Source organism: Dermacentor albipictus, chromosome 4 (genome assembly GCF_038994185.2).
Source record: "Dermacentor albipictus isolate Rhodes 1998 colony chromosome 4, USDA_Dalb.pri_finalv2, whole genome shotgun sequence".
NCBI classification, from domain to species: Eukaryota; Metazoa; Arthropoda; class Arachnida; order Ixodida; family Ixodidae; genus Dermacentor; species Dermacentor albipictus.
In genome coordinates, this window is record NC_091824.1 from 90,074,737 (window position 1) to 90,218,915 (window position 144,179).

General features: G+C 45.3%; 2 long non-coding RNA genes across 3 annotated transcripts; both read right to left on the minus strand.

Moving 5' to 3' along the window:
• Nucleotides 1-2,004: 2,004 nt before the first annotated feature.
• LOC135917669 (uncharacterized) lies at nucleotides 2,005-109,979 on the minus strand. 2 transcript variants are annotated; one of them, XR_011513981.1, is made up of 4 exons: nucleotides 109,668-109,979; nucleotides 97,013-97,155; nucleotides 26,140-26,206; nucleotides 25,854-25,964 (listed from the first exon to the last, which is right to left on the minus strand). It is a non-coding gene; the product is annotated as an uncharacterized lncRNA (long non-coding RNA). The 2 variants fall into 2 exon arrangements; XR_010569371.2 differs by lacking the exons at nucleotides 25,854-25,964; nucleotides 26,140-26,206 and adding an exon at nucleotides 2,005-2,242 and having other exon boundaries at nucleotides 109,668-109,973.
• LOC135917670 (uncharacterized) lies at nucleotides 101,974-104,427 on the minus strand. The gene is made up of 2 exons (XR_010569372.1): nucleotides 103,837-104,427; nucleotides 101,974-102,316 (listed from the first exon to the last, which is right to left on the minus strand). It is a non-coding gene; the product is annotated as an uncharacterized lncRNA (long non-coding RNA).
• Nucleotides 109,980-144,179: the final 34,200 nt, after the last annotated feature.

The following is a 144,179-nucleotide window of genomic DNA, read 5'->3' on the forward strand; positions in this document are numbered from 1 at the left end:
ATGCAGTAAGGAATAAAAACGAACGCAAAAGTTTTGCAAAAGAAGGTGGGTAATGCGTGGAGTTTTCGGTGTACGCAAATATGCTTAGGTGCTCTATTCGGAAACTTCACTACTTACCGGTATCTCTTCTTCTAGGAAAACTTTCTAGTAAAGTATACTTTGAACATCATAATTTCTGTCTCAGGCAGATTCTCTGGGTGCTCGTTTTGTTTTACAGCGAAGCTGTTATGGAGAACTTCTCACTTGTTTTCGTGTGGTGGCGCGCTCACTATTCAGCCTACAACACACCCTGCGTCGGAATCCCGAAGTTCTGCTTTAAGACCTGCCTATAAATTATCATAAAATAAATGTTATCCTGCGTGTATAAACTCAAGTAGATAACTTCGGTTCACGGTGTATAGCCGGCAAGTTTTCCGTTATTTTCGTTTGTCATCCCACAACTTGGACGAACTCGACGATTTCGATTAGACCACAAATTGATATCTACGGCTGCGGAACTTGCGGGAATACGAGAGGCTGTCCGTTTTATGAGAACGCAGACACCTCATAAATGGACGGTATTGTGCGATGCCAAATCAGTGCTACAGGCGCTAAAATGCTTTTTAAAGAAAGGACCATACTACCTGCTCATGCTGGAAATCGCCGAACTTCATCATAGTGCCAAGGTAAGTGGTCACGTGATCACCTTTCAATGGGTGCCAAGTCATTGTGGTGTTTTTGGCAATGAACTCGCTGACAGTGAGGCAAGATTGGCCTTCTCTTCCTCTCATGAAGTACGGATTGCCTACTCGCGACCTGACACCAACTCCATGATCAAGGCACTCGTGCAGGACCTTACAAAGGCATACAGAGCCCAGATGACAACATTCACAGGCGTCTACGTATGATCGACCCAGACGGTAAATTCTGTTTTCCCCCGAAGCTTACGCGGAGCAAAACATCATTGCTACACAGGATTTGGCTCGGCGTTGCTTTCACTCGTTGCGACGCGCACCTCATCGGCCAATCGAACAGCGCTGATTGTGAACACTGCCAGATGCCTGAAACATTGCAACACGTACTGTGCGACTGCCCAGCATATATGTTGGAGTGAAGGACGTTAGAAAGTTTCCTAGCCAGCGTTGGCAGGCAACCACAGTCGGAGGAAGCTATCCTCGGCCCATGGCCTAGCAGTTTAATTTCAGTAGGTGCAACTAAAGTGTTGTTGAAGTTTCTGCAGGACACCAAACTCGACAAGGGACTCTAGCAAGACAACTGTCTCAGGTACATAAGCACTCACCACTTCTCTTATCATCATCCATCCTAGTACTTTCACTCCCCTTCCTTCTTCCCCAGTGCAGAGTAGCAGACTAGAGCGCACAAGCTCAGGTCGACCTCTCTGTCTTTCCGATGAATAAATTCTAATCTATTCTATTGTTTCCCGTGACGCGTTTCGCCGGTTCCAGTCTCGAGGCGACCAGAGATTTTTCACTTCTTCGGCGATGTGAAGTGACGGCTTGGATAGTATGATACAGAAGTTGTATATTCGCCAGAAATGCAGGCTATGTGGGACCCCAGAAGCGGACGTATAATCTAGGCGTCGGTAATGAATCATTACTACGAACAGCCAGCAAAGCTCCCCTAGTACTTACCGAGAGTGTAAGAACATTTTTTTTACGTTTGCAAACAGAGTACCCAAAAGACTTCAAGTTCAGCCCTCTGGAGCTACAGAATTTACAATAGCCTATATATATACCGAACCCTCAAGCTGATAGGAGTTTTGCTGTAGGTAGATGTTCGAAAATTTAAAATAATTAAATTATGGGGTTTTACGTGCCAAAACCACTTTCTGATTACGAGGCACGCGATGTTCGAAAATTGAATTTGACTTTTAAATACAACAGCTGCATCCAAGAGCATTTTCCTATAGGACAAATAATTTCTTTTTGCTTGATGAGCAAAACGAGAACAAGTAAAAGCGAGAGCCAACATTTTGACGAGTGCACTTGTCGTTTACAAGGAGACATATGCTTTATTCGGCACAGTATATATAGGGTTCATCCAAAGGGGAGAGAAGGTAAGGCTGGTAGTTGCAGCAACGACCCAAGAAGTGTTAGCGACAACCCCCCCCCCCCCCCTGAGGGGTATAGAATTGACCATAAAGTGCTGACACACCGCCGTGTGTCAGACGGCATGTCAACGGCCGTGTGCATAGCACTCCTATGTCATCTGCTTCGCTGGAGGCCAGTGGGCTATCGTCTCACTGAAAGAGATAATAAAAGGAGGAGCTGAAAGTGGTGCAGGGGTAAAAAAAATTCTGAAGTGGAATAAATATATAAATAAAGAAATGGAGGAAAGAAAAAGAAATAAAAAATACTAAACTAACAAATGAAAATAAGGAAGTGCTGTTGCCTATAGCTTGGAATTTAGCATAGTGAAGTTATTCTAAAGCTCCCTTTTAAACATTTATACCTAATGGTTGCAATGTCTTCAACTTATGGACGAGGTATGATTCCCTGTATTTTCTTTCTCGTTCAGAAGAGAAATTTGGCTGTAATATGCAGAGTGTCGATTCATCAAAGTTATGGTTGGTTTGTAGAAATGCTCGGCGACGGCTTTGGGAATCTGTTTAGCTGTGTCTGCGCGATTTCAGTTTGCCCCGAGGTTGATTGATTGACCCGTGCCACGAATATATTGTTTCTTACAGAAGGAACACACAAGCATATAAATCACATCCGTTGTAGTACAAGTAAAGGTAGTTTTCACTTCGTGCGTATAACTATTTGCTGTGCTTATAATTTTAATGTCACTTTCAAGGCCCCTGAAGGTATTGCACCTAGGGTGACAACGTGCTTTTATTACGAGGCAATAATGTTGGCTGACTTTTACGTGCAGTAACATGTCTTTGAAATTTATGTTGCGGTGATAGGTAACCCTGGGTACATCCGGGAGCGCTTTTCTCAGGCGCTCGTTACTTGATAATATTGGGTGGCATTTTCGAGGAAACGAGAAGAAAGGGGGTCAACCGAGGAGCCCACTATATATTAGTCATATTAGAAGAAGCCAACAAACACTGGCACCAAGGACAACAAAGGGAAAATTACTTGTGCTTAATAAATAAAATAAACGATAAATTAATGGAAATGAAAGTTGATGAAGAAACAACTTGCCGCAGGTGGGAAACTATCCCACAACCTTCGCATTACGCGTGCGATGCTCTACTAATGGAGCTGTTCTTTTATCCACTTCCATCTCCATTAATTTATCATTTCTTTATTTCATTTATTAAGCACAAGCAATTTCCCCTATGTTGTCCTTGGTGTCAGTGTTTGTTGGCTTCTTCTGATTTTTTCGTATGATGGTGTTTATGTTTGGGAAGGTATTGTAATATCTTGTTACAAAGGCTGGCGGTCTCTTATATTCTGGTGTAGGCTGTTTCTTAGCTAATTCCGACTGCCTCTCCAAACTAGACGCGACGTCATAAGCTCTGTGAAGAGGAAGGTGTGGCAGAAAAGAAAAATAATTATTTCAGCACACATAAGAAAGAAATGAATCATGAGTCGTTATATTGCATATAAATTGTAGAAACGAACGAGTCCATTATCGCTCATATTAAACGAACACGTTCAAACTACATAAGATCTGCATTTGTGGCCTTTGTTACCACAAATTTTGAAGTTCAGAGAAGCAAACACTTTCCTGTGTAAATCCCGTTCTTAAAAATTGAACCCGCTTGGCTTCTTCTCCACACTCTTCCGACCGGACGCGTAAGATAAATAAATGTCGACGTCCTCCCGAATTTTCCCTATAATTTTGCCGGCTGAATTTGCTTTTCTTCTTTTTTTCCTTCTTTTGAAAGCTCGACCGTCGCAGTCATTTCTTATAAACAAGCCATCCGTCCGTCGGCCGTTCCTGCTCTTTTCTTTTTTTTTTACTCGTGAAACTCTTCTGCTTCAGTCAAAATACAAGGAACCCACAAGCCGGAGTTATATAGACCGATAACAGCGACAGAATCTGCCTGATTAACAGCAATAGAAAAACAAACGCAAAGTTCAACGAAGCAACGTTAACTCGGGTAGCTGCATGGAAGCATTCGTCACAAGGACTGGGAAGAGAAAACGCCCCGCATACGGGAAACCTACAACACTATGCTCTGGCATGCAGTGAGTGAGCAATGTGCAGGCCAGCGTACTGCGGTCCGGCGGGGATAATACAGTGCAGTGTTGTCGAAGCTGGTCGAGTCATAAATTTGGCGGCTGAATTTGCTTTTCTTCTTTTTACCCTTCTTTTGAAAGCTCGAACGTCGCAATTATTTCTTATAAACAAGGCGTCCGTCCTTCAGCCATTCCTGCTCTTTTCTTTTTTTATTCGTGAAACTCTACTGCTTCAGTCAAAATACAAAGAACCCACAAGCCGGAGTTATGTAGACCGATGACAGCGACAGAATCTGCCTGATTAACAGCAATACAAAAACAAACCGATAGCGCTTAACGACGGGCAATGTTAAGTCATCTGAGTTGACACGCTTGTTTACTGCACGTGTATATAACTCTTGACGAGTTTCGGGCGGAACGTGCACAGTGGTTCGGCCCTTGTTGGTACCACACGTGAAACCAGTCACGCGCAATAATATACAAGTACCAAGGGAGAGCACAGAGACAAGCAATGCCTCAGTTCGACATTCTAGCGAGGCGCCGAGGGTGGCAATTAAGAAACTCATTGTGTAGCAATGTGACCGTCACTCAATGCTGCACCGAAATAAACTATTGAATAAAAACAATAGCGCTGATTTCATTGACCGAAGCAATAGTGATAGGGTAGTATGTTTGTTCGTTGTTGGTTTTATGTAACCATGAAACCTATATTGAAAAAAAGGCAGATATAGAGAGAAGAAATGAAATATGCAGTACAGGAACTGGTGTAGGACACAATGGCTGAGACCTTGTGGTTGAGCTACTTGTAGTGGTCCTAAACTACTCTGATAATGTTGAAGCTGAAAAGACCTACCGATGCCTCTGCCAACATGAGGCACTGCAGCGTCCGAAATGCTAGCAGGCCACTTGTTCACTTTGTTATGCGGTTGCAGTTGGCTGCACTTCCACTGAACAGGCGGCACATAATTTGGCGAGGATACCATTGAGATTCTGCCAAGATTGTGTGATGGTGGTTCGTGGCGATGACAGTAATTTCGGCGGTTGTTTGTATTGGCAACAGGCGTGGTTAGCCTGGCGATCGCGTCGGTTACTGCTCCGCCTGAGCGTGTCTTGCATTGCCACGGTGGCCTGTCGCCAGACGTTCAGCAAACCATCCTTCCTTAGGAACGCAAGAAGACCCGAAGCCTCCCTGCAGACTATAACAGACCATTCCGGAAACACACATGGAATTGCGGGCATGCCTTAGGAAAATCGCACCGTCATGGCGCTCAAAAAGAGATTCTACAAACAATTCTAGTGTCAGAACAATTTAATGCATACGGGCTGCAGATATGCGTATGCGATCTCCATGCCACTGCACGGTATTGATGCGACGATGTTTAGCTGATGCTATTCTCTGCTTGCGTAAACATAATAGGGAGATGCCTTCATCCTGAGCTTATTTCCTTATTCTTCATTTATCTTTTCGTGTAGCCAACGTAGCCAACGCAACAGTACACGCTTTCGTTCAACACAATGAAAGACAATAAACAGAATGGCGCAAAAACTAACGACAGTTTCGCAAGACCAGCATATGGCCACAGTGAAAACCAATTAAATAAATTATTATATTGCTGTGAGAGACGCGGCTTAACATAAAGAAAGAAAATGTCATTATGTCATAACTGCAAGAATCCGCGGCTGGCGTTGTTCAGTGCGGTGGTAAAAAAATATGGCAAAAAAATAAACAAGAAAGTTCTAGTAGGCTATGTAGGGCACATGCAGCACGAACCTCAGCGAAACTGAGACTACGTCGAAAAATCATCGTTTTTTATTTTACTGCAAACATCTGTCTTTGCGGCATAGGACTATAAGCTGAAAGTGGCAAATCAATGAGAATTCGAATTGGGAAACTCGTTTTGATCCATCTGAAACGTAAATGCAAGCAATGTTCGCGCCTAAAGAAATGTATAAGGGAGATGACAGGGCGAGAATAAATGAAAGCTAAAGAACACGCCTGGACAAACTGTAATACTTTATTACTTTGAGGGCCACATTTCTAGTTCAAACATGAAGCTTCCTTTTTTTTATTATTTTTTTTCTGATTAGCACCATATATTTCCCGCCCAATGGCACTTTTTTTTTCTTTTTTTGAACGCAAGGAGCCCTTCGCATTCCTTCAGGAATGCGAAGGGATCCACACGTGCACCTTCCAGAAGCGCTTGAATTTAAAGTGGACGGAAGCATCAACCAGTCAGCTCTCAATATAAGCAAGACACTTTAGAGTATTGGGGGAAGAAAAGCAGGGAAGAGATTGATACGACCGGACCCGATCCAAGCACAGCTATAGCAGTACAAGGTAGGTCGAGTAGGTTTGAGGAAAAGAAAAAGAACAGACAGAAAAAATAGATGTATACAAGAATGCTAGAAAGAAAAGCGTGCATAGCATATCTGATTAACTCTATCAGGCTATGTGACTATTTGTCACCGCCCCGTTCCAAAGGGAATGCCAATGAGTCATCATCATCATCAAGAGGCAGGCGCTCCTTCAAAGGTGAAACTTTGCTTTCGCGCTTTTGAAGAGAGTGCTCCCTGGCTTTGTACTTCCGTCGCGTATACGATTTCTTTATCCAATAGAGTCGGGTGAGTCGACGTAGTCAATTCCTTCGCAGGGGCAGAAAAAAAAGTAGAATTGCGGGGCAGGAGCTTGCTGTCTCATATCTTGTTAAACGCAAAAATAGTAAAAAAAAATGAAAAGGAAAAACACGAGAGGAACAGCTGAGCACTTCTAGGTCGATAAGGGAACAAATCTGCGCGTTGGAGTGCACAACGCATTGTTTGTCACACCCCTTCGCAGCCGTGTCCCAGTATGTGTATCGAGCGTTTCTCTTGATTTTTATGTGAGCCCAACAGTGGCAACAATCAATAGTGGCTTTGACACTCGAAGCGCTTTCTTTCTGTACTTTTGCTTTCTTCTTCCTTTTTCCTTTTTTTTTCCAAGTTCCAGTGAGTACTCGGCCACGTCGCATTTTAGCTCGAGTCTTATAGCCGGCGATGCTGGAATATTGTCGCGTGAGAACTGAATTAGAAGTACGCGGCACCTGGGAGACTTGCTTCCCTGTATGACGCTTCTTACTCCAACTCCTCAAACATTTGTACTGAAGCTTTGAAGGAAGAAAGGGAAGGGGAGGAGGAGAATCAGAGAGTGGTTTTGTGGCTTTTGTGAATGAGTATGGGAGGCAGCAGACTGTCGCATGCGAGGTTTCGCGGAGCAAGTTCCTGTGGGACAGCGAGTTGTGATCCTGGTGGTGGTGATGGTTGGGAGGGGGAGGGTTGAAAACTGTATGGGTGAGTTGTAGTTGAGTGATGAGTCTCCAGGGGTGGCTGGCATTTAGGGAAAATTGAAGGAGAAGGCACCAACACTTCGACCATCGACGAGTGCAGCAATTGCGATTTTTTTTATTTATTTCAAGTAACTTTTCTGCCACTCAACGTGTCAGCTAATGTCTCGTGGCGTTCGTGCGAAGCATCCTATCCGTTGATCAGGGTGTGTGATTTGCTCTGAATCATGGACAGTCATTACACGCTTAATGTAACGAGAGAGGAGGGAGAAAAACACCTGAGAACACGCTTGACTTTGTTATAACGTAAGATGTATGTTGCTAGACGTCTGACTGTTGTAGTTTAAAGAGCTCAGCTGACACTTACGTTATCACGCGTGGTAATTTCATTTGCTTACTTACTTTTTCACTTCAAAAAAGGGGACAAGTAGCGTTACCTTAACCTCTTTGCTTACCGTGTCCACATTTGCAGATACTTTTTATAAAGCGAATTACCCGTAAGCATAAACTAGCGGGGCACTAAAACCACGCGCCTTTCTCTTTTGGCCTGGACCATGGTTTGCTCAGCTTGCAAAGGAGAATACCATATCTCGGCTCAGGTGGCCTTCTAAGAAAAGAAATGGGCTGCGAGCACTTTCCGAAATCTTCCTGTTCGCTACCAGTATCAACGATTGTGGACACTTTTTCTAAAGCGAAGTGCATCTCCGCGAAATGTTTACCCTGCCTCCAAAGTAGGGCGGAATATGTTTTATGCTGAGTTTGCCGTTAAATAAAGAAAATGACTGCGTGCAGCTCCCGAGGCGTTTTCGCCACTAGGGTCCACAATTGTGGACACGGCTTCATGGCTTCCCAATGCTTTTGAAGTCACCAATATCTTTTTCTATGAGCTCCTGCAATTGCGCTAAAAATTTTAAACACTTACTCATGTCCATGCCTATATTTTTTTCGGCAGGAAAGAGGTTACCAATATATGCTGTATTTGTAAGCTTCTAAGTAGCTTTATTTGGAATGCTTCATACTCAAAGCATGGTGGCACACAAATTCTGAATATGGCTGACATGCGTCTTGTTACCACTATTTTCTATACGCAGTGTACTTGTGGAGTCCACGAAATTACTTGGCATGCGGTTAGTAAAATTGGCCTAACAATTACCTGCCCTTTAAATTATGACCATCATGGTCATATTTCAGGCTTCCAGCTATACGCAAGAAAGACAAATTACGAGTGCTCAAAAAAAAAGTTCTTGCTATGAAATATATTCAAATGACGCTATGTAACCATGCTACAGGCCTCTTTGCTAAAGTTAACGCATGCTTGCCGATTAGGCGAAACGAATTCAGTACGACATAGAATATCGGGATATCCCGGCGAATTGTGTTCGCTGTTGTCTCTTTAATTAACGGCGCTCGTAACTTTATCATCATATTATTTAATGTACTACTTAGGCGCCGTTTTAATAAAATACTTTCGAGATGTGATCGCGAAATATGAAATGCCGTTCTTCATCAGGTAGTAGGCGAAGCTTCTTCATTTGATATTATTCACAAGCAATACGAACAAACGCAATTGACGCAAACAGGTGCTTTGTTGTTTTGTTTCTACGCTCTGAATATTCCCCATTCGAGAGGTTTTCCTCACTAGTACAACAACTCGTTGCATGCGTGAGAGCTACTGAGAAGTGGCTTCAAGAGAAGAAACTGCACAATTATTATTATTTTTTTCTTTTTTATCAGCACACAGGTGGCAATAGCTCGTGCGAAGAGCTTGGCGGGCACTACGTGACCGGATGCTCTAAGTATCCGTTCGCTGTAACCGCGGTTAGAGCCGTTTCTACAAGTAAAAAATTGTTTGCCTCGTTGACAGCCTGACTGGTGTTTAAAGAAAAAGAAAAATATATACTACGGTCAAGAAATAATGGAAGGAGGTAGAAGGCAAGGACTGAGAATACAAAAACGTTATAACACGTCGACAGTGCAAAACAACGCAACGCAAAACGAGAGTTCATTGTGTTCCCGAGGGCTTTGTTATTCACAATGGAAAAATGACGTTCTTCGAAGAACTTAACAACCGCACAACAGTCCAGCTCTCTTCTTCATCGACAGTTAAGAAGTGGAACGCATAGAGATGTGCGCAGATGAGTCGACAATACACTGAGTGTGAATGAAGGAGAAGAAAGGGGGCAAACCGAGGGGACCGAATTTCTTAGTCATATCATGAGAAGCCAACAAACATTGATACCAAGGACCTATGTTGTACCTATGTTGTCCTTGGTATCAGCGTTTGTTGCCTTCTCGTGATATGATTGTGAATGAAATCGTTTATTGCATAAAGTGCACGAAAAAGCGACAAAACATTCGTTTAATGGAAGAGTGATAACAATACCTGTAGCCGTACAAGGTATAACTATTTCGAAATGTTTTCATTCCAATCTCCTGAGGTCAATTTGCGTAACCGCCGACGCAAGCATCGGCAGGTAACTTTCAGCGTTGTCGGAACAGGCCAATGGCACCCTCTGCTCTTTAACAGGAGGTTACTTTTGTTTGCTTTAAAACGAATAGCATTGCCGGAATTGGCCGATATTTCTAATCTAATTGTCTGGCCTGAGGCGAGGAGCATGCAGAAGAGGTGATGGATTCCGTGAGGCCGGGATGCGTAGTGAAAGTAGATAACCGAATGAGGAGGGTAATGCCAGCCTATGAGATTGGCCCGTTTTTTCTTGCTTAGTTTTTGGTGTCGGGAAGAAAATCGCAGCGGCGTACAACGGCAAGGTAAAAAGGCAGCTAAAACGTCCCTCAGTGATGAAAATTGGGCACAGCGATTTTGTGTACGTGCTAAAAGGGCTTGACAGCTTATACTGCTTCGCAAAAATTGTTTATTACACACAATTAAATCCATTCAACCCGGCAGCACCGAGTAACCAGTGCTAAATCGATCGACGGGCAGCCATCTATTCATTTCGAAACGGGGCAGTCTCCGGCTATTCCGAGAAAAATTCAGTTTTGTTCGGCGTAATATTGAATTTTTACTGCATACACTTCACTTTGACGTGGTGAGATCTCGCGGTTTTGTGACGTCGCGTAAACAACAGGTGAAGTGGGATCAGCCCGAAATCTTTTGACCGATTGCGGAAGCTTGATGGTGAAAAAGGCGTAGGATTGGAAAGAATTATTTTTCGATTGTTCGGTCTAATCATGCATAATCAGACTGTATACGTCATATTTGTTGAGGAGCATTGGTGGTTTTCCTGACACTGCGTGACCAACAAGCGAAGGCGGAGGGGTTGGTCTGGAAAAAAATTGACAAATTGTTGAGGGCGATTGCAGAAATGAATTCCAAAGTTTGGAAGAGCTTTACGTAATTGCGCCCCTGTATCCAAGTTATGGAAGCATGGATGGGTAACAGCCACTTCTCGTGCAAGTGCAGCGATTTCTGGCAGGTTTCGTACGACTGTAATAATCTTCAGACAACACAAAACAAAGAATTCAAATGTGTTAACAGCACGCAGAAATCAGTCTTGTTTCGTTTATCACTTACTGCAAAGAAGCAACAAAAAAAAAGGAACAACAAAATGAAAAGTCGAATAACATGAGGCTTGAGTATCCCTGTACATATACTACATTCATGACATACCCTTCTGGATTCTACATGCCGCGTGACTTCTGTAAAGTTTTGAATTCGGTAGCCAGATAACTATTGTGGCCACCCGCGTAGCAACGCCGAATCACTTTCGCCGCGCTATCTCGCTTCGCATTTACCCGAGCACAACCTAAATATTTAAGGTGGTAGGCCATATTCGAGACTTTTTATTTTTTTTTGGTCAAAAATGAGTTTTTGTTTTTTTATATATTTGTGTACGCCCAAATATTCAGTAACATGTTGGAAAAAGTTATCTTCCTATCGACATTATTTTTGCAGTTACAGCGAGTTTTCCAACCCATACCCTTGTATTGCGAAAGCGAAAATCCGTGCTATTTCTTTTATAAAAGTATGATTTAAAATAGTTAGTGTGCATTAGTCAGTGTACATAGTTAGTGTACATACAATAGTTAGTGTACATACAAAAATAGTTATTTTTCATATTTCGGGCTTCTGTGTAGTGTTTCGCATCTTTCGCAAGGTTTGATGGTTTGTTAACGTTTTTCCCAAAACAAAATTTCGCTCCACCTTGTGTCATGCAAGCTGTGATAAGTTTTTGTAAATGAACATTTTGATGGAAAAATTTTCACACTCATTCCTCAGATAGACATGTACGTAAATTAGAAAACATGTAAATTAGAAAAAAAGTTAATGCAATATTTTTGCATTTACAGCTCACTTTGCAAATTTGGTTCAAATGCTATTATTTTTCCCTTAGCTTCGATTTTTGAGCATTCCTTCCTTAATATTCCACACAATGCACCTATACTAGTTCATTGCATAAATCCTATACATAGCTACATAAATGCGAAAGCTTTACGCAATTAAGCACTTCATTAGTTACTTATCACAGCTTGCGCGACTAGCAATTTTATGTATTTGCATATCTAAAATTACCTGCTAAAAATAAAATGAACCATTTTGTGTAGTTTAAATAGTTGAATAAGTTAAATAAGACGTGCTCATTCAAAGAAAAAAAATGTCATTTATATCCTGGCTTTCGATTTAAAAGCAATTTTTGTGTGTGTGTGTAGCTTTTCACCAGGTGAAGCCACAAAGACAGAGAATGCCTCTCGATTGAGCACTGTGGACTGATGTGCCAGGAATAGCGCGTTTCCAATCTCGAGGAGTGCACGAATGGTTCTTTTCACGCACTCGGACGAATAGGTTTTGACTGATAGTTTTTTTTTATGTACGTACTCACGGAGATAGCCGGGACCCTTCTCCTTTGTTTCGAAGATCCTGTGAAGAAGAGAGTCTTCCGCACTTACGAATGTCCTAAAAAAAGGAGGGATTGTGCCGTTGATTCTTGTACGTTTCTGCTTTGATGAAAAAATCTTCGTGCCTATAACTATTTTCTTCTTTTCCGCCGCTTCTCTCTGCTTACGTCTTTGCACATCGACTTTCGCACGCTCATATTTCTCCGGAGGCAACGGCCTCCATTTAAACCGCATTTCGTGCACAAGTCATGATTTCTTGCCGGCAGAATTGTGAACATAAAGAAACGAAAACGAGCGGTGACTGCCCGCTGAAAGGTAACGAACGCCCACGTCTCTCTGGTTGTAGAAGGATCAGTTTCTTCCTCCACTTTTCTGGGGACATAAAGCACCGGTGTTTTCATGACAGGGCCAGGTAAGGCATGAAATATCATATCTGATTTTCCCTTCGTTTTTCCTAATTCTTAACTCTGCGAGCCAAAATAAACCCTTACGCAGTGAGGCTTAATATTTGTGGGCAAAGTTCTGGCGCTCTTTCTTAACCTTTGTAATCTTCCGCAATGTGCGGTTGCTAGCAGTGGATACCCGGCACATAACATTGATTCCCTAAGGATGCAACAATGGTCGCATTCTTGGTGAAAGTATTGAATTCAGCTATTAATTTTTTTTTCATTCAAGTGAAATAAATGCGGTAACTATTCAAAAAAAGTTGGCATCCTTGGGACATATTGAAATAATCCGACAGGTACCGCGCTAAACATGCGAGACGATTGAAGCATATGCTAGAGCTGGCCAATTCAGTTTCAGCTTTTGAAACAGGGATTGAAGACCATGTTATGTGAAAAATGTTCAAATAACTATCAAGCACGCGGAAGGGCATAATGAGTTTTAGCTGAGGGAGTAACCCATTAATGTGACAAAGATGAAAAAAAAATGTAACGATAAGACACAAAGGGAGAACTGTGGCCATATTCGCGTTGTGTTTTACCTATTCACCTGGTGCTTTTTGTAGGTTGCATGAGATCCGTTTCTATATCTGTTCAAGCCAAGTTGACACGGGCGACTTTTTGCTTCCATCCGACAGCAGTTTCAAAACTAATAGCTTTATTTGGCTGTTCCGCAAGTTTTCGTGGGAGTGAGTCTCCTGGGCTTTTCACCACCAATACAGAGGCGCCAATAAAGAGGGCGCTGTTTCGCGCACAACCCAGTCACGGGAGCACGTTCCCTGCCTATGCCGACTGTTATGACTCTTTGAGGCGTGCATGCTGTCACACGGTAGCTTTTCTGGCGTCTAAGCTGTGGTGGAGCGTTCGGTATAACGACAGTCTTTCTCTTGTTTTGCCACCCTCCCTCCCTGGGGCGGATGCGGGAGAGGAGGCCGACACTCGCGCTCCCATACCGATGCTCGCGCCGCTGGAAGTAGCACACGTATGATGAATCGGCTTATCTCTATAGCCACCTGTACTACCGCTATTGATGTGTGCTTGTTAATGTGCTGTTCTCTATGGAATTATGCAATAAAACATCTAACGCTATGAAATGCCCTTTTTGCAATAGATACACGCGTTCAAAAGCATTCTTGCAACGCAGCCTTTGTGTCCGTAAGGAGGACACACATTTTGTGATGGCAATGTTTTTAGTTTCCCCTCTCTTAACCCACCTTTGCTATAGCGCTTATTTCGCTGCCGTATGTACAAATAAAGGAATGAATAAAATTCCTGCACGCTAATGGCTTTCAGAATGACCGCAGTATTCGTCAGAACCATGCTATACTTGCGTAGATTTCACGGAACGCAAAAAAAATGGCGGCGGATCTTTCACTCGGAGATGATTGGAGACTTATAGCGAGTAGCAATCTATCTTACCGTGAGTGCGTAATTGGGATTATACGTAGTTTATGGTGGCTTTGGAAAGCAGCGCATACCCAGTGACATACCATTAAGCCAAGTTGGCGTCAAAAGAGATATACTGAGGAGCGGCACACACCTAGTTACACATACCCGGTTACCCAAGTTCGCGCAAAACGCGTCATTAAATAGCGGTCCATACCCACTGCATAACATTCAATGACTCATGTTGCTTTGAACCCGATTCCCTCTGTTACAGCAGCTGGTGACGCAAGACCCTGACAGCCAGCTGCGGTTGGTGAACAGGGCTCGGGCGGCGGCAGCGAGCCATGGCTACCTGGACTGAGGAGGCCACCCACCTATGGGCTCAAGAAGCCTGGTCTCACAATAAAGTTTATTTCTCTCTCTCTCTGTTACAGCAGCCAAATTCTCTGTCCAGGTTTCCACTAAGGACCGGGCGAGCCATGTTGGTGCGTAAGAGGTTAGAGATAGTGCGAACTGCGTGCCCTTCCCAAATAATGCTCAATCGCTTTCAGGATGTGTTGGCTTAGCACAAGTGAACGGTTATATTAGTGGAGAAATGATTGACTTACGGTGGAACCTATGTTACGGTACCATCTACAATGCGGTAGTCGATTTCCTGGGCCCGAATTCGCTACATAAAACCTTTTATGTGCGGTAACCTGACGCCCAGACTGTGGGATGCAATATAGGCAATTTGGTTACCGTATGACCAAAGTACCTTATACTATCATACAATCCTTTTCCATGAAGCAAATGATCCGCGATAATTTGGGCACTGATCGCAGAAACTGTAGAAGGTGACAGAATAGCTCGGCCGCACTTCGCACACGTAGAGCACGTCCCGAATTGGGCCATCATCATCGTCTCAGAACTAACGTGCCTAGAGAATCTTCGCGGCAATGGTTCTTTGGAGGCGAATCGCTTTGCATCGCACAAAGCGTTAGGAACCTGAGTGCTTTTGCGCGATGGAGGCGTGATTATCGTCGTTTCTACGCCCGTTCTTCGTGACGCCATGTCACCAAATGACTCTCCGTAATCCGCACTACCCCAAACTACGAAGTTCCTTCCGAATCGGGTGGATCGCTCACAGGACGCAGTATCGAGCACTTTCGTCCCGATTATCTCCGTACTGAGCGGCCATGAAAGCGCGGCGATTGGGATAAATCGGATTTAAATATAAACAATCGTTTATAAATTGACCAGAGGTCTGAGTTGCGCTCATTCTACGAGTCTCTCTTGCGTGTTCTATAAATCGGCACTCCATAAAAACAGTATCGCGAGGCAACCACGTGGTAAAAAAGTTAAGTGTGTTGAATTACTGATCTAAATAGATAAAGCTGGACGTGTTGGCTACAGGGAGGGTATGAGCGTAGTGTGCCATTTATTCCTTCCCTCTCTTTCACACTTTCGAAAGCCGGCACTACTGCGATCTGTACACATGAAAATCCTACAAAACAGCTAAGGCCGGTAATACTTTTTTTTATATTTTACCTCACTCTGCAACGAGATTGACTTTCATGCTTCACAGCGACATCATTTGCTCTGTATTTATATAGGATGGTTGTACCTGGGTCTACTTGTTGCACTTGTGAGTTCCATGGGGTCCGCTAATCGGCTTTGTTATTGAAAATCGCATTATCCCTTCAATTATAACATTTCGGCAACCGAAGATACTCACTAGCTTCAAATCATTATATACACATATCTAAGTTGAGTGCGAGTTGGTACACCACTGAACATATTGCATGACGAAGCAGAACACAATAAAGAAACAGGCTCAGCAGCTAGCAATTGCACTGGAAATAGCAGCAATGATGTTTATGACGGCAACGTTTTTTCTCAGTTTATTTACCAGCAGGAAATTTCGAAACAGTCTATGTTGTACAGGGCGTCAGTTTCGTAATTTTGTATTCGAAATAAATAAAAAAATATATCTGCTTTTATGGATGGATGGATACAATTTTCTTGTACGTCCAGCAAGGTTTAACGTGACCCGGGCTCAGGTCTCCCACGGGGTAATGTCAAGGTCCTGCGTCAACGCCGTCTCACGGGCTTGCTGGACTGTCGACGTCTGGATTCCGAGGTCCGAGCTGAGCAGAGCAGCCGGCCACCACGACTACAGGGTCTCCGGAGTAACTTCCATCCCTCCTATAACTACATTGCACTCCCACAGCATGTGTTTGAGTGTTGCTGGTCCTTCCTGGCGCAATTTGCATGTGTCGTCCTGATGCTTATCTGGGAAGATACGTTTCAGACGGAATGGATTAGGGAAGGTGTTCATCTGGAGTTGTCGCCAGGTGACGGCCTGCCTCCTGTTCAATTTAGGACTCGGCGGTGAGTATGTCCTTCTGGCGTTCAAGTATGCACTGGTTATGTCGTTGTATCTGGTGAGCCTCTCCTGTTCTGCTCGAGAAGCGTTCGCTATCGTGCGAGAGGCGTTGCCCTGTTCGGCGCGGCGGGTCATGTCTCGCGCTGTCCGATGCGCCGTCTCTTTTAGGTTCGGGAGCGCGTCGCCTTCCGTGGTGACGTGCGCGGGGAACCATATGATCCTCGAGCTCGCGGTATTGGATCTGCCCGCTTTGGCCAGAATGGACAGGGCTTCCTTGGAAATTCGACCTTTGGCGTAATTCTTTACTGCCGTTTGCGAGTCACTTAGTACGACTTCGCATTCCTGTTCTGTGAGGGCCAGCGCAATAGCTACTTCCTCCGCTATTTCCGAGTGTTTGGTGTATACACTGCATGTGGTTCTGATTTTTGACTCTGCGTCTATGACTACGGTGGTCACAAGATATATTCGTTGCTTTTCTGCAATTCACTCTGAAAACATATATATATATATATATATATATATATATATATATATATATATATATATAGTGGTACCCATTATCTTGACGAAACACGGGATATTATTTGAACAGTTATTCCAAGACATGCCTCTTTTTTGGTTTTACGTAAATCTTGTAAATGTAGAACAAGGGCCACATTCTGCAACAATTGTTTTATCATCCTTCATATTGTTTGCCCTTCACCATTGGCTTGCACGTGACCGGTATCAGCTGCTCGGTAGGACGGGTGATGAAGAATGAATAGGAGTGGAAGAAAAGACTACATGTAAAAAGAAGTTCCTAAACGTCCCCTAAAGTTCATTTTAAATGATCATCTTCACTGTCACTGAAGCAGCAATGCCACTTGCGTTTTAAAAAGGATGCGTTATTTCGTTACAGTTTGGTGTCTGTCCCCGGACAAATATAAGTTGTGCGAGCATCCGACATTACAATCAAAATAAGTGAATTCAGAAGCCACGTTCGTAATGAGAATACTCGGCACAGTTTGCTGTAACTCGCATGTATCAAGCATAAACGTGCAGAACAAATGAGCTGTTTACACATTTTCGCTTGTAAGTTAGTTGGCCAAACGACAAAACTGCTCTGCTTAAAAAACACGTTCTGAGGGGCCATCTTTACTTACCGTCAGGCACCAATATTACTTGCGTCTTTAGTTTGCTTTCCTTTCCAGGCGAATGGTTCATTCAGTGTTTGCTCATCAAAGGAACCTCATGGCTCCCAACAGAAAGAGAAGCAAGTGAGAATCCGTTTGCTTGGAGATTGAGGCCTGTGCCGGAGAGGTCTTGCCGAGGCGAAATTCAATTTCTTCCAGACAAGTAATTGAATGATCAATGATGCAAAGACCTTTTCCGCGCTTAATTAGGTCATTCGCCTCAGCGACCCCTTTCTCGTTTGCGTCTCTTTCTTTCCAGTCGAGGCGAGCGTAGCGCAGCTCCATGGTCGAACCCGTACGGGGTCTGCCACACATAGAGTGCTGGATTCTATTAATTCGATACATTGTTATTCGAGATGACGTCAGAATTGAAGAAAAGTAGCTATTTTCTTGCATCCCGGGAGCTCCATTAGCCAACTTTCTTTCCCTTACCTGGAGGCTTTGAACACGTGGGAACGAGAGAGCGTCACATATTTTATATGTTACGACGCCAGCTTCCTTAATGATGTCCACACCAGTGCGCCAATGTGAGATACACATTGCAGTTTTTAACATCTAGTGAGGGAGTCCTCCGCGCACTAAAATGGATGGGAGCTCCTGAAGTACGGCTCAGGAGTCAGTCCACATTGTCTGAATGAATGGCTGACTGTCTCACTGAGTATTTGATTGATTGATTTACTGAATGATTTCCTGATTGACTGCTTGACTGATTTATTGAATGTTTACTTGACCGATTCACTGAATTACTGACTGACTCATTATTTCATTGAGTTTAATATACCAATGTAAGCTATGGGCTATGGTAGGCGCCATAGTGAAGGGCTGAGAAAAAAACACGAATATAACCGCATGAGTTTGTTTACATTTAGAGCCCGTCAAACGCACCAGGTGTGGCTGGGAACCAAACTAGCAACCTCGTCTTCAGCAACCAAAGGCTATAGCCATTGATTCACCATGGTTGGTAGTCAGGCCACAATGCCAGACATGAACGGCATCACCGAATACCTCTCTTTAACGCCCCACCAACCACAAAGAGCTATTTAAACCAGCGTTTACTTATTTTACCTTAACGTCGAATTTCAATGGCAGAGTCGGAGTGCGCGACCGAGTGCGCGAGTGAGCAGGGCTGCTGCAGCGTATAGAGCGACGCCTCTAAATGCGCGCTTGGAACACAGACCCTGCCGCAAGAGCGATGAGCCGCTCGCGCGCACCACGCCACCAGATATTAGGCTACCGAGCGTCTCTTGTTTAACGGTAGAAGCGTGTAGAAATAGCGTCTCTGTCGTCTCCGCCCGCCGGCGGCGGCTTCTCCTTGATGCATCGTGTAGCGAGCACGACAACGCAGGGACGTAGAGAGAGGCGATAACTCAAGCGCCGACCATCAATGGAAGATTTATTTTCTAAAAGGCAGCTTGCTAGTAAACGTACAAACAGAACGTGTACAGAAAATAAATTTAAATCAACTTTTACAACTTGCTGACTTCCGGTTTTTGGCTTTGCACATATGCCTTGTATAAAATTTTAAGCGTCAGCGGATGAGGGCAGAAGGGAGACGTTGGCAACGCAATACGCATTGCGTTGTGAACGTCTCCCTTCTGTCCTCGTCCACTGGCGCTAAAGGTGTTATCGAAGTTAGAATACCAACATGTCCAACCTACAGCAGTGCCACATAGGGCTGTCGGCGTCTGTGGAGAGGACACTCCTGAAGATATTATATAGAGGAACATTAAAACTATGACGTACTAAAAGCCTAATGAAATGTATGCATGGACGGGGCAAGCAGATTTGCCCAGAGGTGAACGGGCGTCGAAGATAACGGGACACATATGGTGAAGGCACCGCTGTGCACAGCGCCGAGTGCAGGGAGTGGAGAGCTACAGGCTGTTAGATACGAACCCTTTTCCTGGCTTCACTCGAGTTCACCAGACCACATGGAATCGCTGTCGCGCCCAATTCAGGTGCGCCGAAGCGCGTCTAACACGTTCGTGGACCTGTCAACAAGTTGGCGACCCCCACCCGAGGCGACGCACGTCCAAGGCGACGCACGGTCACATTTATCCCTACGCTATTCCAACTTGAACTGTCACATTCAGAGGTGTCGCTCTCAAGCAGCGCGGGAATAAGCGCATGACTCAATATAGCGGCGTCTACTTCATCCGCCGATATTTGCGTAAACAGAGGCCCAGAGGCCTGCTAGGAATAAACAAGAAATACATTAACCGAGAGTTCCCGCGCGCTCCGCCGATTTTCGCAGATCAGTTGTGGTTGCTCCGCGCAATTATCTCGCCTCCGCGAGCGCAACTCAATCTGTCATTGGAACACTCATCCGATGCGCCCGATCTACAGTCTACATTGCAACAGTCTTGCTCCAAAGTGAGCAGAAAATGTTGCTCCGGAAGTGCGTCGAGTCTGCTCCTTATGGAAGTGAATATCTGCGATGCGCAATGTGTATTCAAGGTCCCAAATATTCAAGGCCTCGGCTAAGAGTAGAACAGTGGCCTTAGCTGTCGATCTAGTGGATCTCATAGTTATTCGACCCGTATGATTATTTGATTATAGTCGAATATAACAGTTCAAATTTTGTACCTGCGCTGCATGGAAAAAAGGACCATGCATACAGTTACTGTGTATTGGTCGGATGAAGTATACCAGCCGTGAAACTACATCGATCTCAGATTAGCAGTAACCAGATTGCTGTTCTACGTGATTTATTTTGGCATAATCATACAAAATTTACCGACTCTTCTCGGCGAGCTCCTTCAGAATCTAGCTTACTGAAAGGCCTTTCAATTGCACTTAATGTACTAATGCATGAGCGAAATTATTAATTTTTTTCTTGTCTGTAATTATTTTCTATCCATTTTCTGGCACAAGGCGATACTAGGTATTAAATTGAATATACTAAACTTGAATTTTCCGTGTAATAGTATCTGCGTTTCTTAGAAAATTGTAATATTTTCATGCAGCCAAATATATATTTCTCTGAAAGGTCCAGTGATCAGGTTATAGTTGTAGCGTGTAGCATCGCGTTATTGTGTGAAATGTTCTCACTATCTTTCTTCTATGATATTTTATTCAATTTCCCTTTCCCCAGCACAGGATAGCCAGCCGGTTCCTACACTGGCTAACCTCCCTCTTTCCTCCCCATCTCTCTCTCTCTCTCTCTCTCTCTCTCTCTCTCTCTCTCTAGTTTTATAAGAAGAGTCAGAAATGCAATTTGCTACTTGCATGAAAATCAACGTTTAGTGGAGAAAACGAAATAAACGAATAGCGTAGAGACCTCAAAAAAAAAAAATTAAAATTTGAACTTGTTCGCGACTTTCGCAGTTCCGGAGGGAACTTGTGCTACAGGTGGATACTTACGCCGGGAAAGCTCGCTTGATGAAGCCACGTCAACGGCCACTTTCGTGACCAATTTCTTCGTTCAAAAACACACCGAAGATTACGCAAGCGTAGGGAGGCGAAAAAATTCTCCCTTTTCACATTAGTACCAAGACACACGGCGACGCGCTGCGTTATTCCTCGTTTACATTGGTGGAGCTTGTAGTCAACCAATCCTCTACTTAGCCTTTTTGAAGAACAAATAAAAAGGAGCGAGAGAAAGAGAGAGAAAGAAGTCGTTTCTTTGTTCGAACGGCGTAAATAGAGTAGCGTGAATTAATTATAAGTGACTCTATTCTTCCAGTGCGAGCGCTTCAATCGATACAAAGGCGAAAATATTTTATTATCAAATCCTGCGCTGAAAAGATATAGAACACCGTCTTTTTAACACACTTCGGTAGATGGCAGCTACAGAAATTGTAACCCCGCCCTCTTCTCCCCTTTGAAAACAAAGAACGCTTAAGGGAAATGGTATAGCCCGCGAAATACCAGTCAGCGAGGCGAGCTTTTACAATGGTAAGGCTTTGTTCGAATATGAAGATTATGGAGAACAAGATAACTACACAGATAAGCAGAGATACGGGGTAACACAGTGAAAGGAGAAATAGACGTGTTTTCTAGCCTTAGATTTCAGTTCTCGCAAAATACTTTTAATTTAGCGGATTCAGGGCTCGCATGAAATGCAGCACCTACTGCGCCTCATTATTGCCTTATTGCCTAGCGCTGTACATCGCTAATTAACCGCTGTTCGTGCTTTGAGCCATGGAGACCTTGATATTTGTCTCACGTAGGATATTTGTTGAAGATATCGACGCTGGATTCGAACACCTTCACGTGAGAACAGTTTGTCATTCACCTGTTACATTGGCTAATAATATGACATTGGTCATGGTTTAACGGCTCCTGTTCATAAACACTTACTCTCTTTTATGAAGTGAGTTTTGAATACGGAGTCCCATTTTATTTCACTCAGTCACTCCTTAGGAAAGGCTCGTAACTAAACACGGATGCCGGCGATCACGGATATTGAATTGGCGGCCACGAATTATCTTCATTACGCACAAAATTTGCTCACAATATCTCTGCCTCAGCATTCCAAAAGGGGGGTGCTTTTCTGCTGGTACAGTAACGACGGAATATAATAAAACTTTGAATGTTTTTTCCATATTCTCTTTACTTAAGAAAGTGCCTAAAAGTAGTCTAACTTAACATCCAGTCTCGGAGGTCACCTAAATCGCCGCAAGGGCAGATGTAGTTAACATCACCGTATAACTGATGATGGCTTACGACTAAAAACATACCACTCAGTTTTGACTGAGGTCAACCACGTGTCTGGTGCCAAAGCAACAAATTTCGTCAGTGGAATGAGCGCCTTCGGAACTAGTACGCCTCCCATGTGTCGTCAGGTCGAGCCATTTCCCTTGTCGTTACTATGCGTCACTGTCCGAAAGAGATGCGGCAGGAAACGGGAGAGCGCCGAGAAAAGATGAAAAGGAAACTGCCAAGACCAAAGAGAGAGATGGAGAGAGGCAAGGATGTTAACCATGAAAGTAAGCCAAAAGGAAAAAGGTATCATCGCGCGAAGCGTCGACCGGCCGGCCGGAACGATACGTGTGACTAACGGGAAAAACTGGAGAAGGGAAAGGAAAAGCGTGGGTCTGTGCGGGAGCGGCGCTTTCCTTGGTGCGGGAATAGGGAGGATGGGTGGGGTGAAGGGTTGGCCGTCAGCATGTGAGTTTTGGGGAAGGGAGGTTTTCGATGGCCATGCTACAACGAGGGTAGGTGCAGCCTGGTCGTGCTTCCGTAACAAGGAATTACCAATGATAGTGGATACAGCCGGTCGCGGCACTCCACTTTGGATGGAGAGCGAGAGAAAGATCATGAGAGAGATAGGGCTTGGGCTTGGAATAACGGTGCCCGTTTAGCTAAAGTCTTTAGCGTGATGCCATTCCCTGGCCGCATGATATAGTGCTGGCCGCGGCAGCAGACGGAGTAAGGAACGATCGTGCCAGTCGAAGGAGCAGCGAAATGAGCAACTCGCCGTATTGCTTCCTCTCTCGGCGTCTTCGGCGTTCCTCCTAAGCCCCGCTGTACACAAATGCGAGCGCGCGGCGTTTCGATGCGAGTGCACGAATGTGCGCACGTTTGTGTGGCGCTACTGGCTGTGTTTGTTTCTTTCCAACCCGATCACTTGTGCTGTTTCGTTTCTATATTCTTTTTCGTGTTGCACGCGGAACCGAGGAATGCGCCCTCGTCGATCGATTGAGAAAGCAATCGACGCTGTCGTGAGGAACCAATATGCGGGCTTTTCGAACCGTGCGATTCCCAGTGGCACTAGAGACGCCCAGACATCGAGTTTTCTGAAGCGAGTTTTAGGCGGCGCGAGGTTGTGGGCTCGTTCTGTTGCTTTTCTTTTTGGTTTTCCTTGTTTCTTTGTTACGTGCGTTTACTTCTAAGTGCGACACAATTCGCGCCGGCACGTTTACATTGGCTTTGCGAAGCTGTTTGCCGGTACAGCTGCACTACGTGGATAAACACACCCAACTGCCACGTCAAACCTCATTCTAGAGTTTGAAGTAGCACTTGCTGCTTCGATCTAGTTTGCATGAGATTGATTTTTTGAGAATATGCCTTCAACCTCACTGGAAGTAGGGTAAATGAGAGCTTCGTCGAAGTGACAGTACGTTTCGAAGTGTGTTCCACAAATGAAGGCGGAACTCTTAGCTGGCACAATAATTCTGTATTTTTCGTAAACTGAATTTGGTTCTTTAACATTAAGCTGTAGCAGTTATAACGGACATGATGTCGCTTTGAAAAATCTTGACATGTACTATTTTAGTCAGGGTACGCTATTAGTAAATATAAATATGGTGAATTTGTCCGCCAGTACCAAGATATACAATCAACCCCCATTCATAAATGCCAAGATGCAACCTGTAAACATGCAACACACGCTCCGCTGCTTCATCTGTCCACATGTTTTCTTCTTAACTAACCAAACAATCTCATTTCTCCCTCTTGTAAATTTTCTCCTATGCCCGGGACTTTGACCATTCTTCAAAGGTGGTAGCCGCAAACTTCATCTTTCTTATTGTAACTCCTAAGATACATCTCAGCATATAATTTCAAGCTACTTGCCTCATATGAGGGGTGCCGTTAATATAGTAGCCATCATTTCAGTGCCATACAGTGCTGGTTTGTATATGGGTAACAGGAGGCATCGACTTGGAGGATTTAGAACTGTCACTTTGTTCAAGACGCGCTGCTGTAGCCCAATGGCTATGGCGTTGCCCTGCTGACCCCAAAGTGGTGGGTTAGTGCATGGCCACGGCGGGCGCATTCTGATGAGGGCGGATCGAGAAAAAAAAAGGCAGTTTCATCCGAAGAGCGGAGCATTCGCAAGGATGCCAAGGTTTAACGTTTTACTTGAACTCTTCGGTCGGTGTTATAACTATACGCAAGTACGAGTAAGTATAGGTCCTTCTCACTGTGATCCCGTGGGCGCCGCCATGTTTAATCACGTGGTGACTCGTGCATTCGTTTCCTCACCTTCCTCCGTTGCCTCCGTGTTTACAATACGTGTGCATGACGCCAATGCGGCTCAGCAAACCTATATTCTGGCGGGTATCGGAAATGGAGAATGGGCAGACGACAGCAATCTTTGTCCGCAACTTTGGAGGACACGTAAGCGCTTTATGAGCTTATGACGCCTTTTCGAAACAGCGCGAGCACCGTGTACGGTGCTTGTACTAGAAGCAGGGTTGTAGAAGCGTATTCTAAGCTGTCCAAACTTTTCTCTGATGACTCAAATCAGGATCATTGGGTTTTGCTCTTCTTTGTTTATTTGTCAAACTCTTTGAAGCAGTAGCTTCTCATATTTCTGACTAAGTAACTCTACTGTGTGCGGTCACTATCATTCTTTTTTCTGCATAATCGCTCGTGCGTGTGATTATTTCCAGAATATTTGTTCTTGCTGCGCACAATTAAGGCTTGAAACGTAGATATTTTGTACTTGGTAATAGCTTGGTAATAGTACTGGGTAGCACTCGCTTAGACATTCTTGTTATTTGCAAGGGGTCAATGTGTTTCCTTTCACGTCTTTGAAAATGAGCTTTTTTTTTGTTAACCCAGTAAGTGTGGTGAAGATCACTTACAAGGAAGCCGTCACAGGGCGATGGACACTTTACAAACCAATTTGTTGAAAGCCTTAACGCTAACCACTCTGCTTCGCGTGAATCAGGTAAGCAAAAAAATCCGGGGACACCTAAGCACGTCATAGGAGTGATGAATGCGAAAGTATTATTGTCTACTCGAACGTCACTGATTGGTCCTTCGAGTTGAAAACTCCTCACGGGCGAGCGAGTGCCTTGAGACGCTTGGCGCGTTTTCACTTGGCCTTACCGTGGCGCAGTCAGAATGCAGGCGAGAGCGTCTGCGGACGAGGAACACGCAGATAACACAGGCAAACAGGCTTCCAGGAGCGAGAGCGAAGGTGACGTGGCGTCGCGGCAATGCTCTCTCCGCTCACGCAACACTTGGCGCGCTAGCGCTACCGCGGGAGCGTCCTTTCGCCCACTCTGCTCGATCGTGGCGCGCTCGTGAGGTGGTGTCGAGGTCGATTGGAATTTACCTCTCGTTTCGCTACGACAGACGCCGGCTGTTTCGCTCAATGGGCCATTTGACGCCTTTGCATCAAAAGTACAGATAACGCTTCTTCAGCGTTTATTCTTGGAAACGTACAGGAAGACCTCGCAGACCAGTGCGTGTTCCTGCCCGAACGGAAGTTCTGCAAACTGTCACTGACGGCTTCTGATATCTGGGAGGGGCGGTTTCTTGAACGCTCCTGCCAATACCATGCTGTTTCACAGGGGGAGCAGTTGGCGGTGCCATGGCTACGCAGCGTCCTTCAAAATAAAGTAAAAACCAACAAGTTACCGAAGTGGGCTCTCTCCGGGTTATTGAGAAGAGGATGTCGTCACTCTTGGCCATGCTGAGGTGCGCTTCCATCGTCTCACTTTTTAAACATGGTCGGCAAAAAGAAAGGGAGGATGTGGTTCTGTTTGCCAGACATACGTTTACCTGGTGGTGCTGGTGGTGCTGGTGGCCCGGCATGTGGTCACTGAGAAAGCGGTAGCGTCCACCTGCCCTAGATGGAAAGTGACTTTAATTTCAGAAAATGGAGTGACGGACATATATCTGTGACAGTAATGTAGAAAAGGCCAGGAACGATAAATTATATTAGATTACGATGGCAAGGAAGCAGATTGATGGTTTTATAGTTAAGACAATCTGCAGAAGGGCGATGAATTTCTAAGTGCGATTGCTGTCCCCAAGATACCACCCTGGCAGAAGAGAGACGACAGATTAGTGTTCCTCTACAGTGAAATGGTTTTTACCTAACTCTATCTCCATTGCACAGAGATCATGCTGCTCGGGAAATACTTCGAATAGTTGAGAGCGTTGAAGTGTCTTCATATACACCATCAAAATACGGGCAAATGAACAGACATCAGCGTTTAGTGTTTCTGCTGAAACTGCACCTCCATGTCCTCACTTCTCAGTCTGAGAAAGCGTCTAACTTGTGAAATAAATTTTCTGACAAATTTGTGAAAACCCAGAGAACCAGCGAAATTACTCCGTACATTTGCTAACAATGTTTGTCTTTTATGCTAATGCCATCGTTACTTATAAAACAAACCTGAAAGTAGAATTTATTCTCAACATATTTACCAGGAATCCGATACAACACACAAGTACACGCTTGCTTCTTTGTATCACGCGCGCTACGCACACTCGCTTACATACTCATATGCATGTCCGCTCTTACGCTCTCTCTCACACATCACGTACGCACACACGCACGCTCTCATACGCATACACACTCTCTCTCTGTAGTTTTTACACACGCACTAGGCTGTAGGACCATGTATGTGCATCGGTAAAGTAAAGGACTGCTCTTCAAGCCATGCGAAATTGAGACCAAACATCAATAAAGCCAATGTATGAATTAATTAATTAATCAACTAATTAATTAATCAACCAACTAAAATAAATAATTATTAATTAAAAATAAATAATTAATAATTAATAATTGATTAATTAATTACTCTGCAAATAGATGCGCCGCGCAAAGGTGCAATCAGTCAGTACTTAATTATGTATCTGTCACATTTACGTTGGATGCACATAAGTTGCATATACATAACAGTTGGATACAGTATGGTATACACCACCCGCTCTTAGGGCAATCCCTCGTTGTGGGTACGCGCCATTCTATGGAAATCATCATCACTATTGTCGACATGCGGACACGCTTCTTGGTCCCGTTGTTGGTATGTGGCATAGTTTGGAAATAATCCTCACAACATGCAGACACACCTCTTCGCCAATACCCCGTTTGGGGTATGTACCATGGCATGGAAATGATCCTCATAATCAGTGTGCGTACACGCTTCTTGGCCGATTCCCCGATGTGGGCATGTGACATAATAGGAAATCATAATCATCTTAATCGCCTGCGCTGGCGTGCTAAGTTTCGAATCCCACCGGTGAACGCTCTTCTTTTTCATTTTTAAGTGCGGTTGAATCTACTCAGCCTTACACCAATATTCGAGGCAGAGTTATTGGCTACCATTCTAGCTCTACGAAAACTTTCCTCATGCATTTATTCCGCCGCAATCATAACTGACTCCTTATCCGTTTCTCTTGCTCTATTAGTGCCAAATTCATCCACCATTCTCCGATAATTTTAGTTACCTGTCCACGAACATTTACGCCTCAACCGTTTGGTATGAGTACGAGGACACATGGGAGTCACTTTAAACGAGTCAGTGGATGCACTAGTGGCGGCATCTCTTAAAAGCCCGGCACTGAGGATCGTAAAACCTTCTGCGTACATCGCGGCTGCAAGATTTAAAAATGTTATTCAAGAAGAACATGATAAATCATGTGTATTAAATAACACCAATTTTCAGCGCCTTAGATTCCCTTGGCACAACATACGGTGTTCAACAAGAAAATATTAAGTTTCATTCATGCCAATGCGTTGCCGAAAAACAATGCTTAATTTTTATTCCCACGGGTCTTGTTAGGCATGTTCCCCTCAATATTTATTTATTGCAAGGAACCTAAAACTATGCGGCATTTCTTTATAGAGTGTCATAGGTTTGACGTGCAAACAAAACGATTTCTAGAAGGTCCCTTTCACCAAATTGCATTGTTCATTACGTTTGCTGTGATGCTGTCTCTTGAGGCGTCGGCACTAGGACAGACACTGCAATAGGAACGTATGTGATGCCATATTTAATTCTGTAAGTGAAACAAAGAGGCTGCCAGATTAATTTTATCGTTTCATTTTCCTCGAAAATAAGAAAAAATATTAACGTCACATATTGAAATAATATAGCCTCAAAATTCACATTAACGATTAGTATATTATTTAATGGAATCCTTAAATTACAAAATTCCATTTCAGTATTCTTCCCTTTATACCTACTGCAGCACAATTCATGGCCGACTCCTCGTAGTTGGTTGAGCCATATCTGTAAGCAGCAAACCAAATCAAATCAAACCAAATCAACGAGGAACCGACCGACCCAGGTGAAACCATGGGATGGCAGACATAGAAGGCTTCATTTTAATGCTTCCGCTTCCTCTCTACGGTCCACGACGGTGGCTAAGAGACGCGTAGACCACTGAAATCTGCAGCGCGCCTGTTTCTGTAATGCGCCATTTTGCCTTGCTGGCTCATGAAAGCTTCACGTACACTAATTTTCCCAGTGCAGGGGATCCGCAAATTTGCTTTTCTATGGTTAAGGAGCCAAAATTCAGAATTGGGCCTTGTACCTTATAACCATGCATCCGGACTCTACACAGACATAAGTTGCACCACGGAGCAAAAGAAGCAAAAGAAGCAAGCATTACCCGCAAGCGTCATTATAAATCTACCGCTGTTGCTCACAAGCCATCGCAAGGGAAGGTGACGAGGGCACTGTTGCAGTTTTAAAGGCAACAGAATTGGACAAGCAGCTGTAGCCTGAACAGATGTTTATAGTGCTGCAAGTGCTACTGTGCTGTGTGGTGACAGTATGCGGCGACAGTGACCGACTGTGATTGTATATCTATGCTCCTCTCTTTATTTATCTCTACTTTGTGATAACTTTACCTATCATCTTCCTCTCTGGGTAACCGCCCTGCATTTCCCCTTTCATCTCTCTCTCTCTCTCTCTACCGCTGTTGCTGAAGGAAAAACAATGGCTTTTATAGAAACATACCTTTTACTCTTTCGTTAACAAAGGAGCACAGCGACTACACGTAGAATGCCTCTTTGTAAAATGCGTATAATTTTTTAAAAATATCCATAAAGCTCAAGAATGTTAGTATTCCAAAGCAGTAATACTTGTCGCGCACATAACTTGGATAGTTGTACAAAGAGCACAAAACAAAAATTACGGTAAGCAAACGAGATCGCACCATATTATGAATTTGTGTAATGAATGCCCTTCTATACTTGTATAAGTGAATGCAAGTGCGTTCGCTGCAGATTTGGAATTTAATCACAATAATTCTTGCAGATTAACCATGGTGATCACTACAGATAAACGTGGTGTTATATGAACACTGTTAATTTAAGTACCAGAATTGTCATACGCTACCCTTGTGAAAAAGAAACTTTGCCTAGCCTCCCGTGTCTGGCGTGGCTACTGCTTGCGGCTGGGTCAGTGAATATATTAATTATGGGGTTTTACGTGCCAAAACAACTTTCTGATTATGACGCACGCCGTAGTGGAGGACTCAAGAAATTTCGACCACCTGGGGTTCTTTAACGTGCACCTAAATCTAAACACACGGGTGTTTTCGCATTTCGCCCCCATCGAAATGCGGCCGCCATGGCCGGGATTCGATCCCGCGACCTCGTGCTCAGCAGCCTAACACCATAGCCACTGAGCAACCATGGTGGGTGCCAGTGAATATATCGGCATGTACATCATCGGCCATGCACACGAAGGTTGTATGTGTGCCGAATGCAAATACCAGCGAAGTGGCATAAAGGCGGCTGTTATGCTGAGCTACAAAATAGTGCAAGTAAGCGCACCTGCTTTGTGCGTAATAAAAACATAGTAAGAATTTCATGTCATGAATTCCGATAAAACCCTTAACGCAGAATGCTGGCTTAGAGGTAACTCTAAATACGGCCTTGTTTCACCGTAAGGAGGACAGAAGGCACAGCCATATTTTTTGAACTTCGGCATACCTTTTTATTCGCACATAGACTGCAGATGACGAGTAGCTGTGACTATTCAAGACGAAACATGCGACAGCGACATCTAATCAGGGTAGCACACAAAATGCACTGCGAAAGGCCACCACTGCGTGAAATCTGACCGCCACCTACCAAGCGGTTTCACCGAAGGAGTAATCTATACTTGGCTCACTTATTTACAGAACACTCGGCACAATATCTTAAAAGTACCTTGATCGTTTGAGACGCCAATGTAGCTGTAGATAATTCCGTAAGCGATGCTGACCTGCATATACTCATGAAGCCGGCGACAGAGGGAATTGCCATATTGCAAGCCCGTCGCCTGGGAAACTCGCAGTGTGTCAAGTTAACTTTCCAAGGAGACAGCCTACCGTCCCACGTCAAGGTCGGTCACTTCCGACACATTGTACGCCCTTTTGTGCCAAAGCCGCTTCAGTGCAGGAAATGTCAAAGGATAGGGCACGTTAGTGCGGTTTGCACAAACGCTGCCGTGTGCTCACGGTGCTCTGGGTCGCACAGCTCCGACGCCTGTCGTGCAGAAAACCGAAAGTGCGCCAATTGTCAGGGCTCTCATGATGCAACTTCGAAAAATTGCCCACATGTGAAAAATGAGGCGAAAGTCTTAAGGCAAATGGTCAGGGATGGTTCCTCGCACAGGGAGGCTGCCGCTAAGGTGCGACGTCGACGTTCACGTCGCCGGAGATCTAGGAAACCCACTGCTATTGCTAAGGATGCACCGCGTCCACTGACAGTCCAGAAACTTCCGCATACAACTAGCAATAGCAGCAATGAGATTCCTCAGCAGACAGTCTCAAATATCATTGCCTCAAGCGAGGAGTGGCCGCCATTGCCACGGCTAGATCCACCAGCGGAGCGACAAGATATAGCACGCTTGCCGAATCATGCTTCACCTTCTGGCAGCAACCAAAACAACGACAAACAAGTTGTGACCATGATAAGGGCCCTTATGAACACGCTACGAGCACTACTGACCGCCATACATACTCCGGCGGCTCGAGGCGCACTTCAAATACTGGACGCCCTGTATCCGGTACTTTCCGGTCTTGAGAAGTACCATGGCTGCTCCTCTACATTCGTTCCTTAAAGAGGTCAAGGAAGCGTCTATCTTCCAATGGAATGTCAGAGGCATTAAATCGCGCATTTCGGACTTTCGTCCGTTTGTTTTTAAGAACAAATTTCCAATAATTGTCATTTGTGAACCAAACGTTGAGAGCGCCATCCGCCTATCAGGATATGAAGCTTTCATGTCTGCCACCTATACTGACCGCAGCAAAGTCATCGTTTATATCAGATGCGATTTCACATATGTTTTACACCCAGTGGCACCTGATGACGACAATCAGTATGTGTGTTTGACTATAAAATGCAAGAACGTCGCACTCACGCTCATAGGTGCCTACATTTCACCTTCGAGTCGATTTGACAGCACAAGACCAGGTGGAATTTTAACAGCGACACCTGGACCATGGGTTATTACAGGCGACTTCAATGCGCATCATCCGCTATGGGGAAGCTTAAAGATGGACTGTCGAGGAAGACGTGTACTATCCTTCGCGTCGGACCATGAGCTCTGCTGCCTAAATGATGGCAGTCCCACCTTTCTGCGGGGATTGACATACAGCAGCTGCCTGGACTTGACTTTTGTTTCAAGATGCCTCAGTGCCAGTGTGAAATGGTTCACGGACAACGAAACGCATGGTAGTGACCACGTTCCAACGTATGTTAAAATCGACGGCATACGCAAGTCGCACTCTACTGCAGTTCTTCATCACGTCGACTGGCCTAAATACACGTTGCTCATGGAGAAGAATTGCCAAGAGATCCGGGACTGTCTGCCTGGCAACATCGAGAAGGTAATTAACGCCGCTGCTCAAGAAGCCACAAGATCTTTTAGGCCTATTCCTAAATTTTCTGAATTCGAAGCAGAATTGGAGCGGCTTCGAGCGATCCGCCGTCGCGCGGAAAGAAGGTACAGGCGCACCAAGTCCATCTACGACCTAAGGGAGGCGAGACGCGTACAGAAGATCCAGCGTCGGATCAACTCCCTGCAGTCTCTAAGATGGAAAAAACTTCTGTGATACCCTTGATCCGCATAAACCCCTGTCACATATATGGAGAACAGTGCGTGGTCTTCGAACATCACCGCAACAACGCCACCCCTTCAAATGCCTGGCTCTCTACCAAGGTCGCAGAGAGATCGACGTAGCGGAGGACTTCTGTTTCAAAGTTGCTGGTCTACCGCCATCGTTCGCTACACGTGATCCCCGTGATGTTCCAATCTCGCGGGATTCTCGTATGGAAAATCTGTTTTCCCTCGAGGAGTTGCAGGCAGCGTTGACAGCGTGCAGACGTTCCTCATCGCCTGGGCCTTACGGGGTGACATACGCAGCTCTTGGAAACCTCGGTCACACAGCCCGGCATGCACTTCTAGACGTGTACAATAATTCATGGCGTGAAGGAGAAGTTCCAGCTGCATGGAAGTCCAGCCGCCTTGTGCCTTTGCTCAAGCCAGGTAAATCACCCCTAGACCTGGCGTCTTATCATCCCATTGCTCTGGCCAGTTGTCTAGGAAAGGTGATGGAGAGGATGGTGCTGACGCGTCTAGAGTGGTATCTAGAACATTACAAGTTATATCCTGACGCTATGGCAGGCTTTCGACGCGGACGCTCTTCTATAGACAACGTCATAGATCTTGTCTCGTCTGTTCAGCACGCAAAAAGCCTCAGGAGACTGTCAGCGGCGATGTTCCTGGATGTTAAAGGCGCATATGACAACGTAACCCATCAAGCCATCCTGGACGCCTTGGGTGATGTCGGCCTAGGCGGCCTTGTTTTTCGGTGGATATCCAGCTTCCTGAAGGACAAGTCATTCTTTGTGCAAACAGAGGACGGTGCGTCATCACAACGCAACACCTACCGAGGCGTACCACAAGGCGGAGTCTTGAGCCCCACTCTATTTAACCTGGTGCTCATCGACCTGGTTCTTACCCTTCCAGAATCCGTCCAGTTGTCGATCTATGCAGACGATATATGCATTTGGTCATCAGGAGCGACGCGTCCTCACGTGCGTGCCAGACTTCAAAAAGCGGCCACACTAACATCCGGTTATCTTCGAGCACGAGGTCTGCAGCTGTCCAGCGGGAAGTGCTCTATAGTCGCCTTCACGCGTAAAGCAATGACACCATACGTTATCAGAATTAATGGACAGCCAGTCGCCTACGAGAAGACGCACCGCTTTCTAGGGGTAATAATCGACCGAGACCTTTCCTGGAGTCCTCATATCTTCTACCTAAAAAGGAAATTAGTCATGATAACCCACGTGCTCAGATTTCTTGCGGGAAAGTCATGGGGTGCGTCTGTGAGTGCGGTGCTCCAACTCTACAACGCACTGTGCCTCGGTCTTCTGCGCTATAGCTTACCTGTACTGGGAGGGACCGGTAAGACCAACCTCCGTGCCCTCCAATCTGTACAAGCTCAAGCTCTGCGAATTTGCCTTGGTCTTCCCAGATGTGCGTCCACGGCAGCAACAATAGCCATCGCGCATGACCACCCCATCAACACTTATCTTCAAGTCGACACTTTAAGGATGCATATCAGGCACTTCGCCCGACTTCCATCGCATCATCTCGCCTCCCTTCCTGCCGCTCGACCTCGTTCAGCGTTCAGCAAGATTATTGCCGCCAACCATGGAACTTTACCGTCAAACTTCACGCCTGCAGCACGACCTTCTCAACCGCTGTGGTGCCTCCATCCACTCCAGGCTCTTCTTGTTATTCCCGGCATCAAAAGGAAAACAGAGATGTCAACTTTCGCCCTCAAACAAACCGTGCTTTCAGTGCTACATGAACAGCACAGAGGACGCATCCACGTTTACACAGACGGTTCTGTATCCTATAATAGTTCAGCTGGAGCAGTGGTGATTCCCACAGAGTGCGTCACCCTCAAGTTCAAGACATCTCACATTACATCATCGACAGCTGCAGAACTCGCAGCTATCCGTGCTGCTCTGGAGTTTATTGTTCAGAAATTATCACATTCATGGTCCATCTTATGTGACTCAAAGGCCACTCTTCAGTGTCTGATGTCCCCTTTCAACCATGGACCAAATGAGCAACTAGTAGCAGACATCCGACTACTCCACCATGACGCAATCAACAAGGGACACAACATCATCTACCAGTGGATACCGGGTCACTGTGGAATTTCAGGAAATGACAGTGCGGATGACGCTGCCCGGTCGGCTCATGATGGCGCCCAGATTATACCCATACCGCTGTCAAGGACAGATGCAGCCACAAGTCTTCGCTCCCTCGCCCGCGAGCTTACACAGAATCTGTGGAACACCAGTGAATTCACGAACGCACGTCTCCACAAATTGGATCCACGTCTGCAACTCCGCCTACCACCAGGGTTGCCACGAGCGGAAGCAACACTTCTGTGCCGCCTGTGGCTCGGCGTGGCATTCACGAACTCATATTCATTCCGCATTGGAATGGCCGATAGCCCTACTTGTGACACCTGCGGCTGCGAGGAGACGATTGAACACCTCCTTTGTGACTGTCCTCGTTACGCAGTGCGAAGAACAGTGCTCGTGACCGCTCTCGCAAAACTGGACAATCGCCCCTTTACAGAGGAAAAAGCTCTAGGACATTGGTCCAGACGGGCTTCGGCACTCAAGGCCTTAAGGGCTTTGCTGAAGTTTTTAAGGACGTGCGAACTGTGCGACCGCCTTTGAACGTTGTAGAGCGTAGTTTCACGTTACTGTGGGAATTTCCTTTTTTTTTCCCTCTTCTTCTTCTTTCTCCTTTCATTCCCTTTACCCCTTTCCCCAGCACAGGGTAGCCAGCCGGTACTTACACTGGCTAACCTCCCTGTCTTTCCTCTCCTTTGTCTCCTCCTTAGCAACGAGAAAGGTGAAAACTCGATAACTGTAGTCATACAGTATACAACGGCATCTGTCAAAGCTGCGTCTCTCATAGCACTACGACCAACGATTGCTTGCGGACTTTATCGACCTAGCGCTGAAGCACGCAGCAAGCGACGCCCTGGACTGATGATTCGATGCGTATTTTTTACCGCTGAATTATCTCTTTCATAGCTCTAGCCTGGCTTTAGGACGTTAAGCGCCATGAATCAATTTTTAAAATCTGAATAAGTAGTATAAAAGGTAAAAACAAGTATATGCGTGTGGGGTGGCTATACCAGTCACACGGCAGAGGTAGGCAGAGGATGAGAGCTTAGAAGAGTATGTATGTATGTATGTATGTATGTATGTATGTATGTATGTATGTATGTATGTATGTATGTATGTATGTATGTATGTATGTATGTATGTATGTATGTATGTATGTATGTATGTATGTATGTATGTATGTATGTATGTATGTATGTATGTATGTATGTATGTATGTATGTATGTATGTATGTATGTATGTATGTATGTATGTATGTATGTATGCGGTGAAATTGGCGGTGGTCTGCTCCGGACCACCATCAGTAGTACTTCAGTCATCGAGGAGGCAGTAAGTGTGTCGAGTGTACCCCTTAACCCATTAGGGACCGGTTTCTTTTTTTTTCTTGCTATCTTGAAATAAATCTAATATATTAACTTACCTTTATACTAATATTTCACATGCAAAAAATTATTACTCTTGCCTAATTAGTTTTTGAAATATAGCCCGTGACCATATGGTCACGCTGGGCCCTTACGCTACAGCAAAATACGCCAAGTGAAAAACATTTATTTCAAGCCATGAAACGCCACAAAAAACATACATAGCGAATAGTCGAGCACTTATTTAGTGTGATATGGTTTAAATCATGGAATACACATGCCGACGTCATACTTGGTGCGTTTTGGGTGCACCGCGTTGTTGCAATTATCTCATGCACACCTCCACCTCTTGCCATTAGGTATTGGCGCAACAAAGTGGGCCACTTGGTCATACCCTGTACCAGTCAGGACATCACCAGTCTTTGGGATTCTGCATTGACCAGGCCCTCTAGGCTTATTGCCCCATCGCATCAGGTAGCTTTGTGCAATTTGCCTGCGGAATTCCACGTGCGTGACGTTGAACCCTGTGCTACGAATTAACGTCCAAGTGTTGCTGATAGATACATCACAAAGTCAAGTGAAAATCGGCCACCACCACTTTTTGCCACGGATTGCAAACCTGTAGACACCTACATTTGCATCCATCTGGTCCGTACCTCCCAGAAATCTTGTACTGAGCAACAGTGTTTGGACGGGCCTCCTTGATTCGATTCTGCTGAACACGAGAGTACCTGTCTGCATATGACATTGACTCTACGCCTTGAATGGTGCTTACGATCGTTACTACAGAATTGTCCATCCAGCGGACAACAATTATCCCATTGTCGCTCAGCACGGGCTCTTCGTGCTTGCGAGGTTGGCGCTTGACGAGTTCTGGTCCAGCGATAGGGCATTCTTTGGGAACACGGTTCTGCTTCACTGTGCCTGTGCCTTCGTAGCCCTGTGCCTTGAGATGCCTGAGTAGCTGCATGCTTGTGAATAAATTATCAAAATAGAAAAAAAAAAGGCAGGTTGTGCGTCTCTGCTGTGGGTTCACCCCGCATTTGAAGAAGTGGCGCCGCTACTTTTCCGAAGTTCTTTTCATATTTTTAGATGTTCCGAGATCCCCTGCTTGCCTTGATACCCTTTGAGGCTTACAAGGTATCCGTTCTTGGCATTTAGCCGCCATACAATATGCCCGAAGCGGATAGGCTTTCCGCGTATGAACTGTTTCCAGTCATGACGACGATAATACTCAATCATACTTTCGTCATAGCTCAGGTGACGCACAGGTTGAAAGTGCTCCAGAAATTTTGTTTTCAATAGTGCCATCAATGGGTGCAACTTTGCCAAATTGTCACTTAGGGTTAGGCTTGCATTTCGCTCCGTGCAGGAATCACATTATCTGTATGAAGCGATTTCTTCGCATAGCATTCTAGGTCATCGTGTTGCACATATCCGTGCCGCTGTCCCGATAGCACTTTTTCTCTGGCAAGCGGTTATAGACGGAAAAAACAAGTAATCCAGGAAAACTTATCTTAATTCTTCTTTGGTAACCTTTGGATCAGGCATATTCAAAATAACGTTTCTTGTTTGTTCAACTAACAGCTCCACGACGGCTTCGTCAAAAAAGAGTTCGAACAACTCAACAGCTGAAAAGTCCCTTTAAGCAGCAAAGTTTGGGTCGGGAAATATGCCAAGGCTTTTCTGGAGATCACCCTTCGTCCACTTAGAAGCAGTGGATAATTTCGCAGGAATGGCCGCATGAACTGCAGCAGAAGACACCTCTGATGTTCCGTCACTTTGCCCGCCGGGGTCGTTGTGGTCAGACTCGCATCCACCAATGCTGCGTCCGTCGGAGAAAACAGCTTCAGCGCCGGCTCATAGCTGCCGCCCGCTTAGATTGTCAATGAGCCTGTCTGAGTCTTCATCGGCCGAGTGTTCATCCAAATAGGTGCTAGCCTATATATCGAGCTGCCAGATCTGGCAGCTCGATATAAATCACTGACACATCGTCATCTTCCTCTTCGAGTATCTTCGCTATTTCTTCCAACATCTACCTATTCAGACAATAAAATAACAAATAACCACTGTGGGAACGCGCCAGCAGCCTTGCAAGAGATGAGAATGCAGTTTGAAAAAAAAAAACAAAAAGTTCGGTATCCTAAAGGCCCAGCGTGACCATATGGCAACGCATAAGATAACGTATTCGTTCATGGATAAATCAAACATAATTCTTTCCCAAATGCTCATCGGAGGTCACATATTCAAAGAGTAATATGGAGGTAACGATATCCAACAATTGCTTAAGCAAGTAGTGAAGAAAAAAAACACTTAACCTTTGGAGCGATGTATCGCGACGCTACTCGCATAGCAACACTTATTCCCGCCTCTGCGAGGGGCTCCCACAAAACGACTGACAACTGCTGACACTTGATATCCATAAAGGGGACTCTAATCTGTCAATCGGCATGTCAAAGGCGATTTTGGTGCCGTTTTGTTAATCTTAATTAATTGAAATCCACTGTGCAGACTACCGTGACCATATGGTCACGCTGGTCCTTAATGGGTTTTAACAATACTTTGCAATGTGGCAAACGTGCTCTAAATCATGGATTCAGGACGTCAAAGAAATGGTTGGCAAGACTAACACATTTCTCTCGTATTTATCTTTAAATTAACGCCGATATTTCCTATTTCTATATCTAAAACCCTTCTCCACTTCTCACGTAGCGTGGGAGCAGTTCTGGCGCCTTAAATTACGCGTATTTTGGCGCAGCGAGGTCAAACTCGCAAGCTGATCTTGATCACAAGCTGAAAATAGAACGGCGCTGGCAAGTAGGGTGAGCGAACCTCGCAAGGCTGCAGTAGTTTATGTGCCTCCAAAATTATTCCCGTAAATATTTTTCTTGTCTTCCTTACTATACAGCAACAAACAAGGCCTCTTGCTTTTTAGTTGCCATTGTTGTTTGCTGCTTTTTTTTTAACCGCGTCTTGTTCCAGAATTCCTGAATGTCAATGCGGATTTACTTTACTGTCCTCGGAAAAACTAAAATGGCAACTTCTGCCACCTGTTATATAGTTAGAGATGAAACAGCCTATGGACACAAAGAAAGAGCCTGTGTGCGTACCCCTTCTTTCTTTATGTTCATAATTAGTTTACGGACCTTTTTAACGAGCACAAAACATGTCTTCTTTTGCGAAATATTGGCAGTGTGTCGGCCTTTCGAGAGCCAAACTTGGGGATACCTAGAGACAACGGGTACTATACGACTTTAACCGCTACACATATTAAAAATCCTTTAGGCTATTATTTAATGCATATTTATTTCATTGTTTCCACTGCCACAATGACCGAGCTTCCCCTGACGCAATGCGTCCACGGTGCTACAGATATTCGCTGAAAACTCCCTCGTTCTCCAAACTTCTGAGCTCCAAAATGATGGTGACTGATTGCACACAAGGCTGCGCCGTAGGCAAGACAATGCGGCATGCTCCACCAGGCGCACACACGCACATCCACATCATGCAAAGTGACACACGTGAAGGACCGCAGGACGCAGGACATACATAGAACGCGCGCATACAACGTGTACTCGATTGATTACTTAAAATGAAATAAATATACTAGAAGTTCAGTTTCTACCGGGGTATCGGAGAAACTTTGTAAGCGTTTCATAAATGCGCCTAAACAGGCAATCAACGAGGATTTAGAAATTTCCATTTAGACCCTAATTAACTGACGCAAGCCAATATTTTACTGCACATCACTCTAACATGCTGCTAAGAAAATCTAAATTGAAACTGCGTGAATTGTCTAGTCCTTTCAAGACACCATAAAACACGCATATACCAGTTTCCAGTGCTTCTAAGTCACACTAGCAGAGAGAGGGAGAGAGAAGCGAGGAGAGGAAAGATAAGGAGGACAAGCAGGTGAGGGCGTGGTTCACTACCCTAAACAGCGGGTAAAGGAAGGGTGTATCTTCGCCGTAAATGTCATAGGGAATGAAGTAGAATGAGAGAAAGAAGACTCAGGGGAATATCCTTGTTTATTTCTACTGATCTCGAAGGACCGTATTTTGTTGATGAGTAGTGACGAGAGTTGCTTCTTATACTTCACCAAAGAAACATTTTGTTCAGCAGTGAAAGCAGCATTTCAGTGTAGCACTTGTGGGGATAATCCCGACCTTGACAGCGCACAGGCAATGAAGCCGAGGAAGGTTGCCGTGGTTAAAAGGGAAACGCCGTAAATAATGAAGAAAAGGCAAAACGAAACTGGACCAAAAGATAACCTGTCGTCAATGGGAGACGAGCCCACAAGCTCCGCGTTACCCGTGCGCTTCATTACCAATTGTGCTATCGCGACGGCCATCAATCCGCCCACTAACTTGGGCATTTATGTGTACTAATGGCACAGCGTTACGTGAGCCGACAGGTGCAGACACACCCCGCATGAGTAGCCAGACACCAGCGTTCTAATTTACACAGGCTGGCGATTAGGTTGCTTCAGCCATCAAAATGACTTTTTATCTATCACTGCGTACAGTAAGTGGGGCAGTTTCGAGCAGAACACAGACGCACGGAGCTTCTGCTGGTTGACTCGCTTGATTAAACTGTCATTCTGTCAAACTCTCAACCAAAATGTCCAACAGGTTCAATGATGAGTGGTACATACGAAGTCCCGGCTGTTCCGCTCATCAATGAATCTCTGACGCCCGCTTGGAGATCATTGATAAGGTATGAGAAACAGCCAGAAGAATGGCCGCTCTGATAACCTACAAAGGGGTGGGGAGGACAGTGAACGAAAGTGAAAAAAACGTAAATGACACAGTTGGTGAGTATGTACGCTCAAGCCTCACAATAGCGTGAACGTTTGTTGGCGTCATTTGAGATAAAGGTAACATTTCGAAATATAGCTAACAATTATCTAAAGCGAATCTTTCTTTGCCTCCTCTCCCTACCGAGTTTGTCGTGTAGGGAGGGATCACTGGCTATGTTGTACGTGTACCTATGTGCCGCTTTTCAACGAACCGCTTTGCAGCCGGCATGGGTCACCGGGAATACAGCACTGGGCAATGTGGCAGTGGGCATGTACCACTCATCAGGGAATCTATTTAACGCCGACTCGAAGAATTGGGTATGTGCTACCCGGTCTGTGATGCTCCTCATTGAACCTTTTTGCGACCAACATAGGTCACTGGGTATGTGGCCAAATAGCAGAGCCAGTCGAAGAGAGAATTCTCACACTCTCGTTTCTCGTTTAACACACACACACACACACACACGCACACGCACACGCACACGCACACGCACACGCACACACACACACACACACACACACACACACACGCACACGCACGCACACATTTATATATATATATATATATATATATATATATGGCCTGAGGGAACATCAATTAGATTGATAATATCATCATCATCATCGTCATCAGCCTGGTTACGCCCACTGCAGGGCAAAGGCCTCTCCCATATTTCTCCAACAACCCCGGTCATGTACTAATTGTGGCCATGCTGTCCCTGCAAACTTCTTAATCTCATCCGCCCACCTAACTTTCTAATATATCAAATGTCTAATATCAAATATCTTCAAAATGAAGAACGAGAAAGGACGCAAAATCAGACTTTCACAAATTCAAAGGAACTGTCAGTTCATCATAATCTCCGCATAGAGGCGGCTTTGTTTCCGTCCCAAGAGAATGAAAAGGGAGGAGATAAGATGAAACGCACTCATGAGCATTACTTATTGAGAAAACGTTGGTAGCAAAATTATGTTTGCAAGCGTTCTTTGTCCGTACATGTCACTGCGAGTCCCCGTTCAAACTCAATTCTAACGCGATGGGAAGGAATCGAAGGAAGAATGACTGCCAGTGGATCGAAACGAGCAGCAAGCTCACCGGGAGACGTTGCTCTCATCGAAGATTCATATCACAAGGAAAGAAAAAAAAAGAGTTCACTAGAAATGACAAGGAGAACAATGTCTGTAGCGAAATGTGCTGGTAGTAGAGGTGAAATTAGCAGCATGCCCATCTCGTTATGTATTACCCGTTGACTTTGCTGGCAGACACAGATCGACGTCTGGGAGAGTTCGCTGTAGATAATGAATTTCATAGCCTCGCAGGAAACTCACTGATTTGTTGGAAAAGACAAGGGACGCAGAAGACGAGTGGCTGTACATACTTCCGAGTAAAAGAATAAAAAGAAGAAAAGAATCGACTACGAAAGACGTATAAGAAATATCAATGTTTCTCTTCAGTTAGTCTTCTACCGCATTCTTCTTTTAGATTACTTGTATAAGAGGTGAACAACAGAATGAACAGTGCAATTTTACGCCGTGGTACCTCATAAACATCTGTAGATAAGGACATGTCATTAGTCGACTACAATACAGTTACGTTGAATGCGAGTTGTAGTGTTTTTCCGAGGCTAATGTTAGCGATGTTTTCTCTGCCTCCTCCAATGCGGCTTCTTCGAGTGAAAATCGGCTTTAGCATGGCTTGAGGAAGTAAAGATAAGGTGAACAGAGTATTTGAATATACATAGTAACAAATTAAAGAGAAGATTGAATAATTATATCAGTAGATCATGGTTTTACGCTGGTGATGCACTACGATGGCTTCTTATTTTATGCGGAGGTGTGCCAGACGTAGAAAAAAAAAAGAAAGGGAAAGAAACAACAGCTTTAAATAGTCCGGTCGGGTATTGTTCTGATGCCATGATGTGTGTTCCGATGTGAAGGAGCCATCGTCAAAACTGATAAGCGCACCTGAGTAACTGTGAAAAAAAAAAGGAAAACAGATGCATTTGACAGAAACAAAACAAAATTTAACAAAATATGCATTGTTTTTGGCGCTCGTCCCTAGGGAAACAACAGAGGAGGGAAGGGATGGATAGGAGAACGTTGAAACCAAGGAGCCATCTCCCTAGAGAGGAAGGTGTAGTGCAACCAGCGAAAGAAAATTAAATTTGCGTCAGGGTTTTCTTTCCTGCTACTCGGTTACGTTTGGCCATTTGCACAACGTTACTTAGCAACACACAAGCACAAGTGGCAGCGCTCTCTACACAAATTTAAGCGAGACGTGAGCCTCCGGCTTTCTGCTCGTGATGCCCGGAGGTGATACTTTTACCAAATTGAGAAATAAATAAAGCAAACAAAACTAATGGCAATAAAAATGCTGAAAACAAATGAATAGAACAAAGAAACAAATGACAGAAACCACGAAAGAAATAAAATGAGAAAAAAGGAACGTGAGGAAAGCTCGAAATTGAAGATAGAAAGAAATAAAAGTAAACGCATGTAAAGGCGAGAATAAGACTTAACGAGGCAGCAAGCTATTTGTAAGAGCTTGCTTCCCGCGTTGCGAAGAGCGCTCTGTACGGCTTATCCAAGCTATACAGAGAAAAAAAAATCTCAATGATTATTTTTTTTATTATAGTTCTTTGAGCGGTCACCACATTTCTTCGCATCTGCCCTCCACCTCGTTGCTTCAGTCGGCTGTAAACTGATCATGTAATTATATATATATATATATATATATATATATATATATATATATATATATAGGCACGCTATAGTGGAGCTCCGGATTAATCTGACCACCTGAGGTTCGTTAGCGTGCACCGATGCACGGTACATGAGTTTTTCGCGTTTCGACCCCATCTAAGTGCTGGGAGTCGAACTCGGGACCTTGTGCTTAGCTGCGCAATTCCAAAGCCTCTAAGCCACCATCGTGGGTGATCTGCACGCGTAGATCGTGCATGACTGAAACCACTCACATTTCTTGTTTTCACTAGGGTTGAAGATGTTGCTTTCACACGACCCACAGTAGACAGCTAGCGGTGTTATGTCTGTGTCACTCAGCTGTTTGACGTATCGGGCTACCAGCTACATTATATCCTGCCCTGTTCTATCCTATCCTACCCTATTCTATTCTATTTAATTCTAACCTAACCTAACCTAACGTAACTTGAATCAATTGCTGCTTTTAGGACTGGGCGTGATTTGACGGCTTTCTCGCTGTTTTTGTTGCTTTGATTACCCGAAACACATTCCTCACCCTCTTCTTTTTTTTTTATTCTGTATAACAGGAAAAATAAAGATGCAAATACAGTAAATGAATTACACATGTTGGTGTTTGTTTTGTAGCCTCCTAGTTTCTACCACCACTGCTTACCTCACATTGCGGTGTGCGTATGAACTGCGTTTGCTGTCATCATACAAGCCTATTGTTGTTCAATTCTTTTTGTGCGACTGTTATTGGACGACACCGACATTTTCATTTGTTCAGGTAGGCTTTTATTTCGAGACTGTTCGCTACCTTGACAGCGCTACGCATATGCGCCCGATTTATGAGCTATGCGTTAGCTATACGTTTAGCTTTGCGTTGTTTACTGTTCCTGGTGGAGCTGACAAGGGCAGCGACTATAACCTAAAAACATATCGGAATTCCTTTGTATTTTGCAACCGTCGCACGACGAAGAATGAGAACCGTGACAATCTCCGCCTGCTACGTCTGCAGCCAAATCAACTACAAGTTCCAGCACTAATGTCACTTTCGAACAAGCAGCGGTTGTTTTGAAATTTACGTTTCTCATTAAGACATTTAACGTCAATCCATGGGCCTAGATACTTTCCCTGCACGAAAAGCGAGAGACACTTCGGCAATCTTGATTGCGGGTGCTGAACGCCGTTCCGCTGACCTTGTACAACGCGCAACTAAAACAACGCAGCGCCATTGAACTCCGAATCGGAGTGAGCTAAGTGAGTGCCGATTTCGGAAGTGTGTTGGTTGGCAATTTGCAATTCGCCAACGTTTAGGAGAATATATCCACCAATGAGTTATCGAAGCTGTCGGCGCTTTAGGAACCCTCATTTTGTGAAAAAGAAAAGCTCGCCTCCTCTTCGCCTCATCCCTCCCCACCTCCCTATTTTGTGTATGTAGCTGAAGCCAACCCTTTCTTGCAAAATGATGCATGGTTTCTCTGGAGCCAGCGGGATAGAACGAAGGGGTGAAGATAGACACGCTCCCGATGGGACCGTGGCTAATGAGCCGTGTCTTGTTTGGGAAAACGCGGTCGCGCTGGGCTCAACGGTGCGGAGCCTGACACAGATGGAGCGCGTGTGGCTGGCATGCGCTGCGTTCGCGATAGCGACGTGGACCTGAGTACGTGGTGCTGCTAGCGGTCATGGACGTCCACTTCATCGACTCGTGTCTTTCACTTTGCTCTAATGATTCAGTGCTGTTGAGTGTCAGGTTTTAGGACGATTTCCAGCGAAGAGATGTCCTGTCCCATCCGGGGGTGCTATTCCGAGTAATGTCGCATTGAGCCATGTAATTGTTGCATTCCAGTATATTTAAACCAATCATAGAGGCCGTAGCAGCTACGCGGTGAAATTATAGTCGAGAAGATAGTGAATTTGACAATATGGCGCAGCTAGGCAGCGTTCAGAATGGAAGGCGATGTTTGAAGTACGTTCCAGAAGGGCGCATTCTGCGTATGCTCCAACCAGCCAGCTGTCGCTTAGCAACGGCGACACGCCTGTTCTGCAGAGCGCGCTCTTTTTTTCTATATTCTTCACCAGAAGGCCTGGCACTGAGCATTCCGCCGGCGCGCAGCGCAGGTGGGCCGTTATAGATGCCGCTTTACCGGTCACGGACCGGTGCAGTAATGACACGCCGTAGCTGCCAATTTCTTTTTATTATAACATGTACGTATGGAAGGTTATATGGAGATTCTTGTTCATGGCTGGGAGCAGCACACACAGACCGCGCGCTTTTGAAATGTGCTGTAAAGATGGCTTTCCGTTTAGGAAAGCACTTCTGTTTTACCAATTTGATGCCAAACCCTAGGCGTGACACCCGACGCAAGCGTACCATGCGCATCCGCCAGAGCCGGCGGTTCAGAACTTACACTGGCTAGAGTGAGTGGGAGCAAAGTATCGTGAGATGCCGATCTTCAACCTGTGGGTTAATGTTTAAAATTCAGCGCTGCCAAAAGAGGGAGAAAATGACGTTTTGACACGAGTATCGAGTCGCCAGCGCTCAGGTCATGACGACTCTTTCTTCGTCTTCGACGGCGAAGACACTTTCGGGAGAACGTGTACTGCGCGTAGTGCTCTGACCGTACCTCCTGAAGCTCCCTGTGCCGGCAGTCCCAAGTTTGATGAGTATACACTCCAAGCTGTGTGTGGTGAACACACAGATTATAAATCGTTTCAAAAGCGTATCGCTGGGAAGGTAGCCAGTCGTACAAAGAAGTAACAATTTTCTCTCGCTTTCTTCGTCTTCGTCTGTTAAACGAGCGGGGTCCTGCGGGCGATTTTGAAGTGATTGCTACAGGCAGACGAGTACAGACTTATTAACGTTAAACTTTGTAGGAAACGAGTAGACCTTCTGGATACAGTGGGGAAAACCGCTATAAGAATCAAAAGTGTTGCTGTGAAAGTTGGGGCGGGTTTCTGTACATCCTTTTCAGGGGGACGCAAAGTAGACAACGCAGAGAGAACGGGTCACACACAAGAGCAGCGATACCATAACCAACCAGCGCTATTGTCAGTTGGTTAGCGGTACTCGCGTGTCCTGTTCTCTTTGCGTCGTTGAAGAGAAAGCGCCATAAAGAGAGTGGGGTTAATTTTTGAAACTCGTAATTAGTTAAAAAAATTGCACTGAACATTGTTAGAGTGCGCGAGTTCTGTGGCGCGGGGCAAAAAGCCTTCTCAAAATCTTTAAGGGTTTCGAAGCACATTTTCGCAGATTTGAGTGAATTCTTACAAAGGACGCTGTCATCATATAAAGACACGCAACGGTAGCTTAAAAGATATGGTGTGGCGCTGCCGAGCTCGAGGTAGCTTGTTCAGTGCCAGTCATGGCGGCCACATTTAGATGGGGTTGAAATGCAAAAACGCTCGTGTAGTTAGATTTAGGTGAACGTTAGAGAACCCCACGGGGGCAGAATTAATCAGAATCACTGCATTATGGCGTGCCTCAGAATTAGAGCGTGGTTTTGGCACGTAGTATGCCCCAGAAGTGAATTTCTCTTTCTCAGATAAAAACTGCGTTAAAAATTTTTTTTTGTGGGCTTTTCTGGAGTCACTCTCTAATATTGAGGTATTCTTGGTATATGCCTATGAAGAATTTGAACGGATTTGGTTGAGTTCATTATCTTGTGATAGAGCCACATAAAATGCATTTTTCGACGAATGTCTCTCGTTACTTCGTCCTTTGTCTTCGAGTCGACGCCACCTTGCGCGATAAGTACACTAATATTTGTCGCTGAAATTAATACCATCGCTTATTTGCTTTAACTGCAAACACCATGCGACATATTTTGGCACGGACTAAATCGCAATAATTGAGAAGCTCCAAATTGCCTATCAGCACCATGTGCAAGAACAGTCTGGTAAACTTTTATTGCGTCCATATTTATCGTGAATATTGATTATCGATACTTTCACTCACGTCGCTTTAAAGGTAATCGTTGCTCAAAGGGGTACATAGATACTTTGCCTATAACTGTCCGCTTGTCATTATAGGTGTGCATACGAAGGCGATAATTAAGCGGGATCAATGAAAAGTGGCATATAAGCAGTTCGCGTCGGATTCTTGCAATCTTTCGTCTTTTAGTCGCTAGTATTATTATTCTTGTTTGTTTGTAAGCCCATGTTAAAATGTCCGATATCCTTAACGGGTTCCTCATTTTAGATGGGGAAGTGAGGAAAAAATTTTTGTCTCAATACCTGGCATTAAGCGCCCGGTTGTGTTGTATGTAGTATCAGATACCTGCCCCCATGAACCAATTCAACAACGAACCCTTGAATATGCTGGAGGCAACTGCTCAGGGAACACGTATGCAAAACTGTGAGCTTATGCAAGAGTTGTAGGACTATGTTCAGTATGTATTTTCATTTCTTTAGTGATCTGTGCATGCCTTTTGTACTGTGTACTTGCATGTTTTCCACGTCTTGTATTGCCTTGTGCTGTGACGTTGTTGTATTGTCTACTGTGCCCTCGAAGACTTCGAGTGCAAAACTTCTTATGTGATGAGATATTTTACTGTGCTCAGTGTTTTTCGCTGTATTTCGCTAAGGATTCCTTTTATTTGCCATGCGTCGAAGACAAGCCAGTGGCATGAAAAGGTACCAAACTCTACTTTAGTACCACATCATTAAAAGTAAAATGAAGACCGAGAGCACTGCATCGAGGAGCTGCACAAATATATACATACTATAGCGATGAAACTGAAAACTTAATTGAAAGAGTACCTGGTGCCGCCTATAGGCAACAAACGATCTTTTAAATTCCCATAATTACAGAAACAAACTGATAAGGCATGCGTGTCGTCTTAATATCGACACGTGCAATATGAGGCGTGTGCAAACATAAAAAAATTAAGCTCTTGTCTGTTGGCAATTTGTTTGCATAAGGGGTAATAAGAGAGATGGTATGAGCCCCAGAGATATCAAATGATGGACTTGTATTGTGTATGTAAGATTATCTTGCGTTAATGATGGAACTGTAGGGATCCGTTGATAAAGCAGCACTGGACAGAGCAAAGAGTGAGGAATTGAGGAGCTTCATTGTCGTACTATACGGTTGAGTATATGAGTGAATATTCGCAAAAATATCATTGATAAGCACGAAAGGTTAGAAGACTGATTTACAGGCCTTCCGATAAGGGTCGCATGTGTTCATCTGTAAGGCACAACGATACGAAGTCAACAGACAATAAAGCGAAGAAAATGACAGGAGAAATTCCGGTGGGTTTAGCTGAAATACTAAAGAATTAGTAAGAATAACTGTGCGAATCAATCTATAAGCGTAGCTTTCTGTGCTGTTCGCGTTCCTTGACGGTATTTGGCGGTAATGTTGACCGCATTCGACCATCGTGATGTGATGTGAAATGTTACCTCGCCTGCACCACTTGTGTTTGCCCGCGTACGGAACACGCAGAGAAACGTGTTTGCTTGAAGCGTGGGTCTGCGCCGTTGTTCGTAGCCAGCGAGAAAGTTAGCACTGCTCACACGGCGCATCACATCGTAGCAGAAGTATTGATATGCTAAACTATCTCTTGAGTAGTGTCGTCCTGACGCTGCGACGCCGGTAGAATGGCAAGCAAGGGCGTGTGAACGAAGAAGTACGAATCGTAGATCTATAAGTTGACCGCCTGAATTCCCCTTGCAAAACAATGATCGATTGCACCGCCAGGTCTGGAAGTCGGTAATGGCTCGCGAGGCGCACACTGAGGACCTCTTGTATAAAGGCTGCATAAAGGCTCAAGTCGACGTTGAGGTCCCCGTTGAACAACAACGGCGTCGTATTTACACTGGTGCTGTCACAACCAGGGATCAATGCCCCAGGCGCATTTTGAGCGAACCTGAGAGCAAGGAAGTGTTCGATTTCTTTTTTTCTGTTGCCGAGGGGCTAATGAAGACAGCTGCCAGTGCAACGTCGACGTCCCGGTACTTCAGTTGCACAACGCATGCGTCAGAAACACCGTAAACCAGTGACCTGGCTTCGCAATCTGCTGGTAAGGACAACATTACCAGTCCAATGGATTGATGGGCGGTGATTTCGTTGTTGTAGACGGCCACTCCAGCGCACCTGGCAGACTGTCGCTTCCAGTAGCAGACTCGTTGGAAACCGGCAATCGGTTGCGGGTCGGCAGTCCGCGTCTCCGACAAGGCTACGATGTCGGCTTTCCACATTAGGCAATGCGCTTCAATGTCCTGGTGTGGACGCGTAGACTTTCAACATTAAAGGGCATGACTGAGAGGTTTCCATTTCTCGCGGCTTGTTGTAGCTTGTCGACCGTGTGATCATGACAAGTGCTAAAGTTTCAGAACCATCTCATCACGCAGAGTTGAATCCGTGGTACCACTGCGGCGCTTAAGTGTAAAGTCCTCCTTTCGATTTGTTAGGTACAAGCCTTCTACGGTGGTCGCACGCGATAGTGCTACCTACACAAGCCGGAAAGGGTGCCTGTTATTGTAGTCCTACACAACCTGTACATGCGTGCCACCCGGTGATTTGTGTGTGGTCATTACAGTGGCTTGTACGAGAGCAAAGTTGACCCTCTTGCAAGTATGGTTATCGCACGTGTACAAAGTTACGGTCACATTGCGCTTGTCTGTGGGTACCCACTGGCATCCTATTGCAGGCTGGTGCACCATGGTATGTTTTGTATTCGTCTGTATTCGACGAATTATAGAAACTCGAGCCACAGACATTCTCGATCACCGTACTCCTTGGGTGTGCCACAATGGCGTACGCGTCACCACCCTAAATGACGAGAAGCCGGACTATCGAGGCACGCTACGGCAAAACCGTCAGTGCTTGTAGCTTGAAGTGCACCGTCTGTTCCTCTCAGACAACTGTCTGCAACACGCTGTGGTACGCATACAACCGCAAAGCCGGAACGCTAGTGTTTGCACTCTGAACGCTCATGCCAGCAGCGGGAAGGCATAACGCTGCGCTGGCTCAACACCCTCTCAATATTATTTATTGAGAGGGTGTTGCTACAGGCAACATGCAGTACAGGCTACCAAAGAACAAGCGTAATGTCGGCTTTGTATACTGTAGAATGCGATGAAGCCGAGAATCCGCATGTATATTCCTAGATCCATTTGGTCTTTCTATACTATTCGCTTGTACAGTACATGTGCTGTGTTGACAAACTAGTCTATTTCCTGCCCGCTCAGAACCAAACAGTTGGATACAGCAGAGCATCCTTTGTAACGAGATATCACCACCAGCATCAAGCAGCGTCCGTGTCACCCGCATATACAAGTGGGCGCTTTCATTCCTTGCTTGCATCCTGTCGTCGACGTGACAACTTCCGGCCGCCACTGCGTCTATGCGCCACAACCCGAACAATTTAGCTCTAGCTCTCGGAGCGAAGGCAACCTTCTTTCGCTGAGCCTGCGTGATTGTTGCTGTCGTGTGATCGGTGCGCAAGAGAATTCCAGCTTCACAAAAAAAATGAAGAAAAAAACGGCGCTTCGCGTGCTCATCACACACTTCGCACGACTGCCACGAGATGCCGACACGCCTCGGCGCTGTCAGGCGCACTACTTCCTCCTCCCTCTCAACGCAAGCAACGCGCGCAAAAGAGATACAAACAAACGAAAAGAAGCATATGTCGCAGTACTTTAGCGACGAATCGAACGGCGCTTTTGCCAACGTACATGGAGTCTTGGAAGATTTACGCGGCTTTCGATCGTTTCTCCGTGGGTCTCCTTTCCCTAGGTGTTGTTCAAGACTTGCACTCCTGGGAAAAGTCGGGACAGGAGAATGTGAAAGTTCCCCTAAGAAGAGTGGCGCCGTATTTGTCATGTACTCCGCGACATGCTTCCGAAGACACTCTCATGAGAAGTAACGTTAGATCAACGTTGGACCTGGTAAGTATACCGCTGGGTGGTGCTTTAGAGCCAGATCTATACGGGCTGATCATTTTTGAGTTTTCCTCAATTTTCAAAAACCACGTGTGGCAGATAGCATAATTCTTGTCCTTGAGCTGGGAGAGGCGGACATTGCTATCACAATAAATCGAAATACAGATTAATTTATTCACCATTGAATAAATTACCTTACGGGCCATGATGCAATTGGCGAATTGTAGCTGGCGAGATTGCAAGACGCATCCATTTGAAATGAGTCTCCAGGATGACACCACTTTGAAGATATTACACAATTTATTTCCAGATATTTCGTCCCACACAAAGTGTGGGACGAAATGTATGGGCGTTCCAGTTAGTTTGGTGCTTTATACATAAAATAGCGTATCGTTAAATATGTAAGTGGAACAACAGTGGATTCTTACGGCGAGTAAGATATCTCCAAACCAGTGTTATTCTGGAAATTAAATCCCAATGAATGCACATTGCACGCTCAGCGGCTACAATTCATAAATTTCAATATGTGAGGGAAGTTGATTAATTACGAAGTTAATTAGTAGTATTTTAATTAGCTGGATATGAGTCTTGATTACTCGCGTATGTAATATCCGTCTCTTTGTATAATCGAGCTCGAGGACTAGACTTGTTTTCTGCAACATGATATCTCTCTTTTTATCCGGAAAGCTTCAAAATGATCACACCGTAGTACGCGTATGCAAACACCCAATAAAGTCGCCGCTAGCATAGCCACCGCCGTAGCTCAATCGATAAGGAGCATCGCACGCGTAATGCTGAAGATGTCGGTTCGACTCCCGCCGGCGGCAAGTTATCTTTTTGTCAATCCTCATTTCCTTTTACTGCAATAGCAACTATAAGAACATTCGAAGCGCGTTCGTGCAGTCGGCATCCGCCGCTGCCGTAGTGCTGTCCAGGTATCGATAGCTCATGTGCGGGCCGCGCGTGGGAAGTTAGAAGGTTTCCAGACGCGCGACATACGCCCAGGGCGTTTGACTTCAAAAACAACGAAGTCCACGAGCGGTCACTCTCCGCTGCGGTGGAGCCAGCCACCTGTTCAATGAAAAGTAAACAAAGAAGAAAAAAAAACTAAACAGAACACATCTCATGACGACTGTTCGCGGCAATACGTTTAGCATTGAATCAATATAGCGAATACAGTGGCGTAGCTAGGTCATGTGGCACCCGGGGCCCTTAGGTCTTCTGTCACCCTCCACCCCCCCCCCCCCGGACTGGGTGTAGCCGGCGGAAAGAGGGGTGTCTTCAGACGTATATGACACCCCCCCCTCCCTGACTGGCCCCTTGCACCCGGGGCTCACGGCCCCCCGGCCCCCCCCCCCCCCTGTTGCTACGCCACTGGCGACATAATCTATTGCTACCGTCGAAACGAGTTATTAACTGCAGCGGGACTCGTCTTTCGCGCTTCCCTAAGAACACTTGGTGGCATCTAGTGGCGCCGCCGTGAAGCCTGCGCGTGGCGTCCGAAATGCATGGCGCGCAGGTGCGTGCTAGCGTTGAGAGGCGCCTCGTGCGGCGAGCATGGAACCAGTTCTTTCTGGACACGTTGCGCCATCTAGTGGCGCTGCCAAGAAGTCTTGGCGTGGCATCCGAGATGAGAAGCGTGGCGCACCGGTGCCTGCGAACGCAGAGAATGGTTCCCTTGCTCGCCGCACATTCAGTGGCGCATTCTCAGTGACCTACGTTGGCAAGACAATCATTGAAGAGCGGCACACACATAACGCCTTCATAGCGCAGCTCGCTAAAGCGTTGGCGTGAAACACGATCATTGGAAAGGGGCGCATACTCAGTGCATTTGTGTCGCGACCTGCTAAAGCGCTGGGTTGCTGTGCTTGAGGAACGCTTGTGGCGTGGGCTGAATTGCGTCCAGCACCGGAGCAATTTAAGCGATCTTTTTCCTCATTGTAGCGCGGCACATTCCTAGCGGCACATGCCTAGTTATAAAAGTTGGCGCCAAAGACATTCATTGATGAGTGACACACACTTACTAGGCACAATCCCAGTGAGCCAAGTTGGCATCAAAGAGTTTCATTGAAGACCAGTACAGAGCAACCGGCACATACCTGCAGTGCTCCGAATCTGGGTCAGAATATTGTTGAAGAGCGGCACCTAACCCATCCCCCATCTACATTGACCCATTTCGTAGGGAAAGAGGTTCGTTGAAAAGCGGCGCATATATAGACGTTGTCTCTTGCTCAGTGACTCAAGTTGGTCCGACCGTTTATTTCGAACCCTGTTCCTTCGGTACAGCAGCCCGATACTCTACACCATTCCACCACAGGCACCCAGGTTGGCGGGAAAACGGTTGGATACAAACATACATAGACACATAAATAGATAGATATATAACCCCCCGTGAAGTGCGTGAAGTTCCCTGAGAATGTGGAAGTATTAAAATTACAAAAAGCCGTAATGCACCTGTCCGACATCCCTGTGCGCTTTCGGAAATAGTTCGCTTACTTGATGTCACCATCACCCTGGGGAGGTACCCGAGTTGTAATAAAGCAAAATATTTCGTGCTACAGGGGCAAACATAACCTGTTAAATGCGTATCAAGAAGATGGCCGGGAACCCGTCCTCAGATCGCACTTTTCAGAATGACACAACATCATAGAATGTGTCGCGTGCAAAATACATTAGAGCTGACATATCATCATACTTGAGCAAGCTGCATAAGGACGCAGATAATTTATTTCTTCCAACTTCACCGTTGCGTCTCAGCCGGGAGTTGCGGTTTGTTGATACATGCAAAAGCTAATTTCCCTAATGACCTGTGGTTTTGGAAGTTAAATGCGAGTAAGATTGCCAAGTAGCGAATTTTTTGAGGCGATACCATGATGACGCAGTCCTCAGGGTTGTTTATTCAAAGTACGAAAACATTAATTTTACTTCTTTCAGATTATGCGCCGCTTTCCTTGTTGCCTTCAAGATTTACTAATGCGATTAGTATTTTCTTGAAAATTTACGCACTTTTCACTATATTTTATTTTGAATACCCTAAAGGCCCCGAAAGACATTACATAGGAGGGGATACAATTCACACATGATATGTCAATGCAATAAAACATCACTGTAGGCAACATTAAAGCACAGATTTCGGTAAAAGATGTATATAGGTACATAACCTCTTTCATGCAAACATGGTAAACACTGGGTATGCGTGCGAATAGACAACTCGTGAATGGAAAACTCGGGCCATTCGGTACGCACGATTGGGGCACATATCACAGGGCATGCGCCCCAATACACAACTTGGGCAGCTGGATATATGCGACTGGGTACGTGACACTAGGTATGTGAACATTCCTCGCCAGTCCTCCAGAATCGGTGTGCGGCACTGGGTAGGTGGACGGATATGCAAGTAGAACACGACGCAACAAGTGAGCAAGTCGGCATCAAAAGCAGCCGAGGGGGGAGAAAGAGGTGAAGTGAACAGAAATGGCGCCAGAGCATGGATCTATAGCGTGGACCGTTGAGCAAGAGAGAGTGGAAGAAGGTGCCGGTATTCATGTCGGCTACACAGAAGTGACGAATTTGGTAATATGATGCGTCGCTGCATTGATTCAACGTTGATCACATTTGCGTCAACATTCATCTTCAGAGTACTTCTGCCGGATCTAAAAAAATAATTTACTGCATGAGTTATTATATCTGTTCTTTTTTACATTCGGCACCTTGATTCACAGCTCAGCTGTCCTGCCAAATGAATATTCTGTAAGTGCATACGAATATCGGGGAGAGGACGGAACCAAAAGAGAATCAAGGAAAGAAGAAAGACGCTTCAGAATTTAAAAAAAAGCAGAAACAGCGCGACACAGGGCAAGCGAGTTAAGAACACAGGACAGAGCGCTGACTAGTCAGCGCTCTGTCCTGTTCTCTTTACTCACTCGTCCTGTGTCGTGCTGTATCTGTTTTTATTCTGAACATGAACCAACCAGCCCCTTTGAACAGGCTGCTAATGACGCTTCCTTTAATATCTGCGCTGCCAGGCAACCTCACTGCGTGAAGAACAATTAAAGTGCCCTTGTCATCTGCCAGAGTGGTTGTGATTTCGCAGCTTCTTTTACCATGTAAGAAATGATGTGAGTGCGTCTAGTATACAAAGTATAAAGCTGCTGTGATTCATAACGCTTCTGTTGCTATCTGCAGTGACACCGCGGCACGACTCCTCTTCTCATCTTTTCGTAGCCTTTCTTCTTGCACCAGTGCAAGACCTCCTCACCTTTTCGTATCCCTTCTCATTCTGGCACTTTCTGCTACCAAGTATAAAGAGAGTGGTAAAGACCGCATAAAGAAGAGGAGAAGTTCATATATGCAAAGGAGTAACGAAATCAATTCCTGATGGCTCTTCTCGGGAATCTCCTTTCGCTTCCGCAATATAGTGCTGCGTCCACGTTGCTCTCGCATGCCCTCCGAACTGGTGCCACGTGTGCGCGCGGTTATTGCTCTTTATTCCTCCCGGTGCGACACGCTTATGCGACGTTAGTGTACTGCGCTTCAACCAAGGCCTTTTTTGGTCTAAAAGATCTAAAAGAAAAATCTAAAAGAAAGGATCAGACAACACGAGAACGACGTCAGGACATTCAACCGTATTCGCAGCGCCGTCGCTGAACACTCTGAAGTCGCCGACCACAAAATTGCTTTCAAGGAAACTGAAATCCTTCAAACAGAAACGAACTGGCGAAAGAGACTACTACTGGAGTCATGGCACATTCAGAATACGGAGAATAACATAAACCGTGTGAAGGGCAACCTACCCTCGGTCTATGTCCATGGCCTTGGCGACATGACGAAAAGAAGAAAAGGACGCACAGCCAGATAGACTCCCGCTCGTTTCACCAACACAGAACGTCGGCGCGACCCTGTAACCTCCTCCCCCCCCCCCCGCGGCCCATCAAGGGCACCCTCGTGAGCACTCCACCCAGCACCGGTCATCGCAGCTCCTTGGAAGCGGTAAACAACACAAACCCCCCTTTCCTTTTGTTCCCCCCCACCTTTCCGTCTGTGGAGTGTCTCCCCACCTCCCGTGTTCCCCCCCCTCCTTTCTTCAAAAAAGACGCTTTAAAAGCGGCACACCGCCACCCCCCGAAGAACAACCCCCTGAAGAAGGAGCCGAATGGGCTCCGAAACGTCGGGCTAATAAAATTCAGTTATTTGGTTGGAGTCAGTCTCAAGTTCTAACGTGCTACTGATGTGTTAATAAAGGGTTTGTTGTAACGCAAGTCTGAACCAATTGTACAATGTAACCGATTTCATTTGGAAAGAGTTTGGGAATAATGCACTCTAAGAAGTTTTGGTGGCCTTGAAAGAACTCGCTGTTGGAAAGCACTATATGTTTGGCAATACTAATTACTTGTCCACACAATCATCGTTTCTGCCACGACAGCTGTGAACTCCAATTTATCTTACTTCTGTATCATTTGCATGGTACACCGATCTAGCTAACTTTTATCAATGAATCCCCATATTGACTACGTGAATAAACAGATACCAGTGTCAGGAATTGGACCGTTTGAGAGGTTTATCGCAGCAGGTGAATGTCAGAGTGACGTCAACTTACAGCCATTGAAAAGAAACGAGTAGAAATATCCGAAACTAAAGTTTTAATACATTTGCACACCAACCTCTAACATAAGTCAAACTACAAAATAACGATGTCAGGAAGACTAACAACATATACTTCCTTGGTAATAATAATGTCATGAAGACTACTTGGCGCAAGAATAACATCTTGATTGTAAAAAAGAAATAAAAAAAAGCTTCATCAGGAACGCTCTGCAAACATCACAATATGGATGGCACCGTATAATAAACGAAGCATTGCTTGTTGATGTTGCGAAGCTTTTTCGGTATTATGTGCAGCCTCTACAGCACGATACAAACTGGTACGGCGCCTACTGTTGACGTCTATTATGAGCAGCGAGAGCCAGTTATCAGCCCATGTTTATGAGGATGAAGAGAAACTGAGTGAAGCGAGGTCATAGGACCTTCGCATATGATGGCATACATAGATGCCCCAGCAGCGCCAATAGTCGTATCGACCACCGACCCTAAAATCGATGGTGACAAAGATGACGATGGGAACAGCAACATACTAAACGATATACGTAGCAATATATCTAGAAAGTCGGCTTCGGCGTCAACACCCATAAAGACTGGTGATAAAGTTGAGCAGCCAAACCGATGGTAAAATCGAGCATAAATTGTATGAACGATGCCCAGACGTGTTTACGTATGTACACACCATGCAATGGCTGTACCACTGCTAGCGCTTTTACCACGAAAACCTACGCGCTGAGCATAAACTCGGGCATAAATGTTTCGCAGCCACTCGACCAATGAAACATGTCGTTCTGCGATGGTGTCCGTGCGTTATATTGTCAATATTATCCGTCTACCAATGAGAAATTTTTCTTTTTTGTCAGTTTGAGCCGTTCTTTTTTACTGCTGAGACAAAGTAGATCGCAAAAGCTAAAGGCGCATTACTTTTCACCAACTTGAGGCCTATTGCCATTGTGACGCATGGACAGATGCGCGGAGACGCTTTACATATAAGTTAACGCTTAAATCTACGGAGTGCACTCTTCGAAGGACTTTGGATTATACCTTACTACCTGGACCTAATACAAGCAGTGAACGTCGACATTGCGGGTGGTGCTAGAATTATTATTAAAACATCTTGACTGAGCGCACACCATGCGTTAGTCAGCCAGAAAAGAACGAAATGGTTGCGTAGATGTCGGCGCAAGATTTACACTCTCACCTGATCACTCACGCGGACAACTTTCTGAGGCTATGAAGGGAAAACTATGAGCGCGTGGCTGCTGCACATGTGTTACGGCGCCAAGTAGTCCGGCAGCGTTTGACAGCGCTTTTGGTTGGTCGGAACAGACGCTGAATCGACGCAACTTCCACGTGCGACGGGTTCACGTTTACCCAGACGGGGAAGGAAAAAAAAAAACACACAACATGTAGACCTTTACACTCAGTGGTGTGTTCTGTCTTATTTAACTGTTGCTAATGAGGTGTTTATGTTTTGTCTTCCTCCAGCCTACCCGCTGCGGTTGCTCAGTGGCTATGTTGTTAGGCTGCTGAGCACGAGGTCGCGGGATCAAATTCCGTCCATGGTGGCCGCATTTCGATGGGGGCGAAATGCGAAAACACCCGTGTACTTAGATTTAGGTGCATGTTAAAGAACCCCAGGTGGTCGAAATTTCCGGAGTCCTCCACTACGGCGTGCCTCATAATCAGAACGTTGTTTTGGAACGTAAAACCCCATAATTTAATTTTTTCCCTCCAGCCTATACTGACGAGGATAAAGATGCGGGACTATTTTCAGAAGCGCTCGTTTCACCCGTTGCAATACATTTTGCTTTGCGTCACGTCGTACCACTCACGAGTCAAGTATAAAGAGCCACACACTAACGAAAAAACATAATCGGCCCATGTCCTTCATCATTTCTGATGCGTTCAGTAAGAACTTGCTGTGTATTGGCAAACTTTTTGGACTGTCTCGCTTAACACTCTAAAAACGTTTGCACCTTTCGGGACTTGTCTTGTCCCGCAACAACAATCGCCATCTCTTTTTCCCGCATTTGCTTTCTTTAACGCTGCGTGCCCGGTATTTTCAAGTGACGAACTGGGTGCGCGCGTTCCCAGCTGGACCTAGCATTCTCAAGTATTGAGCGCCGAGGTTTCAACAAAGGAAACGCCACAAGCAAGACAGATCACGATTATTATGGTGGGAAAAGATAAGCCCCAAAGGGTGCAAACTCCTTCAGTAGTGAACTAAGACAAAGGACTCTAATAGAATATCGCTAAATAGGACTCCTAGCTTGGCCGCTAAAATTATCATTAAAACTGTTGAGGGAGTTACACATAACGTTGACGTCTTGAAACATTATGCTAAAAAATAACATGTCGTAATAAATATTCCGAAACATTTCACGTTCGTGTAGTGTTCGTGTACGTGAGGGATAAACGGCTAATTTACAAAAAGCGGTACAGATATGACTCTCACTGTAGCAATGTATTTGAAACGATGCATAATGACAGCCGAAATCCGACTTTACCTTAAGATATTAAGATTAAAATTCCAGCAGAGATAAAAAGAATACAGGTCACCTTACTTTGCGAGTACGCACACATATACTTGGCCTGCAAATTTTCTAAATTTCAACGCTCGTTAAAGGGGAACTAAGTTATGCGACACGATTTTCACGTTAACACGGCGACAACGATTGCGTGACCTCTATAAATACACGTTGCTGCTCCTCAATTCGTCACATTCTCAAAGCTTCGTCTCTATCGGTTTGCACCAAGGCCGTTAGAAACAAAGTAGCTGCGTGCAGATTAGCAAGAACGAGCGAAGCTAAGCCGACGGGCAGTACACCATTTTGCAGTTAAAATGTACTGTCTAAGTACAAATAATATGTTTTCAGTCTCATCATATGGTTTATTGTCATGTAGTTTGGTAACTTATCTTACTGCTACGCATGCGAACGTATATGTCGAGCGCACGTGTGAGACTGCAGCACCGGCAGCGTTAGGACCGCTTCTAATGAATTTTATGATGTACAAAAAAGCAAGCATTTAGGAATTTTCGTTGCCACAATAGCCACGGCATATGGTCTTTGTAGGCGTAGATCACCATTTCTTCTTTCTGGTCACAGAGCTCAAGCGCTGTGTACCTATTTTCGGTAGCATTCTTTTTTGTAGCTTTTGTATATTACGTGCCGTTCTAGATTGTCATTTTTGTATCAATTGTATGAACTTCAAAGTCGCCAAAACGCTGAAGTTGTTTTATCACATTGATAAAAAAAGTCGACAGTCCGTAAATAGCAAAATGCGTCCCTAAACATACCAGGAAGTCACAAAGTTTAACTACAAAATCGCTAAAACGGCAACGCTGGTAAGAAGTTAGTTTCAGATGAAGTACTATACCTAAAGCAGCGATCGACAACGATGAATTAGCGCCTCATTAGACACTGTGAGGCTCGCGATCTGGCGCACCATATCAGTTGCAGGAACTACCAGCAGGGAGCGAACAATCATGTCGCAAACCATAACGTGAGCATTCACCTTTGCCGGTCATTCATAATAGGGGCAGGGCAGGCTGGAGGGGGGGGGGGCGAAAAGTTAAAGCCTGAATGAAAAATTAGGACAACAAAAAATGCTAATATACAAGTAGTACTAAAACACACACATGGGTGGTGCCGGTTCTGAAGCCTGGAAAGAATCCTACAGCTCTGGACTCATACAGACCGGTATCACTGACCTCGTGTGCAGCGAAGCTAATGGAGAAGATGGCGTGCACAAGACTCACTTGGTATGTCGAGCAGGGTCGAAAACTACCATCGTGCATGACTGGGTTTCGGCAGCGTCTAAGCGCTCAAGACAATGTGCTGGACCTGCTAAGCCACATAGAACATTACAGTGCGGACGGCCTCTCGACACTTGCTGTTTTTATGGATGTCTCTAAGGCTTACGACTACGTGTCTCAAAGAGCCATCATCAGCCAGTTACAAGTTATAGGCGTCACGGGTCATCTCTTGCATTACATACATACGTTCCTCAATGATCGTCGCATCAGAGTTCGTCTTGGCGACACTGTGAGCGATGAAATACGTATATTTCGTGGTGTGCCACAGGGGAGTGTTTTATCTCCCTTATTATTTAACATTGCCATGAGTAGCCTCCCAGCAGTACTAAACCGTCGAACATCAGTGAAGATGTCTATATATGCCGATGATATCTGCATATGGGTCTCCGGCTACCAGCATCGCCGCCTCGCACGAATAGCCCAGGGAGCAGTAAAAGCAATTCAGGGTCACTTGGCAACGATTGGATTAACACTATCAGCAGAGAAATCATCATTCATACTATTTCCTGGAGTGAAAAGAAAATCTACACGCTTGACGCTGACTTTGGACGCATACCAGATTCGACAAGTCACCAACGTCCGATTTCTGGGCGTTACCTTAGACCACAGGCTACTCTGGCGCCGCGGTGTTGACCACGTTGTGGCGTCATCGTCACCCAGGCTACATGTGCTCAAGCGAGTCGCTGGCATACGCTGGGGCAACCACCCGATGTCGATGCTACGACTACATACAGGTTGGTTACCAGTCGGGTCCTGTATCAGCTACCTCTGATGTCACCCTCAGACAGCCAATACGAGCGCTTAGAAGCCATCCACAGAAAAGGTATCCGACTTTGCCTTGGAGCCCCTCAGCCAGCTTCAAACAAGAAAGTGCTCTACGAAGCTGAGTCTCGCCCTCTACGACTTCAGGCTTCCGAGGCTCTCATGATCCAGCTACTACGATTGAGTGAGTCTACGCCCGGTAGAGCCCTCTTACGACGTATAGGTAACAGGCCGCGCTCACATTTTTATGCAGCATTGAACACGCTTCGCGTATTAGGATTGCGCTGCTCGAGACCGAGGGAAAGGATAGAACCGCCCTGGACATTCGAGGACATCATATGCAACTTAAGTGTACCACGATTGCAATCAAAGAGTTGCATTCCATCTGCAGAAGCCAAGTCATTAGTCCTGGAACACCTGGACACGACTTACCCGAATCACCTACAAGTATACACAGATGGCTCTGTCAAGGCAGATGAAGACCGCTGTGCAGCTGCATACTACATTCCCTCTCTAAGGTATACGTGGTCTGGGCGTCTGGACTGTATAGCCTCGTCGACAGTTGTGGAAGGCGTAACGATAGCTTCTGCTCTGCGCAAATTAAAGACTTTGCCTCCGCAGAATGTGGTTGTCCTTACGGACTCAAAGGCCGCATTACAACAAGTATACCGTGGTTCGCCATCCCTCAACGTCCCACGCAAATCCCTAGCCATCGTGAAAGAACTCAACAGCAAAGGCTTCACAGTAAAGTTTCAGTGGATTCCCTCCCACATTGGTATCTCAGGAAACGAAAAAGCTGATGCGCTTGCATACGCAGCGCTCTATCATCCTCCCAAAATCAAGGCTCCAAAGAGTAACCAAGTGCAAAAATCTGAAATTCGAAATCACTTTGCGTCGCTTTGGGTTCCACCGCATATGCCCTGCGTAACCAAGAGATTGCACCGAGAGGAAGCCTCACTTCTGCATCGTATAAGGACAGGATCTGCTAACACACCGGCCTGGTTATTTAAAACGGGGCGAATAAATTCTCCGAACTGTACGGCATGCAACGAGACAGGAGACATTGAGCACTTTTCGTGGTCCTGCCAGCAATTCCAAGATGAAAGAGACACTCTCCTGAAGAATTTGCAAAACAAGGACCTTCCGCATGCGCGCCTGCAACACCTTATATTTCCCGAGGGATCAGTGATGGCCCGCAAAGAAACTTCACGTCTCCTGATCGAATTCTTAAGAGACACTGGGTTGATGGGCATATGGTGAAACCCATCAGCGGTATTGTGCGAGACGCTCGGGCGGAGCAATTGCCGGCCTTGTTCGCCAGGCTAAACCCGCCTGTTGCTACAATCCACCACCACCACCACCACCGCCACATCAACACGTTGATGTTAGTGAAGAAAACACGTTGACGCTGGGATAGATCTGGATGGGGGTGTATTATTACCTTGTGGGGCCTTATCGACCATCATTTAAGCGCGGCTTCGTGATAAAATGCTGGTTTTAATTGCATTTAGTTCCTTCGACAACCGTACTACGATGACATGATAGTCACAACAGCTGAGATATTACTGCTACAACAAAGGCTAATCACAACGCCTAGAATGAAGCATGATGTACTTTTATCTTTCGTCTTCCTTCCGTGGCTGCGCACCAATTTTCACGCCAATTATGAAGCATGACCTTTCCTATAACCAGCATAACAATTAAATTTTAAGCAATCAAACACAATTAATTTTAATGTAGCTCGCCTATGCCTGTTATAGACGCCGGTATTATTATTATTAATAATATTATTCGCCATTGTTGTTTAATATCTTTGTTAACGACTTTCCTTTGGCAATTTCGAAATGTTCAGTATTCCAGTATGCTGACGACACTGTATTATTAGCGAAACACCTTTCTTATAAAACATCCACTGAAATATTGCAAAATGACGTGCACAAGGCAATGCTTTGGTTCTCTAATAATGGAATTGTTGTAAATGCCCAAAAAACAAAACTTGTCTGTTTTCGCTCCCCACTTAAGACTACTGTTATTAACTTGCATCTCTACTTGCATGAGTCAGACTGTGTTCATTGTAAATGCGCACCTATTCCATACGTGGATTGCGTGAAATATCTCGGAATCTATTTCGATATTAATTTATCGTGGCAACATCACTTATCACTTATTTGTTCCAAACTGAGGTCAGTAGCCTGGCTGTTATTTAATATCAAAAGTATTTCACCCTTGTCTGTAAAAAAGATTACAGCACAGGCACTAGGTTACAGTGCGGGAAGGTATGGCATTACAGTCTTTGGCTTTTGTTCGGATCGTTGGAGATGCAGGGTTGACCGGATTATAAAAAAACATTCTTAAAAACGTTGCGTACAATTCCGCAATAGTAACATCTGCAAACATCTTCCGTGAACTTGGGCTACCAAACTTCCATTCATTACTCATAGAAACAGTTGTCGTTAAACATTTCTGGAATTCTGATTTCAAACAAAAACGTGCCGCCGCAAGGGAGCTTAGAAACATGTCCGTTATGTTGTTCCGCGTTCAGCCACAAGGTATGGCGCGGCCAGACGCTGTGCTTATGTGCCTGACATATTTAACAAATTACCAGAAGAGATATTTAACGCGACATCAAAAAGAACGCTCAAACACATCTTAAAGCAGATAGAGTAAAATTACCCTCTTGTACATTGTTTCTTTTTTTGCATCGCAATATTTACCTCTTCAATTTTTGTTATATCTAGATAACCAAATGTTATGTTGTTCTTTTTAATTTTTTGCCTTTCATTTTTTTTCTTTTTTATTCATCTCTCTTCAATTTTTGTACTTCTTTTTGCCTTGCCTATCATATTCATTGGCACGGTCCTACAAGCCAACTAAGGCTTAGACCGGCCTGCTTGTGTTGTTTTGTATATTGTGTGGCAATAAACATTATTATTATTATTATTATTATTATTATTATTATTATTATTATTATTATTATTATTATTATTATTATTATTATTATTATTATTATTATTATTATTATTATTATTATTATCTTGCTCACAACACTAGGTTATGAGGACAGTAGAACAAACGAATTAAACTGATGCGGAGACGTAGTAGAAAGCCAGCCGGATGATTGGTGGTGCAAAGGCAGGGGTCAACATGCAACGAAGTGAACAACATATAGTACAGTAAAATATAGTATAGTATAATATAATATGTTAAAGCATAACATGTTATAGTGTAGCATAATGAGTATAGATATATTAAAAGATTGCAATGCACTAGAAAGTTTTAACCAACAAGCTAAGTGGCATGTGGCGCCACCTCGTCATAAAGGCTATCTACCGTAATCAATATAGTAGTCATGATATTCAACGTCGTCATTGTAGTCATCATCATCACCACCGAAGATGCGGTTCAATTGGCAGTGGGTTAACGAATAAAGAGAAGGAACGCAATTTCCAATTACCAAGGCGAAATCACATTTTTTGCTGCTCCTGTTTTTCAAAACTTTGTCTGCGCAACCAACGCGTGAGATAGCTACGCCACGGGAAAAGCGCTATAATGGAAGACGCCCGCGGCAACCACGAGATTGGAGTGGATTATGGTAATTAATTTAACAGGAGCGCCACGTTCGGCATCTTGCCGATTCTTCTGCCAGCTGTCAGCCCGTACATGCAGTGCTGTTTATTTTACTTGCGACATTTCCAGCCCCCACGGTGGAAGTAGCGATAGGCTTGTTTACTCGCAACACTGAACACCGAAGTAACCGCATGTTTGCTCTTGCTGCTACTTAGCCCAACGATGGCTTCATCTCGTTGGCTTCATCAACAGCACGCTTTTGCTGGCACGATAGTTTTCGGTCTCGTGTACAGTATACCGATTACTCGCGCACGCAGCTTTAATGTGTCGCATTTTATGGCCCCGAAGGTCGTACAACATATTCTAAAACTCAGAGTTTTGGCGATTCTACTATAACATGAAATTTCTGTCACGAAAAATTAAAGGAAAGAAACATTTTGGTTGAAAAATGGGTTGTCGTTATTAAATCCTTATTTGGTTTGTCACAGTAAAAAAACTTTTTGGGATTTTACATACAAAGGTCACGAAACGACTATATGGCGCGTAGTAGTCGGGGACCCCGGACTTGCTTTTACCGCCCAGCGTTCTTTAGTGCTCAACTAAATCTAGGTACAGGCGCGTTTTTGCATTTCGCTCCCAACAAAATGCGAACACCACGTTCAATGGGAGATTTGCTCTCCGCCTACTGGTAAACTGAGTTGAATGCCCACTGTAAACATGACTTCAATAAAAGGTGTTCATTTACACTAAATTATAGTTTGTGGCACACAAAGCCCTAAGAAATGGTAATGTGCCCCAAATACACGTACTTTATTTGTCTGAAATGATGTTAATATAAGCCTTGAGGTAATGCGACGAATACGTGAAAAGGTGTCATGTACACAGGAACCAGCAAAAGGTAAATTCAGCACCAAGTTCCACGTTACAGCATGTGAAAGACGACTGCTGGCGCTCACGTTGAGTGCATACTGCTAATACAGATTTTAAGGAGATCGATCACAAGATGACCTGACAACCTTCACACATGAGGAAAAATAACCAAAGCATCCGAACCAACGCCGCGCTTACTGATACTGATGGTAGGAAGCTCCTTTTGGCTACAATATGTGAAACATAATGCATTCATACAGGTAAGCCTTCAGCTATACCTGGGACCTTCGCCTAAGCATTCTTGCATGCGCAAGAAAAAAGAAAGAGCTCTGTTGAGCATTTTGATGGAGACTGGATTGTACAAGGCCTTATGACTCGCAGCCAACATTCTGCGAATGTGGTCAAACATTGAATGCCCAATTATTTTTCTTACCTTCCCTTTTTCTCATTTATATTTCCCTGTTTCGTCTTCGCCATGTGTAGGGCACTCATTCGAGAACGACCTTGGATAATCTCCCCACCTTTTGTTCTTTGTCTCTCTCTCTCTCTCTCTCTTTGAGCAGCGCAACGTAACATGTACTAAAAGAAGATACGTGAAAGACATTTTCTACAAGTTACCGTGGCTAGAGTACCCAATGCCATAAGAGCAACTCCTGCAAACTGCAGGACTTTGTAGAGAAAGAGGGAGAAGGATTACTACGCGCCGTTTCGCTCCTCGTTACAAGTGCAGTCACCTGGTTGCCAAAGAAAAAAAAATTCCTCGGACGCGATAGCAAGATTTTACTTCAGATAAATCGTAGCCTCCCTGTAGTGCGCTATCGATTAACGGTGTGAAGAGAGGTGGTGCGAAGAGAATTTGCCCTCTGGGTCATTAGACAATGGAAACAAGAAAAAAATTCTCGAGCAAGGGTGGAGAACCACGTAATTTACGATCAGCGTCATTTAAGGTTCCTCCCCCATGTTTTTCAGCGACGGAGACACCGTTAAAAGCTTTCTCGTGATTTGGGAGATCGTTTACCGACATGTCGCGTCGCGAATCTGGCCTTGTTCAATGTCCTTTTTGGAAGCTTGTAAGATTGAGCACGTCGTAGAGGTACGCGAAAAGCGTCCGAGTGTAGTGTCTTCTCGCTACACTTGCTTTAAAAGGAAACTTTCATTATATTCACCTGGTTAACGAGCGTTTTGTTCTCTTTCTAAATATTACTTTCACTAAGGAGTAAACAAATGTGAAAGAACAAAAAAAAATGAACTCGTATTCTAGAGGGTGTTCCTGCAAGAGCAATGGACTCAGTTTTGTATAATGATCATTTCGGAGGCAGCCGTGTTGTCCTGCGATGATTGTGTAAATGCTAAGGAGAGACCAAGGAAGCAATGGATTAGTAAATAAGTTCGACAAAGTTTCATACTTGGAAGTCCTCTAGAGTGGTCGGTGAAAGAAGTCACTTATTTGACGACAACGAGGATATGTTCCCACGACACATGACTCAATTTCGTGGGCGCTATGGCGCGGGTGACTTTGCAATCCCACTTACTTAAAATTGCGTGCACCACCATGGGGACGTGCTATGTTATCTTATTTCTCGCTAGAGGAACCCGGTACATGTGTTCATTCTCCTCCGCTACTTTGTCTCCTTATTTCTTTTTCGTTCTCAAAAACCATGCTCTCTTCATTTGCTGTCCACTGCTACCCGATAATCTCGATGCCGTTGCGGTTTTAGCAGTTACGTTCTTATGGCGCATGACGTGCTATTACAGGGATCATTTCGCATCCTTTCCCTCCTCCTTCTCCTCAGGTTACTATCATCACTATTATTGGGATCATAGGCCCAAACAATAAAACGTTCCTTTCCTTCGAGCGCTTCCTAACCTTACGTGAGGCCTCCTTACAGTGAAGGACCGATGGAGGAAGCAAGCATACTCTGAAAGCTCCCTTCACCCATCCTCACGTAAGGAGCGGTTGCCGCCATGCCTGGGTTGGAGATTATCTCTTAAAAGCTTTAGGCGAACACCAGAACACCACTATTCAATAAAAAAGGTTGTATCGTCGCACAATCTTTAAGTTGATGAGCTAATATAGAGAAGCGTGGACGCTTTTTTCTAGTTTTGTTTACTAAACCTAAAGAAGTAGCGCATTACGGTGCAAAACTTGATGTGCTCCAGCAACGCTGGTACGCCGGCGTCGTGCAACGCCTAGCAACGCTTCCATGCCACACGCGTGACTGAAACGAACGTGCCTGGCAAAACGTACCGTGCTCGCGCTTCTCCGAAGGTGGGCGACAGCGCGCATGCGCAAGCAAACGTCACGTGGTTAAGCAGTGAGGCGAAGCGCTCGTTCAGGGCCAGGAGCGGCGTAAGGACGCATGAAGGTAGCTTGGCCCAAACAATAAAACGTTCCTTTCCTTCGAGCGCTTCCTAACCTTACGTGAGGCCTCCTTACAGCGAAGGACCGATGGAGGAAGCAAGCGTACTCTGAAAGCTCCCTTCACCCACCCGCACCTAAGGAGCGGTTGCCGCGCGCCTGGGTTCGAGATTATTTCTTCAAATCTTTCCGCGAACACCATTATTCTATTAAAAAATGTTGTATCGTCGCACAATCTTTAAATTGAATAGCTAATATAGAGAAGCGTGGACGCTTTCTTCTAGTTTTGTTTATTAAAGTTAAAAAAAAGTTGCGCATTACAGTGCAAAACTTGATGTGCTCCAGCAACGCTGGCACGCCGGCATTTTTCAACGCCTAGCAACGCCTAGCAATGCTTTCATGCCGCACGCGTGACTGAAACGAACATTCCTGGCAAGACGTACCGTGCTCGCGCTTCTTCGCAGGTGGGCGACAGTGCGCATGCGCAAGCGAATGCCACGTGCTTAAGCAGTGAGGCTAAGCGCTCGTTCAGGGACAGGAGCGGCGTAAGGACGCATGAAGGTAGCTTTAGAGCTACCTTATGCTGAGGAAGCACCAAGGAAGCCTTCACCAAGGGCCCCTCAGTAAGGAAGCTTTCAGAGTGACATAAGGTAGCCTCACCGCAATGAAGGCTTCCTTAGTGAGGTAAGGAAGATTTCATTGTTTGGCTGAGGAAGTACCAAGGAAGCCTTCACCGAGGGCGCCTCAGTAAGGAAGCTTTCAGAGTGACATAAGGTAGCCTCACTGCAATGAAGGCTTCCTTACTGAGGTAAGGAAGATTTCATTGTCTGGCCCATAGTCATGATAATCAGGTCGCGCAAACAGAACAATTAGAGACGGGGTAGCACATGCCTGCGTAAAATATCGCCCTTGCCTTTAGACTGGACTAGGCCGGACTTCTCCTTGACGGAGTATGGAGATTCATTCACATATATGTTGATTTAATGATTCATTGACTTAACGACTGATTAGTCGAGTGACCTATAAGGTTCAACATCTCTGTGCAGTGGCTCGGTTATGACGGAAACCCCTGTAGCAGGAGGGTTCGGGTCAACATAATTACGACCAACTGCGGTTCATAACACGCGCCTAGATCTAGTTACACATTAGGTGCAATTACAGGATTCTGTCTTCTTCGTCTGTCGAAATATTACAGATGGGTGAGTACGCTTTGAGTTTGACCGTGTTCTGAGAGTTAATAAAGGAATAGTAGCTTTGTGTTTGGCTGGTTAAGCTCTGCGCCACCAGGTGGTTGCACCGTAAAGGCTGGTGAGGCCTCACGTTTACACCAAAGCCCCTTCGTAACAGCGGTAGTAGTATAGAGAGGAGTTAGGTTGTGCCTCCGGACATCCGTCAAAACGCCCAGCTCGCCTGCGGTTACTGGAATACCGGAAACGCTGGGCGCTGCGACAGAACGCTCGCAACGCACGATACTTGGATTAGTTCTCGCTGGGGATCGACGGCCAGGCGGCTACCAGAGAGGTTGGGGATGACGTCACACGCTGGCTCAAAAAGGGAGTAGACGACACGACGCCATATTGTGACGCAGAGCCAGTGAAGGCGGAGCTTAGCCCCGATCACTCGGAGAAAGTGTTGAGAAAAAAGCATGGCTATAGGGAAGAGGGTAACTTGTGATTGTCCCGCAACTCTCCTAATATAAGACGCTTCACATAAATTGCGTCGCCGCGAATATTTTACAGTAGCTGTGCCCTACGCGTCTGCAAAATTTGTCCAAACCGTATTAGGGACTTTCTCAGCTCACGCAGGGGAACATTATGAGAACTTGTCGGCTTGAAGCAGGTAGACGCGTGAGATGTGCTCGTCAGACCGGTAACGAGAGCAGTTCTAAAAAAAAATCTTGCACTTATACTTCCTTCTCTCGAGTAATATGGGCCTATGCTGCATTCACAGAGACGAAGTTTACGAATGCAGTTATTTAGGCTTCATAACGTGTGATTGAGTTCCTCGGGCTAAGGATAAAGCGCCTATGTTATTGAAAATTTTCGCACCTAAAGGGAGCTTCTTCTCATTTTGTTCGTCTTATATACCAACTTCTCCGTATCGATGGGAAGTAAACTGGGTCCCTCAATGTAGCTTAACCAAGATTTCATCGTAAGTGTAGATGAAAGACAGCTGATGTTTTTCACAACATCAGCTGTCTGCCTTTTACCGATGAAGCGTATGCTCTTCATCCGCATTCTTCATTTTCATCGAGCTTGCTGTTGAGTTTCTTTTCTATTTGGTATAGCTCCTTACAGAGCACTTCTCTTAAGCAACCCAGGTAGGGGCACAAGATCAACGGCAGAACCAACGGGTCACAAAAAGCTGCTAAGCATTGACCATTGGACCGTAGATGCCAACTAGGACATTGTGGTATCATATGTTTTTTTTTTACTTCAAGCTTTCTTCAAGTGTCAAAGTTAAAGTCAATTGTAGTGCGTTGAGAGCTCAGTGCGCAAAAATTTTCATGCTCCAGACCTATACTCCGTGTTCGATTTCTACCCTACAGCTCACGCATTCCGCCATTTTAGAGGGTGGACTTCACCACACCAATATTGAAATTATAGCCTAAAATGCCTTTCTTTTTCAACACTGCCAGCGAACTGCTTCCTGCAATAGAGAAGTTCTTTTCTACCATCTCACTTAACTAACATAGTTGTTTAGATAAGCAGCATTCATGCTGGTGCATTGTCAATCTTCAGTATTACAGAATGAGTTGCTTGTTCATGCTTTCATTGCAGTTAGTACAGTTAGTATGAAAGGCGCACATACCAAGCTTGCTTTCCATTTTTCTTCTTGTGTATAATGCATGGTCCTAAAATTTAACATTACTGTCAAGAAACAACTATAAACTAAGCACTTTCGTACTACGCGGTTCCTCTGTATTGCTAGGCACATTCCGCAATGTTCTAAATGGATATTCGAACATCGTTTGCCAATCAGAGAAGTTGGTATTTGTTGGTGCACTGTAGCCTAACACTAGACAATTACACGCATTCATTATCGTTTTTGGTTGAATATCGTCGAACTAGAGTTACAGTGGTTTCTAATATACTTCAGATAAGGACTAATATGTGTTCATGTTGGCATTAGCTGCTGCTTTGGTGTTATTGCCAGTTACCTTTTTCAGGGTGTTTTCAATCTCTCTTGATGAGATGAAGTGTATAACAAGTCAACTGTGAAGTACCTGGAAAAACAAGAAGGCTCGGCAGCAAGGGCAATAAAGGACCCTTGTCGAGCAAACGGGATGCTCAAATAATGATGCATATTAAATGTCGCAGGATCGTCCTCATCAAACAGCAGTGCACGAGAATTTACAGAAAAACTGCTAAAATTGTGATTATGACGGCATGTGCTTGAGGTGCCGTGCAACAAAATAACAGTAGCAAGTATTTCTTACGGGAGAGAGAGAGAGAGAGGGGGGGAGAGACAGGGGAAAGAGAGGAAGGTTAACCAGATGGGAAGATCCGGTTTGCTACCCTACGCTGGGTAGAGAGGGGAGGCGGACGTAAAGTGACAGCAAAGTCGAGGTAAAGAAAGAAAGGATCATAGACATACAATCACAGTCGGTCACTGTAAAGGTCACTGTCACCGCATACTGTCAACGCACAGCACAGTAGATCTTGCAGCACTATGCGGGAATTCCTGTAACTATTACGACCTGTTATTGCGATGCCATCGAATGGAGATACAGGGTGTTGTATTTTTCACGGGAAATTACTGTAAATGTGACGGCATGTTATTTTGGTGCCCTGAATTTAAATTACAAGGGTCTGTGTTTTTTTACGGCAAATTACTGTATATATGCCGGCGCGTAATAGGAGTTCTGGTGAATGAAATTAAGGATGTCCGAAAACTTTACGGGAAATAGCCGGCAGGCGATGCTGCCTGGAAAAGTTCAGTAAAGATAGTATCGTATTTTCTACACTGTAAAAAATTGTTTTGCAGCTGGTTTTATTGTTTGTCACTGAAGTAATCTTGGAAGGAAGAGTTGAAAGTCGAGAAAGCAATACACGAAGTGCAGGTGAATGATAAACCTGTGATGTGTGAAAAATCGAGAAATGATCAAATCGACTCATCGAAAAAAAAAAAACAATCCGCGCGAAGGTGGGCCTCACTGCTTGTGCTCATACAAATTCAAGCACCATGTTAGAAAAAAAGCAAAGAAAGTAAAGTAATGCAAAGAAGTCGAAGGAAGTTGCGAAGAAAAATAGGTTGCCAAGCAGGCATTGATAAATGACGCAATACAGAACAGGGGTGTTTCCTCCAGCGTCTTGCTTACTTCTTAAGAGACGAATTTTCTGTTCCCCGAAGAATACACGCGAAAAGGACGGTTAAGCGACAAAATACGAGCAGAGTGACGGAAAGGCTGTTATTTGAAAACTTCCCCTGCAAAAAAACTGTATTATATCCCCGTGGATTTGAGACATGGCTACATTCGTGGCACTCGGGTGAGCCCTTGCGTCGGCCTCCTCTGTGATGTTTGATATAACATTCCTTGGCGGCGCTTCCTTGATACTGAAAATGGCCTGGCCGATTGAGTATAAGTGCTTCTTCTCCATTTCGAAGAAGTTCTACAAGGCTCAGTTTCGCGGAATGTGAAGGGGGAATCTTAGAGTCGCTAGTTCTAGAGAAGACATTGCACATTCTGTCAAATCACCAAGTATAAGGAGATAAAACGCAATATTTAAAGCTGCAGAACAGTGCTTTATTTTTTGGTCCACTCCGCGAATGAAGTATGATTGGATATACCAAGTATGTCGTTCGTATTTACTTATTCCATTGACTAGTGCCCACTTCACTATTAACATATCAAACCTTAGGACCTACTGGCATCTGCTCTTACGAAAATTTCGTGCGTATGAAAGTTTTGGTGAATACCGGTCTTGATGTGTTCCTTCCCCACTCCGCACGGCATGGGTGTGCACGCGTGGACGCCATTATAGAAAAGGGGAAAAGACATATTTTATTTTTGACCCATGTTTTGTAAGCTCCAACGAAGATTCAGCGAGAAAGCAAGGGTTCATAGGAAATGACGTATTGTCTCAAATTCATTCTTTAGATGCGAGCCTAATCAGATTGTCCGTAAAAAAAAAACCCAAACAATCTTTATTTTTTTCTGAAACCTGAGCTTTGGATGCCATTCACCTGTGACATCATTGTTTCATTGTTTTATTAATTTGAGGTTCTGAAACACTTTTGCGCTGCATGTAGGCAGTTTTTTACATCTCTCTGAGGGAAATTTTGTTGCTCCTTTTTTCAGCTGCCAAAAGATTGTGCTCGTTCAAGACACTTTGAGAGCATCCACAAAAACACAACGCGCGCTGCTCCACTAGTACACGTACTATAAGTGAATGTCACCCACTCTACCCTGCGTCGCCTCGGGCGGCGTCAGCGGCGACGACTGCCTTTGACAGAGGCTCAGGCAATCAGCAACGTTAACGGCAGGCACGGCTGTCGAACAAGTCTATTGTCACGAGTTTTCGATTTTCTCCGACAAAAGAGGTGCGTGTTCAAACCAGTAGCTTTTGTGTATCGAGGTCATGCGGCAATGTAGTCGCAACCTGTTTAAAAAAAAAACTAGCGAACAAAAACTCTTCTTACTACAAAGTGTCAACACTTTCTGAAATATAGAACGACGGCAGACATCAGGCAACACGGAAGCGAAGTTTTCCAGTTATGTGTACAGCCATACTTAAAGCAATAGAACCAAGAAGATTTCTCCTTTCTTCCTAAGGTGAACTAATCGTTATCGCTAAGCACTATTCCGGCAAATGGTCAGTCTAGACATCCCCTTCGAAACAACCAATGTGTTCCAGAAAGGGAGAAAGATCACGGAGGATGTCTGTGGGATATTGGTTTCTTTACTTAGCAAAGTTCACTACTTAAAAGCATGATACTCGCCTACCTTGCAGGTTTATGGTCGTCCTCTCATTTTAAGCGAAATACACAAACAATACCAACACTATTTGTATCAGTGCAACAAGAACTCAAGTTTTTTTTTCTTGCCGGAATTTGTGGCCTCTTTAAGTATGCCGGATCGTTATAAGGTGCGCAGGAAGATTTATGTAAGGAAAAGCGGAGAAAGGAAACCTTAGAGTTGACCGTAAATGCGCGATTTTTCGCATTACAGCGAACTTTTAAGGCGAAGCGGTAAGGAACGCGAAGCCTAATGGAAGCGGTTAAATGAGCCGTGACGGCTGCAGAAGAACACGCTTGAAGAGATGCAGCTGCGGAGTAGCATCTTTCCACGCAGAAAGCGGTATAGTGCGCATGACTTAACGACACCATTTCAGAGAGTGGCGGCGCTTAAATAGCGACACTGTTCCTGTCGTCCAGACTATCGGCTTCTATGCGGATTTCTCTGGAACGTCTTTCGATAATTAGAGATCGATTTCATCTTTTTTACCTGGCCTCTGCGGGCAGAATACTAGGCGGCAAAATGAAAGGAGCGCCGTAATGATAATGAAGGCCTTTTTTATGGAGAAGTGATATTGATTCGAAATGTTATTGTGACAGCATTTATTTCGACAATAGACGCACGTATACACCGCCATCGCCGTTGTGGTGTCCTGATATCTACGGCACATGCGCAGTCCGCCTGATGAAGGATAGACGTTCTTCAGGGAGGCTTCGTGCGTTTGCCTGCAAAAACGACGAAACCCGTCGCACGTCTCACGTAACTGGCTCCATTTTAGATGTCAGATGGGAGGCGCCCAAAATGACAAACATTTCACGAGTATCACGTTAAGGCGTTTTGTCAAAGATATATTTTATTTCGGTGGTATATAGACAAACATATAGGGTTGTTTTAGGAAAGACACTGTCTATTGCACATGCTGCTGACTTCAGAAGGGGGAGGTCCTTGGTCAAATTATTTCAGCTTTTTCTCCTATCTCCTCTTTCCACACTGAAAAGGAAGTAAGAAGTGAATGATCGATATCAAGCGGCTCATATCGTTCCTGTTCGCGCGCGATATGTCTCTCATCGGCGGTGGCTTCGGCTTCCGCGGGCCTGCCGGGGTTTGCGCCTGTTGCTAATCTGGAGGGCCATGGCCCATAATAGCTGGCCTCGCCGCCCTTTCCTAGGACCTGCGAGACAGGTGCAGAGACTTGCTGCTCCGCGTGAGCGTTATTGTGTCTGAAAGTTTAGATGACCCGCCGTGGTGGCGTATAGTGGCTTTGGTGTTGCGCTGCTAAGCTCGATAGCGCGGAATCGAATCCCAGCCGCGGCGGCCACATTTCGATAGAAGCAGATTGCAAAAACATTCGTGTGCCATGCACTAGGTGCACGGTAAGAAAACTTCAGGTGGTCAAAGATTCATCGTGAGTCCCCACTACGGGGTGCCTCGTAATCATATTGTGGCATTGGCTCGTAAGACACCTGAATGTAATTAATTTAATTTCAAGACAAACATGGCTCACAAATAATAAACAGCCAGGTTGGATGCGTTATGTAAGATAACAGTAGACTGCTTTCATACTCAACAATGGAAAATACAGTCCAAGATTGCCTTTTAAAGCGAACCTTTCCTTGCCTCTTCCTTCGACTTTCCCACTGCTTGCTTGCTTGCTTGCTGCCGCCGCCGCCGCCGCCGCCATCATACCGCACCGAGGGGGAGGTTCAGAGCGTGTGTTTAAATGTAAGGAGCGTGGCTGAGAATAAATGCGACGCGAGAAGCTCATTTGGACCTTTGCACCGCGTCGAATGCGCACAATGCCTGTCGGAGCTTCCTGGCCGCCGCCATATGAGCCGCTTGACAGCTGTAATTATCCGTGAGTCCCACAAAGGCACTGCAGAAATTGCAGCACTTAGCTATCTACTAACACGTATGTCCAGAGGGAAGTTAGATATAATGGTATGAAGGAGGGTTGGAGGACAGGCAGAGAATGGGTAGAACTGACGCAGTCGCTAAAGGAGTGAATAACAGCCTTGGCACACTCTTCGCTAGCAGTTCCCATATAAATGGTGGGGGGAATAGAGAGAAGGGGATGCGAGGACACGACAGTGGTTGTGGGCAAATAGCATAAATTTAAGTTAAAGGTATGGTACGGTCCGTTTCTGCTATTTCTTAAAAATAAATACCATGCGAATTTGTCAAGCGGACAATATAGGCGGGGCCTGCAGAAGCAAAGCCGCAGGAAAGCTCACCGTAGGGTCTAGGAGACACTGTGGAAGCGGCTACACGTCAAATCAAAACTGATGTGCCCGCCACGGTAGCTTCGCAGCTATGGCATTGCTCGAGGTCGCGGGTTCAATCCATACCACGGCAGCCGCATTTATACGGGGGCTAAATAAAAAAAGGAAAACACTTGTGCTGTTAGATTTAGGGGAACATTAAGGAGCACCATGGTGTGAAAATTAATCCGGAGTCCACCAATACGGCGTGCCTCATAATCTGATCGTGCTTTTGGCACGTACAGCCCCATAATTCAATTCAAGTGTAATAATTCTGCCACGATGCGATGTGCCATGTGACGCAATGAGTATGCTCAGCCCTCTCAGAGATTATGCGAAGTATGGCGCACAACAACGCCCCAAGCAAACACCTCCCGCAATGTGTTCTGTGTACTGCGCAAAAAACAGATGTGGTGCATGCAAGCTAACGTTTAAGATCAACTCACCACTCTGATGGTGGACTAAACGTTGAATAACTCAAACGTACGCCATCAATATAAACGCTAACTATCGTCTATCAAAGCAAACAGCACAGAAAGCTTCGCTTACATCGATTCCAGCAGTGTGTGGGATCCGCATGTTTTTTATTAAGGAATAGCTCGAAAGCATATTACCATAGAGAAAGAAATTCAACAAGAGGGAACACTCGGCAAAATCTGGCAACTGTAAATAACTCATGCTAATCTTAATGCCATCATTAGCGGCAACGAGCATCGGAAAAAAAGAATGTGAAATGGAGTTAACAGGCCATAGTTTTATTTTGTTTCTTTCCCGCTAAAGCTTTCTTAGACAGCTTTGCGTAGAAATGAACACCTAGCAACAACCTAACGGCACCCAAGATGCGCCAGATGCATGCGTTATGCGCCAGACACGTACGCCACTGAAGCGAGCGAGGCCGGTGCATGTAAAGTTCAGCTGTTCGACGACCCGCCTCTCTCTTTCTCTTTTTTTTATGTATCCTGGTTTGTTGGGCTCCAGGCGTATTCTTGCGTTCCTTCTGCACTTAGATACGGCACCACTACGCTGTTGGACTGCGACAAGGTGAGAGATTTTGTTTGCGTCTGCAACACATTTCAAGAAATTTAGGCGTACGGCACGGTTAATCAGGACTTTCGCCGAAGTTAGCGGAAAACAGCTCGGCCGTTCTGGCGCAGTTAATTTGAGTTAATGACTCGCACTGGGAGGTGTTTGCGACGCTTTCTATGGGACCCAACATTACTGTAACTTATTTCGGTAGTTTTTGGGCATGCTCGCCGCACCCGGCTTTGTGACGAAGTTAAAGACAGTCCCCTGGTAATCATGGGCGACTTCAACGCTCAGAACACCCTGTGGGGGTACCAGAGGCAGGATTGGAAGGGTATCCAGCTACAAACACTAATTGAACAGTGTCACCTTACACTCATCACAGACCCGAACATACCGACGAGGGAAGGGAACAGCGTAACACGCGACACCACTCCCGACCTCGCCTTCATCACTCAAACCACTCGAGCCGAATGGCTCAACACACTCGAAAACCTAGGCAGCGATCACTTCATATTAAACATAACACTACAGACTGGACGCCTACGCAGGCAGATCGGCACAGCTAAACTCACTGACTGGCGAAAAATCAGGGAAGCCCACAAACAGGACGCCGACACAATCACGAATCTGGAAGATTGGTGCGACAACCTCCGTCGACATAAACAACGCCACACAAAGGAAATCGCCAGAACGGAAGAGACCCCAGAGGTGGATCCCCACTTACTACACCTGTGGGATGCGAAACGGGGCCTTACCCGCCGCTGGAAAAAACAGAAACATAACAGGAAATTGAAGACGCGCATAGCACAAATAACAGCGGAAGCAGAGGAATATGCCATGCAACTCGCTTCCGCGAACTGGTATAGTTCTGTGACTCCTTCGGTGGCACGCTGGACACGGCGAAGACGTGGCACATCCTCAAAGCAATCCTGGACCCCACCAAAACCAAAGGAGAAGGACACAGGGCTCTGGAACGGTTACTACACACCTACCCAGGCAGCCAACAAGACCTCATCGATGCCATCAAGACCAAGTGCTATGGAGATCCCACTGCCACACAACCATGTAGAACACCCTACACAGGACAACCCAAGCCGCTAATGGACGAACCTATCACCGAAAATGAAATGAGAGCGGTTATCGCAGCCACCACCCGTAACACAGCGGCGGGTACGGACCAGATCACAAATTCGATGATCAGAAACCTGAGCGACAAGTCTATCTCCGCGCTCACAGCCTATCTCAACAAACACTGGGAACAAGGTACGGTACCGGCGATGTGGAAACACGCACGAATAATTATGATCCCCAAACCGGGCAAGAAATTGGCAATTGAAAACCTGAGACCCATATCGCTCACCTCCTGCCTCGGCAAGGTGTACGAAAAAATTATAAACACGAGACTACAGAGACACTTGGAAGATAACAAACACCTGCCGGACACCATGTTCGATTTCCGCGCAGGCCTGTCCACACAAGATGTGCTACTCCAAATCAAGGAAGAAGTCCTCAGCAACGTTTCCCGCTGCGGCGAACACGTCCTCCTAGCAATCGACATCAAAGGGGCTTTCGACAACGTCAGCCACAAAGGAATCCTAGAAGGGCTGGCCAACACCAACTGCGGCGTGCGAACGTACAAGTATGTTCAGAGCTTCCTGAGCCACCGCACGGCGGAGCTGAAGATGGGAGAGATCCAGACCCCAGTGTACCACCCTCCCAACAAGGGAACACCACAAGGTGCTGTCATCTCTCCCACGCTGTTCAACGTCGCCATGATCGGCCTCGCAAGCAAACTGCAGGACGTAGCGGGTCTGCGGCACGCAATGTACGCAGACGATATAACACTCTGGACCACAACAGGGTCCCTCGCTGAAAAAGAAGAACGCCTGCAAACTGCAGCAAATCTAATCCAAGAATACGTCAGCCAGCGGGGACTACAATGCTCGCCCGAAAAATCTGAGCTCCTACGAGTCTGGCGAGGCCGTGGTAACCACACAGTCCCCACAGACCCAACAAGAAGACTCGAGGTACGCCTAAACGGGGGCCTCATACCAGAGAAGCCATTGCTGAGGTTGCTGGGCATGTGGTTGCAGTCCAACCAGCGCGCTACACACACCCTTACACTCCTCAAAACCAATGTCAAGGCGATATCACGCATGATCTCCCGCGTAACATCCAAGAACAGAGGAATGAAGAAAAGGGACACCCTCCGACTGGTCAGTAGTCTGGTGGTGAGCAGAATGACATACAGCCTGCCTTACTACCACCTCACACAGTCCGAGACGAAGCAGGCCGACACACTTTTGAGGATGGCATTCAAGACCGCTCTCCGCCTGCCGATGAGTACATCGACTGAAAAATTATTGGCGCTAGGGTTGCACAACACCCTCAGCGAACTGACAGAAGCCCATTACGTCTCGCAACAACAGAGACTAGCGCGGACTCACACGGGCCGGCAGGTCCTACAAACCTTGGGGTTCCCAGCAATAACAACACGAACCCAAGAAACCTGCTTAATACCTCGTCACGTCCAGGACAGGTTTCACGTTGCCCCGATACCACGCAACATGGACCCTAACCTACACTCCGGCAGGAGGAGAGCAAGGGCCCAGTACATGGAGAAAGCGTTCAGGTTCAATACCACGGCCCGTTTTACAGACGCCGCCATGTATGGGACGAACAACAAGGGCGCAGTGGCAGTGGCATGCGACCACCGAGGCAACGTTACCTCCGCTGCATCGACCCGCCCCTGCACGATCACGGAAGCCGAAGAGATGGCCATCGCGTTAGCCATCCGCGAGGGCCTACGCGCAAACCAACCACTGACGATCCTTACGGATTCCCAGCAGGCCTGCCGCAACTTCCTACAGGGAAGAATTGGAAGACCTGCAGCACAAATCCTAGCACGAATACTTAAGGAGGACCCTGAAGACTTCACCACCCAAACCATCATCTGGATACCGGGCCACACTGGCATCACGGGCAACCTGCAGGCCGACAGAGCAGCTCGAGGATCCGTACATAACCGAGCACTCATCACGCCGGCTGCAGAAGTCCCGGACCCTGTCGACCTCGAGTATTCAGCCATCGTTAACTACCACAGAGGGCGTCGCTTGCGATATCCACCACCCCATCGAAATCTAAAGACAGAAGATGCCGCTGCCTGGCGTAGGCTCCAGACAGGCACTTACACGAACCTACACATATTACATCGGATACACCCCACAGCCTACACAGACGAATGCCCATGGTGTGGGGCCACGCCAACCCTATACCACATTACGTGGGAGTGCACACTACAAAACATAGAACACCTAGACACGAACACCACGAGGGAGCAATGGGAGGCACTGCTGTCCAGCTCGGCCCTCGACGACCAGCTCAACCTGATAAAGAGAGCGGAGAAGATGGCAAGAGCCAGCGGAGCCCTGGACTAAGGGCCCCGACCATTAGCGGTTTTCTGATTATTCTTTTTATAAAGTTTATCTATCTATCTATGACGAAGTTAAGGAAAAGCAGCTCGACCGCGGTGACGCATGCAGTTGGTTCCGCGTATGCTAAATCTAAGCAGGACAAGTTAGTGACGCTTTTTCTCATCCCCAACATTATTTTGAATAATTTCGTTACTTTTTGGTATGATTTGAAGGCACGCTTGCCGCGCTTGGCAGTCTGGCGCACTTAGCGAAAAGCAGCTCGGACGTGGTGAGATTGTTTGGCGTGTACTCTATCTTAGTGGGACAGGTTTGTGACGCTTTTTACGGCCCCTCAATAATACACGTATTCTTTCCATCTTCGCGCTTGGCGAAAACGCGACGAGCGATTGTCCAGAGTGATAACACGGGAGCATGTTGCTTGCGCCGGCAGAACGCGCGAAAGATAACACCGTCGAGCTCAAAAAACCAGGAACTCGTAATTCGAAAATTCCTTCGTCTGAAAGACTAAAAATAGGCTTTGCACCCACAAATTTGCCTCGAGTGCGAGTAGAATGCACCCTGCGAGCTTCTAGCATGGTTTTCCCGAGAGCCTGCGCAGTGGCAACCAATGGGTACGTAGCGCACCATCACGTCGGCTGAGCCCAAGTTGTTTTAGAAACGCGCAGTCGCCCGTGTATTTGTTCTCTTAAATGCAGGAAATAATGCCTGGGAATGGGAGAAAGCTGGGAAATCGGATGTTTTCTTTTTATTGATATGATGTAAGGAGATGTTGACGCACAATTTAAGGCGCCGGCTACTCTTTAGCTGTTGAATGGGTCCATAGCCTACAACATACAGGGTTCAAGATTACATGATTTTGGCTTCTAGCGCGAAGTGAAACACGGACACAGAAAGGAGCAGACAGGACGAGCGCACTTTACATATCAGCGCACAGATTACATATCAGATGTTTTCTTCATATTTTATGGTATTGTTTGGGAGGAGTTAGGTGTTTTCTATGCCATGTATGTAAATACGAATCACTTTTGTAGGTAATGCCACCCATTCGCCACTTTCGTGCGCTTCGCCTCTACACGCACTATTCTTATAAGGTCCAAATGCCAAAATCGCACATGCTTGTAATTTCCTTTTGTCAGCCGATGCGTCCCGGTGGAGCTTCGTACGGCAATCACTGCTGCTTACCTGGTGCCGCCACATTGGATGAATGCACAAAAAGCCCGGGACAAACATTTATATAGAGCAAATAAAGGTTTCCCGATACCAGAAGGTGTCTTGCGTCTATACTATGAAATTGCACATGGCACGTATTCGATTGAGGCTTGTAAAGAAAATTTGCTATCATTTTTACTAAAGAATAAAACGATTCCGCACCAAGACAGCCTGCGATTCAGCAGTAGAAGCGAAAAAATAATGCCTTGCTGATGAGCGCAGCCGGCGTAACGCGTTCCGGGTAGCGTTCAAAATGCGGGCGCCCAAAACTGAAGTGTGGTTCAGGTATTAATGCCAGTGGCTTGGTGCTCTAGAGTTCATACGGCCGCTCGGCTCTATGGGAGTGTCCGCTCTTGTTGAATTTCTTCATCTATGCTATTACGTGGATTAGGGAGTGCGATAAATGTTTATTATATCTAAAGGAAAAAGTTATTTCAAAGCGTTTAGTTTGCACGAGTGGTCTTGAATGCACTAGGAGCACAATGAAAAAAAAAAAAGCTGACTGACCATGCCGACATGTTTGGACAGCGCAAAAGACGAGGTCTGAAGGAAGTCGTCGTCTTTTGTGCTGTGCAAACATGTCAATATTGGATCACCAACTCGTCCAAGCTTGCACCTTACTGACCATGACTATCTAGCTTTTGTTAACTCATCTTTTTTCGCGCCATACGTCGTCCAGCGGATCACTTTTTTATCCTAGCTGCTAATAAATGTCTGGTGGCATGGTAGCTCAGTATCCTAGAGAAACTTTCTTAAGCCCGTACGTGCTAATTTCCTGTATGGATCGCTGCGACTGCCTCTAAAGGAATCTACGGTAGAACCACATACCCTCATTGGTGAACACCGGAAGTGCGCCGCGGCAGCTCAATGGCCATGCCGTCATGCTGCCGAACACCCAAGTTTAGGGCATAGATTCCTGGTAGAGGTGGCTGCGATCCTATTGGGGTAGAATGACAAACCGCTCGAGTACCGCGCTTTGGGTACACGTTAAAGAGACACAGTTGGTTGAAATTGATTTGGATTCCGCCCCCTACGACGTCTCTCAGCGCCTTTCGGCACGTTGAATTCCATAATTTGAGGAAATCTAGCCAGGAGAAGGAAATCTGCCATAGAAAGGACTCTAACCGGGTGGTTCTCCTCATCTCGGTGGAATACGTGCGGGCTGTTTGCTGTCCACCGGCCTTTGTAAATGCGTACAACGGGAAGGCACCTGCTGTTTCTTTTTGTCTTTCTCTTACCGCTCTCTCGTTCTACCTCCTTTCCAGTCCCCGCTTACTCCATACCTGTGCAAGGTAGCAAACCGGAAGCTCTATTCCAATTGACCACTCTACCCTTCCCATCTTTTCTCTATCTCTCTACCTAAGGAAGAGGCAAGAAACAAGTTGGTGGAATATATGAGTGACTCAGAGAGCGAAACAGCACCACACATTGCTACTAGTGCCTTTCGGGGTCGGTAGCCGTGACCTTCGAGTCACATTATCGCGCATACGCACTCGTACAAACATAGCGGCATATCGCATTGTGTGGTTAACAGCGTAGTGCACCACCCGCGAAAATATTCAAAGTGCAGAAAGGAGGAGAGAAGACAGGAATGGTTGAAAATGAGAGAGAAAGACGAAGGTTGGAGAAGAGGATAGAAAAAAGGAACTACCGATTTCCCCCGGGTTGGTCAGTCCGGGGGTGCGTCTACGTGAAGCCGAGGCCAAAGGGGTGTGTTGGCGCCGCCATAGGGCCGTAAAGGTCCAAACATCCGGCATTGGCTCAACACGCAGGATCCCCCTTTCCCCGAACACGGCTAAGCCGCGCACAGTTAGACGCGGGAGGGTCCAACTCTCGTGTGCTCGGGCACGCGGTGTCGCAACACACCAACCGCCTGCAGACGCAGACGCCCCTGCTGGCATTTTCAGGTTTGTGTTAGTGTTTCACACTTTTAATATTTCAGCCTGAGAATATTTAGCATAAAACGCAAGCGCTGTCGGTGTTTTGTTTCGTGAAATTTCTTTGTGGGCTGTCATTCTCAAAATTTCGAGGAATAACCTTTCTGTTTTACCTTGTCTTGCGTTCTTGAATAACCTATTTTAAGAAGGCAAGACAAGGTACGAGCAACATTATTGATAGAAGGGTGTGGAAATGTAACTCGCATACAGCGCATATCACACAGGAAGGCGTGGTACACGCATATACCTAAACGTATGCGGCAACGTTCGCTCACAGGCCACCAACGCCGGCTACGACGCCTTCACCGGAGTTTGTGCGACACGGAACGCTTAACGCTGTCGCGTTCAAATGCGTTCTTCTAACCAGTACTCATCCTACTGAGAACTCTAGCTTTCTCCATGAGCGCTGTTGTTACCATTACCGCCGCAAATGAGAACGCGTTGGCTTGCAGCCGCACTTTAACAGGCCCGCAGCTCACTTGCCTGGGATTTTATTTAAATTTCTGCTAACTACCTCCATTGATGCGACTTACAAGCTTACAGAAATAGCCAATGACTAGGCTACATATCTCGATTATGAGAGGGAGCGCTTCAGTGTGTTCGTCACAATCCGCCATGTTGATCACGTTGCTTTTCGACCAATTTTTGAATTCCTAACGTGGAAGTCCCTCTTGGTTATTAACGCAACCGCATTATGAGATTTTCGGATGAATACCACCGAGATGAAATTTATCTATATTGCAGTTGTATACATTTGAGAATACTTATGACACGTACTGTGACGTTTACCGTGCCTTGTATTCTTCGACGCATCGCGATGGCCATTGTTCGCAAATTACACTATCTTCTGTCGTGTGCCAGCGAATAGTAACTACTTTCATTTGATGTATAGAGAGTCATTAAATGCAAATGACAGTAGAGATTCTCGTGTGACAGGGGTATTAGAGGTTTTGGAGGAACGTAAGTCACATATATATAACGCAAAAAAAGGAACTAACTAGAGTAAATATGCTGACCAAAACAATAATAAAATTACTAGTTGTAAAGTGTGGTGTAATTAACAAGTAAAATATTCAAATTTAAGTTAAAGCGTGCTATAACGAGTTAGATCATCTAGATCACGCATCTTTCTGTTAATAACCATTGGCGAACGGGAAGGTATGAGCTATACACCAAAGCCGGCTGTCACGATACACAGGTAAGAAACTGAAATTTCCCCTTTTACCATACAACATGCTCACACACACCATAAGCACGACGGCACACTAAGTTTAAAAAAAGAAAAACACAGAAAAATCCGCAGGTATCAACAAAAAAAAACAAAAGCAAAATTTATGAAGATTCAACGCACACGTTGTAACCTATGCGAAGAGAACCTTACGTCGAGCTGTTAATTAAATTGGCTGATGACAGGTGTAAGCAAAGTACGACACGCGTCAAGCAACATTTGCATTTTTTGCGCCTCTTGTGTCACGGTACTATTCTGCAGGATTGGCCAACACCGAGTACACCCGCAGTGGCACGTACCGAATGGCTAACTCAGAGAAAGTGAATCGAAGAATTCGTTAAATGTAATGAACCACTCCATTAACAGATTGGTGTAGTTTAGATATATATGCGAGCCGTAATTATATTTTTATGTTTCATGTAGCAATCGTGCATAGTGGGCCATGGCCTATCCGGAGGATTCTAAAATAATCAAATAGCCCATACTGAGCGGCGAAATCAAAGAAAATAAAGAGAATCAAAGAATCCGTTAACTATAATTAACGATTACGTTCACAAATCGGTGTGCTATAGATATCCCTGCGAGCAGAAATTATATGCGCCGGTTTCCTGTAGGAAGTATTTTTTTTTTGTTACGCGTAAAAGAGATGGGCATATTTAATCAGCATAGAAGCTTTACATGCGGAAATTTGATGGTATCTTCATATAATATTTGTATATTATCCACATATGTATTCGTCAAGAGAGAAGCCACGGCCAAGAAAGTAGAGGAGGGTGCTATAAACAGTCAACACCTTTGTTACTTGCTCAAAGAAAACCATGGTTGATAAGAGAGTGGAGAGCTTAACTATAAGTTTAGACGTTCCGCGTGTCTGACCTTCTGGAGAGACTGTGCGATACTTTGGTGAAAGTCGCATGACACGTTGAACGCAAATTTTATGGTGAAGTTTGCGTGGGAAAGGTAAAGTGGATCGAACTGTGCAGACGACAGGTGCACCGAAGCAGAAGTAGATAGAGTAAAATGAAGTCCCAAATAGAGAAAAGACACACGAACAGAAATAGAATTGTGGGGCCTAATAAACCAAAAGGCCAAAGTTATCTTGAACCTATCGTGGTCTCCGTGATATTGCACAAGTTCAAGAACACGGTTTCCTATGCGGAAGCTCAAATTCTGCCAACAAGATCAAAAGATAGCGAATGTTTAGATAGCTTTCAGCAAAAATGCGGGGAATGGAACAGCTGGCTATGACGCTATGACGTGTGAGTGCACCAAAATCTTGTTTTTTTTTTTAGGACATTAAGAAGGACGTCTCTTGTCCAGAAGCAGTGGACGTACTTTTGAAGACGTATTCTGCGCATACAAACGAGATAAAAGAATCATGTTCCTTACCAAACTGTTGGGGTCCAGAAAACTTAGGCGGATGTAAAGCCTTACGACCTTTGACAATCTGTGCACAGCTTGAAGGCGAGCACATTTAACAAAAGAAGTAACTGCATAACTGCAAGGGGGAGCTTGCCTGTTCGTCGCAGACGCACTATCAAAGCAATGTCGCCAGACCGTGTGAGATGTTGAAAATAAAGCAAGGTGGAATGTAATAATAAAAAAAGAAAGCCCAAGGCGAGGTTTGCTGTCTTGGCATGCGACGCCGTGCCTGGATTAGAGCCAAACACCTTGGTTAGAGAAGCGTGCAAATGCTACTGAAGAATAAAGAGGGAGCCGTGGCGGAGACGGCTATTTATATGCGAATTCTCGTGCATGGGAGACGACACGCTCTGCAGCGGCTAAGCTGTGACAGTGGACGGCCACCCAGCAGCTCTGATATTCACCGGAAATCCCAAGATCGGGAAGGAAGTCTCGGTGCCAACGTTGGCAAACATCGCGTTGCACAGAGAGAGGGTTTACGAAAAAACGGCGTGGCTGAGCTCGCTTCCATGCAGATTCGTGGATGCCGGGAAATGCTAATCCCTCGGGAGTGTTCCGAAAACACAGTGCACAGGGGAAAAAAACTTTGCGGGAAAGAAAAGGGAGAACCTGTTGGCAGTACGACGAGTCGACCATGCTGTATGCGAGACTAAAAGTGCAGTCGGATGTGCATGACGATGAGGTTTAATTAAGAGTTGTGCGTGTCATATCCGCTTGCAGGAAGAGGGGAACTTGACAAAAAAGCTAGGAGAGATAGAGAGAGAGAGAGAGAGAGAGAGAGAGAGAGTATGTGTGTAAGGATTAAGAGAAAGAAAACAAGGAGTTTAGGATTGCAGCTGGCTACCTTGTACTGGGATAAGGGAAAACGTTGTAGAAGATGAGTAAAAAAAAAGAATATGTGGAAAAAAAGATAGTTCTTCGATGTGGATTCTGGACGTCTGTGCAAACACGCAGGGTGGTGGGGCTCTTCGTGAAGCCCCGATACATACAGAAGACTTAGTTGCTGCGCCATTGAAGTCTCATGAACCCACGTCAGTGGGCTCAGGAATCTAGGAACTCTACTTTTTCAAAAGAATAGTGTTTACGAGTTCGTCTACAGTGGTGGACAGTATTCTTCTATGCGAGCTAAAGCGAAAGTCACGGTGGAGAAAAGACCAGGTTGCCTCTCTGCACTCACGAACCTTACAATGAAGGGTACAGTTTGTTAGAACCATAATGGCGTATTCATTTGTGAAAGTCACTCGAACCATCGACCAAATAGGTCAAATGAGCCACGATAACATAATGTGCATATTTGGGCAGTCCTTAAATCTTTAATTCATCAACACTGTGCTTGAATACAAAGTTGTAGTAAGAAATTTTGCGTTGTCCTTTGGTGTAGCGCGCCGTTTTAATATGGTAATGCGAAATGCGAGAAGTATTTTGCCATGCATATAGGACGCTACACATTCTACTAGTGCTATCAATTTATATATATATATATATATATATATATATATATATATATATAGAGAGAGAGAGAGAGAGAGAGAGAGAGAGAGAGTTAGAAAGAGCAACTAAAGCTGCAATTTAGAGAAAGCAGACGATGTTGAAATACATGCGTATGGCGTAACTAATATCAGGGTTTTATTAGTTATCATTTGAAGTTTATGTCAAGGGTTTCACAAAATTACGAAAAGCCCCAACACGGTTGTTCGCAAGTGATAGTTCGACACACAGGCTAGATTGCTTCTAAAACTCGTCACTTGAAAGCCATCGCTGCAAAAATATGTACGCATCAGTAGTGAACTTCTCTGCATAGATTTTGATCAACTTACAGGGTAGGTTGTCTGACGAACATAGTATTACGATTGAGCAAATAATCGTGCTCCTAAAGCTTGTTTTTTGAATGCGACATTTAATGCGATCAAACTCGTGGGTGAATGAAATATTCGCAAAGGGCATTCGCACTCAATTGTAATAAAGCTGAGGTCCAATGAGATCACAATATATAACCAGCACCATGCAAGATATACGAAAAGAATACATTAATGGTTAGAAGCCTCCGTAGCATTAAATAGATAAAATTTTTTTGGTAGTACCAGGGTGAGGTAGTACTTCTCTTTATTATTTTAAGCAGTAGCCATGGCTGAATTTTCTTGTCTGCATTCTTGAAATGCGATATGCCTACACGCTCCAGTATTGTTGAGTGGCCCTCTATAGCCTTTCTTTAATATACGTGCTTCCTCTAGGCTACAGAAACTCCACGAACTTATTCTATCTTTCATGGTTAAAATATAATTCTTTTCAGTGACACCTTTTCCATCCAAGACTGTTGCTCCTGTTTTGCTTGAATGGGTCGTTCGAAGCACATAATGAGACATCTTTATTCATATATTTCCCAAACGCTCGTCTTACTAACAGAATTGTGCAGGAATCTCCTGTGGCATTTCCAGTCCCACTGAAACCTTGCCCGAGGCCGATGAGATTGACTTAAACATAGCTTCTTGATTAAATCCCACATTACTGTAGTAGGTAAAAGCCCCTTCCTTATAGAAAGAAGCTATGTAAAGAAGTGCGCAAAATAAATGAAATACTTTGACGTCATTGCTGTTAGAATTCACATGCTCTCATTAGAACCATTGCTTCTTTTTAAGAAGTATTTATGTCTTCCTTTCAACCGCGTCAGATAAGAAAATGCAATAAAAGAATCCGAATTGAGTTTGCCTCGCCTGTCATCACCGAAAGAACGTGTTGGTTTGAACGACTGATAGTGGCAAACTAGACGCTGAAATTTACTGTAATAAGTGTTATCTGCAAATAGAAAGCTTTATTTAGAATACAATTTACGCCTTTCTCATATCTTCTCTAAAGAGAAAGCTTGCAACATGCTTTTACGCCCAAATGATTATATATGATGATGTTTCCTAACAAGGACACTCTCGGATTGTCTTTTGCTTGAAGGGAATGAACAAGGCTCTTAAATTCAGCAGACAACGTCAGCAGTTATGCATTCACAACTTCAAAACATTCAGCATTTAAGAGTCTCGTAAACGGAGCATGAGCCACCGGCATTCAATAATCATTCCACTGAGAACACGCGGGTAATTGCTAAAACGTTCACAGCGATGCGATGATTACCGGTGTACTCTTTCATGTAGGAAACTGGCGGGTCTTCGCCAGTGGGGAGGGAAGTTGCAAAAATAAAATATGCAACAGGGTTGACTTTTAAAGCATGAAAAGTTGAGCGTGCCGTTGCACAGGGAGGCTGCAGGTCCGATAAACGCATACGTAATTCACACGATCTCGCTTTTCAGACGCGAAGCTTTAGGCACCGTCTCCAAAGAACGGTTCGCGAGTGGGGACTAAAACCAGGGGCCCGTTGAGCAAATTGTGAGCGGGGAACAGAGGGGTTGGCGCAGAGACTATAATTAATGAGCAGTGAAGCCGCGCAGCCTCCCGGCCTGCATGACGAATTGGTCTATGCGACACGGGAGATGGCGGAGCCGAGCTGATGCCTCCCCGGCCCTCATTACTTTGACTTCATGGCCGATAGTTTCAGGCAAGGGCATCCGGTTCGCGCTTTAAGCTGCGGAGTTTAATATTCTGTGCCCACAAGTCTCGTGTGAATAAGTGATGGTAGCCGGCTCCTTGCTTTTTCCCAGAAAGGTTGATGCATGCACGCAGGCACGCACGCACGGTTCTGAACTTAGCAACACAAGTCTTGAATGTAGAAACTTAAGTAGGGCCATTGTCACTTTCTACTTCGTGGGTGGGTAGTCGAACGTCTCTTACGCTCCCACGTCCGCCCCGCTCCCCTCCCTCCCCTCTCAATCTCTCTACGTGCGCGCATGTGTGATCGTGTAGGCGTATGTGAATATATACTTTCCTCTCTTCTTCTATAAATGGGCTCACTTTCACCGCTTGCCTTTCCACATTTATGTCTGCCCTCACCGCTTCCCGAGTGTGAGGTAGCAAAGCGGACGTCTGTCTTTCGATTATTTTTGGCGATTTGGAATCTCGTTTCTCTCCTTCCCTTTATAATGCTGCTTTGTTACAAGATTCCTCGTAATCACACTCAAGTTAGGGCCCAACCACTGAAATGCTCCCGCATAGAAATATCATACAACACTTGTGTCCTCATGTTCCAATTAGCTGTATAACGCGGTGACTGGCAAGAGGGAGAGAGAAAGGTCTGTTTAAAAAAATGGCTGTGGCTTAGGTAAGGTTAAGCCCAGGATGCGAAGCATACTAGCCTTTATTTTAGTTGTTGAACCACTGTTTAGCCTGGTGAACTGCTGTTGCTTGGCTATATTTGGTTCGGCTAGACGAAGAAACAACTCATGCATTACTGCTTCGCCTTCAAGAGTGGAACGCGACAGCGTTCCCGTCGACCCGCCAAGGGGTGTAAGACAATGGGCTACAGGGCAGCGACTACGCGCCCCGCATTGGACGCGGTGAGCGTCGAGCAAAGCAGCGTTCGGCGCGGCAACGAAATGTGCGCCTGAGCAAGAGACGCATGCCTTAGAAACAGCTCGTTTCTAAGGCAACACCGCATTCACTAGAGGCGCTTTTGTACCGCTTTGAAGCATCGTACTCGTGGCTCAGTGGTAGCGTCTCCGTCCCACACTCCGGAGACCCTGGTTCGATTCCCACCCAGCCCGTCTTGCAAGAGTTGAGCCAAAGCCACTTCTCCTCTGTCGTGACGTCACGGTGTCACGTGGTTTCATGGCGACACCGCCGCGCCTGAGGAGCTGGGTTGAGCTCTCGTAATATGCTTCGCATAAAAGTACATCCCGTCATTAATTATCGCCGGCGAAGCAACCGCGTTGTTTTTTTCCTTATGTGCAACCAATTCTACAACAGTGCGTACAAAGCTCGCTCATCTCCGCGACGAATGCTAAGATGGGGCTCCACGAAGCGGCTTGACCTTAAGCTTTTGTTCGCAGTCAGTTTTGCTTTCTTTATCCCGCTCAATACCAACACGTGTTGCACTCAAGTGCTGTCCTCTCTGCGGAGAATACGAATTACGGCTCGCTCCATCGTCTCAGTGTGTACATGCATCTTCATCGCACGAAGCCAGAAATAAAGTGGCGCCAGCCCAGCATTGAGACTACGCAGCATCTTTCTTTCTATACGTTCTTGTCATTTCGCTTTTTTTTTGTCCGGTGGTGACCCCTATGTTCTTTTTTTTCAAGCGTCTTGCGTTTTAATTCTTTCTGCTGACGGCGCTCTTTATTTGGTTTCGAAATTTATGTTTAATACAAATGGTGAATTAGTGTGAGTGGATGGCGAACCATAAAAATGCTGAAGATACTCTCGCAAACAGCGTCATGATTCTAAGCCAGCTTCTCCATCTTGATCGCTTTTCTTATGTGCCCTGCTTTGCCGCTGGTCTCGACCGGAGGAACACCATAAACTACGTTCCGTGCTGCTCGCTCGCGGACTGCGGGCGTAATGAGCTAGTTACTTCACCGACGATAATTCTTGCAGAGAGGCACTCGATTTTTATGAATAACAATACTCATATTTCTGTCCCTTTCTGCATTACTTACACCGTGTTTCTTATAGTATATATCGTCTTCTGACATTGTATTTCGCTGGCAGGGTATATATATATATCCTGTGCGTTTCACGTTTACTGGCGTGTGTGAGCTGGAGCTGGGAACATCAACTAGATGCATGGAACAGAGCCTCAAAACTGTTTTTAAAGAGAAAGAAATTCTAATGGACAGAAGAATCTTCAAGGAGCATAACCTTGCAAAAGAAGAAAGGCGGCGTGAAATCAGGAACGGGTGAGCACGTATCAAACAGGGAAAACGCATAGTGCGCTATAGTAGCTTTCTTTTATCGTTAATTTTGTTTTTGTCCCCAATACGTCGTCTTTGTCGTTAGTAGTTCCTACCAGAACAGTAGTTCCTACCTCTTTGGAAAGCGTTACCAAGACGGTATTGTTGTGTGCGTATATGAGTGGGAGGGAGCGTTCAGGTGTGGGAAAGAGCTTCGGTGGGGAAATGCGCTGCCATTTAGGGAAAGACGGATGGATGGAGTGTAGTGCACTACATATGCAGGGTGTCCCGCATAACTTGTGTGAAACATTAGAAATATGCATATGCACATAGCTGGACCGAACCTACGTAATGTTGTTTTGCCTTCGCTTAGAGATACTCAGATTAGGTTTTGTATATTGCCTAATTAAATAATTAGTCCTAATAATTCATCAACTTCTTAATATAGTTAAGTATAGTGTGAAAGAGAAAATTGGAGAGCGTCATGAAAAACTAGCGATACAGGTTTCTGTTGCTCAGTACACGCTACATAAAAGTGTTTTTTTCCGAGCGTGAAAGAAGCTCGCAAATATACGCAAAATGGCTAGAGCGGACAGTCGCGCTGCAGTTTTGGGTGCATTCGCGGGCTTCTTTCACGCTCGGAAAAACACTTTTATGTAGCGCGCATTCCACAGCAGAAAGCACTATCGGAAGCTTTTCATGTTGCTCTACAATTTTCTTCTGTTTGACAGTTTTCATCTAATTATAATAATTAGGAAGTTGAATTATTAAGACTGTTATTTAATTAGGCGGAATTCGAAATATTATTCTGAGTATCTCCAAGTTACGGCAAACAAGATTACCTTGGTTCGGTCCAGCTACGTGGCATTTGCATATTTTAATGTTCGGCTCAAGTTACGTAGGACACCCTGTATATAGTGAGAGAATGGTTGACGTGAAGTTTTATGTGTGGTGACAGCTATTAAACACGCTGTGGTCAGCTGCATTCACGGTGTCTCGCCGCAAGTGTGTTGCCTCAAGCGCGAGCACGTTCGCCATTCCATAACGTCATCCTTTGTTTGAAGCAAGAAACCGGCATGTTTCTTTGAATTAGCAAACGGAAAAGAAAAAGCATGCGCACGAGAGACAGTTAAGCAAAAGCATGCTTTGTGAGTATATTGTAAATTTTGCTCAATTTATACATTTTCTTCGGCGAACTACTTGGTCACTTGAGAAGCAAACGTTGGCAACGCGAAATATGCAATAAACAGGCTGCCCTTTAGCTGCAGCCATTTCTACGTAGGACAAATGGGGCGGTGTATTAATCAGACGCTAATGAAACATAAGAGGTCATTAACCGGTGGTTCGCCTTCTAATCTTGCCTTACATTGCCAAGACTGCCAAGATTGTAACTGCATGCCTGAGTTAGATGAATGCGCAATATTGTACATGCATAGAAATGAAGATACGCGTCTTATGGTCCAGGCATGACATATCATAATGGTGGGAGTGCGTGCGTGAGTCAGCCTTCGATTACCTTAAATAAGGAAGAGATCAAATGCCTTAACAGTTCCCTCTCACGTAGAGAGATCTCCCTCTCACCCGATTGACACGTGTTGCTGCCATTCCACAGCATGCGCAGATGAGTTTTGTGCTTTCTTTCTTATTTCGCCTCACTGTTCCCTTCACTTGATAGTCGGCGTTCGTGCTGTCCACTTCTCTTCTATTGTGTCCGTGTCTGCACACGTTGCCCATTCTTTGCATTATGAATCTTTACCAACCAGCTCAGCTTTCTGTCGTTCTAATGCCCAGATTATTGCTATGGCATATGAGCTGAGCCCAGTTATCCATATGTGTTCAGCGCGACCACAGCACTCTTGTTTTTCACGTCGCATGAGACATATGTTCGGATGACTCGAATGTGCTTTAACTGGGTTGTAGATCGGACATGGATAAATTATATCGGTGTCGAGTGGGCGAGATGCATTATCAGCGCGGTGAAAATTCTTAGTTTGTACGCTCGCTACGGCGAATGATAAACAGTAAAAGCGCCAAAGTACACCAGAAAAAAATATAAACATCAAGCTGCCTAGTTGCTCTCTCCAAGACACCTTCCAATAAATATTGCGCCACTTTTAGGGCAGTGGTACTCTCTAAAGACATGTTTACACTCGTACTTTGTCCCCAATCGCTATTTGACGTGACGATCGATTGCTGTCACTTGATACCCTGCGCTCTCCGTATACCTAGCTGTCGAGAATGCTGTCACGCTGACAACACGCATACCGTTCAGGACCTAGAAGTACCGGATGCGCAGCATTAAAGACAGCAAAGGCACGCAAGTGGCTGAATATTATTGTTTGGGGACAAGTCCCAAAGTGTGCAAACTTTTCTTATATAGTCAGGACACAAAGAAACCGCGGGTCCAATAACGAATAAACAATCCCACGCATAGCGTTTCACTACGCTGCAACCCGGCACCGACGTCAGTGCTCATCAAGATAAATATCTCTTATACAATGCGCTTCTCTTTGACAAGAGAAGCATTGATGCACTGCACTTCATGTCCATCACATGTGTGTCGTATCACAGGCTTAGTGAACAGCAGGCTGTGGAACGGCGTACATGTTCTTTTTCACGCCCCGCATAAAAAGTAAAACCGTGTACGCCGTCAGCAACAGGAAAGCGCGCGGTCGCAATTCATCGCGACAAAGGGTTATTGCGGTGGCTTATTATCGTGTTTTTTTTTTCAGTATAATTCGGTTAATCTTTCAATAACCGCCAGCTGGAAGTATACGCTGCGTTGTGCTTGTTTCTTTGCCTCTATCCTGTTCGTAGCTAGCTTTTGCATATTAACTGCACAGAGACAAAGACAACAAACGCAGGTATGACAAACAGTAAAAATGAAGGCTACCTTTATACAAGCTGCAAACATGAGATGTGCTGTAGCCCCAACCTCAGAAAAAGAAAGTGAGAATCATCAGCTACACAAAGCGCCTAATGGAGCCTGTATACAGCCGTTTAACACGGCGTCTTTTGTAGTAGATGTCATGCAGGCTTATTCATTACGCCGACAATAACAAAAGCTTGGCGATTCAGAAAAGAGAATGGAGCTATAATTATCGCCGGGCAGGATATTTTCTTCGCTAGCTTGAGCTACCTTTGTCGCTTTATTCTAAACGACCTATGGAACAGATAACACAATGCAGACTTAGAAAGATGCTGGTCCGTTGTTGGCTCAAGGCCGCTATTGGGAAAAGGGATGCCCATATTTCCGTTTTTTTTTTCTTTCATCAGTGTTCTGACCAGCCTGATAGCGCTGATCTCATATACGGGTCGATCATTTTTCAAGTTTTCAGGATTCTTTAAGAATGGCCTGAGGCACGAGAAATCAAAACACACATTTACCTATTTAAGGAAACATCCTTAATTATATTCCTAATGAATTACCTTAAGGTACATATTGTAATTTACAAACTGCAGCAAGAACCATCCACTTCAATGAATCTCGAGGGTGACACCAGCTTCGAGATATTTCCCATTGTGTGGGATGAAATGCGTAGGCGTTCCAGTTGCTCTTGTGCTTCAATGCACAAAAGAGTCATTTGTTAAAGAAATGAAGGGAACAAGAGTACACTTTCACTGCAAATTTTACGGCGCCTATCTCCAAACTTGTGTCATTCTGGAAATTCATTCCAAGTGGATACGCCTTGCGGACTCACCGGCTACAATTAGTCAATTGCAATATGGCTCATAAAATGATCAATTTGGAAGTTAATTATAGCATTTTAATTAGTTAAATATGTGTTTTTATTTCTCGTGCATGCCCACCTTTTTAATTATTCCAGCTGAAGGACTAGAATTATTGTTTTCTGCAACAGGCGATTTTTTAAAACATTTTGCTTTATTTACCTGTGCGCAAAGCGACTTATGCAATTGCACCGCTTCCTTCACGACTGTCTAAAGCTGGAAAGCGGTGTGCTTTGTGTGCATTCGAGCCTTCCTTCTATACAGGAGGCGTCACTGGTTAAGGTGCGGCTTTGTTCATATGGGTATATGGCTCGTATGGGCACAAGGGCATGCCAGTTGCGCGCACTGGCGCTACTAAACGTCTGCGACAAAGAATCGTACAGTAAAGATTCGCTCGAAACGAGACAAGAGCGACTAACTTCATAGCAAAGGCTCCTTTGGCGTATATATGAGTTGAGGCCTCGATAAGCTGGAGTCACTAAAAGCAATGACAAGTGAGAAGCACGAAAAGCGACGGCATGCCGGTTTGGTAGCGCATGCTCGGAAGTACGAGGCGTATTCCATCTCGACATATGGCGTTTTACGGTTGACGACGCAAAAGAACGTGTCAGCGAAGTTGCTTCCATCGCTAGATACAGCCATGACGAGGGCTGAACGTATGACGCTCGCAGGGAAACGCGTTTGACTAACAGCGCTCCAGACGGGTACCGGTAGAGTAGTGCCGATGGGAACACTGGCGGTTGGTCGGCACGAAGGAAATTGGGCAAGGCTTCGGGACTCACCAGGAAAGCGAGGATCAGGGTCTGCCAGGCGATGGCGGATCCTGGCAGGCTCGACAGCTGCCTTCCACCGTTATGGCGGTCGGAGGCCGACAGAAAAGTCGGGCCACTTCTTCTCCATGTACAGTAGGCAAGGATCAGTAACCCTAAGTGAGAAAGAGTGGAGATCGGAGATCACACGTAATGCCACCGTCTCCCGCCCATGCATATATAAGCGCGAAAAAAGGGCTCACATAATGGTTATGAGTCTGTAATGCGAATGTTTAAGCGTTAGCTGGGGTGGGAGAGAAAATAATGCTTTGTAGACGTGTTCGGATTTGTCGCAATTCTTTATTTTAACTTAGCGATGACGGCCTTGTGGTTACCAAAGTGGTTTGTATAGGCTGAATGTCTTGGTCTAAATTGTTGCTTCGGAAGATGACGTCGATGCACGTTCCTTTGGGTGTGATGAGGGGTACCGGTGTTGTGGCAAGTTCCAGCATCAATACTATCTGAATATCCTTCGTCAAATCAGGGTTGCTTGCTGAAGTGTTGTAGTCTCCAATGCACATAGCGTTCGACACTATGTGCACGGCAGCAATGCACTGGTGATGTAAGACACAACCTGTGAGATGGTGGCATTGGGATTGAAGAAGACCACTGCGACGATAAGTTGATTGGCTAGTTGCACTGTGCACACTTCACGCATATTTGCGGACGTCTCTTTGAAAAGGTCCGAGTATTACACGCGTACGTGTTGTTGTTGGTAAATGATGTGATTACGACCTCCTATGTTGCTAAGCGGAAGGAACAAAGGAGGCTTGGTAGGGCATCTTTAGCCATTGATTTTGGACAGATGAGGTACTCGGTTTTTCCGAACCGACTTCGGTCACGAGTAGCCCAACGGAAACAACGAGAGGTCGTTGTAGGGAAACATCAACGACAGTATCGCCTCGTCACGCCGAGGTACTGAAAACAGATTGGTCTTGAAGCACAGCCGCTCACACACTGAGCAATGGTAGCTGAAGGGCTTGTACAGAAACTGTTTAGTGGATGCCCTAGTTGTGGCGTCTGCCTCGAGTGGTGCATTTGTTTGCCGACTTGGGCACCTCGCTTCTGCCTCAGCGGTTTGAACCACGGGATCGTGGCGTGCAAGACGCTGTGCTTCTGCATCTGCGGCTCGAACCGATGAGTCATCTCGCTTAGTCGCCTTGTTGCTGCCTTCGCGGGACGCAAGAAAGGACTGTTCGGCGAACTTGGTGTTTCGACTCCCGACGTCGAGTTCGCTGGATCGCCGGGGAGCCTTAAGGTATTGCTTACTCCATGACATTCGACGATACTGTGCAGCCACAGTATCGTCAAATGGCAGCAAGAGTGATTGGTGTGTTGGTTGGTTTGCTTTTAAGTGAATGACTCACAACCACTATGGGCGACTGGTTTCCGCGGCCCCGTGATGCTTAAAGCCCCTCTAGTGATGTGCGAAGGGCAAGATCATCTGGTGGTGCTCAAGGTAATCGTGACATTGTGGTTGGTCTTTGCGTCACCGGGACCAAACAGTTTTCTCTCATTGATGGAAGCGCATGCTTCAACCAATGGAAGCTCCTACAGGCGCGCTGCCGAAATCAGCGCCTGCGAACGGCACCAGCAGCGCGATCCTAAGCAATGAGCTAAGGAAAGCGAACGCTTCAAAAAAGAAAAAGAGATACAAGGTAAGCATGTACTATATCCATGAATGGAGCACTGTACGCACAAAATTGTGTGTTCGCAAAATCCTAACATTTGCGAGACGGTTTAAGGCGTCGCTTTAGTTTAGCGACTGTCGTTTCCTGTTAATGAGAATGAGCTTCCGGGTTGAATTAAGCGCTAGTTAGGTCCACCATGTTATAGTGAGGTAGGTGTCCTAAACCACTTACGAACTTTGATATATATACATGTGGACAAAATAGAGTGACAAAACTCCATTATGGCGTCCCTCAAAGGGCCAGGTGTGTATCCTTACCACGTTGAATGCCATGAATAAACACTCTCAGTAAGTATCGGCGTCAGCCAATAATTACAGAAAGCGGTAAGAAAGTGAAAGAACTTACGGATAAGGTACGTTTAGATGAACCAAGAAGCTGGGTAAATTTGACATTGACTGCGAAATTTCTTACACCTACAAAGGGATAATAATCGTGAAACATAATCCCTTATTTGTATCACGTGGTGCATAAATCAGCATTTACCCAACGACCGCAATTACAGCGTGGTTCGCGTAAAAAACAATGCTTTCTTTTTCCCCGAGCTCAGTTCCTCCCAGCTATGGGCCCTAATTTCTCACAAGGGCCTACAAGTCCTCGCAAAACAAAATAATAATTAATGAAGGCTGAGCTGGATCACTTCATTCCTATTCATTCGCCTAGAGCTACACGTCGCACTACCTTCTTTTCCCAAGCGACGCCTGAGGCCCAAGCGACGCCCAAACGACGCCTCAGGTTCCCCCTTTCCAGTGATATCACGAAGCAAAACGGCGTGTGCAAGGGTTTGTGCTTAGGGCTGAGGGGCTGTAGCAGAATTTGAGTTTGTCGAGCTTTGGCACCAAAAAGAGCGTAAACCCGTTTTATTTCAAGTGCCATGTCAAAAGGACCAAGGGCTGTGTAAAAGAAAGTGCTACTAAAAGGTTTTTACGAGTGACAAAAGCGATGCCGCTCTGCTGAACATTTCATTTGGTAAGCGTTACCTCGACGTACTCTGCCATATAAAAATGGCTTGCCAAACACATAGAGATCGTCTGACTGCTACGTGTGGGCCGTTAAGGCAAAGGCAACGTATTTTGCAAATACGGCAAGCCCGCACGAAATGACCACTGCCAGAACGTTCTGCCAGACAAGATCAGGCATCTTGTCTCATCTCCAACGAACCGCAGCGCAAAGAGATGTGGAAAGAAACGATGAAAAGAGCACGAAGGAAATCTATGACGAAGACTAGAATAATGGTGGAAAGCGGCGAAAGAAAACAAAGCCTGTAAGATGAGGAAAACGCTATGGTCGAACGTAAATAGAAAGTTGAGACAATTAAAAAAGACACAAGAGAATAAAAATGATGTTGTGCTGGCGGTGAATCGTATCAGAGCCGACATGTTTCCGTACTCGCTGGAAGCGGGGACCCCCAAATAGGTACAATACCACGATTCGTGTCTCGCGTTTCTTGCGCGGCGCCTGGGCCTGTTCGTTCGCACGCTCGCCTATCCGAAACTAAAGGAGAAAAAGTGTTCACAGCAAAGGAGTGGGCCCAATAAGATAAAGCGAGCAAGCTTCAGGTGAGTTTTGCGAGCGGCAGCCAAAGAGGGACGCCACACGTCGGCCCAGCGTGTGCACGCGTGAGGGGATTGAGGGCGAGCGACTCCAATCGGAAAGACGGACAAGCGGATAGAACACGGTGTGCATCCAACCACCCGAGTTTCTTTGGCTAAAGAAAGCAAGGACAACGGGGGGGGGGGGGGGGGGGTATCATCGCGTGAGCCGCCTGGGACCAATTCGGGATAACGTGCGACTAAACCGAAGAACAGAGGTGAGAAAAGGGATCACGGTTTGCAGAGGAGCTGCGCACTGCTTTATGCTGAAGTACCGAAGGAGAGAGAAAAAGAGAGCGAAAGAAGATAAAGGTTGGAGGCACTGTCTCGATTGATGGGGATGAAAAACTCGTCTGGTCTGACACTGGCTGCAGCGAAGAGGAATTACAGATGATGATTGGCGACAGCCGGTCGCGCCACGTCACAACAAGCAAGGAAGAGGTGAGCATAGAATAAAGGCATAGTTCCAGCGCCATTCCCTTGCTATACGCCTGACGCTAGCTCGGGCAGCCCCCGGGGCAACTCAAGGAGGACCTATCGAGCGAGGCATACAAGCTGTGAAGTGAGCGCCTCGGTTGGAGATTTTTTGTGCTCCTGGTGGCATCAGCATTACTCCTGTCGCGTTCGAAGTGAAGTGCGCGTTTCCCCGACGTGAGTGCATGAGCTGTATGCGAAAGCATGACACTGTCACCACATTCGTGGCTTCATTTCGTTATTATTTTTTTTATGTTATACTTGACACCAGCAGCTCCTGCAGCTTTTTTTGTGGCACTGCATTTTGACTGGAAGCAGGGAAATGTGCTGCCCCGTCGATCGATTGAGAAAGCAATTGACGCGATCGTGAGGAACCAATATGCAGCCTTCCGAACCACGCGGGTGTCTGTGTGCTGGAAACGCCAGTACGTAGAGCTTTCTTTCTTTTCTGTTTCACTCCTTGACGGTGGGTGGTGGGCGCTGCGAGTGGCACATTCCATGCTGTTCACGATAGTAGGTTTCTTTCTTTTCTGTGTTTTTTTTTTACTTGTGGCTTTCCTCTGCGTTTGCGTAGCTGATGCGACATTCCCTGGCGGATGAGCATACATACTCGTATCGACTCTTGCTAGCGCTTAAAAGTTAGCACTATAAATTTCCTTATTGTCTATCGACCTCCTTCTCCTCTTTCCGCCGCTCTATGGCAGCAAATTGGATTTTTTATTCTGGTTAACCTCCCCGCACTTCTCCTTCCTTCCCAATGTCTCTCTCCCTCTCTTTCGGCTGTAGCTGCAGCCAGAAGACAAACCACTCTAACTCTCGGCCACCATGCAGAAGCCTTCTTCACGCGCTTGATGTTTTCGCCAACGTCTTTCGGGATTTTCTCGACATATTTACGCGAGGTAAATAATATGCTTTACTTGAGACCGAAGCAATGCCAAGGCATAAATCTCTTTAGAAGTGTAATTTATTGTGCTCCACCCGGCGCGGTAGTAGAGTGGATCGAGGCCGTGGACTGTGCGTGCACCTTAATTAAAGAAGGTGTTTAAGGTTATTCCGGACAGAGCCGCACACAGAGCCGAAAGGACAAGGCTCACCCCACATAAAATGCACACAGGGCTAAACGTAGCGTGGAAAATAAAACATGGACCACCGATGGAAACCTGGAGTTCAAAGCAGCCCAGAAGATACATCATCCGACTTTATTGCGAGTGCATTTTATTCGTCGTTTTCGCACTCTTGCCTTTCTTTTTTGCTGTGTCTGAGGACACAGCCCAGATGCGGCGTTAAAGGTGCAGACATTGCTTTTACGTAGCCGTTGGAGTTTTGTTGGAAAGTATCCTATCCTGTTTTTTTTTTTACCTTGCACAGCCAAAGGTTAGTCAAAAAACGTTCTAAATATTCACGACTCATAGTCGTTTGCTTCGGCATACAGTAGGCCTCAAAACCTGGGATCAGCGTGAATTCTTGTAGGCCTTGGTCAAGTCGCTCAGCGGAGAAGCGGCCTTACTGCAGGTTCAAGCTTCCTGTAAGAGGAAATCAACGTACTCCTTAGGTTCTCCGCTTCACCCTTTAATAATCACCACTTAACCTCTACATTTTCAAGACAAACGCGAAAAATAATAAAAAAGTAAGAATAACGCCCACAGAGTTTACTACAAATGGCAGTCATGTTACACACTAGGTGTTTTCCGCTTCGGCTCACTTAATCTATAAATATAAAATAAAATTAAGGCATTTGTCTCCCATGTGCAGAGGTATTACTGCTCAGACGGCTCATATGATTAAGAGCTCGTGCATAGTAGAGAATTATAACCATTTGCTTTGACCATGATCCTTTGAGCGCTTTATTAACGTTATATGCAGAAACTAAGATTGTCTTCCTAGACGTCAAGAGCAAGGTATCTGAGAAACTTCTGTTTACACCTGTTTAGAAAAAGATATTACTCTATAGAGAACTGATATAGATAAACAGCTTTTTAGGAATTTCGTAGAGCAGGGAGGCATATGTAATATGGTGCTGACATCCCACAGAGTAATTGGGAAGACCCGGCCCACTGGTATGCCTAGGAGCTGGAACTGTTTGCAGCGTGGATTCTGGAGGATCTAGCAATAAGCCCATTGCATCATGCCAGTCATCAATCAATCAATCAATCAATCAATCAATCAATCAATCAATCAATCAATCAATCAATCAATCAAAAGGTTGTTATTAACGGGCTCAGGAACAACCTCGACGGCCTTGGTGCTGGCGCACTGGGCAAAACAATGCACAGGAAGAACAATGCAAGGTCACACATACAAATACACACGCGCGCACACACAAGGAAAATAATAATTTTGTGAATACGATTTTAACAGAGCATAAAATGTGTACACGAAGATAATACGAAGCAAAAGGGGAGAAACAGAAAAAAAGGTTTACGGAATGACGAAACACACAGCACATAGGAGAGTTTTTGTTCCTCTATAATAATAATAATAATAATAATAATAATAATAATAATAATAATAATAATAATAATAATAATAATAATAATAATAATAATAATAATGACAGTGAGATGCAGTTAGTGATCCTAGGTAACCAAATGTAGGAGCTGGCTTTATTTGCAAGTTGGTGAAGAGCTCTCACTCGAGAGATTCCTGCCTTCGTTACACACAACACGATGGCTTAAATATCCCTGCTAGATACTCGAGCAGCTGGACGTGTTGATAACTGTAACTATCAGTAGGCTCTACATTGGCAGTCATGGTTCCGATAGCTTGAATCGTTGCTGTTGTGACCTCGACACGCGAATTTTCTACATTTACCGCGTACGCGGCAACTTTCCTTCTTTAACCACCACAAAACCAAGCGGTAGCGAGTCGCTCGCTCTTGCATGCGTAGTTGCGCGCGTACGTATTCGCAGAGTAACTGATCAGTACTTAAACGAGAACTTTATTCAGCTTCGGATAACTGAAACGAAACTCCACGCTACACAAAAGCTGGAAGGAACGAGAGTCGGCGGTGTAAAGTTTTCCCAAATACAAAAATTATACGAACCGACGACCCCAATACTTGCGCGTCCAGTAGGCCCGTCCGTTCCGTCACCGGCTCAAGCAACGGCTGCTGCGATCCGTTGCAACGAAAGCACAGAGTAGAAGCGGCCGAACAGGGCTTCACGGCACTAAAACAACCTGCGTGGTCCGCTGCAGTTCGGAGCACGGGGCCGTATTTCAGCTGCAAGATGTGTGGTACTGCAAACTTTTACGATTGTTTTTTCGTCCTTTACTGCAGGCCACCTTTGTTTTCTAACTCTGAGAATCAGTAAGTTCTCCATGGTGTCCGGGCAGCCTCAGCAAAAATCTCGGCTCAGACCTATACCGCAACATCTGAATAATGCATTCAATGATCCGGTCGTTACACCAATGCCTCTCCTGGGAAGCTTTACCTTGGAAAGCGCTGTTTCCGCCCCACGTTTTCATTTTGCCGGCTTGTTCATTGTTTGTCGCATAACTTCTTGGGTGAAAAAGCCGGCTACTTTGTTACTCTTGTCTTAAGAGCGTTTGCAGTATCTTGGCCGCGATCCTAAAGAGAACCATCGAGATCATCGCGGAAACAGATGGAAACGACTGGAAACGGAAGGGATTACACAGAAAAGGCGCACCCTGTGTTTTTCCCTATCGTCTCCATCCGTTTGCGCACTCGTCACAGTCATTTCTGTAAAGTTCTTGACGAAGATACCATAATCTGAAACAGAGAGGGAGAGAAACATTTATTCGTTGTGACGCTTTGTTCGCATCACCTTCCTAAATACACTTTGCGATCATGAAGATGTCAGTGGGGAAGTATGGAAGAGCAAGGAAAAGGGAAAGCCTTGGTGCGGTACCAGCGCTATTGGTAAAGTCTATTGATGCCCAATTTCAACGACAGCCGCTTTTCCTAGAAAAAGATGAGTACTCTTGTCGAAATGTTGGCACTAAACTAAGGCTGTATACTGCACACTGTACTGCGGGCACTGGCAAAGAACTTGGCGAATTGTTTGAGCGCGGCCGCAAAGGCCACATGCTGCGATGTCGCCCATCCCTTTGCGGAACTTGTAGACATTGGTAAACGCGACGTCCAACCATAGCCTACACAAAAGGGTCGCGTTTCTTCGGGGAATTCTTGGTGGAAGCCGAAAGCTTAAGGTTGGATCCGGGGTGTATAAACGGGCGTCCATAAAATGTGATTCATTCCACTCCGATGTAGCGCATTGGCGTGCAAGAAGGCGGAGCATCTTTGCAGCATCTGTCCTAGAAAGCGGGATCGCGGGCGGTTGTCTTCTGCATGAGCTGAACGAACAGCTCGACCGGCACGTTCATTGCCCATGATACCACAGTGACTTTGTAGCCACTGAAAATTAATTTTATCTTCTTTCTCAGTCATGTGGTGTGTGGCCTCTGCGATCTCAAATACCAGCTTTCATTTTTTTTTCTTTCAATAGAATAAGCGCCAAAAGTGACGGCACACAAGAAGAAATATAGACAGGACAAGGCGCTACTTTCAACTCTTTATTGAAATGACGAAATGACAGCCTTGAAATGACAGCCCGCGCGCGTGCTTCGCTGAACGGTTGTATTGACGAGAAAATCAATGTCACCGGGCTGGCTCTCCTATCCAGGAACTGGTTTTGCATTTTACACCATCCACGTACAATCTATGTGACCGAGCGATTGTTCCTCTTACGCTTGTTTCGAGCAGCCTATAGCACCTTCCCTTTAACCCTCAATTAAATTTACTTATTTAATTTATTTCTACAATACTGCAGAAAAGCACACATCCAAGCAGGTCAGAAAAAGTCGCAATTTTGTTTGAAAGGCGAAGCCTCAATTGCGATAGCAAATTAGTGGACAGCTTTGCAAATAAGGATAGTAGTTTTATCCGTCGTATGAGCTTGTAAAGATCGAAACTCTAACTAAATTAACAAGCATGGTGTCACACGCGCACAAGCAAACATGAACGCATCTCACTCGATGACCGCGGAAACTCGCTGTCAAAACGCCGAACTGAGAAAACGCGGCAGCAGCAACGAGCGAATTGACCTTCGTGCGGCCGCTCACATCAACGCGAACTAAGCCGCGAAAACGCAGCGGAATCGGTACCCGTCGCAGATGGCCTTCAGGTTGTACCCTCCCCGCCAAAGCCTCGCGCGATGGAAGGCGGCGCGCTTACTTCCGCTTTCCTCCACTGAGTGCGCCAGATAGAGCCGCGATTGCCGGCTCACCGTCGCACCCGTTCACTCGCACATAGTGCATACGTTGCGCGGCGACGATTTGACCTGCCCTGGACTATATGCAGAACCTCACGGCGAAGGCAGAAATGCACCTGGAGTGTCCATATAATTGTTATGGAAATAAAACATGTTACGAGGTGGAAATACATGCTACATACATGTTGCTAGTGCTTTCTTGAGGGGTTGTAGTATTGTGTAACAGTGCTCGGATGGACGTAGTCCGAAAGAAAATAGAAGCGACGAATAAACGCAATGTTCGGGCGATCATGTTTGCCTAAGCCCGTAATTTACTTCTCGCGTCACACGGTTGAAACAAACCTGCTAAACAAACAGCGATTTTCATCGTGAGTTACGGCATGCATTGCAAACTTTCTCTAACAATAAGAGATGTCGGTCATCATTAACAACTAAAACGCAGGAAACGGACAAAAAATAGTGTTGAAGATGCTATTTAAACAAAAAAAAATAAAGATGCACCTTACTGCAGCTTTGCTTAGCTACCTGCAGTTGCTATGCGAGGGAAGACGCTCTATAGAAAGAGAAAACTTGGGTAAATGACGAGGAGACCCCCGTGGTCTGTTTTTTTCGCTGGCTTTGCCTCGTGGTCTGCTACTTAGTGATAGAAGCCTAAGACTCCGGCTTCTGACTGCGGCGTAACGTACCGGAAATGTATGCAAGTCGCTCGTTTAACGCTCTTTCTCGGGGGGTACACGAGTGGTGCGCTTTGTTTTATTCAGTGCTTGCCTCAACGGTAAGAGAGTATTACGAAGAGAAGTGGCTCTTGCTGCGAAGTGTGATAAAGTTTCGTCCAGACATTTTTTACTGTGTTTATGTATTCTCGGTACGACTCGCAAAAGAAGTTATTCGAGGAACTTGGCGATAGTACCTCGCGCCGTCAGACGTTCACGTTTGAAGTTCTGTTCCATTCCTTAGAGGCAAGCTTTGTTCTTTAGGGAGGACCATAATTTATGAGGTTCAGTGACTACTTTTGCCTTCGTTTACGCCGCTGCTTCTTCCTGTGTGTTGTGAGCACACTTGTACGCATTCCCCTTCCCCGCTGCCCCTTGCCCACCTTGCTAGGTGAAGCCATGTTCACTGAGATAGAAACGCACTATGCTAAATAAAAGGAGACGTATGTACATATAAAAAAATCTAGTAAAGTGTATAGGTTCAAAAATATAGAATAAGCTAGCAAAAGTTTGCGATAACGTACAGCCTGCATGAAAAGTTTAAGGTACACGGGACATCGGAAATGGCTTAATATCTCTGCAGCTTTAGCACGTAGCCTGACATTCAGATTTTTGAGCGTGTACTAGCATATACCAACAACACTGTCTTGCGGTTTTAGTGGCTGCGGTCACAAACTGCTCGAAAATTCACCGTTCTCTCTTTTTCTTTTTGCCTAGCCGACGCTTCGTAAACTTAATTTGAGGCACGCCGTAATGGAGGACTCCAGTATAATTTTGACCACCTAGAGTTATTCAACATTCACATAAATCTACAGGAGCGTTTTTGCATTTCGCGCGCAACGAAATGCTCCGTAAACTTTCGACGCAGAATGTACCGGCAGTGAGCCCCGCATTGTGAACGCCGAAGCTACGGCACAGGTTATAGGCGGGGAAATGCAGTATTCGCTTCCCCTTACTTTTCTGCCCTAGCCCCGAAGCAGAGACGCCAACTGCGGGTGACAGCGCCGAAGGGCGTCGTGCTTTTTTGCTGACGTCGCGATAGCTTAACTGGCTTTCATCAGAGTTCCCCAATTTTTGCCAACGGGGCAGTTTCTCGTTTCTTGTCTGTTGGTACCGCGGCAATGTTCAGCGCAAATCGTGCAAGAGCATCAATCGCGGGGCATGAATGAACGAAAGGAAGAAAGAAAGCAGACAGCAAGAAAGACAGAAAAACAGGAAAATAAATAAAGAAAGAAAGCAATGAAAGAAAGAAATTGTTTGCCTCTCCCCGCCGGAATGCAATTGTTCAGGGCTTGGTGCGGAAATTTAGTTGCGGGTGGAACTTGCAGCTGGGGCGAAGAGGGGGAGACATCAGGGGACGAGGCAGAATGACTCCTTTATGCGGGGGTGAGACAGCGTGAATCGTTGCTTTTTGCGGCAGCTCAGAGCTGACTCTTCTCAGCGCGCGTCCGCGTGGCGAGTACGTGGCCCGTTTTGATGATTGAGCGAACGAGTCGATGAGGCGAAAGGTCGTCACACGAAGATACGAATAAGGCACGGGCATGAACTTATGTTGCACAGAGCAACCTGTGAACAGAGAGAAAAGTAAGTACACCGTAACGAGACGTGAAGAGGCGTATGAAGAAGTCGTGAAGTGGAAGGTATTTCTGTTTGAATGCACGGACATGTGGAACACAAAACAGAACTTATTGGTCCGAGCTCCCTCCTTTTTCTTCATTGGCAAGGAGGGTGCATCAATTTGGCGAATGATGTCCGAGTACTAGAGCCAATACGTCTTTATGACACCACTGCATCAAGAATCGTGTTTGGTTGGTGACACACAGGTGTTTCTTTTTCACGTGGCATCTCTATCTGGCTTTAAAATTGCCCTTAAATGCAGCAGACGTAGGGTATATATCTAGCGTAGGTATTTGCAGTATCTGGCTTTCTTTTCCGACTTTAAACAAGAGAACTAAATACCTCACGTTGCTTTCTGAAAATGTATGTGCCGTTAACGGCTCAGAAAGAATAGAGGATTTTAATATACAAAACGCAAGAAGTCCCAAAAAAGCTTATCGTGCACAACGCGGAAAAGAACAAAGCGCAGCTCTTCTTTTTTTTGTAGTCACTTGGTTTTCCACTCACAACATAGAATTGATGAATCGACTTTGTAACTTGTTTAGGAACCTTGCACACGACAACCTATTTAAAATAAAGCACGATGCTAATCTTCCTTCGAGAAAAAGGCTTATGCGCAAAACATCGGAGAAAGTTCGCGGTGCATAACTGTGTAGTGAAATTTTCTCACTGCAGAACCCAGAAATCATTGTATTAGAATATTCAGTGTTACCAGTGTATCTAAAAGCAAATAAAATTGTCGTGTCAAGCATAAACAATTTCTTAGGCACAGGATAACTGCAAGTGATAGGAAAAGTCGAAAAGCATAAAAGTGAGCACGCCAACACTGATAGAATAATGAAAAAAAGAAGAAAAGAGAGCGCAATAACATGGGTAAGAAAGAATAAAGTGACGAATGGCGGAGTTGGGCAGGCAGTAAAAAATCGAAGGCAGTTTAAAGCGATTGCAACCGTATCAAATGTACTGTGCATGATGAATAACCGAAATCAAGTAAGGAAGTACAAAAAAGAGAGGTTGAAGGCAGCTATCTTTTTCAGAAGTCCCAAGCTGCGTACGAAACATCACTGCGACGAGGGCAGATGGTTTGGAAACAAGCACAGGCAAAAAAAAAAGGTCCGGTTTGTTCTCGGCTCAGCGATGACCGACGGGATCGAAAAGTTCACTTTGAAACACCTGCCCTGGACCCGTTTCCCCGCTGGCGAATGGAGTCGCTACATTCGCTGTGCTTGACCGCTTTGTCAAGGTCTAAAACACCACTAAGAGACAAAAGCGCAGAAGACAGGTATGAAAAGAAAGTGCTGGTAAAAGCTTACCCTTGCCTGAGAGCTCTCGCCGGTCGATACAGGGGTTCGGGGTCAGAGCACCATTTGCTTGTCTGCGGCAGAAGGCATGTACAACGCTCAGCACATTTGTCTAGAGCGCGGGAGCAGTACGCTTCGTTGTTCGTCCACCGCAGGAGCAGCTGCTTCTAGTCGGCTTACGCTTTTTTTCATGCGTAGCGCAGCCAAGCATGCGTAGTCAAGCCGGCCGCACCATGCTGCTTGCGCGTCTCTATATTCATTGTACTGCGTAACTCAAAATCAACTAGCCTACTCAAAGAACAGACTTACAGCACCGGTTAATCAGCTGCAAAAAAGTGACGTTTTATCACCACACATGTATCGTCACTCACCTCTGAGGCCGTCAACTTTAGTAGACAAGTTTGTTTGGCAGCGGATGCGCAGAAAACAAAGCAGTTGTTGAACCAGAATTTCGTACCATAGAAAATGCTGACACACACTGAAGCTCACTGTACCCACGCTCTAGACAAATGTGTTGGGGACTGTATCCGCGCTCTGCGATTCCAAAACTCAGCGCACGGTCACAGTTACCTCTGATGGAGGAACAAGAAGGGCAACGGAGGGGGGTCATATTATGGACTCACCTATACGTTTCTATGCAACAAGCCTATACTGAGTAACATGTTTGCGGTACTGCGTTGTTATTGGAATACTCTAGGATTTGGAGGAAATATGCTTCTTGGTGACACAGAGTTAAGCACTGGAAACAACACGGGCCGCTTAACATAACCACGGGAAGATATGCCAATGAGAGATTTCACATCCATGCTTGAGTGGTCACTAATTTGAGACTTCCAACAAAAATTTCACCTACCCATATTCCAGAAGCTAATTTCAGAGGAATGCGGACTTTATTTGGGTACAGCATTGCGTTCCTGCGGCAGATAAAAAAACACTTTCTGCTTGAATGTGGCGCTGTTAGGCATGCTGGCCCTCTTAGAACGACAAAGGCGCCGTGAGTTGTTCAGCACACGATTATGTGCCGTCTATAGGATGGCGCTAGGCTGCTGTTTCGGCTTACATTTGATGAAAAAAAATGTGATTTCAAATTCAGGACGTATGTTGTTTAGTGTACGTCTTGAGAAATTTTGGTGCAGATGCATGTTACAGCGAAGCTGTTTATGGCTAAGGTTCCGTGGATCTTTCCTGTCCGTCAACAAATCTAATTATTCAAAAGAGCTCCCGAAGAAAGAAGAAGTATTTTAACGACTGGAAAATGTAGAGAGGTCGGCCGGATAATGGAGCATCTGGCCTGCTACTCTACGTAAGGGAAGGGGAACAGGGAAAAAAAAAAGGGTCACAATGGGGGATGATAATGGGATGAACGAGGTGAAGGACACATTACACAAGTGGTATCACAGGCGTGAGTCCAGGCCCGTGTCACCTAGGAAACGTGAAAGAGCACGCATTGTCTCTGTCGTCTGCCAACTCTGTGGCCATGCGCCTACCACTGTCGGAAAGAGCTCCCGAATTTCTGTGCAAGGTCGCTTCATTATATGCAAAAGCTTATACGTCTCATTGCATGCACATGCTCATTGCATGCATCGCATGCATATGCGCATTGCATGCACTTGCATATGCATATTCAGTAGATTAGTTATCAATAGGCATCATTTTCAATGTCAGTAGACTCTCAGGTATATATATTTTTTTTGCTTACGGCGGTGTGAGCCATTCATTGCCTTACGTGACTGACAAATTTCTCTTTCCGTAGGCCTAGAAATGCTTAGGAATTTAGTAACAGAGGTGATAGGAGAATCTGCGTGCATACCTAGCGTCTCGATGACCACCGATCAGGACAATAAATGCATATCCAAGTAATGCGACATGCAAGCTTTTGCACAGAAAGAAGCGTATGATACGAGCATGGTCCTACTAAGAAAACCGACTAAGGCACAGTGATCAAGAAAATGTGTGTGTACGTTCGTGTGCCGCTGATCTAGAATAAGTGTGTGTGTGTCTGTGTGTGTGTGCGCGTGTGTGTGTGCGCGTGTGTGTGTGCGCGTGTGTGCGTGTGTGCATGTGCGTGTGCGTGTGCGTGCGTGCGTGTGTGTGTGTGTGTGTGTGTGTGTGTGTGTGTGTGTGTGTGTGTGTGTGTGTGTGTGTGTGTGTGTGTGTGTGTGTGTGTGTGTGTGTGTGTGTGTGTGTGTGTGTGTGTGTGTGTGTGTGTGTGTCGCACCTCTACTCCGTCGCTTATATGGCGCGCTTGACAATCTTTCTTCGGGGAGCGCTGTCTGACCAAAAGTGCTGGACATGCATTTGACGCCGTCGGCTGGAATTTGGTTTAGATTTGAGACACTTTTGTTTCTTCTTCTTTTGTTTACAGTACTCTCCAAAAGACACTATTGGAAATGTGTTCGTCTTTGTCACCGCGGCTTAGATAGAAGTCACTGAAATCGTGGCGTCAACGTTTCAGAAGAACCGGATAAATAGGTTTCCAATCTGAGGGCGGGCCTTTCATAGCACTGATTGCGTGCCATGGTAGCGGCTTTCCGCGATATTTATGGTTGTTGAAAGTGTATATGTCGCCGAAATTCAGACTAAATTGAAGATTACCTAATTGCCTTAACAAAATTGTGAATCAACGGCATTTTCTGCATTTTCCATTGTGCCTTATTACGGTTACTTTTAATTGAAGAGGTGCCGAACACCTCTCTCCTAAATATCCAGTGTGGTCGGGGGAACAACTTGCGATTTTCTATTGTGTGTCGGAACATCTTGTGCTTCAATCCATTTAAGCAGACATGTCTATACGATATTTTGATACCAACATCTACACAGACAGGGGTAGAGAATGTGAATGGTGATACGTGTGGTTCGATGTTGGCTTCCTGGCACGTAGTATGTTCCGAGCTGGCTGAAATATATCCTATAGTCTTCAATATTTCCTTCTATTACCAGGTGCCCTCTTGTTAACCAGATGAAACAGACCTTCTGGAAGGCGGGGTCCCCCTGCAGCAAGCAACAATATTCATCTATATCCGTACTTACCTTTACGACATTTAAATTAACCATTAATACTCGTTCAAATCATACATTAAACAAGAAATAAGCAAATAAATGCTATTTGGATTCTAAGCTTGCTGCAAACACTCAGAACCTTATGTTGTCGACTATTTTATGATATAAAATTCACGATTGTTTTTATCGATGCTTTCTACATTGAAATTCTTCTCGAGGAGCACTTACAACAGTTATGCTTTCCGCATGATTCGAGACCCAAAACACCGGTAGCGTGGAATTCACGTTCGCATTGAAAAATGCAATATTGTCACGGAAAGCCGGCGTTTTTCGGATAAATGATCGCACACACCACCGCATTTGTTGGCCCGACCCCGTGCCAATCTGCGTGCCAGTACCTCGCTTCGTGTGACCTCTGTTAACGTCGAAAGACGTGCGCCACTTCTACCTAGCGGTACCCTAGAGACCTGAACATCCCGTACGCCGCCTTTTTTCGCGTTGGCCTTGACTAGCCTGGGCGACTGTCTAATTTTGGGAATAAAAGCGGGCCGGTGTTGCAAACGATTGCAAACGATTGTTGCAAACCACGCACGCACCCTCCCGACCAGCTGTGCGATTGACGTAGCCGGCCTTTTGCTGTGCCACGTCATCCTTCATCCCGGCCCTACTTAACAACTCTTAAGGACACAGGCCGCGCCATTTATTTCTAAAGTGATTGCTGGCATTCTCGGATCGTGCGCGACCCAGAACTAGCTTATCAGAGTTTACCACTGGCCCACGGACTAAAGGGCTAACATAACGTTTGAATCGCATGGTTCCAGACATGTTGTCGATGGATGTTTCTCCCAACCACCGCGATTGGGTCGTGAGCCTAAGATTCATGACGTTGGCTTACAATTCATCCCGCTACGATGTCACCGGTTTCTAGCCGTTCTGTATGCTGTTCGGCCGCAATTTTGCTCTACCTACGAACACCCTGCGGCAGCAGGGTGTTCTTCTGCACTTAGCACCAATGACTATGCCCATGACGCCATCTTCCTAGCTGAGCACACTCGTCAGGTGCCCACCAGCGATTAGCCACTTTGCAAGCACAGCCGAACACACTATAAGACAGCCGCCGCCGGCTCAACCGTTTTCAGCCAGGTTCCCTCGTCCTTCCCTGGGCTCCAACGCACCGGTTGAGGCTCTTCGAAAAACTGCTGTCACTTTAAACTGGTCCTTACCGCGTACTTCGCCAAGCCTAAAAAACTGCACCTCTCGTCCCCACATCATCTATACGCCGCCCTTATAGTCACGTCATGCACGTTGTGCACGCAGTGGCAATCTTCCTTGATGCGAAATGGGCGTCCGATATTGCCACACCTGAAGCGATACTCGATTCATTGGATGCTCTCGAAATCAGTGGTCGAATGTATGAGTGGATCCGCGACCACTTGACGAGAATGCACTTTTATGGGCAGACAGAAGATGGCCGCACTCCTAGCTACGGCGCATGAAGTGGTGTCCCACAGGGTGGCGTATTGAGCTACACTTTCTTCAACCTAAGTAAGAAGAAGCTCTAAACAAGCATTCGAACTATCAGTAAAGCATTGCATAACGTATAAAGGCCGGAGCATGTTCGATAAGGCTGACAATGACACCTGGCCGCATGGACATGAGCAAGCGTCGTGCCACAGCAGTGCGTGCCGCATTTACTGTAATGGCGCTAAGGTGGCCGTAGCCGCTTAGTGAAGAAGAGCGGTAGCGCAGAAAGGTAGAGACTCAGCGTCAATACAGAAATCGTTAGAAACAACTCAACGACTCTGCGCAGTGCAAGGAACTGCAGCAGGGCGCTCACGAGCACTACCAACAACAGTCAATGCGCCATAGCGCTGCCACCCGACAACGCCGTTCCCGGGAAGGCCACAATGCAGAACAAGCGCGGCAAATACATGCGCGCAATACCCAGCGTCACCGGAAACAACGCGCCGACGCCCGACGCCACAAAGAAGAATATTGAATAACCCCCTCAGCAAATGTAGCAGTAGTTTTGCAACATCTTCGCTAAATTAACCATAATTCACCTTAAAGAACACCAAAAGTCCTGGGTTTGATTGCCGTCAAAGGTCTAGGGTTCGAGTGCCTTAATTAACGCTACCATAACTCACTGTGGCTAATTCACCTATACTAACACGAATAGTAGTGGTTTCGAGTTCGACACAACGCAGCAAATACGTGCAAAGCGAATCTACACCGTGGCATGAAATGAGTTTCGCGTGAACAGCGAGAAGACAACACGGCGCTTACAGGCACGGCACACGTGACAAATCGTCAGGCGTTTTGTCGTCTTTGCTATCGGAGCGGCTGGCGTCCCTGAACGGAACTCCGAAGGCATGACGGCCTTTCACGGTTGCGGTTTCCCTGTGCACCCAATTCGACATTTAGGTTAGTGTTCGCGCATGTAATCGATGCAGGCTGCCACCGCTAGCACTTGCTGATGATCTCGAGCTGCAGCCACACTTGTCTTTTGTAAGGTCCTTTGCGGTGCAAGGACTGGCGCCAATGAGTCATATCGTGGCGTCGAATCCATTCCATTAACCAAAGTACCCACATCGCACTTTGTTACTGTATCGTAAGTCATCTTAATTGACGGCTTCCGAAGTGCCTGTTACTCCAAACTGAGGTGGTCAAGCTGGGTTTGGGACCTGCGCCCCCCCCCCCCTTTAGGAAAAAGAAAATGTGATGTTTGGCGCACTCCCATGGCGGCTATTTGCCATGTTGTGCCACAAATGCACCTGTTTAAGTGGGGGCGCCTTCGGGTTGGAGAAAATTTGATGTCTGTCTCCAACCCGAAGGCTTCCCCTCCTCAATAGATACATTTGGGGCGGCAAATGGGAAATTGCCGCCATCGAATGGCCCAAAGATCACATATTTTTTTTTTTTGTGCTCACGAGGGTTTAGACCGAAATTTATTCCTCTCCCAAGGGTATCACCCCTGAAGAAAGCCGAACGCCAGGCGGGGATACACTTGTGCCCATTTGAGAAACAGTGGTTGCCCGGCGACGGTGGTAATCGAACCTACAACCTCCCGTTTATCCTGGATTATGGCCAGGGTACCTTAAACATTTCAATGGCTATATAGATATCCTAAGCTAATAAACATTGCGGTGAAATTATTTGCTCTTGAACATAGCCCACGCAAAGGGACTTCATAGTAACACTATAGATAGTATATTACGCTTCCCACGACACCTTTTGGGAATTTGATCTGTCAGATTAACTGGCATCTGCAGTTAAACAAACTGACTTAGCAATTTTATTTTATGTTTCAAGTTTCAGAAATTTGAGTAAGTTTCTCATAAAGGAATACATATAGCAGGAGTGACTACGGAGGTTGTTTACAGCATATGACCAGCCTTGCAGTGAAGCAATGCTGACTGAAACAGAAGTTCAACAAAGTCGAGTATGCCATGGCAGCTGGATAAAAAAAAGTGCGGCCTCTCGCGTTCATACAAAACACTATCCTCTGCCGGGGCACCACCATCCGGGGACTGTCATCTGGGATCGGCATAGAAAATGTCTCAGGAACGCGCTCGCAACGCTGTCGCCCGAAGCGTCCTGTCCCCTGCAAGTAGCGCCGTTCGGCCCATCCAAGCGGCCGAGAATGTAACTACACGGTCGTCATGTTCGCTCCCATTGCAGCCCATTCTACGCGGCAGGCCGTACCCTTATTTTTTATCCAGCGGCCGTGACTATGCTCAACTGTTTAACATTGGTGAAACGTCTATGGCGCATTCGATTGGCAGAGCAGGAGTGGAGGCATAGAGCAAGGCGGCGCTAGTGCGACTGCTTACTGCGCCATTGAAACGTTCTACAAAAACGTTCTACGTGTTCCAAGAGCATGTGCGAGGGCGATGGTGGGTCACGTGACGAGATTGTTTATCTTTCCGTGGTGGTTATCAAGCGAACTTCGGGTTTCAGGGTTATTTTTTTAGAGCGAGAGCTGTGTATGATTAAACTTCCGTAGGTTTTTCGGCATCCGGTGACAGAAACGGACTTACTTAGCGATCTCTAACAAACCCATATGGGTGCAGGGCGGCCGCGCAGAATTCGAAATGCCGAAGAGTATAGCGTGACGTCAAGGTTATCGCAGTATATAGGCAGGAGAGGCATCGGCGCTAAAAACAGCGGCGTTATCGATGGGGTGGACACGTATAGGTCGTACACCCGAATGACAGCATGCGCACAAGGCGCGCCGGAGGGAACAGCAAATAGAATGTAAACGGCACCTGTGCGAAACAACCACCAATGAAGAACGTTCCCACGGTGCTGAACGAAAACGACAATCGTGATCCCGGGCACCTCCGAAGGAGCAACGACGCCAGACTCGCAACGCAAAAAATGATGACAATTACTTTCTGAGAGGGTGGAATGGCAGAGAAAGCACATTGCTTTTCGTTTGAGAGATTTGACAGTAGTCACCTTTCGCCGCCATTCCATATTCACATAACGGAATGGTTGTGATTTTGTTTTACGCGGGAGCAGCTCACAATGCTATCGGGACGACAAACTTCTGTTCTACCACTGGACCACAGCACTTCTGCTCCTGTTCCCCTATTGGAATGTCCCATCTGTCTACTCTGTACATTGTGGCATAGTCACGTAGCGTGTCTGCATCTGACATTGTTCAATTTGCGCCTGTAGCCGACTCGAGTGCAAAGCGTTTAGCGCGTAGGCACCTCTGGTGCTTGTTTGTATATATATGGTTGCGCGAACTTGCCTTTGTTTTTTATCCGCCCCTTTCTCTCCTTATCCTTGTTCTCAGCAGCTGTTCAGCCAGCATAGATATATCTCCGGCACTTTTATTACTTTGACTCGTAGAGATTGATACCACCTATAAAGAGCCGCATCACGCAGTTGCCGAGCTAGAAAAATGCAAACGACGCCGTGCCGAATATGGCTCGACGTCGATATGCTCGCCAACACGAAAAAACTAAGCAACGACGCCTGAAGCAGATGCGAGTCGCTACGCAAAAGAGTCGCACTAGATCACACTATGGCACAGCAACGCGATGAAGCAGAACGCCGTCGATATGCCGCCAGTCAGAGGTGTGATGCCCGAGAGAACCTACTAGAGCAGAAACGACAGGCAGAATGACGACGTGCCGACGCAAATCGTAATATGCTGGGACATGGTTGCAAACAGCGCGCTTTGTTACGCGGTGTGCGTTGGAAATATGTGTTAAACAGTATGGTGCGTTGCTACAATGCTTGAATGTTAATGGTATTAACGGCGACAGTAATCGCTTAGATCGGTTCTGCCGGAACGGTTCTGTATTTGTGAACAAAATACACAGTTTTCAACAAGAATTGTGCAAGCATAGACACATATTTTGCACACAACAACCCTGTTAGCTCAAGAAATTAGAAATAAAGTCACTGCAATAAAAATGTTTGCAATGTAGTAATAATAATAATAATAATAATAATAATAATAATAATAATAATAATAATAATAATAATAATAATAATAATAATAATAATATAATAATAATTATTATTATAATAATAATAATAATAAGTCAGCGCTTGGGGAAACAGATCTTTTGTGACCGAGGGAATACTTCTCCGGATCTCACTGTTCCCTCGGCCAAAAGGATGCACCAAAGGAAGCAGGTTGAAGTAAACTATATCACGCGAGGCAACCACGCGATTACGTAGGTTTAAGCTAATTAATTTATCGGTGCCAAGCCTAGGCGGACCTTTCTGCTTCGCATCTGCTTCCGCGCGCGCTTGTGCACTTTGCACACGCGTCTATCTGTCGTGTCCGTCTGAAAGAGTAGCAACGCTTCTTCTCGCCTGGCACTTACGCCAAAATAATCGTGTTTTCGCCGTGGTGGAATCATAAACTGCAATCGCGTTCCGTTGGTGATTAGTTTACCTCACGCCAGTTCTGGCCTCTGATAGTGCGTGCGGCGCTTAGTAGGCTGCTGGTGAATATGATGTGCACGCCTAGAAGATCCAAGCGGCATAAACTTTAAGATGCGTGTTAAAATGTGCCATTACATCTTTTCTTTTTACAAGACTTCTGGATTTCGTCCCATTCTCGTACCCCTACTCGTTTGCTTGCTCTCACGTACTTATGTGTATTTCCTTTATGCAAGCGAGGTAGAGTCAGTTGATACTTGCGTTGTTTTCGCAGGCCTTATGTTACGGGATTTCGGCGTGCCTTCACCATATTATATTCGTCATTCCGTTGCAAGGTGGACAGCGAAACATTTCCAAAAACTCTCCCCCTTCCCCATATTTTCAAATACATTAAGTTCGCTCTACAGATTTGAGTGCCAGCAGATATCGGCAAATATTCTTTATTACTCCTGTTCGACGCAGCTCCCACGATCATATTCCACGATGGCGGACAAACGCAAGCAGCTTGTTTTCCCTTGCACGCATTTCATAACAGAATCTCAGCTAACGGCAGTATGGCGTGACGAACTATTCAGAACGCAGGCTTTTATGCAACCTCGTTATCGGAGGATGGAGTTCCGCCTGCGGGAAGTGGGCTGATGGAAAAGTCTGGAAAACACTGCTCCCTATGCGGTGATGGTGATTTTTGGACGGAAACATTCAAAATTTGATATCGCAGAGAATGTTTTTCCTTTCTTTGAAAGGCATCGATGCGTAGCAAAACGCAAGCCACGAAGTACAAGGTTCTTATTAAAGGGTCCCTAAAAAAATATTGGGTGATTTCAGACTACAAAGTATTTTTCCAAAACTCTAATTTTCTTTATTTGGTTGCAGGAGGTAGATTTCTACAAGCGGAAATGCAGGTCAAAGTTGCATTTATCGATTTTTTCTTCATGCTTGAGGGGATTTGCAAAACTGTAACTGCAAGTGAAATAAGTGCAACGAAGTGATGATGATGAACGCCAGCACGCCTGTCAGTTAGAGTGAGCCCATTGTATCTCGGCCATTGTGACTCAGAAGTTCCTGAAATTTGCTAAAATCAATCTGACTACTTAGAAATACAAAGTATAGCCCCGTCCTTGCTCATAAGAAAGTAACTAGACCCGATTAACCGGTAATCGAAATCCACGACGTCTTCCTCCTCCTCCTTCTTCTTCTTCTTCTTCGTCCTTACCAGCGTACGCGTAAGCGTGACATTTTCGGGATTGTGGAGCGGTAATTTACTAGCACAGCTTAAAAAGCATTTTCTCTTTAATGTGGCCTTAACGGGATTTAAAAATTTTTGCCTTTGTCCGACGTGCAGAACTGTATGCGCATCAGGCCCAACTGGCAATCGCTAGTTCTGGTCATGATGGTCACACAACTCGTCAGGGCTGTAACAACTGCTGGGCACTTAGGATTGAGAGCACGACAGAGAAAGTGAATTGACTGCGTAACCAGGCAGTAACATGTTCTTAAAGTTTACATCCGTTCTTAGATTGCCTCGTAGAACCCCCCCCCCTCCAAAAAAAGAAGTAAAAATGCCAGCATCTCACTTTGAATGTCATTATTCTGAGTAGTCATCATTGACGTTTTCTTCTCATCGTCAGGCTACCTCATCATTGTCAGCTTCGCCATCGTCCCAGGCGAAAAGTAAAAAAAAACCATATCTACGACCGCCAACATGAGATTGGAGCCCTAATCAGTGCAGGAATGTACGTTCGGAACAGTGGCCGCTGCGCTATGAGGTGATGCGTGTGACGGTAATTAGACTGCGGTAATTGGCTCCACAGAGATTCCGAGAGTGGTGGCGCCTGCGCATGTAATTTGGGAATCCCGAATGATCAAAATTCTGCAATGCAATTATCTATAGTTAAGTTAATTAGCTATAGTTATCATGTGTGATAATGACATAAATGTTCTATTTTGGAGATTGCAGTCCCGGACTGTTTTAAGCACTCGGAAATAATTAAAAGTTCTCATTAGTTTTCTGGATTCTCTAGCAGTGACAACAACGAGGTGGGACCCGTCGTGTGAAAGGGAGAACTGGTGCGTTAACAAATGCGTTTTCTCGCTGAGCTGGGATTCCCGAAGGGACCGTATACTGCACGAGGATGGCCCCAGAATTCTGTTGCGGAGCGCACTAAAATGACATGTAAATGTATGCAAATTTCCCGCTTACAGTCGTACATTCAAAGCTGTCGTGGTGGTTGAAAGTGGCTGCTTTCTTCCGTTTATCTCCCCGTAGAAAAGTTAAGAACGACTGGAGTTTAAGGCGAAGCTTTCTTTGCCGACTTTGCCGGGTTTGGCGTGCCTAGCTGCTGGGTTTCGCTGGGTCTGCCCTCATCACTGCGATTGTATTTGTGGATATACGAAGGTGTTGCACGAGTGGCCGGTACAGGACATAGTGTAAACCAGCAAGGGGAACGGGACGAACCGTGGCTGCCGCAGGTTTCAGGTGATGCACGCAAGCGCGAATGCGAGCTCCGACAAAAACACGCCATCGTCTTAATGCCGTCGTCGTCATGGCTTCGTCATCATGCCATCATCATCATTCTGTCATCTTCATTCTTTCGTCGTCGTTTCATCATCATCAAGCCTTCGTCGTCAAGGCTTGCTAATCATGCACTCGCATTCATATCGACGTCATCACGCCCCAGTAATCATGCCATCACCATCGCGTCGTCATGGAATCGATGCAATGTAGTGGTCGTTATGCATTGATGTTCATACCGTTTTTATAATTACAGCTTTTTCATTCAATTTTCGTCACGTTGTCTTTGCGTCGTCGTCATATCGTCGCCTTAATTCCTGCATCGTCATCCTATTGTTTCTGTGCCGTCGTCGTTTCGCCATTGTCAGCGCACTGTCGTCGTCATTCTATGGTTGTCGTGCCAACCTAATTGCATCGTCTTCATAAAGCAATCATCATTCTGGAGCAGACATCCCACTGTCATCATGCCGTCTTCATTCCATTGTTACTGCGCCCATACCATCGTCATTTCGTCGTCTTAATGCAGTACTCGTGATGCCGCCAGTACGTCGTCCCGCATTGTACAGCCACGCTATTTGGTATCTGGATTCTGGCATAGCAAGTGGGTGGTGCATTGCACGAACATCAAAATCTTATTACATTAAAGGTGTCACCTTTGTTATGGATAAGCATTGCATGGGATTACATGTTGCACAGGATAAATTGTACGCGTCAGCCTCGGTTGTCATTAGTTGCATAGCATTTGAAACAAATTTCCGCACCTGAATTCCCCAAGCTCCCCCCGCAACATAGGCCAAAGCGCTAGCCTCCTTAATGAAGATGACAGTCAAATGCTTTTACAAAACTTCGTTTCACATACATTCCTACATGTGCGTTGGATGTGCATATTTTGTTCTACGATAAATAATGTGGTTTATTGATCAACTGACCAGTCGTATCTTTTGATTCAGAGCACCTGTTTTGTGGGAACCGAAAATTGCTCAACATGTCATGGCAGCAATCCCTAATTTTCTCACGCAGCTTCTTCTATATTTCTTGGAGAGGAAGCGGTTGAAGATTATGAGTGGCTGCAACTTTTTTTAGGCATCATGAAGCTAAAAAATTCGTCACGACTTAGTTTCTGGCCTACAAATCCATAAGGATTCAAATATGTTCCAAACGTCATCAAATAAGGGACGATCCTCGGCAGATTTATCAGGACCGATGCTTGCACGCCAACATTTCTTAACCTTAGTTGAATTTCCAGCACATATGCAACATGACTGGGTATGCAATGACGATATCCCTATGTATCAGTTAGTTGAAGTAGTGCAGTAAATCCCACATTTTGCTGCTGACAGCCTGCTTCATATTCATAATGGTACTTTTTTGCCAAGGAGCTCAGGATTGTAAATAAAGCTACAGAAGTTCCAATCGATAAGACGTTAAATGTAAGAATATGCTTTAGGAGAGTTAACTGCGGGGCTAGTTGGTGATCTTGCATACTAAAAATATTTTGCGCCAAAACAACAAACACAAGAAAGACGACGACACCACGGGCGCTACTTCAACTGTTTAATAAGGACGTGTTTGCCTCTGTTAAAGATTGCATAGATGAGAGCGGCCCGGTGGCTTTCCAAAATGCCGCTGGTGTCAATGTTGATAACTTTTCAGTCCTTTAAACTTTTATCTCCGGAGTACTTTTATCTTATTTGACGAGCAACCTTACCTGCAGAAGAAAGGCATATGCATAGGCTCTTGCATAGCCCCTATACTTTGCAATATCTTATCATCTATCGATCGCCCTCTACACGATCGTTTTAACCATTTTATTAATGACAAAGTCCTTAAAGTGTTTTGTTACAGGGACAAATTTTTAGTGGTTTTAAACAAGCAGTGCTCCGTTTCGAATGAGGCTACAGTGAGCAGTGTTTTAGATGATTATAGAAACCTGGGAAAAGGGCTAAGGTTTACTTATGAGCTACCGGATCATGGTATGCTTCAGTTTTTTTATTTAGAGTTAAAGTATTCAGATGGGCACACCTGTTGGGCTTACTGTCCTCGTACGCAGAAAGGGCTCCTGCCGTACAATTCGGCCCCCTCAAAGGTAGTGAAAAGAGGCATCGCCAACCTCTGCCTGGAGTCATCGCTCCGGAAGTCGTGTGTGCATGAGATGCAAGCCAGTTTTTACAACCAATTGGGCAGGCTCGTTGCAGCTGGCTTCCCTGAGTCGGTCTTGGTCCCTGTGGTAGAAACGCTTTTGAAGAAGTTGACTGCTGGGGTAAGCAGGGAAGAGTGGAGAGGAAAAGAGTGGCCCATAGTGGTCCCCTACATCTACAAAGTCACACACAGCCTGAATAATGTGGCGAACCGGTATAATGTACCGGTGGTGTTCTCCGCTCCCCAAAAGCTTGCTCAGCTATGCCGTCGCATACCTTGCGAAAGCTAAATGCTTGGCTGTCAGAAGAAGCATGGCCAGCGTTTCGTAAAGTGTGCCACGAACGTCGTATATGAAATTCCGCTGTCCTGCGGGAAATCCTGCATTGGACAGACGGCTTGCGTTGTGTGAACGACCGGCTTAGGGAGCATGTAAAAGGTATAAAAAAATAATGAAGGTGAGCGACTTGTGGATAACTGCAGGGCTTGCACCGATTGTTTTCCATCCCTCCGCGATGCGAGCATTCTGGGTAGAGGCAGGCATCAGACATCGCGTGAAGCATTGGAAGCCTTCCACATCAAGAAAGCGGGTCCGAACTGTGTTAGTGACACGTCGGTTTTCCTTTACGAGGCTGAGCTGAAGTTTCTATCGTGCCTACTCTGACAAGACTTTTTACTCCCTGTTGCCTTGTAGGCGTGCGCGTGCGCGGCGTTTTGGAAGGCCATATATATCGAGTGCCGTTTCACGCTCATTAAACAGTTGAAGTAGCGCCTGTGGCGTAGTCGCCTTTCTTGTGTGTGTTGCTTTGGCGCAAAATCTTTCTAGTATGCCAGAATGTGCTTTATTTGTACATTTCTAAGTACGCCAATGTTCGTTTTTATTCATTTAAGGGAACCGTCAAAATAAAAAAAGAAAGATAAAGAAAACCGAGGTGGCAAGCCTTGCTACAAGTCGACTAGCTCGAAATTTAAGCCATTCTTTGCTGGATATCTTCAATGATTTGGGAAAAAAGATAGACTATCGCAACTGTGTCGAATGTGCTAAATATTCTCTATGGAGTAATACATGTCAAGTCAGCTCCACAATAGCGATATGCGTCGAGTGATTTTGATGCGGTTTGGTCGTCATCATCTGGATGCAAAAAAAAACAAGGTAAGCACGGAACATTAATGGTACCGGCAAAAAAAATGAGTGAACTGCATTTCAATTCAAGGCCTCACTACTAAGGGGAGCCGGGAAGGACTAAATTCTAAGCGGCTAAATAACTTGCACATACCCAGCTTCCATTTAAACTAGATCGACTGACAACACAGTACAAACAAACAAACAAACAAGCAAGCAAACAAACAAACAGACAGACAGACAAAGGAAGAAAGGGAACGAACAAACAAACAAACAAACAAAGGACGTACCGCTCATCTACTGTAAACGCATGAATGCACACAAATTTGCCAATCTAGTTTCGTGCATTCGCTTCATGGTCTGTTCATTGCCTTTTCATCCGGTGCGGTGGTTCAGTAAGCAGTTGCGACGTTCTGATGCCCAGCATGAGGCACTGGGTTCTACCACGCACCACGATGTTAATACTTCAATTTTAACCGAATGTAATAACGCTCGTGTATAGCGAAAATTACATGCGCGTTAAAGAACGTTAACAGCTCCTAAATACGAAATTCGGGGCCGTCCACTGCAGGCGCTGTCATGGTGCCTCTGTTGGTTTAAGATCTTAAACGCAATCGATAAGCGTAAGTCTTCTGCCTGTTTCTGCTGGTGGCTTTGAGCCAGTTCCTTCCGTGTTTTCTTCGCAGAAAGTTTAGAGTGTCCTTTGTGTACGTCCTTTGTACAAAGAGGATGACATTATGGTCTGAAGAGACTATGCGATTGTACAGCCCTGGTATAGAATCACCATGCTTCGAGACTGCGAAGACTCCCATTTAATGCCGTAATGACTTAAAATGATATTAGACAAATATAAACACGTTACATATGCGCGCGGATTTTAAATGTTTGTCAATGTTTGCCCCAAAAAGCATTATTTTTATGGAGTGCTCATTCCCGTGTTTTAAGAGCATCCGGCCTCGTAATTACAAAACTTCCCTTACGAAAGTGGAAGCCAGGGTACGTCATTGACGTTGTTATGCGCGACCTCGTTATCATGCCATCAGTAACATAAGCAGCGGGTCCTAAAACACAGGGCAATTAGAAAACTCTTACGTAAAAAAACCATTCGTGAATACGGGTCCGGACGGGGAAGAAGTGCTTATAATGTTATGGGGTCCGCGCTTTGCCCCTCTGTCCCATCTTTGTTTAGTGTTCATCCACTTTTATGGAAAGCCTACCTTTATCGTTTTTCTTTCTTTTTTATTAAAGTTAAAATATTAATAATAATAATAATAATATTTGGGGTTTTACGTGCCAAAACCACTTTCTGATTATGAGGCACGCCGTAGTGGAGGACTCCGGAAATTTTGACCACCTGGGGTTCTTTAACGTGCACCTAAATATAAGCACACGGGTGTTTTGGCATTTCGCCCCCATCGAAATGCGGCCGCCGTTAAAGTTAAAATATACAATAAGCTTGGCCACAGGTAGGACCAGGTATCGCAAAATCACAGGTAGGAGAACCAACAAAGGCAGTAATGAGAAAGCTAATACAAAAACAAGTTCGAGAAAAGTTTATTACATAACGCGAACCACTAACACGGCAAGTACGTGGAGCACGGAGGAAAAAAGAAAAGAAAGGCTATATGACTACGAAAACAACCTAAGCACGAACAGGTGTTGTCAATATAGATAAATATTAAAAAAAATGCACATTTACTCGCGTTATTAAGCAAGTTATTAATTACCTGTCTGTCTACGAGAAACTTCTCAGCCGTTGCAATCCTAAGTAACGTCAATTTATTATAATTCGACAGAACGACGCCTCCCTCCACCTAACCAGCTCAATAACGCTGCCGTACCAAACTTAAGATAAGAATATAAAAATAAACGAGTTGGGAGCGTATTCTGCTTTGGTCAACTGCTCGTTTTAGATTCTTGATAATCTACAATGGGCTTTTAAATGTATTTGGTTGCATTACCTTTTTTGGAGAAATATAAATGAAACAGCAACATGAAACGCAATGATATATCGGGGGGAAAGAAGTTTCCAATAAAGCTGTTCAATATGTCACTTGATCGAAGGATGTGCGCAGATTATCGCTCAGGGCAAATGAATCAGCCTGTCATGTTGCGCTGATGATCCATTTGATGGTCCTATCGTGGGCAACTGTCGGTCAGACAGTCGTGATTTATATTTACGTGTACAGAGACTTTGCGAGAGGGGCATTTGTTATAACGCAACACAGAAGGAAAAAAAATATGTACGACGTAATCCGCATAACCTTCAGGTATTCTGGCGAAAGCATTAATATAAAAAAACGACATAACACTATGGTTGTTACAGATTTCTTCATAAAATACTTTCGTTTACAATAATGAATATCCGTGGGAAACATGAAGGAGCAATATGCGTCCGCACAAAAACTGTGCCACCGATGTTGGGATAAGGTACTGTCGTTTTTGTTTGTTCCTTTATAAAACTAATAAATAGCAGGGCTCAACTCTATTGCCGGCAATGCCAAACTGAATTCATCTGCTTCATAGTCACGTTGTCATATGTCCGAGCAGCGTTACTAAATTATTTTATTGAATATGGTTCCGATTTATTTGTTTGCGTTATGACTGTTGTATTTGTATATCTACCTTAACTTTATAATGTACATTTCTACTTCTATAACACTTATTATGTAGCACGTGGTGTGTAAATTCCGCATTTACTGCGTTCCTCTTCGTAGGAGCTAATTTATCGCAATAGCTGCTATGAAAACAAGAATAATTTCGGTGAGTATACAAAAAGCAACCCACTAACCTATTTTTCTGCGGCCAAGAATAGCCATGAGACAAGCAAAGGATACGCACGTAACCCCTTCCGTTGCTTTCCGGTCAATTTAGATTACACGAGGTAGAGAAGCTCTCAGTTTGATGTCAGTTTCGCGAAAGTTTCGTCCGCGCAGTGTCAATTTACGGTTCCAATAAAACTTCCCGATTAAAACTACACGTGCACGGGATAGCATGTAAGAAAGCATCGATAAAACTGGACAGTAGTGGATGCCTGACTGCAGCGGGATGCATATGCCGCATCCTTAACCCATGCAGTATCGGGTGATGTAGTTCTGACGCTAGCTCATCGCGGGACCGATTAGGTACTCTGAAGAACTCCTTTAGCAGCACTCTTGCTTTGGCTAGAAATAATCACGAACAACGTGGCAACCTGCATGCCCGGAAACCGTTTAGTTTCCTGAACTAGAGTCGGCTTCACTTACAAATCGGCATTAGCGTCCCCCCTCTTCCCCAAATCTCTAGCCTAACACCGTTGTCACAGAGACTTTTGTTAGAGGCAACACGTAGTTTTTTTCAAAATGCGACATTTGACAGCCAGTCTTTACGGGGATAGTTTAATCACACCACGAAACATTCAACTTTCAAGAGGGTTAAGTGGTGTATGCGTCAGCAAATAATCAAAATAACATACTGGCAAGGGAAAGCACATAATGTCCACCAAGCATCTGGTGATGTAACCATGCCACTTTCAGAACCCAGAGCCTCCGGCACTACATACTGATTCGTAGTACTTAACGTCACAATGCAACAGCGGCGATACGAGAGACTCCGTAGTGGATGGCTATAAATTTTCAGCCTCTGAGTTTCTTTTAACTTGCACCTAAAATTTATGTATAAGAACGTTTCAAATGCGAGAACATTTGTTTGGCTACTCTACCCCACTTTTTTTCGGTCTGCCCGTGTGGTCGCCATAAGGCGACTGGTTAAAAATAATTAAGAAAGTGTAGTCACGACGAGGAATCGAAGCTAGGCCTGCAGCGTGGTGAACGAGTACCGATGCATAGTGCCACACCAAACGCTGCGAGGGAGCGCGGAATATGTGCGACAGTAGAGCGAAAGATCAGCGCCATCTTCGTGCTACCACGATGTCGACGCACATGCGTGACTCGCACGCGATTGTTCAGAAGGTCTGCAGAGACGTGCAGTGCATTTGGCAGCAAACGGACGCACCATCACCCTCTAAATCGTCTGCAGACTTGCACGTAACGAATTACATGTAACCAATTACTTGAAATCAATTACGTTTTTTCGTCATTTTGTGATTTAACGATTACTTTGTTTACTCTATAACGCTCCCTGTAATTCAATTACTTTTTTCAATAAGCGATTACATGCATGTAATCCGTTACGTTTCTGACGTAACATGCTGCGACAGGCGACCCAGCTGTGGGAACATAAATTTTAGGGGAACTACAACGTGAAAAGAAATGAAAACATGCACATGGGGTCACCTGCTTCCCACAATGAGCGTCTTGTAGCTACGCCTGGATCACTTGAACATGGTAGGCTTGCATATTTGCACACTTCTCTTGGAGGTCCCACCTCTGGGCTTTTCTCATTTGATCAATTTGTCTCCGTTTATATTGGAATTGCTTAAAGACAACCTTCATAGGTGATAAGACTTCATGTATTCTTCTGTCTTCTCGCCTTGTCCTGGTCAGTGCGCTGCTTCCCCAACCCGGTGTGGTGATAACAGCTGCTGCCTAATTCTTCTTTTCTTAGTACTCTATGAAGTCCCTGATATAGACAGAAGTGTTTGGCGGGTAAATTGATATGCTTCTATATGTTTGATATGGGTTATATTCACCTATTTTGGAGATTGTAGCACAGGAACAGCATCTTTAGCGCTGAATCATATGCAATTAAGCAACTGTAATAAATTACATTCCAGATTTGTACACCTTTTCCAGGAACCAGAACATTTGCTGGCGTTCGTTACATTTAATCATTTGAGTCATAATGGCAAACGAGTGAAGGGCGTTGGGAGAAGGTCCACTAGATGTTGGCTGACAAATTGAAATGGCTCGATAGCGATGGCCATTTCGTACGTTGATGCCAAGGAATCACATCATATGGTTTTCAGTTTTTCATTGGCCCTGTGAGGAACACCTTCCCCTGGCTACGGCACATTATTGAAGCGCTGTGCCTCATAGAGAACTAAGACCCGAGCATCGTGGCATTCAGTTACCACAATCGTCTGAGAAAGGTGTTCGTGCGGTATTACACAGCCCTGCTCTCCAGAGCGCAGATTGAGCGAGTTTTCAATATCGCTGCCAGATGTGTTCACAAAAAAAGGAGGGAAGATTACCGAATAACATATCGAAAACGCATATACTTTGTGAAAATGCGCGTAAACAATGTGTGAAGGGTCAGCTCGCTCTATTTATTGTATTTGTGAAATGTTAATCATTTTAGGGGAGGAAGTAATGTTGATATATTTAATGACCTTTTAGTATTTCCTTAGTTACTTTCGTTGGGTAGTAATTAGTAATCGCGATCAACTACATCTTTCAAAAGAAGTAAGTCTGATTGTAATTGGTTACTTTTTTTTCTGTACCGTGTACAAATCTGATCCGCTGTAATATAAATTGAATAAAGTATGTGTGCTCTGCGAATGGCTCTTGCATAAAACTTGGTCGATCAGTGCGGATGAGTTTTGCTGCAAATCGTTGGATTTCTCCAGCCACAAAATGCGACCGCCACGCTCGGGAATCGAACTCAAGACCTTCCGCTCGGCGACAAAGCTCCCGCCACTGCGCTACCGCGGCGGGTATTACCACCACTTAGCGCTAAGTCAGGGAAAAATCAGTACGAAGTCAATGAGAAGTAAGTGCAAAATCAACGCTCAGTCAGTTGTAGCTGATGATAAAAAAATACTTGGCAGATACAGCTCTGATCGGTGTTATTTTCCCATTACATATAGTTTCGAAATGCATTGAGACGACGTGACACGTGGCGCTGCCACGCAAGAGTGAATGTAAAGGGAAAGTGATCGATAGTGAACAGAGCCCCATCACTACGACCGGCTTTGGCGGAGCGCTCAAGATTGCCTTGTACATTAGCATAGCCGTGAAGATGGGAAGCCCTCGAAGAGTGCCGTCAAAATCACACCGGCAAGACGTGTGCGCGTCAGCAGTGATCGGCGGGAGATGGATCTGGTGCCAGCTCCAACTTCTAGTGTGCTGCACCGTAGTAGTGAACTTGGACACTAGACAAAAAAAAAAAATCGGATTTTGGGAAAAGGAGGAATCGGCAGTTTTAAACGCGGCAAATGAGCCGTGACACAGCGGCTGAACGATACGTTCGCCTAGATCTAAGCTTAGCGCTTTGCGGCGTTGCAGCGGCTTTCACTCAAGCCAGCCTAGCGTTCGCGATGAAATGGCGCCGCCGAGGGAATGGTTTGTGGAACGAACACTCTTCTCTTTGATGGCTGATTTCATCGAGCTTCGCTCTATTTCCTGCAGTTCACGCGGGTATACTTAAGGTACCGTTTTCGTAGTACTTCGCAATGTGGAAAATTCGGAGAATAACAATAATGACAAAAAATTGTTTCAGCAGCTACACAGTATAGAAAGCGAATAGAGAAAGTTGAACTTTCTCTTTGCTACTGCCTCGCGCACGGACTGCTCCGACACGAGTCATTTCTTCTCTGTCAGTTTAGTCAGGAGACCCCTTCACGAGAGCTTGTTCAGCACCTAGCTAGACACCTACTGTGCAACTGTCCTCGTCTTGAATCAAGGCGGATACAATTAATGTGCAATACGGTGGGGAACAGATCCCGTGAGTCTATGTGAAGCGAAGCTTTCTCAAAGCGCTTAGTAAATGATATGAAGTTGAATGAGATGCCTAGAATTGTCTTTCAAATATTCAAAAAGGCTCCGCTTGTGCGTCTCACGGAGGAGCATAGACAAAATTCAGATTCTGCAGCCGGTATCGTACGGATTCACACGGATGTTCTTTGGCTGTAAAAGCCACTTCACTTAAATAAGGTGTAGGATTAAGAATAGCGAAAGATGCAGGAAATTGAGCAAAGTACCAGATGAAAAGGCCGTAGTTTCGCCCGAAAGACGAAGCGTCGATTGCGATAGGAAATTAGTAGACAGATATACGAAGAAACGATAGCAGCTTTATTGGCCGTGTGAATTCGTAAAGATTCACTTACTAACTAAATTAACAAGCATGGTGTCACGCACGAACAGGCAAGCATTAACACATCTACACTCGAGCGGCGGCAGCAGCAGCGAGTGAATTAACGCGCGGAAATATCACTCACGCAATTTCACACACGCAAATATTTTATAACTATTGACGCTTATATGTTTGGGGGTTGCATTACGTTGGCCTTACACGAGCACTCTTATGTTTTAGTTCTTATGCCAAGCAATCAGACAGTGAGAAGATTTTCTGATTCACACGGGCGATTCAGAGACGCCACTGCTCTGCGTTGAACAAAACGCGATGCAGCCAAAATAGTTCACAAGGCGCGCATAGACCACGGCTGATGATGCGCAGCCAATAGAAGTTTCTGCATACTGTAATTCCCGCTGCACCAAAAGGCTACGCAATTGTTTCTCGATGACCTCGTACGTACTGACATACAATACATTTTACGGAGAACCAGCTAAAACATCTGTAAATCGTTCGACAGCATGCCACGTGCAACACACTCAAGCAGTGCCGCACCAGCTTTCACAATGCAGAAAGGAGGAAAGGCACGCCGCGCTGCCTTTCTTTCTCGCCCAATGAAACGGTCTATAGTCCTAGCGTGCCCCAATTTCACGCAAACCTCTGCAAGCCTTGGCGGCGTTCGTATGTCACTTGTCAGCGCGATTAGAATTCAAACAAAGTAGCAAATGGAAATGAAGATTGAATAACTTCTCTCCTGTGAAAAATGGTCTCGGTGAAGTACGGTGAACCACAAGTTTGGGTTAAGCATGCCTCATTTGTAGCGCACCGTCCTGAGGCGTGGAGGTGAGTCGTAGCCTGGGAATCGATTGTGGCGCACTAAAGCGAAGGTGTGTGGGTGTGTGTGTGTGTAGGGACAGTGGAGGTAGAAGGTTGAAGAGAAGGGGCGGCAACCAAGTTGCAACGAAGAGATAGTGAGAAGCCAAGGGATGATTTTAATTAGCTGCGGGCAACGCAGTTTGCATGATAGAACTGTGCTTCGCAAAGCGGGATGCCTGTGACGCGCTTATTTGAGGTGGCATTTGTTTGTGCCTGCGCCGACAAATGCCAAGTTGGATTGGCGGCACCGCAGGTGAGCACGTCTAGACACAGTCGCTGCTAGCGTCAACTATTGATTGTGAATATTTAAAGAACGGTTCTCCTGGAGTCAGTAAACTCAATCGGAATTCGGCTCGGTCTGCGCCTAGTGTGCTTGCTTAGTCTTTCGCGCTGTGCCCTTCCAAGAAACACGTGAACATGCAGGTTTTCAATACAATTCGCGTCAGACCTTAAACTACTGCATTTTTTCCCTAGTCCTTACTTGTAAATTTTGAAATTTCTTGTGTACGCATACGGAGTGACCAAACAAGAGCTAACGCCTTCACAGGCGTCAACATCTCCTTAAAGGAAGGTAATAATAAAAGAGAAGCTGTCATTCCTTACGCGGAACAAATTCTTCGCGTGTGGTAATTGAATGGGGCGTATTCTTTTTTCGTTCAATATTTCTTTTTGTCTTTGTTCAAGGCACCAGTCTTTCTTGTTTTCTTTTGCGCAGTATCCCGGAACACCTCGCAGCCGAGTGGCCTTCTGCCTGTACGCAACACGATTTCCAGGGTCCGATTTTTTGGTCGAACTGTCTGCCCGCGTCTTCATTCGACGCTTGAAGTTAAATGGCATCAGCTCCGTGGTGAAGAAGCTTTGCAGCCAGATGCCCATCGCTCCTTGCTACTACTCCTGCTTATTCCTTTTTCTTTCCTTGCCTTTTGGAGCATCGTAATCATAGTTGTGTATACGTGCTCACCCAATGGCTCTGTATTCTTCTTCCTGCCTGATATTTCTTTTTCTTTTTCATTCCAGCGCTCTGTCGGCCTTTCACTCGCGCACTGCGGGAATATAAATGGCGTATTAGAGCGAGGGTCCGTGAGAGCGTGAAAATGCCGAAGGTCCTTTTGCAAACAGCCTTGTAATTTTTCATCTCGGCGAGCCCTTTTCATTGCCGCGAAATTTCGCTGTTCTGTTGTCCCTCCTTTGCTCGAGGATAGAAGACGCTGCGGGAGGGGGGGGGGGGTGAAGGGTAACAAGTTAAACTCGCTGAGGGTGCACTACACGGGTTGGGAGGGTAATGAGGGAGTTAGTTTGCATGCAGTAATTCTTGGAGATGAAGGCCGGACCCGCCTGTCAGGAATGTTGCCAACATTGCTTGCTCTTCTTCACGCGTTGCTAGCTACTTTGTATTATGCCGGGACACGAATCCCGCTATAAGACTAGCCTGTAGTGGCTCGGCTGCTTAAAAAATATATTAGACCCTTCAGGAATATGAGATAAAAAGTACTCATTTGAATGTGCTGATTGAAAGCGGTCTCTGTTAGATATAAAATAAATGGTACAATTTTTCAACCATCTTAGAAACTGACTGTCAGAACGAGGAATGAGTTATGTGAGAGAGAAAAAAAAGACACGGAAATACGCCGTGCTCAATCTATTCAGGAACCGAAGTTATCTGACACCCCGAATAAAGAGAATAAACTAAACGTGTAAATTGTCTCGGCTAAAATTTGCTCGTTACCGAAGCACACAAAAATGCCAATGCTAAAGTTTAAATTTAGCTCCTCTTGTACACACATGTGTTATTTATGTGTTTATTTTGTTATTCGCACTCCACGCGCTTCTCCGGTGGAGGTAACGCCACGTACCAGGCAATTGATTCACGAGAAAGAAAAAAACGTTGAATGAAAACTGAAGATGTCAGCACTGCTATATGCAGGACTTACTACTTCGGATGAGCTACTTTTCATGACATGAAGGGGAAATGATCACAAGAGGAGGAAAAGCTAGAAGAGAAAAAAAAGAAAGTAGCAATAAATAAACCAATAAAGCCCTGCAAATTAACAAAAGTTCAAAGAACATCTGCAAGAAATGACTGTCCCAGACCTCTGTAATATTGCTAGTCTGTATTTGTCCACGTATACCAAGCAAAACCCTCGGTGCTCGCCACGGAGTGATATAACGGTGACAGTGACAGAGCATGGGGTCAATGCAGCGTTTTTTTTTACTTCGAACAGGTAAAAAAAAAGAACCTGACAACCTCTGCTGACTATTACATAGGAGTTACACATGCTGTACTACGAACGTGCAGTTCAATGCCTTCAAATGCTGCAACGGTTACAGGAAGAGGTTTGGATCATAAAGAGGAAGGGAGTTAAAGCTATTAAAGACTGTCAACAGTGTTCCCGAATGCACTGAACTCGAAAAAGTAACTTTCTAACTTTTAAACTGGTGTAGAGACAATAGGCTACTATTTCATGCTTCCAAAACTATGGTATTGAGTTACATGTGAAAAAACACCATGTGTATATTTATTACACCTTTCGGGATGCTCCGTTGTCCGAAGCCTACAAGATTAAAGATATTGGTGACTACTTTGATGAAACGCTATGCCTGTCTTCACACGCTACATATGTGAAACTATCAAGGCAGAAAGCTGGGCTAGTTGGTGTGTCATCATTATTCTAAAGACTAGCGCAAAATAGCAGGGACAAAGACAGAGAAGACGACAGGACGAGCGCTAAACGTCAACTGGTTTTTTACTGCGGGCGAAGGCACATATATACATTTCGTTCGTGCATGCGCACACAGGGTCAAAACAGAAGGCACATATATACATTTCGTTGGTGCATGCCCACACAGGGTCAAAACAGTACAAGCACATTCTAATCAAAATGTGGCAGACTGTTCTGAAAGTACATTTTTTCTTTTTTGGACAAGGCAAGTGAAGCCGTACTGACACAGCTATCACCCTCCCTGTCAATGTGATATGCCTCACAAATCTCGCGCGCCCACCTTGTGCCTCCCCTACCAAGCACACACGTGGTTTCAAACGCAGGCACGCACCCGCATGGCTTACAGTGCATGGCCAAATGGCCGCCCCCCGCTAATGAATCTACCAGCGTTCGGTGCTCTCGTAGCCGTAGGCAGCGGCCAGTCTGCCCCACGTAGCATCTACCGCATGAGAGAGGTGTGCGGTATACGACCCCAACAATGCAGGGTACAAACTTGCGTGCATGTTTTATGGCGCAGACCGGTTTTTTCTTCTCGTTTACGGCTTTGAACATGCGCACCAGCTTTTCGGGGGCAGTGAACATCACGTCCACACGTGCCTCCGAAAAGAAATTTTTTTCTTTGTTTTCTTTAGCTGAACACTTATGTGCGCATTGTACCAATCATCTTGCGCTCTTCATCGTGTGCACGCGTATATGTTCACAGTTGCTAATTTCTTTACGTGCTTTCTGTCTATTCATCGGATAATGAAATGTTGCGGAAAGTCGATGAGAAAAGCTGACATTTTCGTTATCAATCAATCAATCAATCAATCAATCAATCAATCAATCAATCAATCAATCAATCAATCAATCAATCAATCAATCAATCAATAAATAAATAAATAAATAAATCAACCGGCTAGCGGTGTATCATTGTCTTCTCATATTTCTTGAACCTTTTGCTCCGTTATTAACTTTAATGTTTTTAGGTTTGGAGAACTACAATTGTGCAACACATGAAACTAAATGCTCGCACTGAGTGGCAGAACTGGCAGATAATCGTTCACAAGCGACACCTTGGTAAAATTGTCAATGTTTAAAGCGAAGCTTTCTTCGCCGACAGAAGCATGCGCGTTACCCTGAAGCCAAACGACACAAAACGTTTGGGGTGGGAGCAGAACGTGAACATTGCCTTGTGGGTAGTTGAAAATAAAATAAAAGTGCTGGCATCACCTGTCTCATTGCATGTCTCATAATTTGAGCGTTTTGAGAGAGCATTGGTTAATGTAGATTCCAACAACTGCATTGATATTTCATTTTATTTTCTTTATTTATAATTCAGGAAGATTTTCATCCTTATATCTATGGAACGTTTCATTTTCACCGTGTAAACAATCCTCACCAGAATCGAAAGAGCTTGAAAAGAAATCCAGCGCGAAGAATATTTTGCTGCGAGGCTGCCAAGATACGTGGCAGAAGGAAACGGTAGCTCTCGATTAATCTGACTACAGAGTGCAAAATCAAACACAGTGCACAAAGGTGGCTATAAAAACAGCTACGGATGAAATGCACAAAACCGAGAATGAACGCAGAAATCACCAACGCTGAGGGAGCTTCTCTACAGCGCGATCGTCGCGTCGAAATGCAGGTCTCGCAACCACGTTCGCATTTGTGGCCACCGCAGCAAGAGCTTGTAAGATAAGGCTCCCCTTCAAGGCCGAACCTGCACACGCACGTACCTGTTGGCCATTTTATTCCCATAGTTCCCGCAGTAAAACAAATACACAGCTATGTTAAAATTAAATTATGGGGCTTTACGTGCCCAAACCACTTTCTGATTATGAGGCACGCCGTAGTGGAGGGCTCCGGAAATTTCGACCACCTGGGGTTCTTTAACGTGCACCTAAATCTAAGTACACGGGTGTTTTCGCATTTCGCCCCCATCGAAATGCGGCCGCCGTGGCCGGGATTCGATCCCGCGACCTCGTGCTCAGCAGCCCAACACCATAGCCACTGAGCAACCACGGCGGGTTACGCAGCTATGTTGTCAAGCTGACAGTCGTTCTTCTGTCAACGCCGTCGCCAACGTGACTGATTGTGTCGCAGTTCGATTTGCTGCTTTTATTTTATTCATGACACGCTAGCAAGGGAAAATGGAACTGAGCCACATTGGCATGGCGTTGCTGTCACCCATCTAACCGAAATTTATGGCGCCTGGAACTGAAAAAAAGGCGTGCGTGACACATTTGGCGCGAAGTCTGTGTTGTGCACAGGAGGCAGGAAATTAGATGTTTGACAGGAAGACAGACCTTAACATGCCTGCCCGAACGTATGAACACAGAGTTAGGAATTGGATGGCTACCTCATATAAAGGGGTTTGGCGAAGAATGTTTCTAGTAAGCCCGGAGATTTTCGTGCTCAGGGAGAGTAACATTTGAGGGACGCGAACGCTAAATGTATAATGAAGCGTGATGTGGCAACGTGTATGATTCTACAGGAGGAGAAGTGTGCTAGGTAGTCACGTGAAGTTAAAATTCAGATTGTGAAACAAAAATATCGGAGTCATCATTCGCCAGAGTGACAATGAGTACTAACGTAGAAAACATTTGACTGTGCTCACATTGACACGATTATTGCATATATTTAGCTGATGAAGTACAATTCACCACCACCAACCAGGATGCGCGGTTTTCAGTAGCCTGTATCGTTTCACTCCGATAAATATCTGAACGGACGCTGTTTTAAGTTGTATGTTGATTTTAGAGTGTATGATATTTATTCTATTTCGTACGCTATACTAACGGAAAACTTCTGTTACAGCGTCAAGTAGTTCCGCACAGTTTGATTAAGTTAAAGATTTCGGTTCCTTGCGAAATATCTTGAATCAGCATAGCTTCCACGTACGATGATTTTGGATTTGCCGGAACGAGGAAAAAAAAAAGAACAGCAGAAAATTAGTGAGAGGTAACGCTGTGTGGTGTATTTGGCCTTATTTTGCATTTGAAGATAAGATGTTTGTGTTTTCATTTCCTGAACTTAAACGAGCGCAAATGACAATGCAGTGCTTTTTTCAAGAGGGCTCTTACTTGTGTGCTCTAAGCATTTATGCCACAAAAACTTCATGGAATGGAACCAACAAGCCCGTGTCGCCACCGTCACAGAAAGTTGTCCATGACTATAGTTTTGGAGTGTAGCAGGGGACAATGAAAATTATTTTAGCTTGGATATGAGCACTTTTCACGTGTACGTGCCAAACTTGATTACAAGATCAGACCCGAAGTGCTAAATAAATGGCAAACAAGGAAACCCTCAGAACCATGGTTTGACAACGTGACTTTGCCTTGGTCAAGACTCCGACATGCGCTCCGGACTTAGGCTTTACTCGTTTGCTCACTGTTGATCAAGTTTCTGTCTCTCTGTGACCGCTTTGCCTTATTAACATCCCCCTAGGTAATACTGCCTGTAATCTTGATTCTCGGGTGCTTGTACTACTTACTGGCTGAGGTTTGCTGGTTGTCTGGTTGGCTGACTAATGCACTTACAGTATAAATAGAACTTGTAGGCCAAGAATGACCAACAACCACCAGTCGTCCTCAGGCCCTATACAATATCTCTGCAGTAGGCGTTTTTAGGAAGAGGGGAGTAGTTATTTAATACGATACGTTTCGAAGTCATTAAGCTCAATTCTATCAAGCATTTAACAGAAATCCGTGAAGAATGCATCTATGATATGACTGTCCAAGTGTGTGAATAGCCGAAGCGCGTCATGTATGAGGCGCGTACTGCAGCCCGACTCTCCTTTCGCGATTGCACCGAGGCGAAGTGTCTCTGCTGTGTCGGTAGTGGCGGGGAGTTGCCTTCATGAAAGCTTATTCAGCACTAGTTGGAATGGCTGACAATCCTGCATGTGATGTTTGCGGATGCGAGGTGAACATTCACTACTTATTGTGCCATTGTCTTTAATTTCAAGCAGAAATACATTTGTCCAACACATTGAGGAAATTAGGTTATCGTCCTCTGAGTCAACAGACAGTACTATAGCACCGTCCCCACCGATAATCGGCTCAGAAGGCAGTGAAGGCACTTTTGTGCTTTCCGAGAGCGTCTGGTTTGTACGGGTGGATTTGGGTCAAGTACTGTCCGTGCACCTCACTGTACCCTTTCTCTCCTGCCCCTCTATTTACCTTCTCCCTTGCCCCGGCGTAGGAATGCCAACCGGACTCTTGACGTGTTAACAAACCTGCCTTTCTTATTTCTCGCCCCCTCCCTCTCTCTTTCCTCTCTCTCTCCTTTGGACACACTGCGCACTCTGGTGGCACCACCATAAGTCCACGCATGCCTAGTGCCCCACACGCAGTGACCCAGGTGGGCTTCAAATAAGTTTATCGAAGAATGACACATGTCCAGCGGCACATACTCCGTGGCACATGCCCAATGGTACATGCCCTTGCGAGCATCCTACATTTTTGGATCTCACTATACCATAGAGATCGGCCCATATTTTTGGTAGGGTGGGTGAATAGCTAGATAACAGGCAAGGAAATTGGTCTGAGAATGAAAAGAATGTTATTTGTATTGATAAACGGTGCCTCTGTAATACTACAGAAAGCCGGTTTCCCTAACCTTTAACATTAGACTCAGCCAACTTTCCGAACTTCTTAGTGTTCAAATTTTATAGAAATCACCTTGGCATAGACATGTGTGAAATATCTTGAATAAGAGAAATAAGTGTTCTGCATTGAGATATACTGGACACTACACAGCTACCGATATTCGCTTCAAAGTTTTCATTTGTTCAGGATGAAGTCTTCAGCAACATTATTGTGAACGCGGAAATGATAAAAAAAGAAACAAAAGAAATAAACAAACGAACAAACAAGCGATTAAATAAATGAATGCCAGTTCAGTGTGCCAACCTCATTTTTCAAGCTGCAAGACACCTGAATATGTTCATTGACCTGCCGGCGGTACATTGATCTATGCGCCAGTCGATGTTGGCACAAGGGCGAGCAAACAGTCTATGCCAACACTTTGACAGTATGAGTTATTGGAGCCACCGCACCCCACTGAAATTGGCTGCTGCTTTGCTTATGCATTTATTGTGCGCAAACCTTGTGCACTAATTTTTGGTCATTCCTTGGAAGATACATCATGGGGGGTTTTGCAGTTTGTTCGTTCATGTTCAGGGGCATAGCATATGTACGGGCTGTACTGCTCCGAGTATTAAGGGCACGCTTTCGCAGTAGCGCATGTTCCACTCTATTATCTGAGATCTAAGCACATCCTATATATATTGAAGCGGCTTCGGGGAGAAAGCCCTAAACACGCGCTTAGAAAAAAAGCATTCCAGATTCAGATGCGACAAAATGCCCTTCCTTTTCAACCAAAGTTCCACAACGCGTAATTATCCGAGGCTACAGACTTCTACCCTGGTCCCTCTTTCTCGAGGGTGCTGTCAAATCGGGTGAGTCATTCATGCTCAAGTTGACTCGTACGTTCTTAACGCCTACAGCAGTGCCGCTATTCGGTAGTTTGTGCATGTGACAGCGGAAAGTGATGCCAACCAGAAGCATGATCATAACTAGGAATTGAGTGGGTGCTCTGCTGTTTTGACGTCAATGGCAAGTATGTGATTGTCGGTGATCAATTCTTTTGTCTGTGATAGTGGTGAGTACATGGGTCTCAAGAAACAAAGGTATTGATCCTAAAAGAGACAAGGGTTTCACAGGAAGATGTTGACGAAGTTATAAACCATATAGACAAGCAAGAGTACTATCAAAGTGGAGACAACCTTTCGACAAGGCCACTTGTCTTCGTCAGAGCACCAACTAATTTACTTAGAAATGCTTAAGCAGCTGCGTTGGTCGCTGCTCCTCACACATATGGCTTGCCTGTCAACTCCATCAAGCCTACGAGTGGTTGTGATGGGAACGAAGAGGTGAAAGGGAAGTCCTGTTCACGATCAACATAGAGCCACACTTACAGAAGACAACCTTTCTTCTAGTCACCTGTCGTAGCAATGCGGTTCCGTAGCCACCATCATAAAACGTCAGGAAACGATTGCAAAGCACTTAAAGACCTACTAGAATTCAGAAATGTTTGGCGCAATATTGTGTAAGAAATAAACCCGAGAGTGTGAGCACGCATTCCATGCTATTCCGAGAGCGCAGCGAGCTTAAACGTGCCACCTATGGAATAAAGCTTAAAGTAATTAATAGGCGCCACACTCTATCTTCTCTGGACTAGCGAGAAGAAGTTTTGAATATGGGTTTGAGCTGTTGAATTGCAGTACAGTAGACTGAACTTTGACAGAGAACATATTTTGCAAGTGCCAGTGAGCAGTACTTCGTGAATTAGGTAGCTTTTGCGGAGCATCGACCATGTCCTTTACACAGGAGTGCCTTGTCGAAGTAACGCCTATGGGGACCGTGGTCGCATGATGGCACAGCAGTGCCGCCATCATCATCGTCGGCACGGGGCTCATGCGCCCGGGCCACGCGAAGAGAGCCTGGCCGGAGGAGCGGCGATCAGGAAGCTGTGTTTTGGCTCAGTTGGTCTTCGCTCCGGACAGTAAAGTTATTCTTTGCATGTCTCCCGCACTCTGTGTCGTCTCTGAGAGCCTCAGCTGGCCACTGGCTCTGACGCCACGGCCCTGAGCCTACACGCGTAAATATACAAAGGAAGCCCTTCCACAAGAATTTCTTTAACATAAGAAGTCCAAAATCAAGAAAGGGGCTGACAGATGTAATAGCAAACTGTGGTATAAAGTTTGTAAACAGGATTAAGGTACCTTAGAAAGGCTGGCCAACGTCTGGATAGGCGGACCTACCTTCGTCAAAGGCGGCCTCGTCATCCTCAGCATGTTAGCTTTAAAGGGTTAGTGCAGTGACGTCACGTGAGTTTGTCGTCGGTGGCGGTTGGTTATAAAGGGAGAGACTTCAGAGGTAATGAGCGCTGTCGTCCGACGTCTGTGAGCTTCATTCACAAGACGAGGGGACAAGAGCGGGAGAGTGGGAAGGCGGGGAGAAAAGAAAAGAGAGAAAAGCGAAAAAAAGAACCGGGGTGACACGAAGACGGAAATAAAAAAAGGAAAGAGAGAAAGAACAAGAACGAAAAAATAAAGAAAGATGGGGGCATGGGACGGTGTTGAGGAGGCGAGAGTTTAGGGAGCATTCAGGGGTGTCGTTGGCGGCATGTTATTGTGGTATTACAAGAGCCGGTCAGGCGGTCAGTGCGGGAATAACACAAAAGAAAATAAAAAAACATGAGTTGAAAGAGTGACTTGAGTAGCATAGCAGCAACACGACGAGAAATTTTGAAGTAGTTAAGATGGCGACGAGGAGTCTGCGGTGCAATATATGGGGTGACTGAAAGGCAGCGGCATGGATTTTCAAGGGCATATTGACTTCGGAATGTGTTGGGGAGGGTGTTTCAAAAATATATTTAAAAAAGGGAAGAGCGCGGGGAACCGAAACCGGAATAACAAATAGGGGATTACGTGCGCAGACGCGGGCTGGGGCAACTGTACATGGGAGAAATGGGTCGTACAGTTGATATAAACGTAAAAACCTGAGAAAGTATATTAAATTGAGTAGTAGGCAGAAAAAAATTTTCGAAATGGAAGAGTAGGTGAGGTTAAGAATTAAAGTTAGCTGGTGGCATAATGTGTTTTTCGTCTTGGTTAACGATATGAGAATTTCAGATTTAAGTTACCACTTTTAAAGATTCTAAGTTGGCACGCGCCAAATTAATTCCCGTCGGGTGTAGGCAATTAAACTTCTGTATGAAGTATGATTCCGTATATTTCCTTTCACGAGGCGAACGAAAATTTGTTTGTACTGTATAGAGCCATGCTTTGTCAAATATATGACCATCTTCATTAAAGTCGCTGGCTACTGCTTTAGGTAAACAGTGTTTTGTGTCCGCGCGGTGACCGTTGAGTCTTGTATGAATTTGTTGTCCAGAATCACCTATGTATTGTTTGCTACAAGCGGCACATTCTAGACAGTAGACTACGTTGCTTAGTGTGCAGGTAAAAGGCGAAGTTACCTTGTGTGCGTGATTCTACGCTGTACTTTTTTACTGTAGTAGTAAATTGAATACGTTTGCATGTAGAGCACCTGGAGCGGCCACAGGAACTGGTTCTCAATATCGTATTTGTCCTTAGTTTGGCACGAACAAGAATGTCTTCAAAATTAGTGTTGCGTCTGCAGGCTACTGTGGGTGGGTCTGGAAATATCTTAACTTTCTGGTTGCTGGGGAAAATTGGGTAGTATTTACTGAGGATGTTATTCACATTTGGGAGTGTGTTTGAGAATTTAGTAGTAAGAAGAGGCGTTGTTGTTCTTGTGATCCTCGGGAGGGGGCTTGAGGAGCTCCGCTCGATCAAGTTTGGTTGCAGCTGTGTAGGCTTCTTGAAGATCACTGTTTGGGTGGTTCATGATCGATCGAGTTTATCTACGTAGTCTTGGTTTTCAACGCAAATGCGACGTAGTCGTGTGGCCTGGCCTTTAAAGATGCCTCGTTTGCAATGTATGGGATGGTGGCTCGTATATTCTAGGTACTGTTTTTTGTCGAAAGGTTTCCTATACAGCGTTGTCTTTATAACGTCCCATTGTGAACGTATATTGTTGTGTCGAGAAAGTTTATGCTCTCAGTTGAGGATTCTAATGTGAATTTTATTGTTGGATGAAAAGAGTTTAGAAATGCTACATAATTATCTAGACTGTCTTGACCATGTCCCCATATTATGAATATGTCGTCTATGTATCGTAGGTATGTTTGAGGCTTGTCAGTGCAGCGCGATAGAAAATCTTTTTCCAGAATCCCCATAAATCTGATCGCGTAGGTTGGTGCAAAAGGCGTACCCATGCTTGTACCATGTATCTGTGGGTAATAACTTACCTCACATTCGAAGTAGTTATGTTATAGAACTAATTCAAGGACAGACAAGTAAACTTCAGTAGAGTGCTGTGCATTGTGTTTAGGCAACACCAAGAAGTAGTTCCCGTTCTTTCTGAAAGAAAAATTAAGAATACGGCAATTCAAGTGGGACTTACAATAGTGCAATGCGAAACGGTTCAAAGACAACCGTGCTCTTACCTTTTGTAAACAGCTGCATGACTGAAAGGTGGTTTCAAAGCCGTTGTTTCTGAGCAGCGTCTATTGAGCCGAACGCGTTTGCGCGCCACTTATTGCTAAATGGCGTGCGGCTTTGAAGCGTAACAAGAAGACACTGTCCTCTGGAATGGGCATGCAGTGCAACAAAAGAACAAGGCTGAAGTCACGGTGGTTCACTTCTTACGGAGGTTTACTTCTTT